This window comes from Hemiscyllium ocellatum, chromosome 48 (assembly GCF_020745735.1).
Source record: "Hemiscyllium ocellatum isolate sHemOce1 chromosome 48, sHemOce1.pat.X.cur, whole genome shotgun sequence".
In the NCBI taxonomy this organism is placed as follows: Eukaryota; Metazoa; Chordata; class Chondrichthyes; order Orectolobiformes; family Hemiscylliidae; genus Hemiscyllium; species Hemiscyllium ocellatum.
Window position 1 is genome coordinate 17351365 of NC_083448.1, and position 144179 is coordinate 17495543.

At 48.1% G+C, this 144179-nt stretch overlaps 1 protein-coding gene across 2 annotated transcripts; it reads left to right on the forward strand.

The window, feature by feature from the left end:
- The first annotated feature begins 30875 nt into the window (after nucleotides 1-30875).
- On the forward strand, nucleotides 30876-82440 carry LOC132836957 (zinc metalloproteinase-disintegrin-like crotastatin). Of its 2 annotated transcripts, XM_060856545.1 has the most exons (24): nucleotides 30876-31072; nucleotides 34687-34778; nucleotides 35259-35335; nucleotides 35519-35597; nucleotides 40488-40564; nucleotides 40763-40946; nucleotides 42445-42507; nucleotides 48476-48544; nucleotides 51787-51956; nucleotides 52707-52788; nucleotides 54380-54510; nucleotides 56081-56258; nucleotides 57013-57102; nucleotides 57593-57788; nucleotides 61491-61593; nucleotides 69424-69574; nucleotides 70923-70994; nucleotides 75720-75795; nucleotides 76677-76782; nucleotides 78159-78252; nucleotides 79001-79072; nucleotides 79146-79181; nucleotides 80072-80137; nucleotides 82055-82440. In XM_060856545.1, exons 1-24 carry the CDS (start codon nucleotides 31012-31014, stop codon nucleotides 82085-82087), a joined length of 2358 nt encoding a protein of 785 aa, XP_060712528.1. In that variant the 5' UTR covers nucleotides 30876-31011; the 3' UTR covers nucleotides 82088-82440. The 2 variants fall into 2 exon arrangements, with proteins under 2 accessions (XP_060712528.1, XP_060712529.1); XM_060856546.1 differs by lacking the exon at nucleotides 79146-79181.
- The last annotated feature ends 61739 nt before the right edge of the window (nucleotides 82441-144179 follow it).

Genomic DNA, 144179 nt, shown 5'->3' on the forward strand with positions numbered 1-144179 from the left:
GTCATTTGAAGAGTCACTGCAGACAAGAAGGGCTGAATGGCCTTCTCTATGTGGTGACACCTCTGTGATCTGATAAATGTGGTGACAGAGTGTTTCTGCCAAATTATTCCAGTTCCGACAGACACCTTCCCAAATTGTGAGGATCCCAGGCAAGAGGGGAGGAACTGGCTGCCTTTCTCTATTTGCCTACCCCCTCCCTCTTTGGTTCATCATAGCAAGATGGGTCATCTTTCTCTTGTGTTTTTAGGCTTTCTCTCTGAAGTTACCCTGACTGTGTACCAGTGTGATACCCTACGGGTCTGTGCAGGCCTCTGCTGGACATTGAGTCAGCTCACATCCGCAGTTACCTTGGAGCTCCTTTCTTGAAAGAAATGCTTGGTCTGTCCATCAATACCTTCGAGCCCAGTTTCACCGTCATGATGACAGAGCCAAGGCTATGCACAACCACAGGCCATCTCCACCAATGACTTCTCTTCCTAACCCCACACTGCTACCATGATGCCACCCATGCTCAGCAATGGTGCTTGGGGTAGGTTGCACCAATTCAGTGTCAGTAAGATAAGACTGCCGTCTGAAACATGATGTTCCTGATTGCGATAACTGTTGCTGACCCTCAGGGTGGTCAACATTATCCCCAAGGTGAGCAGGAGATCCAGGAGGTAGGACTTCGGTCAGACTTCCCTCTTTACTCTCAGATGGCGCAATCATCATCCGCTCTTGGATAAGATACAGCTCCTCAAGCCAAGTGATGAGAGGATTAATGCCACTGTCTTTGCCTCCAGCCACAGGCTGTCTTTTCCACACTTTCACATCATTGTTGGGCTGATGAGTACTTTTATGTGCTGGCTCCCAAAACCTGCACCTGTCTTGGTGACCCAGACTTGTCAATATCTTGATGAGAGGGATATTTCCTCTTCTGGCTCAGACCAAAACCAGGGACGGAGGGGGCATTGTTTGAGAATCCAGGGGCTCCTACCCTTGACAGTGAGTGACAATGAGGAGGATTTCTTTTGGAAATCTGTTTGATTTTGCAACTCCCTGCCTCAAGGCAGTGCCTCAGATTCTTGTTAGGCAAAGGGATCAAAGTGATCAGGACATAGGTGGGGATGTGGGATTCAAAGCACAAACAGATCAGCCATGGTTCAAGGGGCTAGTAAAACATTCACAGCATGACCCCGCAGAGTGGACATTTGGGGTGCCCAATACTTGCTGGGCCAAGTGGTGTGGTTGGGAAGGGTTGTTGGAGGTGTTCAATTTGGACAGCTTTCTCCAAAGATTAAAAAAAAAATCTTTCCAAGAATTTAATTTTAGCAAGAATCTGGCATTGGTTCAATGTTGAAAGACTTGCAAGTGTGGTGGGCACTGCTTCATTGGAGGAATTTCCTCAGCTCAAAACAAAAAAACCCTGCAGATGCTGGACTCCAGAGTAGACAGGCAGGAGGCTGGAAGAACACAGCAAGGCAGGCAGCAGCAGGAGATGGAGAAGTCAACGTTTTGGGTGGAACCCTTCTTCAGGACTGGCTGCAGATCAAAGGAGGGCATCACATGGAGTTCTCCAATTTCAAATTACCTTCCTTCCCATCTCCTGACTCCCTTCCCAACCCCTCCCCCTCCCCCTCCCTTCTATTCCTCTCATCAGCCCTTCCTTCCAGCCACTAACCACATTCATCCCTCCCATCGACCAACCAGGTCATACCTTCTACCTACCCCTGACTTACCATCCCACCCCTCTCCCTACCCACAGCCCTTCCCCATCCCCCCCTTTATCTGCAGCTTCCTCTATACCCACCCCCAGTCCTGAAGAAGGATTACATCCAAAACGTTGACTTCTCCACTTCCAGGTGCTGCCTGGCTTGCTGTGTTCTTCCAGCCTCCTGCTTGTCCTCTTTGGAGGCTTTGGCTGATCCTTTGCAGATGCAGGATTCCAGGAAAAAGACAGGAGTTTGGAACTGAGATGCTCAGTGACATGGTGGGAGAGGCTGAATGGTTTCATTCTGCACCATAACCAGAACATGCCCACCACCAGAGAAAACCACCACAAGCCTGAGAGTGTGGGAGTTCAACCTGAGGTCCATAGCAACCGTCACTACCTCAAACCCACTCGGAATACTGTGGAGAGTTGTGTACACAGCTCAGTCCATCACACAAGCCAACCTTCCATCCATTGGCTCCATCTACACTTCCCGCTGCCACCATCAACAAAGACCCCTCCCACCCCGGGTTATCATCTCTTCCAATCTCTTCCGCCAGGCAGAAGATACAAAAGCTTCAACACACATCCTGACAGGTTCAGGGACAGCTTCTTCCCCGCTGTTATTTCAATTCAGAGCGAATCTCTCCAATTTTAAGTTTAATGTCAATCTCTCTCTTTGTACCTCTTCTCTGCAGTTGGAACATTGTATTTCTCACTCCGTTCAATCACCCTGTGATCTTTGTGTGGTATGATCTGTCTGTACTGCACACAAAACAAAACTTTTCCCTGTACCTCGGTACATGTGACAATAATAAATCAAACCAATGTCTGTGTTAGGAAGGACTGACCCCTTCTCTTGCAAGTAAGGGGTCCCAAGCAGTTAGATATTTTGAACCAGCCTGGACATCTATATTCCAGCACAGTTCTAGAGCAGGTGGGACTTGAACCCAGAGCTTCTAGCCCAAAGGTAAAGACACTACCTCTGCACCAGCAGGGGCGCTCACTATGCCTCCTGTTTCATGTGTTCAGTTTTCCATACAATTATTTTCCCGTGGGACCCGAGCAAAGACCAGTGCCAGTTGCAGCCCATTACAAAGAGGTCTTGATCAATTGTGTCAGTGGACTAAAGAGTGGCAGATTAACTTGTATAAATAAGAGATGTTACATTTTGGAAAAACAAACCAAGGCAAGACTTATACAATTAAAGGTAGGGCCTTGGGCAGCATTGTACAACAAAGAGACATTAGAGTTCAGGGAGATAAGTCTTTGAAGTTTTGATCACGTTTGGATAAGGTGGTTAAGAAAGCATTTAGCATGCTTGCCTTCATTGTTCACGCATGTAGGAATGGGGACGTTGTGTTGAGGGTGTCCAGGATGTTAGTGAGGCCTCCACTGGAGTACTGTCTCCCGGTTCTGGTCTCCCTGTTAGAGCAAGGATATCATTAAAGCTACACAGGGTTCAGGAGAGATTTACCAGGATGTTGCTGGGAATGGAGGGTTTGAGCTATCAGGAGAGGCTGGATAGTCTGGGACCTGTTTCATGGAACGTAGGAGGTTGAGAGGTGATCTTATTGAGATTTATAAAATCATAAGAAGTATAGAGAAGGTGAATGGCAGTTGTCTATTCCCTGGGATAGAGGATTTCAAGACGAAGGGGCATATTTTTAAGTGAGAGGAGAAAGATTTAAGAAAGACATGAGGGGCAATTCTTTTCCACAGAGGGTGGTTTGTGTGTGGAATGAACTTGTAGAGGAAGTGGTAGATGGGGGTACAGTTACAGCATTTAAAACAAATTTGGATAAGGACATGGATAAGAAATATTTGCTGGGATATGAGCCAGGAGCAGGCAGATGGGATTGGTTTAGTTTGGGATTATAGTCAGCACAACTGGTTGGACCGAAGGGTCTGTTTCCGTGCTGTTTGATGCTATGACTCTATGACTTCTGCTCTCAGCCCATACCCTTCAGTTATTCTTCCTTTCAAGTCGTGTTGGGGTCTGACTACAGTGGGGTGGAGTTGGGGGTGTGCAGTAAAGGTGTTTCCACTTTGATGGAGAGCCCCACACGGGTCCATCACTCTGAGATCACCATTGATAAAGGATCACTAATGTTTCAAAGAATTGACACAATATGGACGTCAAGCCCCAGTGGACCTCAGAGGGTGTTGTGGGTAATGTGGACCTGCTGCTGCCTGGGGAGCTGGCCAGCATTTGTGAAACTCCACCATGTGACGTGTCAAGGAATCAGAACGCCGATGGTCCTGTCAGTGGTCCCCTGATGTCGATTTTTGCTGGCTATGAGAGAGACGAGCTTGGGCGAGTTGCACAAGGTTACCACGTTGCAGAGTTGTGACAAGGACTGGACTGCACAGCTTCCTGCTGCATTTCACAGACGGTGCACTCTCCAAACGGACCCTTCCTTTCTCAGTCCCTCACACCCTATACAAATGATATCTTCTGGGGCCATACCTATCCCGTGGAAGTTGCAGATCTCTGTGGCTATGCTGCATGTGTGACTCAGCCCCACATTGTATACGTGTCTATATAGCTGTCCTGAAGATGATTAGGTCTGGGGTGGAACTCTCTCCACTTGAGCATTACGATATTGTGACGCGCATGGCCTTTGTTTCAAGTTTGTTATTTTCCCCCCAAGTGACACATGGTTAAAACCATAAGCCACATTTAATAAGAGGAGCTGCATTCTTCCTGCGAGCTGCCAAACAATAATATTTATACAAGATTTTTGAATCCAGCTCATCTTGCACTTTCCATCTGGATTCCATGCTAATATCTCAGAAAGGTCAACAATATAGGGGCTCATCAGAACTGAAACCAGATGCCTATATATTCCCTCACTGATAAAATACACAGTGGAGAGATAAAATATTTTTATTGCATCAATTTTTATTTTCTTCCAAGCCCAAGCGAACACAATCAGAAAGACGCAGTGAGCAGGACATTACTTGTACGTCATGCTTTGGCCGACCTTAAGCATTTCAAAAGTTGCAGCGTGACTTCCACACAGGAAAGATCCTTCTGTCCAGCACATGTTGCTGAAATGTCCTTGTGTTATTTTGGAGCAGAGCTGTGTGAACTTGTAATCAACTGTAATAAATCTGTCAGAATGTGCTGTCAACCCTTACAAATGGGAGCCTTGCCCTCCTCCAGTTGCTTGCTAAATTCAAAGAGAGAGGGTAATTTATGACCAGTTTAAAGGGTTCCTTGATATTTTATTGACGCTGTTGTTTGGACAGTTTCAGGAGACTTGCTTGATGTTGATATCTGTTTGGCGGCTGGTCGAGGCATTGATTTGATGGCGAATTATTGCAAGATTTAATTATGTTTGCCCAACTGTCTGTCCCCTCACATAATCTGCTCCTGGAACCTCTGGCATTGCAGTTACTGCAGGCTATAGAACAGCACAGCAGGAGACCATTTGGCCCATTGAGTTGGTGTTGCCTTGTTCAAAGAACATTGTAGTGAATCCCACTGCCCTGTTCTTTCCCCATATCCCATCAATTTAACATTGCTGTGTGTCTATTGGATTCTATGTCTAGTGTGTCTATTGAAAGCCAGTCAAACAGAATCTTCCTGCATTTTTAGTGTCAGTTCTAATTTCACAACAAACGTAACATATAATTCCAAGCTAATATCTAGAAACGTGGGTTCAAATCTGACTGTGGCAGTGGGAGCATTTGTGTTTAATAAGCATTAGAATTAAAAGCTAGTCTCATGGTGACTGTGTAACCATTATCCATTATTATTCGGTTCACTCGTGTCTTTTAGGGAAGGAAATCTGCTATCCTTACCTGGTCTGGCCTACATGTGACTTCAGACCCATAGCAATGTAGTTGAGTCTTCATCGCACTCCAGGCAATTAGAGATGGGTAGTAAATGCTGTTCTGGTCAATGACGTCCACAGCCCCTCCAAAAGTAACAGAAATTGTACAAAAAACAGCAAAAGCTTTGTCAAGACGTGGAGAGCAAGTACAAGGTATTTTCTGTGGCCTTTCCCTTCCTGAGTCACAAACATCTGCAGAAATGTGTGAATCCATCTCCCACCATCCAGACTCCTCGCAGGCCCCCCTGCCAAGGCAAAGCAGTCCATCTTGGTTTCTCAGGTTGAGGAACTGATGGCTGTTCCAAGGGCTGATAATGAGTTGTGCTGTGATGTTGGACTGTGTCGTTGGTCACACTGAACCCATTACACCAGCATCAAGAAGTCAAGCAAGCCCAAGACATGCTTCCCTCTCTCCCTTCCTGCTTAACCCCTGTGAAAACCAGAAGTGCAGAGTGGGAAATCAAGTTAGTAGTGGATGGGAAAGCAATGCTCAGCGCCATCATTACAAGGGAGAAACAGCACTGGGCACTAGCTCAGTGGTGGGAATGTTCGAGTTACTGTATTTGCAATCCTTCTCCAACAGAGGGAGACCTTTTGGCAGATTTCGATCTTGTTCAATCCCAGTTTGAAGGAGGTAGACAGATAGATAGATTACCTACAGTGTGGAAACAGGCCCTTTGGCCCAACATGTCCACACCGACCCTCTGAAGTGCAACCCACCCAGACCCATTTCCCTACATTTACCTCTTCACTAACACAATGGGCAATTTAGCATGGCCAATTCACCTGACCTGCACATCTTTGGACTGTGGGAGGAAACCCACGCAGATACAGGGAGAATGTGCAAACTCCACACAGACAGTTGCCAGAGATGGGAAAATTTATTTATCGAGTCATAGAGACATACAGCACTGAAACAGACCCTTCAGTCCTTGCTGCCCAGATATCCCAACCCAATCTATTCTACAAAGTTAGCCCATGGTTGCAGTCAGCTCTGTGCAAGAAGAATTTATTTGTGGATATGTACTTTACATTGACATTCTCTGACGAGCTGAAATGTGACCTGACTCACAGGATACTCCTTGGAAGTGTGGTCAAAGCAGGCATGGAGAGAGGTGAAGCACCATTTTGGCACACAGGAAGTTCCCGAGCAAGTAGATGACAGCCAGTTAGCTGGGAATTCTTCTGTGAATGTGGGAGCTGTGATATCCAAACGGAAAGGCAGGTGAGAATCAGACTGGTACTTGGTGTGGGAACAGTACCTCCAATACTGCAGCACACCCTCAGCCATGTGCTGGTCAGACCCTGCCAAGCAATGCTGTGGGATCAGAGCTAGCCTTACAGACAGGACTGATCCCCATTTTAGCCTCTCCTCTTTCTTTGTTCAGACAAGTCTGATCATCTCTGTACAAAAATGTTGTGCCTGAGGACTTCACAATTGTTTTTCTTCAATGAGCAGGTAAATTGTGCTTTAAGTGGAGTCACTGATGAGGTGGCGGTGCGTGGGGAGTGTAAATGGTTCATAGTGAAGGGATGAAATGACAGAGGAGATCAGTCATGATGTGACATGAGAGAGCCTCCCGAGAGCTGGATCAATAGAAAGTCACATGGTCACTGTGATCTTTAAGAGAAGCATTGGGAAATTTAGAATATCAGAACAGGAGTAGGCCATTCAGCCCTTTGAATGTACCCTTCACAGGGCTCCTGCCTGCTCTGTCATTCAGTATGACCAGGGCAGACCATCCAATTCAGTCCCCCTGTTTCCATTATCTCCCTTTTATCCTTCATCCCAAGGAACGAGATCTAACTGCTTTCAGTGACAGTGAATTCCACAGGCTCCCCACTCTCTGGGTGAAGACATTTCTCCTTATCCCAGTCCTGAATGGCCTACCCTGGGACCTTACAGCATAACCCCTCCCCACCTCCATCAGCACCACCTAGTTGTGGACTCGCTCGTCAATGGGAGCTTTCTTCCTGCCTTTACCCAGTGCATTCCTGCTCAAAGTTGACTGAATTCATTCTTCTCAACTCCAGAGAGCCCAACCCAATCCAGTCTTTCTTCAGGTGTTGCTGCTGCCATCCTCGGAATCAGAGTGGGGAACCTTCACTGTCCTCTCCCACAGCAACACTATCCTTCCTTCAATGAGGCAATGGGAACTACAAACACTGTGTTGTCACATTGCCCTGCACAATGTAGCAACACATCACCGATCCCGTATTCCGACCCTCACATCCCTGATCCCGTATTCCGACCCTCACCTCCCCGCACTCTGACCTTCACATCCCCGATCCGATCCTCACATCCCCGATCCCGTATTCTGACCCACACATCCCCGATCCCCCACTCTGACCCTCACATCCCTGATCCCGTATTCCGACCTTCACATCCCCAATCCGACCCTCACATCCCCGATCCGACCCTCACATCCCCACTGCCATATTCTGACCCTCACATCCCCAATCCCCCACTCTGACCCTCACAACCTCAATCCGACCCTCACATCCCCGATCCCGTATTCCGACCCTCACATCCCAAATCCGACTCTCACATCCCCACTCCCGTATTCCAACCCTCACATCCCTGATCCGATCCTCACATCCCCAATCCCCCACTCTGACCCTCACAACCTCAATCCGACCCTCACATCCCCGATCCCGTATTCCGACCCTCACATCCCAAATCCGACTCTCACATCCCCACTCCCGTATTCCAACCCTCACATCCCTGATCCGATCCTCACATCCCCAATCCCCCACTCTGACCCTCACAACCTCAATCCGATCCTCACATCCCCGATCCCGTATTCCGACCCTCACATCCCAAATCCGACTCTCACATCCCCACTCCCGTATTCTGACCCTCACATCCCCAATCCCCCACTCTGACCCTCACAATCTCAATCCGACCCTCACATTCCCGATCCCGTATTCCGACCCTCACATCCCCGATCCAACTCTCACATCCCACGCCCGTATTCCGACCCTCACATCCCTGATCCTATATTCCGACTGTCACCTCCCGATCCAATCCTCACTTTGCCGATCCTGTACTCTGATCCTCACATCCCCGATGCTCAATCCGACCCTTACATCCCCGAACCGACCCTCACATTCCCGATCCCATATTCTGACCTTCATATCTCCGATCCAATTGTCACATCCCTGATCCCGTATTCCTACCCTCACATCCCTACTCCTGTATTCCAACTGTCACCTTCCCAATCCGCTCCTCACATCCCCACTCCTGTTTTCCGACCGTCACCTCTCAATCCAATTCTCACATCCTCGATCCCATATTCCGACCCTCTCATCCCTGCTCCCATATTCCGAACGTCATATTCCTGATCCAATCCTCACATCCTCACTCCTGTATTCTGAACACCATATCCCGATCTGATTGTCACATCCCCACTCCTGTATTCCAACCCTCACATCCCCGATCCGATGCTTACATCCTCCCTTTCGCATTCCAGCCCTCACATTCCCAATCCCGTACTGCCATCCTCATGATCTGCAGTAGGGTGGTTACTCAATCTTTCAGGTAAAAACAATGGCTGCAGATGCTGGAAACCAGATTCTGGATGAGTGGTGCTGGAAGAGCACAGCAGTTCAGGCAGCATCCAACGAGCAGCAAAATCGCGCTTCAGGGAAAAGCCCTTCATCAGGAATAAGTTTTACCTGCACATCCACTAATTTATTGTATCCGTTGCTCCTGATGCGGTCTCCTCTACATTGGGGAGACTGGACGCCTCCTAGCAGAGCGCTTTAGGGAACATCTCTGGGACACCCGCACCAATCAACCACACCGTCCCGTGGCCCAACATTTCAACTCCCCCCTCCCACTCTGCCGAGGACATGGAGGTCCTGGGTCTCCTTCACCGCCGCTCCCTCACCACCAGATGCCTGGAGGAAGAACGCCTCATCTTCCGCTTCGGAACACTTCAACCCCAGGGCATCAATGTGGACTTCAACAGTTTCCTCATTTCCCCTTCCCCCACCTCACCCTATTTCCAAACTTCCAGCTCAGCACTGTCCCCATGACTTGTCCTACCTGCCTATCTTCCTTTCCACCCTCTCCTCCCTGACCTATCACCTTCATCCCCTCCCCCACTCACCCATTGTACTCTATGATACTTTCTCCCCACCCCCACCCTCCTCTAGCTTATCTCTCCACGCTTCAGGCTCACTGCCTTTATTCCTGATGAAGGGCTTTTGCCCGAAACGTCGATTTCGCTGCACTCAATCTTTCACACAGGGTGGAAATGTCCATGGGTTTAATGTTTGTGAGGAAAAGATTGTAGGATGTCAGTTTGTAACAGAGAGTGTGTTCAGTGCCAGGAACACGCTACCAGATGAGATGTTAGAAGCACAATGTCGAAGAGGCATTTCGGCAGACAGGTGGACAGGGAATAGAGGGATGTGAACCATGTGCACGCAGGTGGCATTAGCTTGGAATAGCATCATGGTCAGCACAGATATGGTGGGCCAAAGGGCCTGTTCCAGCACTATACTGTTCTAGGTTGGAGGAAAATACACAGCTTAATTTACTCTCATTTCTTCCTCTTTCTTAAACTCTGTCTTTTTTTTCCTTTTTTTCTCTCTCTTGCCCTCCCTTTTCTTCTCTCTCTCTCTCTCTCTCTCTCTCTCTCTCTCTCTCTGTTCTCTCTGTGCCTGTCCCTCTGGTGGCTATTTAAAGGTTATTCTGGTTTAGAAATATTTTGACAAGTCTGAAGCATGCTCAGGTGATTCTGACCCAATGACAGTGAAACAGATTGTACCCTAGTCAAATGTGAAAGAAGAGAAAGGTATCAGTTCTTATCAAAGCTGTCTCAGGAAAGCAGGTTCCAATAGCAGGGAGAGCCAGTCCTTTCCCTGGGAAAAGTAAAATGAAACTCTGGTATAGGTTTCAGACACCTCCAAGATTTATACAGGCCATTACAGTTATCTGACTAGGTGTCAGCTATTGTCAGCTGGTTTCCAACTGTTTCGCTGTATTTTAGCCAAGGTGACCTCCATTCAGCTGTTTGTATGCTGCTCGCCTTCACTGAGTGTGTTTCTCATCTCTTACTGACTCCTTGTCTGTCTGTGGTTCCCTCTCGCTGCCAACATGACTGAAACTGAAACTCTTCACAAACTGACCTCTTCAATCTCCTTCACACAATGACTTGTACAGCATCAGCCAGTTCTGTCCTCATCTCTGATTTCGATCTGAAACCCTCTTGTAGAGATTGTTCCTTGCTGCAGGAATCAGCTGGAGGACAACAGTTCAACTCAACTCTTTTGGGAATGTGGTGTCCTGTCTTTGTTTCTCCTGTTTCATTCCCTTTCTCCCAACAGGTTTACATCACCTCGATATGTAAACGAGGTAAGAGAGTGTCCACATATGAACTACACCCTGCCTTCATGTGATGTTGATTCAAACTCCTTCCAATCGATGAAAGTTTCACAGAGGTGCCAAAGGCCAATATTTATTGCACTCAACCAGTCGAAGTGTCCTCACCTGGAGATTGATGTTTGTCTTTGCATTATGTTGAGACAAGGTGGAGACTTCACACCTTGTGTGCTCTGGACGTCATCAATAGGAAACGTCTCAGTGGAACATTGCTATCCAATCACGTGATCTCCACACTAGTGTACACCCACAGCCCCTGTCTCATGAAATGGGAAGAAAGTGTTCTTGGTGAGTTTGAACTGAAGCCCTTTTGCTGTTTTGTAAAAGTGATTGAAAGAGCATCTCAAGTTTAAAACTCACTGAGCTGTGGATGCTGGAAATCAGAAACAAAAACAGAAAAACAGGAAGGTTAACAGACTTCCTTCCACCAATGATGCCAGATCTGCTGAGCTTTTCTTGCAGTTTCTGGGTTTTTTTGTGTTGAAATTGTCGTTCCTGAGCAAGCTGTATCTGCAAAGTTTCAGAGGCAACTGTGCATGATTACTGACTGGGCGAACACACCAGAACATCAAAGAAACAGGCATTGGATAATCCGACACTTTCCTACCTTGCCTTCAAAAATAACCCAGCAGCCAAAGTATTTTTTTACCAGAAAACCAATCTTTACCTCGAAGTCTGTTGTTGTATTTTCTTTTTGTGATGTGAGTGTGTTTTGAAGATGTTTGGAGGGATAAACAAACACTACTGACTGTGTCTGTCAACTGATTATTGCATTTTAATACTTTTGCCCAAAACGTCGATTTCGCTGCTCGTTGGACGCTGCCTGAACTGCTGTGCTCTTCCAGCACCACTGATCCAGAATCTGGTTTCCAGCATCTGCAGTCATTGTTTTTACCTCAATGATTGTGTCAGTCAGGTAACTTGGTCGATAAATCCTATTGTTTAAAGCCTGATCTTGGTAAGATGTTTAATTCAGTAACTTTGAACTATCTATGCTCTCACTTTTGCAGATTAAAACAAAAAGGTAGAGTGGGACAATGAGCCAATGATCAAGAACGGGTGGTCAAAGATTGAAAGTGATTTGCGAAAGTAGCAAATGCGAGGTGAGGAAGCCTTAGTTCCCTCTGCAAGTCATCATGTCTGGGAATACACTGTCTGGCAGTGTGGTGGAGGCAGGTTGAGTTGTAGCATTGGATGGTTATTGGGACAATAATAATGTGGAGGGCGGGGGGGGGGGGAAGCTAGGCATTTGGCATGATGCTTGTTTGAAGAGCCACCACAATCACAATGGGCCAAATAGCCTCCTCCACAACAATAACTCCTCCCTCTGCTCTCCCCTGACTTCCCCCTTGATCCCCTTCACCCTTCCTCTCCTGTTCCTCACCATCCTATTCTTTCCTCTCACTCAGCCTTGTCTTTCTCTCCCTTTCCCTACTTGTCTCTCATTTTCCCTTTGTTTCCACTCCCACCCTGCTTGTGTTTCTTCCTTTCACTCACTCCATCGCTCCTTCGGCTTGTCCGCACCCCTTTCCCTCTATCTCTCTGTGTGCAGACCCTGGGAGAATGGTGGTGCTGTGACCTGGAGTTTACACACTGTATTTCCCCCTTCTATTTGAGTTTGAGCATCGGTGGTTTAACTTCTGAATACAGAGCTTTTGAGACTGCTCACGAGATGGCAGCAAATCCCCACAAACAAAACACTGACAAAACCAGAGAAACTCGGGATTGTTTTTAACACAGGAGTTTAGATTAGAGTGGTGCTGGAAAAGCACAGCAGTTCAGGCAGCATCCAGGGAGCAGGAAAATCGACGTTTCGGGCAAAAGCCCTTCATCAGGAATAAAGGCAGTGAGCCTGAAGGGTGGAGAGATAAGCTAGAGGAGGGTGGGGGTGGGGAGAAAGTAGCATAGAGTACAATGGGTGAGTGGGGGAGGGGAATGAAGGTGATAGGTCAGGGAGGAGGGTGGAGTGGATAGGTGGAAAAGAAGATAGGCAGGTAGGACAAGTCATGGGGACAGTGCTGAGCTGGAAGTTTGGAACTGGGGTGAGGTGGGGGTAGGGGAAATGAGGAAACTGTTGAAGTCCACATTGATGCCCTGGGGTTGAAGTGTTCTGAGGCGGAAGATGAGGCGCTCTTCCTCCAGGCGTCTGGTGGTGAGGGAGCGGCGGTGAAGGAGGCCCAGGACCTCCATGTCCTCGGCAGAGTGGGAGGGGGAGTTGAAATGTAGGATCTTGAAGGAAGTCGAAGCTTCACGTAAAGTGAGACCTAACATGGGTGAAGGAATGAAATCTGTTGTGAAAGAGCTTTCAGACCCTGGGACAACTTTGTAATGATGCCATGCAGTTGCTGCCCACTGGGCTTAAATAGTACTGTATGGGCGGAGCACGTTGGATTAGAAATGGAAAATCAATTGAGTTCTCAAGAATGTAACCGTGAGCTTAGAGCTCTGGGCACCAAATGTTGGGAATATCAAGGAAGAGAGTTTGATGAAAGTCCAAAGCTGAGTGAGGACAATACTTGAGTAAAAAATGAGGTCTGCAGATGCTGGAGATCACAGCTGCAAATGTGTTGCTGGTCAAAGCACAGCAGGCCAGGCAGCATCTCAGGAATAGGGAATTCGACGTTTCGAGCATAAGCCCTTCATCAGGAATAAGATAGAGAGCCAAGCAGGCTAAGATAAAAGGTAGGGAGGAGGGACTAGGGGGAGGGGCGATGGAGGTGGGATAGGTGGAAGGAGGTCAAGGTGAGGGTGATAGGCCGGAGTGGGGTGGGGGCGGAGAGGTCAGGAAGAGGATTGCAGGTTAGGAGGGCGGTGCTGAGTTGAGGGAACCGACTGAGACAAGGTGGGGGGAGGGGAAATGAGGAAACTGGAGAAATCTGAATTCATACCTTGTGGTTGAAGGGTTCCCAGGCGGAAGATGAGGCGCTCCTCCTCCAGCCGTCGTGTTGTTGTGTTCTGCCGGTGGAGGAGTCCAAGGACCTGCATGTCCTCGGTGGAGTGGGAGGGAGAGTTAAAGTGTTGAGCCACGGGGTGATTGGGTTGGTTGGTTCGGGCGGCCCGGAGTTGTTCTCTGAAGCGTTCCGCAAGTAAGCGGCCTGTCTCACCAATATAGAGGAGGCCACATCGGGTGCAGCGGATGCAATAGATGATGTGTGTGGAGGTACAGGTGAACTTGTGGCGGATATGGAAGGATCCCTTGGGGCCTTGGAGGGAAGTGAGTGTGGAGGTGTGGGCGCAAGTTTTACATTTCCTGCGGTTGCAGGGGAAGATGCCGGGGGTGGAGGTTGGGTTGGTGGGGGGTGTGGATCTGACGAGGGAGTCACGAAGGGAGTGGTCCTTGCGGAATGCTGATAGGGGAGGGGAGGGAAATATATCCTTGGTGGTGGGGTCCGTTTGGAGGTGGCGGAAATGGCGGCGGATGATACGTTGTATGCGGAGGTTGGTGGGGTGGTAGGTGAGAACTAGTGGGGTTCTGTCTTGGTGGCGGTTGGAGGAGCGGGGCTCAAGGGCAGAGGAGCGGGAAGTGGAGGAGATGCGGTGGAGGGCATTGTCGATCACGTCTGGGGGGAATCTGCGGTCCTTGAAGAAGGAGGCCATCTGGGCTGTGCGGTGTTGGAATTGGTCCTCCTGGGAGCAGATGCGGCGGAGACGAAGGAATTGGGAATATGGGATGGCGTTTTTACAGGGGGCAGGGTGGGAGGAGGTGTAGGACGAAGGAATTGGGAATATGGGATGGCGTTTTGACGAAGGAATTGGGAATATGGGATGGCGTTTTGACGAAACGTCAAAGGATATGTGGAACAGTCCATCTTCCGCAACTACACTGGCACCACCCCCCACCTTTTCCTCCGCTACATCGATGACTGTATCAGCGCTGCCTCGTGCTCCCACGAGGAGGTTGAACAGTTCATCAACTTTACTAACACCTTCCATCCCGACCTGAAATTCACCTAGACTGTCTCAGACTCCTCCCTCCCCTTCCTAGACCTTTCCATTTCCATCTCGGGCGACCGACTCAACACAGACATCTATTATAAACCGACTGACTCCCACAGCTACCTGGACTACACCTCCTCCCACCCTGCCCCCTGTAAAAACGCCATCCCATATTCCCAATTCCTTCGTCTCCGCCGCATCTGCTCCCAGGAGGACCAATTCCAACATCGCACAGCCCAGATGGCCTCCTTCTTCAAGGCCCGCAGATTCCCCCCAGACGTGATCGACGATGCCCTCCACCGCATTTCCTCCACTTCCCGCTCCTCCGCCCTTGATCCCCGCTCCTCCAACCGCCACCAAGACAGAACCCCACTGGTTCTCACCTACCACCCCACCAACCTCCGCATACAACGTATCATCCGCCGCCATTTCCGCCACCTCCAAACAGACCCCACCACCAAGGATATATTTCCCTCCCCTCCCCTATCAGCGTTCCGCAAGGACCACTCCCTTCGTGACTCCCTCGTCAGATCCACACCCCCCACCAACCCAACCTCCACCCCCGGCACCTTCCCCTGCAACCGCAGGAAATGTAAAACTTGCGCCCACACCTCCACACTCACTTCCCTCCAAGGCCCCAAGGGATCCTTCCATATCCGCCACAAGTTCACCTGTACCTCCACACACATCATCTATTGCATCCGCTGCACCCGATGTGGCCTCCTCTATATTGGTGAGACAGGCCGCTTACTTGCGGAACGCTTCAGAGAACACCTCCGGGCCGCCCGAACCAACCAACCCAATCACCCCGTGGCTCAACACTTTAACTCTCCCTCCCACTCCACCGAGGACATGCAGGTCCTTGGACTCCTCCACCGGCAGAACACAACAACACGACGGCTGGAGGAGGAGCACCTCATCTTCCGCCTGGGAACCCTCCAACCACAAGGTATGAATTCAGATTTCTCCAGTTTCCTCATTTCCCCTCCCCCCACCTTGTCTCAGTCGGTTCCCTCAACTCAGCACCGCCCTCCTAACCTGCAATCCTCTTCCTGACCTCTCCTCCCCCACCCCACTCTGGCCTATCACCCTCACCTTGACCTCCTTCCACCTATCCCACCTCCATCGCCCCTCCCCCTAGTCCCTCCTCCCTACCTTTTATCTTAGCCTGCTTGGCTCTCTCTCTTATTCCTGATGAAGGGCTTATGCTCGAAACGTCGAATTCCCTATTCCTGAGATGCTGCCTGGCCTGCTGTGCTTTGACCAGCAACACATTTGCAGCTGAGGACAATACTTGAACTAGCCTCCTCTGTGATCAGTCCAGTTTGAACCCAAACTCGTGGATGTGTGTTTTTTTAAATTCACCCTTGGGACTTGGATGTTGCTGGCTGGGCCCAGCATTTATTGCCTGTTCCTAGTTGCCCCTGAGAAATTGTCTTCCTTAGCCACTGCAGTCCCTGTGCTGTAGGTAGACCACAATTCCCTGAGGGAGGGAATTCCAGGATTCTGACCCAGTGACAGGGAAGGAACAGCGATATATTTCCAAGTCAGGTTGGTGAGGGACTCAGAGGGGAACTTGCAGGGGGTGGTGTTCCCATGTGGATATGGAGCCAGGCAGCAAGAGAAAATCACAGGTATATGAAGACAACCAAGAGGAGACCTGGGGGTGATGTTTGAGATGAAGAGAGAGGAGTGAGATCCAAGAATCCTCTGGCTGACTGATAAGAACAGGAGGGTCAGCCTTTAAGTGGTAAGCTCACTCCAACTGGGAGTGGAGGGTCAGATCTGCTGTGTGAGTGCCTGAGGAGCCTCGAATTGTTTTGTTCCATTGTTTCCCAGGAGGCTGTGGGGAAGTGGTGGTGGGGGGACCGAGGGTGAGGTAACTCAACAGAGGCTGGTATTCCGTCACCAAGTCACCCTTTATTTACAAGTAGGGAGTCCTAGACACTGATCGAGCTCCCTCAGCTCCCAGAGTGAACAGGATCCCTGACCCTCCTGTTCTTATCAGTCAGCCAGAGATCCCTGATTGAACCAGATTAACAGGCCCTGTCAGGCAACTCCAATTCTAGGAGGCCAACTTGGCTGACCTTGTTCCAATCCCGACAAGGGGTGAGTTTGACACCCTTTGAGTCGAGGGTCTATCTGACTATACCCAGTCCCAGTGACTGTGTGTCCTGGCAAAGAGCATGCAGAAAGATCATGGGGGTTTATGGATGAGGGGGACAAAGATGCAGTCCACAGTGCTGTTTGCGAAAAGGATGGTGCTGTATTCTCCACTGCTTTCAGCATTCTACAGCCCCTGACTCAGCTGTGTCAGATTCTGTCCTTTGCTGTTGTGAACTTGCAAATCTTACACAGTCTGATCCCACAAGCGACACCTCTGACCCCATTTTTTGGAGACTTATTGACTGAGCCTGAGAAATGAGGTGGGGACCCAGACACCAAGCCCAGTGATGCCTCCATCTCCTCTCCTTTTCAGATCAGCATCTCTGACGGTGTAGCACTCCCTCGGTACTGCACTGCAGCAGTCAGCTCAGATTCACTGCTTGGGTCAATGGAGTGGGACTCATGGGTGTGAGAGTGCCACCCAGTGGGCTGTTAGGGGGCTGCGAGATGGACTATTCAAATGGGGGCTTTCTTATTTCTCCTGTTTGCGGCTGTCTGTCTCAGTGATGGGTCAGCAGGGAAAGACTGCACAACTCTGGGCACTGTAAGTAATTTAACACCTGGCCTGCACATCTTTGAACTGTGGGAGAAAACCAGAGCACCCGGGGGAAACCCTCACAGAGTCAGGGAGAATGTGCACGTTTTAAGAAGATTTGGAGCTCAGATTGAGGTTTGGGATGTAGGTTGGCTCACTGAGCTGAAAGGTTCATTTCCAGATGTTTCATTACCCTATTAGGTACCATCTTCAGTGGGCCTCAGGCGATGCAATGCTGAAAATTCCTGCTTTCTATTTATATGTTTGGGTTTCTTTGAGTTGGTAATATGGTGATGTTATTTCCTGTGGTAAAGTCACTCCCTGTTCCTTTTCTCAGAGGGTGATAGATGGGGTCTAACTCAATGTGTTTTTTGATAGAGTTCTGGTTGGAATGCCATGCTTCGAGGAATTCCTGTGCGTGTCTTTGTTTGGCTTGTCCTAGGATGGATGTGTTGTCTCAGTCGAAGTGGTGTCCTTCCTCATCCGTATGTGAGGATACGTGTGAGAGAGGGTCATGTCTTTTTGTGGCGTGTTGGTATTCATGTATCCTGGTGGCTAGTTTTCTGCCTGTTTGTCCAATACAATGTTTGTGACAGTCCTTGCACAGTATTTTGTAAATGACATTAGTTTTGCTCATTGTCTGTATCAGGTCTTTCAAGTTCATTAGCTGCTGTTTTAGTGTGTTGGTGAGTTTTGTGGGCTACCATGATGCCAAGGGGTCTGAGTCGTCTGGCAATAGTAGAATGTGCAAACTCCACACAGACAAGTTTGTGGGGCTACTTGGTGCAACACTCAGTCGAATGCAGCCTTAATGTCAAGGCCGACCACTGTCACCCATCTCTGGAATTCAGCTCTTTGGTCCATGTTTGATCCAATGCCTGGCAGAATCCAGACTGGGTGCCAGTCACTGAGCAGGTTCTTGTTGAGTAGGTGCTGCTTGATCACACTGAGTCTTCCAAGACTCCTCAGCCAGACCTCGTCTACTCCATTCATTACTTCTCTCCTCTTCTCTCTTTTTTTAAATCTCTTTCTTCTTAGTGGCGACCTGAACTGCCAGCCTCAGTATGGACCCAAGGTGGCAGTCTCTCGTCCCAGCATGGTGGTCTCTTGGCTGCCGTGTGTCAGTCTTTCTGTCCAATATGGCCTGGACTGAAGGACGTGCACAGTCGGGAGTCACGATGGGCGCAATGAAGTCCCATACCATGAGGCAAAGTGGATCATGCAAACCAGGATTAACAGATAATTCATATTCTTTTAGCAGTACGCTGCTGGTGGATTATGAACCTGGTGGATACTGACCCTGAGATTGTATCCAACTCACTGAGTCGCTCACTGTTAGTCAGTTGGAAGGCACAACAGCAGCACTGACTTTCAGTCTCTATAGCCCGGTGTTCTTGGTCATGATTTGAGCTTTGGAGCAGCAAGAAAAATATCAAATCTCCTAAATCACACATCAGTCACCCCAAACCAACTTGCCTTTCATTAGCGAAAAATCCTGTTGTACCGACCAATTTCCAGAGTTCTGCGCCCTCTGGACCAGGTACAATAACAGAGAGTTCACAAAGGTGATGGTGTACTGCAGTCCTTGGCGTAACACCATGGCCCCACTGTGAATGGGTCGAAAAATGTAGCCGGGGAATTTATGTCCAAATTTCCCTGCCAATAAAACAGCGATAACAATCATAAAAATAACAATAAAATACAGATTTAAATTAATAGCCAAAGATGAAATGATAATCCTAAATGAACGCCCATGTGAGGACATTCGCAGAGATCATTATCATTCGGGGAACACCAAAGAATATCAGCAGCAAATGGCAAGCTGGGAAATATTCTGTTGGACAAGTGGTTTGATCCTCCAGAGTGTAGCATTGGTTCTATTTAACTCTGTGTGTTGAGAGTGTGGTGCTGGAGAGGCATGGTGAGTCAGGCAGCGTCTGGGGAGGGGGAAGGTTGATGTTTCAGGCACAAGCCCTTCATCCTGATGGGGGGGCTTTTGCTCGGACCATCGATTCTCCTGCTCCTCGGATGCTGCTGGGCCAGTACCACACTCTTGACTCTGATCTCCAGCATCTGCAGTCCTCACTTTCTGCTATTTAATTCCATACTACAGTCCTGTGCATCTTGTTTTTTTAAATAAATAGCACAATTCACACATCTTTTTGACGATCAAATGATTCAACATCATAATTGGAACCCTGTGCTCAAGACCCATCCCAGTGAACACCCCTCACAAATGTCATGACCCCACACACACATTGACTGATGACAACATACAGCATAGTTGGAGCCATCTGTGCTGACCCTCATTGCTGACTCCATAATGACCTACGGAACCCACCCATTGCCCACATTGTATCTGGGCTCCCATTGAAGCAAGCTACGAGATCCACCAACACAATCCCTTTACATCAAGGAATGGGGAACACCAACTGTCACTCAGAGGTGGGTTGTTCCAAAGCCCATCTGACCAATAGCAGGCTTTCAACGACCACAAAGAGAGAGAGAGAGAGAGAGGAGGGTCTTGCTAAACACTTTCTCGACCAGCCAGGGCCAGTGCTCAGCCAAGCTCCATCAATGCAGCCTCAGTGCAGAGAACCACACAATCCTGCATATTACCGAGGAGTGTTCACATTGACAATGCATCAACATTGAGAAAGTGAGGACACTATCATCCGGCCTCACTAAATGGAAAGTCCTACAGTGGAAATAAGTATGATTAAATGCAGAGATAGATATAGCATAAGTTGTTACAAGAATACCAACAATGGCAAAGATGGTCTGGTAGATTTTTTCAATCATTGCCCTTGGAAGATACATTTTGTTGATTGTGAAACAACCTCTCCCTACCTACTGCTGATGATCTGTCTGAATTGGAGAATTCTTTCAGAAATGGAGGAGACACAGACCCAGAGATAATATGTTATACTGTATTCTGTCTCCATTGGGAAAGTATGATTCCAATTTGGTCTGTTTTTAAATCATTTCCAACAAACAGTTGATGACAACAGGTTTGTTTGGATGATGTGATATCAGTGAAATTTATGTCTATAATGAATACCCCAAAGTCTGGATTAACCTGATGTTATTAGGTCTCAAATATGAATTGCAATTTGTCTTGAAACTACAAGATTTGCATTATTTCATACTCCTATCAGTCTTTTCAAGTTCGAAATATCTTTTGATGTTGGTTTCTGTGATGACCTTCAATTTGCTGAGGCTATTCAGTCATTCAGTACCTCGTCTTGCAGAACTCCTTGATTGATGTTTCACTGCTCAATGGTTTACTCTTGCTTTTCTTGTAAATTCAGGCTGACAACACATTTGGGAAATTTTACCTCTGATCGAGCTCTCTAATATAGAACCGGAAGTTAATACTGACCACAGAAACAGCTGGGACTTATGCTTTGTCGTATATTTTGCAAAACAAATACAAAAATAAATAGGAACTATTTTAGAACCTTCACTTCAAAATGATAAAATGACAGAATCACATCAAACACAAGATATCTTTTGCCTCATCCTGTATATAGAGTCATAGAGATGTACAGCATGGAAGCAGACCCTTCGGTCCAACCTGTCCATGCTGACCAGATATCACAATCCAAACTAGTACCACCTGCCAGCACCTGGCCCTTAGCCCTCTGAATCCTTCCTATCACCCTGAACCTATGCCCACGAGAACTGGACTCACCTACACTCGGGAAAAAGACCTTTTCTATTTTCCCTATCCAAGCCCCCCATGATTTTATAAACTTCTATAAGGTCACCTCTCAGCCTCCGACACTCCAGGAAAAACAGCCTCAGCCAGTTCAGCCTCACCCAGCACAGTCTGGAGTCAAGGCCCAGCACGGTCTGGGGTCAAGGCCCAGCACGGTCTGGGGTCAAGGCCCAGCACGGTCTGGAGTCCAGGCCCAGCACGGTCTGGGGTCAAGGCCCAGCACGGTCTGGAGTCAAGGCCCAGCACGGTCTGGGGTCAAGGCCCAGCACGGTCTGGGGTCAAGGCCCAGCACGGTCTGGGGTCAAGGCCCAGCACGGTCTGGAGTCCAGGCCCAGCACGGTCTGGGGTCAAGGCCCAGCACGGTCTGGAGTCAAGGCCCAGCACGGTCTGGGGTCAAGGCCCAGCACGGTCTGGGGTCAAGGCCCAGCACGGTCTGGAGTCCAGGCCCAGCACGGTCTGGGGTCAAGGCCCAGCACGGTCTGGAGTCAAGGCCCAGCACGGTCTGGGGTCAAGGCCCAGCACGGTCTGGGGTCAAGGCCCAGCACGGTCTGGAGTCAAGGCCCAGCACGGTCTGGGGTCAAGGCCCAGCACGGTCTGGAGTCCAGGCCCAGCACGGTCTGGGGTCAAGGCCCAGCACGGTCTGGGGTGAAGGCCCAGCACGGTCTGGAGTCAAGGCCCAGCACGGTCTGGAGTCAAGGCCCAGCACGGTCTGGGGTCAAGGCCCAGCACGGTCTGGAGTCAAGGCCCAGCACGGTCTGGAGTCAAGGCCCAGCACGGTCTGGGGTCAAGGCCCAGCACGGTCTGGGGTCAAGGCCCAGCACGGTCTGGAGTCAAGGCCCAGCACGGTCTGGGGTCAAGGCCCAGCACGGTCTGGGGTCAAGGCCCAGCACGGTCTGGAGTCAAGGCCCAGCACGGTCTGGGGTCAAGGCCCAGCACGGTCTGGGGTCAAGGCCCAGCACGGTCTGGGGTCAAGGCCCAGCACGGTCTGGAGTCAAGGCCCAGCACGGTCTGGGGTCAAGGCCCAGCACGGTCTGGGGTCAAGGCCCAGCACGGTCTGGAGTCCAGACCCAGCACGGTCTGGAGTCAAGGCCCAGCACGGTCTGGGGTCAAGGCCAGCACGGTCTGGAGTCAAGGCCCAGCACGGTCTGGGGTCAAGGCCCAGCACGGTCTGGAGTCCAGGCCCAGCACGGTCTGGGGTCAAGGCCCAGCACGGTCTGGGGTCAAGGCCCAGCACGGTCTGGAGTCAAGGCCCAGCACGGTCTGGAGTCAAGGCCCAGCACGGTCTGGAGTGAAGTCCTAGCATGGTGTGGAGTCAAGGCCCAGCACGGTCTGCAGTCAAGGCCCAGCACGGTCTGGGGTCAAGGCCCAGCACGGTCTGGGGTCAAGGCCCAGCACGGTCTGGAGTCAAGGCCCAGCACGGTCTGGAGTCAAGGCCCAGCACGGTCTGGAGTGAAGTCCTAGCATGGTGTGGAGTCAAGGCCCAGCACGGTCTGCAGTCAAGGCCCAGCACGGTCTGGGGTCAAGGCCCAGCACGGTCTGGGGTCAAGGCCCAGCACGGTCTGGGGTCAAGGCCCAGCATGGAACAGAAACTAGTTGCCACCATGGACTGTGCTGGACAGAGTGTTATTCTGCATTTTTTGCTTCTTTAAATTTTTCTCCTTGTTTGTCCCTTAGAATTTGCAGTTCTGAGTCTGTACCTTCATGGTTGGTGCGAAGATGGCGCTGTAATGCAGTGAATTGGGAACCTTGCACTGGAGTCATGTGAGTACATGTGACAATAAAGCTAATTGTAATTCTGTCAATGCCCCTTTCCATCACTGGTTCTGGCTGTGAGTATCCTAGTGAGATCGGTGGGCATGGGGCATTTATGATGAACACAGGATATGAAAGCAGAAGACCATGCAATCCCTGGAACCTGCTGCACCATTTAATAGTGTTCTGGTCACCCTCAACTCCGCTTTGCTCAACTACCCCAGATCTGGAAGCTATTGTTTTATCTCTCTTTCATTTCCTGCCACTTATTTCCCTTTCTGGGTGATAATTCCTTGAAAGTGGGGTTGCAGGTAGACAGGGTGGCTGAAGAAGCTGTTGTGCACTTGCTTTCATTCGTCACTGCATTGAGTATGGGGGTTGGGAGGTCATGTTGGAACTGTACAGGATATTGGTGAGCCCACTTTGGGAATACTTCATGCAAATCTGATCTTCCAAGAGGAAAGATGTTGTGAAACCTGCAAGGGTTCACAATAGATTTACAAGGATGTTGTCAGGGTTGGAGGATTTGACCTAAAGGGAGAGGCTGAACAGGCTGGGGCTGTTTTCCCTGGAGTGTCGGAGGCTGAGGGGTGACCTTACAGTGGTTTATAAAATCATGAGGGGAATGGATAGGGTAAATAGACAAAGTCTTTTCCCTGGGGTCGGGGAGTCTAGAACTAGAGGGTGAGAGGGGACAGATTTAACAGGGACCGTAGGAGCAACTTTTTCACACAAAGGGTGGTACGTGTATGGAATGAGCTGCCTGAGGAAGTGGTGGAAGCTGATACAATTACAGCATTTAAAAAGCATCTGGATGGGGATATGAATAGGGAGAGTTTAGAGGGATATGGGTTAAGTCTGGTCAGCGTGGATGAGTTGGACCAAATGGTCTATTTTTGTGCTGTACAGTTCTATGACTCTATGACCACTCTGTTGAGCTCCATCTCAGTATGATCTTCAATCTGAAGGTTACTTTCAATTTTCGTCTCTCTTCTAAGAACAAGGTCTCTCGATTTGCCTGCCTCCCCACACACTCTCATTCTGCCTTTGTTCCCTCTTCATTGAGGAGGGATGTAGTTGCATTGCACTCAGTTCAGAAGAGGTTCACCAGATTGATTCCAGAGCTCAGGGGCTTGCCTTATGAAGAGAGATTGTGCACCTTCGGCCTTTACAGGCAGTCCTTGGGCTGTGGACAGGCTCATTCCTGGAGGTGATTGACAAGTTCATTTGTATACTAGTTGGAACACAACGCAGGACAATATCAAGCAGCTGTTGGTAAGCTCAGGAAATGTTCATGTGTCAGCTCTTTAACATGACAACTCTGCATGGGACTGTGCTTGTAAGAATGAACATTCATACGTGTATCAGGGACTCGCTTTGATGGGTTTGGAACAAAGAGAGGCGATCTGACTGAGGTACATAAAATTCTCAAGGTGATTGATCAAGTGGATGTTTCCTCTAGAACGAGAGGTCATCATTTTCGGAGAAGGGGCAGCAGACTTAAAACAGAGATGAGGAGAAATCTCCTTTTTCAATGGACTGTGAATATGTGCAGTGGATGCTAGGACAGTGAATAAATTTAAGGACAAAACAGAGAAAGGTTTGATGATTAACGGCTTGACGGGAGATGGGGAGAGGGTGGGATAGTGGAGCTAGGACTGAGATGAGATCAGCTATGATACGATCAAATGGCAGAGCAGGTTCGATGGACTGAATGGCCTACTGACTGTAGGGTATTTCAGAGGCATCAGTGTTGCTGTTGCTGTTTAAATCAGCATTATCTTTCCTCAGCCCTGTCAGCATCATTGTCCTAATAGGCCTGTCTCCACAGCTCTGTACCCTGCTCTCCTTCATTCAGCATGCCTATTTAGCTGCAGTTCCCTCACACCACCCACCATTCCTATGACCACCCAGTTCTCTTGGACCAGGCAATCCCTGGCCATTTCATTCTCAGTGAGACAATGCCATTCTATGCATTGTAAATCAGTGCTCAAGTAGGAGGGAGAACTGCTGGCTCTTTTTCCCTCTTATAAATAGCTGGGTTGTTTGTTTCTCCCTACGTGACTTGCCAGTCTTAAACACTCCCTCTAAGCTCTAACTTCTTCCTTCCTTACCTAAGAAAGGCACTGTACATGATATGAAGCCCATGATTCATTTCAGATGACAAAGCAGATTGAGAATTGGAATTCTGCAGTCACAGTGTGTCAGAGCAGAAGGAAGCTTTGCTGTGGGTTAACATTTCCTGCTGCTGAGCTGAGCGATATGGCCAGACTATCAGTGATTAAATCATGGAGGACTTTGACTGTCAAACGTCACATTTCAGGCAGTCAGCTGCAGCAAGGTCATCGCATTGCTCTGTGGCTCAGTCCTGTAGGCCTCTCCTCTACATGTACCTGTGGATAGGCACCACAGACAAGGCTGTGCTCACACACGTGCACACACACACGCTCTCTGTCTCTCACACTCACACCTACTTCACGCATTTACTTACATGTCCACTCTGACACAGAGACCTCACAAACCACATACCATCACATGCTTACACACACACACACTCACACACAGACAAATATTCTCACATGCACACAGCATACACACAGACAGACATACACATAATTTCTCTCATCTATCCACATTGCTATACAAAGAAAGACAGGCTCACACATGCCTGTTCTTGCTCTCTGTCTCTCTTTATATCATCTACACACATACATTTCTCCAAACACAGAGAGGCTCACACGTGCATGTTCTCCTCATTTCTCCTGTACCAAGACATCGAGGCTTTTTCATGTAAAACCCTTTCGCCTCTCCATAGACTGTAGCCTTCCATTCTCTGCTTGTTGGTGTTTCTGTAACCATGCCTCTTTAGAGTTACTAGTGTGTCTGCTTCCATCACATCGTCTGGCGACACATTCCACCCTCTGTGTGAAAAACATACCTCTTACATCTCCTTTAAAAACTTATCCCCTTTTTTTACCTTAAAGCTGTCTTCTCCTAATTGACATTTCTACCTGGAAAAAAGACTCTGACTGTCCACGCCACTCATAATTTTTTAAACCTCTTTCAGGATGTCCCTCATCCTTCAATGTCCAATGAAAACAAACCAAGTTTATCTGGACTCACCCACCCCTTTTCCAGCCTCTCTGTCACTCCTGAAGCCACTCTTGTCACTCTCTCAACCAAGTCTCTGTAATAGCTACAACATTGTAGTTATATGTACTAATCCAAGCCCTAAGTTCATCTTTCTTACCTGTTCTAACTCCTCACATTAAAACAAATACAACTCAGACCACCACTCTGACCATGTTCACTAACCTCTTCCTATCTGTTCTTCCTCTCTCAACCTTACTGGCTTTACTGTCTGACTCCTCCTCAGTCAGTTCACTTGCTGGCCTCCTGCTCTGGTTCCTGCACCCTTCCACTCTAGTTTAAACTCTCCTGAGTGGAACTAGCAAACCTCCCTGGCAGGATAGTTTAGGTGCAACCCTTCCTTCTCGTGTAGGACCCTCCTGCTCCCAAAGACATGCCAGTGATCAATGTTCCTGAAACCCTCCCTCCGCTCACAGCTCTTTAGCCACATATTTAACCATACTATCTTCCTATTCCTGGCATCACTGACACATGGCACAGGGAGTAATCCAGAGATTACAAACCGAGAAGCTCTGCTTTTCAACTTGCTGCCTGACTCCCTGAACTCTCTTTGCAGGACTTTGTCTCTCTGATACTACCTGTATCGTTAATACCAATATATACTACAACCTCTGGCTGCTCAGTCTCCGCTTTCAGAATATCCTGTACCTGCTCAGAGACATCCTTGACTCTGACATCGTGGAGGCAACACATATTCTGGAGTTTTGCCCGTGGTCACAGAAACATGCATGTGTGCCCCGTGACTATAGAGTCCTCTATCACTACAGAACATCTACACTTTGATCCTTTGTGCTGTACACTCAGGATGCCACTAATTTGGCTGCTGTTACTGCTTTCCCTTGAGAGACCAGACCCCCAACAGTACCCAAAACAGTTTTTCTGTTTGAGGGGAGAATGGCTGCAGGAGACTTGCACTGCCTTCCCAGACTTAAACATCATTGGAGTGGTCATCCAACTTTTCTGTGTCTGCATAGCTCTGACTGATGGTGTCATCAGCACACTAAATATGTGACAGGCATAGTCAAGCTCACACGTGCATGTTGCATCTCTACCTCTCTGTTTGTTTCTGTACCTCTCTGTCACACACACAAATACACACACAGGCTCATGTGTGCATGTTCCCATGTCTTACCGTAACATACTTTGCCCACGCGACTGACCTTATTGCTGAGCCCCCAACGTTGAACTTGGCACGAGGATTGTGTCATCCAAAAATTGCTGGAGAAACTCAACAGGTCTGGCAGGATCTGCAGAGAGAAAAACAGCATGAACACTTCAAGTCCGGTGACCCTTTGTCTACTTTCTGTCTGTGGATGTTGCCAGGCATGATGAGTTTCTGTGGCAGCCTGTATTTTTGTTTCAGATTTCCAGTGTCTGCAGTGCTTGGTTTTATTTTGTGGTATTGTGGTCAGTGCTTTGTCTTGTACTTTAAGCCATTGCTGCTCCCTGCACGTTGTGAAACAGCAGGTCAGGCAGCATCTGAGGAGCTGGAAAATCGACGTTTTGGATTGAAACCCTTCATCAGGACGTAAGGGCTCGGCCTGAAATGTTGACTTTCCTGCTCCTCGGGTGCAGTCTGACCTGCTGTGCTTTTCCAGCTTCACATCTATTGACTCTGACTTCCAACATCTGCTGTCCTTATTGTCTTTGAGATGCTGGTCTGTGGTATCTCAGGCTGTGAGTACCTGCAGACATCCTGTTTACTTCTGGTCCCACCAGTGGCTATTCTTTCCTGCTGTTCAGCACAGGATGCTGGCTCAGAGCCAGGAAAATCAGCTACATGTGACTGACTGACCTTGCAGCCTCCTGATTCGTTCACTCTTCCTGCACAAGACCAGCTTTTTGCATTTGTGGGCAGTGAGAAGCAAGATAGTGGAAGTTACCCTTTACAGCTCCTCACTCTTCTTGTACAGGACATAGACAGCAGCAGAAGGTTTCTGTCTCAGTGACAAATCATGGCAGTGTATCAGGCCAGGCACTGAAGCAATTTGAGCTCTTGCTTTTGTTGGCTTCTTCTCTTGTCTGACTTTCATGGACTGGCCTGAGCAGCGGATGAGGCCTTAGAAAGCTTAGGAAAGAATATTGGTGCATTGCTGATATGTGTGGGTGATCAACACAAGGGGTCCTGAATATCACTGGAAGAGTTTCAGTGGTATTGTCCTTTAACTATAAACCTGAAGACCCAGCTCATGCTGTGCGGACCTGGTTCAAATCAAATTGTGGTGGAATTTGAACTTGTTAAAAATTGAGTACCCAGGAACCCCAGATCAAATTACGCCATGGAAGATGGTGGAATTTCAATTTAATTAAATAATCTGGAATTAAGAGTCGAATGATGTCTGTGAAACTGTTGTGGATTATCAGGAAAAGCCCAGCTGGTTCACTAAGGTCCTGTAGGGAAGGAAACTGTCATCCTTCACTAGTCTGGCCTCTATGTCACTCCACACCCACAGCAAGGTGGCTGACTTTGAATTACCCTCTGTTCACTTAGGGATGGACAACAAATACTGTCTCGGCAGCAACGCCTTCATCCTGGGAAAGTGTAAACATTTGGGATTTATTGCCATCCAGAGTAAGAGTCCATATTGAGATTTATCAACGAAGCTGTGTGACACACACAGCAGCAGTGGTACCTGCCTTTGACAGCTGAATATTTACAGGGAAAAGGAACTGAGAAAGTTAATGAACCGTGTGGTGTGTTCACACACATCATCATGGTTATAGCCTAGCTTTCAGGGTGCCACAATGGCTTAGTTTTAGTGCTGCTGTGTCACAGCACCACAGACCCAGGTTCTGTGGAGTTTGCACATTCTCCCCGTGTCTGAGTGGGTTTTCTCCGGGTGCTCTGGTTTCCTCCCACAGTCCAAAGATGTGCAGGTCAGGTGGATTGGCTGTGCTAAATTGCCCATAGTGTCCAGGGATATGAAGGTTAGGTGCGTTCGCCATGGGAAATGCAGGGCTACAGGGATAAGGAAGTGGGTCTAGGGGAGATGCTTTTCCAAGTGTCGGTGTGGACCTGATGGGCCGAAGGGTCTGCTTCCACACTTTTGGGATTCGATGATTCCAGTTGTTTATAATGGGACCATTTTTGTTGTATTGTCAAGACAATGATGTTATGGCGTTTTGCTGATTACTCACATTGTGTTGAATTTGCCCATCAATGATCAATGATATTGTGGAAAGTATGAATGATAAACCCCTCAGGCTGTTGAAGAGCAAAATCAAGATCATTAACTGTGGCAGAAAATGTTCCATAAGCTGTTTCTGGTCTATTATGATGTTGCCAGTAAGGTCATTACATGTCTCAGGAATTGGTATATTACTCCCTCCCTATTCAGGTCATTATTAGAAAGCGTGAGTGCATGAGCTGACAGATTGACCTGGGGCCAGGGAGGAGGGCACATTGAGTGTACAGCCATGTTGTAGAGCGGGTTTGTTCCACGGATGAAGCGGATTTATCAGTGTTGTGTGTGTGAGCAATATTTGCTTGAGGCCAGGCCTCACTGAGCACCGGGCCCTCCTGTGTTCCTCCATCTATGTGTTGTTCCTGCACCTCAGGGATTCTGAAAAGTGAGAGCTGTTCAAATGGCACGGTTTCTCTGGGAGAACAAGCTGCCAGAGGAAATGGTGGATGCAGGTGCAGTTACAAATTTTAACAGGCATCTGGGCAGGGACACTTGTAGGAAAGGTTGGGAGGGATATGGGCCCAGCTCAGTTTGGAAAACTGGCTCAGGATGGATGAGTTAGACCAAAAGGTCTGCTTCTGTGCTATATGACTCAACGGCCCATCAACAGTGCCCTGCCTTCTGCTGAGGCAATTGCAGATGATCGGATGACCTCTCAGGGACAGGGTGGTGGTGGTAGAACTGGGTGGGATGCTTTTTGGACAACCAGTGCAGACTTGATGGGCTGAGTGGCCTGTTTCTGCACTGCAAGGATTCTATGATTCTCGTGTTGCCGGGTATGGAAGGTTTGAGTTCTGAAGATAGGCTGGGACCTTTTTCACTGGATTGTAGAAGGTCACTAGGCGAACTAATAGAAAGTTTATAAAATAATGAGGGGTGCAGACTGAGTTAACAGTAGTTGTCTTTTTCCTAAAATGAAGGATTTCAAGACTACAATGCAGTTTTTTAAGGTGAGAGGAGTGTGGTTTTAAAAAGACATGTGGGGATAATTTTGAAACTGTGGATGATTCATGTGTGAACTGAGCTTCCTGAGGAAGTGGTTGATGCAGGTGCATTGTGGGTGTGGGCCTTTGGGGCTGAATGGCCTGTTTCCCTGCTCTGGGGATTCTATGAAATTACAACGTTGAAAAGACTTTTGGATATGTATGTGAATAACACAGGTTTGGAGGGATAGGGGCCAGGAGCAGGCAGGTTGGGCTAGATTAGGTTTGAGATTATGGTTAGCCTGCTCTGGTTAGACTTACTATACTGTTAGACTCTCTGACTCTGTGAGATGGGACCCAGCTGAGGGGGTTGCTGGGATGACTTTGACAGACAAGTTGGAAAGTCACTGTCAAAAATCAGGGCTGAACAGGTTGGATTGTGCCCCCTCCATTGAATTCTGCCTTCTGAATTTCCAGTAAAGTTTATATTTACCAGGGTTAGTAACTTTCATCTCCAGCTCTGTGATTAAACAGAAATTCTCTCCTTGCGCAATGATACTGCTCCTCCTCCTCCTCCTCCTCCTCTTTGGGTTTGCATGTTGAAACAAACAGCCGGTCTGCAGAATGAGGAAACACTGACAGAGAGGGAGTACAGTCCAGCCAAAACAACACAGCAGAGGCAGCAGGACGTACTGTGTGTTGCCTCGGACAGGTGAAGCATGGTTCACCCCAGCTCTTTGGTGCATTTTCTGCTCCTGTGTTCAGTTGCTGCAGAGTTTGGTAAGTCTTTCTTCACCCCTGGCTGAGTGATACTCAGCTGCTCATTTGAAGTGAATTTGCTGAGTACCTTTTAGGGTGAGCGGGCTGAAGCTTGATTGTGGGAAACATGAATCTCCCTCTGGTCCTCTGAGCAAGTAACCACCAGCTGAAGTAGTGAGGAGGAACAGTGGGGCTATTTGGCTGCACCAGCATCACAGCCAAGCACGAACCTGTCTTCCCCACATCTCAGAGTTTGTGAGCGTGGACTCCTGCAGTCTTGCTTGCCACCTGGTTTAGATGACCATAGGACCTGCAGCAGCATTACTGGCTCACTGTCAGCTCTGGGTAAAGCAGTAATTTCCTGTGGTGTTGCAGCTTGACTATGGATCAGTTCAGCTTGTGACTTTGTGGAGACTTGCCAAAGCCCTATCAAATCCAGACCTGTCAACACTGACTGGTGTGCTGCTGAGTTTCTAACCTTGGGTCGTTGTGTACAATACCAACGTAGCCCTGTGTGCCTGAGCAGTACCATCCTGTGTACAGAGCGGGTGCGTAGGAGGTTGGATCAAGGCTTAGCAGCTCGAGATGGATTGGGTTCATGTGGGACCTGTGCTAGATGGGTCGACTCACACAGGGAATGTGAACAGTGATCACCGAATAAACATGGAGCAGAAACACTCCTGCACGGTGAACGTTTAGGATTTCGATTGCAGTGTGACAGAGGGGCAGCAAGTGAGCCAGACTTCGAGCAGGAGAAATCTTTGAAAATGTTGAGGGATGGGAATAGAGAGGGGAGGATTGAGGGGGCTGGGGATAGAGAGTGGGGGAATGAGGGCGATGGGAACAGAAAAGTGTAGATAAACAATACGTGGAGCATCTTGCTCCTTAACAATGCTCCATTTGTGGCACATTCTAGGACGAGAGGATAACAGGAGGAAATATAGGAGATAAATCGATTTAAAAATGTGTGGGCTTGTGGTGCACGTGGATAACACATCTGACTACAGATTGGAAGATTGTAGGCTTGATTCTACCTAGTTTGAGTGAGTTTTGGGGCAGCACGGTGCCTCACAGCACCAGGGACCTGGGTTCAATTCCAGCCTCAGGCAACTGTCTGTGTGGAGTTTATACATTCTCCCCGTGTCTGTGTGGGTTTCCTCTGGGTGCTCCGGTTTCCTCCCACAGTCCAAAGATGTGCAGGTTAGGATGGATTGGCCATGCTAAATTACCCATCATGTTAGGTGTATTAGTCAGAGGGAAATGGGTCTGGGTGGGTTGCGCTTCGGAGGGTCGGTGTGGACTTATTGGGCGGAAGGGCCTGTTTCCACACTGTAGAGAATCTAATCTAATCACAGAGTTGAGGAGAAACGACTTCTCCCAAAGGGTGTGAGTCTGTGAAATTCGCTACGATGAAGTGTGGTGGAAGCTAGGACAATGAGGAAATGTAAGGAGGAGTTAGATAGATTCTTAATGGGTAATGGGTTGAATGCATATGGAGGGCAGGCAGGAAAATGGGGATGAGGAACCTATCAGCCATGACAGAATGGCAGATCAGACTCGATGGGCCAAATGGCCTATTTCTGCTCCAATACCTTATGAACCTAGGAACGTTGGGGAGACAGAGAGAGAGGGAGGGGGGACAGAGAGTGGAGGACTGATCCTTATTAGGTTAATCATCAGCAAACGGGAGACAAAGGCAATCCATATCTCCAGGGTGGACCTTGTGTGCATGGTGTAATGTGACTCCAGACTATGAGAGGTTTGTTCACAAGACAAAGCTTTTCACTGTGTCTTGGAATGTGTGACAATAAATAAATTCAATTCGATTGATGTTTGTAACTGTTCAGATTCTCTGAGGAGTGTATTGGTAAAAATCAGTGATGAATTTGATGAGCCCTTTCCGATATTGTTCATGTGGCCTGGAGCCTGGGAAGGAGGGGGGCTGTTCTCTGATGAAAGGCTGTCCTTTCCCTCAGTTCCCTCTGGAGTTTGGGAGATTGGGAGGGCTGTTGGAGGCTCAGGAGGTGGCATGGTGGGGTAGTCACTGGGACTGGAGAAGGTGGGAGTACCCTCTCACAGCTAGGGCATCCCCCCACCACCACCACATTTGGAACTGCTATGAGGAAAGCAGTCTTCACCCCAGACTTGTGGGCCTTCAGTGCTCTGGAGTCTCCAAACATTGCAGATATTAAAGGCCAGGATGGAGAAATCCTCAGTCTGGGGGGGAATGCATGGTCCCTGGGGACGATGCAGCAAAGTGGAGTTGAAGATTAGCAATGATGGCTATTAAGTGGTGGAGAGCATGCTCAACGGGCCGAATGGACTTCACTCCTTCTATCTCTCCTGTTTGTGAGTCCTTCACTGGTTCAAAGGGACTTGGACACTCACTTTGGGTGAGGGAATGGGGATCAGCTTGGTGACTCATGCCATTATCTTTGATCCCTCTGCTCTGCTGTGCCATGCTGTGGCGGGTTGTGCTGTGCTGTGCTGAGTTCTGCTGTGTTATGCTGGGCCCTGCTGTGTTGTGCCAAGCTGTGCTGGGCTCTGCTATGCTGTGCTATGCTGGTTTCTGCTGTGCTGCGCTGGGCTGTGCTGTGCTGTGCCATGCTGTGCTGCGCTGGGCTGTGCTGTGCCATGCTGTGCTGTGTTGGGTTGGGCTGTGCTGGGCTGCGCTCTGCTGTGCCGTGCCATGCTGTACTGGCTGAGCTTTGCTATGCTGGGCTCTGCTCTGCTGTGCTGCGCTGGGTTCTGCTGTGCTGTACTGTGCCAGGCAGTGCTGTGCTGGGGTCTGCTGTGCTGTGCTGTGCTGTGCCCAGGCTGGACTGTGCTGTGCTGCGCTGTGCTGCACTGGGTTGTGCTGTGCTGTGCAATGCCATACTGTGCTAAGCTAGTCTCTACTATGCTGCGCTGTGCTGAGTTGAACTGTGCTGTGCTGGGTTCTGCTGTGCTGTGCTGTGCCATACTATGCAAAGCTGGACTCTACTGTGCTGTGCTGTGCCAGACTGTACTGTGCTGTGCTGTGCTATGCTGTGCTGGGCTCTGCTGTGATCATTTGGCTGGAGCAACACTCATTCCCTATTCTGCTCTGAAGCTGCACAGACCAAGCTCAAACCTGCTCTTCATTTGACCAAAGTTTCCTTTTAGTAAAAAGTGAGGTCTGCAGATGCTGGAGGTCAGAGCTGAAAATGTGTTGCTGGTTAAAGCGCAGCAGGTCAGGCAGCATCCAAGGAACAGGAGATTCGACGTTTCAGGCTAAAGCCCTTCATCAGGATTTCCCCATTCCTTGGATGCTGCCTGACCTGCTGCGCTTTAACCAGCAGCACATTTTCAGCAAAGTTTCCTTTTACCCATGTGCCACGGGCACATCCTGAAAAGACTCTTCAGAGACAGGTATCCCATCCCCAATCACCTTGTATTTACAAATACACAGCCTTTGACTATAGCACTGCCTCTTCGGGAGTTGGATATTTAGCAGCGCCCAGTGTCACTGACCTTCAACCTTTCCTGTCAGCATGGGCTCCCTGATTAGACCCAATCACTGAAGGCTCAACCTATCCCCACCATCAGCCTGTAACTTCAGTCAGCGTCTTTGGGTCACCCCAGGGTCTGACCAATGTTCGATTGTGTGTTCACAGCAATTTTAGCGGCTTCCAAACTACCTGACGTCCAGAATTACCAAGTGGTGATCCCCAGGAGGCTCCACACAAAGCACAGACGAACAAGTGAGGTACTGTCTGATACCCAGGAACAGCACGTGTCTCACCAACAACACGGGTTATTGTATAAAACTGATTTTAATCAGTACCATCGGAAGGCATGGGATTGCTGGTTCCAAGCAGAACGTCTGAAAGGTGGACGGTCTGAAGGGTTTATCCTTAGACAAGAACGTTAGGAAAAACTGACAGCAGAGTAACAGCGGGGTTTACAATGAGTCAGAAACACAGGGGTACAGTGACAGAGGGGGAATTGCGAGAGCAGACAGGATAGTTCTGGTTATGAGCACTGAGCCAGATGTAATGACAGCGTTGGGACTGGGCTTCTATTACAACACAGGAAGGGGGACTGGAGGCAAGAATGCTCTGTAAGGCGACTGGTCCAGAATTACAAACCATGAGCAGATGAGAGACAAGTTTAAACAAGAGAAGTGACAATAGGCAGGTGGGGAAAGTTGACATGGAGTTGAATTTTGCCATCTCTCCTCTGGCAGGGCCTTCATCCGTCGGTTATTCAGTTTGAGGTTCCGGTGGACGGCAAGGAGCAAGTGGTGCACCTTGAGAAGAATGAGTAAGTGTTCAGTTCATCCGATGGATCGTGAGGTAAAGTCCTCCACCTTGTTGATGTGGATGGTGATAGTCAGTAGTTTTAAACATGTCCGCTAACAAGGACATGCAGGTCATAGCACAGCATTGCTGCATTATTCCAAAGCCATGAAAGGTGTCTACTTTCATCCTTCCTTCCCTTTCACAGGCAGCTCATTGCGAACAACTACTCCGAGACATACTATTTGAAAGATGGGACTGAGGTGACAAGCAATCCCCTCTATCCAGTGAGTATGATGCAGAATCAGAAACTCAGCAGCTCAGGCAGCATCTGTGGCAAACAGGCAGAGTTAACTGTCCAAGCACAGTGACCTCTTCACTCCATTTCTGTGGAGATGGGTCTGTGTGGGATACTGTCTGTGATCGATAGGCACGGTGGGATATGGGTCTGTGTGGGATATGGTCTGTGATCGATAGGCACGGTGGGATATGGGTCTGTGTGGGATACTGTCTGTGATCGATAGGCACGGTGGGATATGGGTCTGTGTGGGATATGGTCTGTGATCGATAGGCACGGTGGGATATGGGTCTGTGTGGGATACTGTCTGTGATCGATAGGCACGGTGGGATATGGGTCTGTGTGGGATATGGTCTGTGATCGATAAGCACTGTGGGATATGGGTCTGTGTGGGATACTGTCTGTGATCGATAGGCACGGTGGGATATGGGTCTGTGTGGGATATGGTCTGTGATTGATAGGCACGGTGGGATATGGGTCTGAGTGGGATACTGTCTGTGATCGATAGGCACGGTGGGATATGGGTCTGAGTGGGATATGGTCTGTGATCGATAGGCACGGTGGGATATGGGTCTGTGTGGGATATGGTCTGTGATTGATAGGCACGGTGGGATATGGGTCTGTGTGGGATATGGTCTGTGATCGATAGGCACGGTGGGATATGGGTCTGTGTGGGATACTGTCTGTGATCGATAGGCATGGTGGGATATGGGTCTGTGTGGGATATGGGCTGTGATCGATAGGCACTGTGGGATATGGGTCTGTGTGGGATATGGTCTGTGATTGATAGGCACGGTGGGATATGGGTCTGAGTGGGATACTGTCTGTGATCGATAGGCACGGTGGGATATGGGTCTGAGTGGGATATGGTCTGTGATTGATAGGCACGGTGGGATATGGGTCTGAGTGGGATACTGTCTGTGATCGATAGGCACGGTGGGATATGGGTCTGAGTGGGATATGGTCTGTGATTGATAGGCACGGTGGGATATGGGTCTGTGTGGGATATGGTCTGTGATCGATAGGCACGGTGGGATATGGGTCTGTGTGGGATATGGTCTGTGATTGATAGGCACGGTGGGATATGGGTCTGAGTGGGATACTGTCTGTGATCGATAGGCACGGTGGGATATGGGTCTGAGTGGGATATGGTCTGTGATCGATAGGCACGGTGGGATATGGGTCTGTGTGGGATATGGTCTGTGATTGATAGGCACGGTGGGATATGGGTCTGTGTGGGATATGGTCTGTGATCGATAGGCACGGTGGGATATGGGTCTGTGTGGGATACTGTCTGTGATCGATAGGCATGGTGGGATATGGGTCTGTGTGGGATATGGGCTGTGATCGATAGGCACTGTGGGATATGGGTCTGTGTGGGATATGGTCTGTGATTGATAGGCACGGTGGGATATGGGTCTGAGTGGGATACTGTCTGTGATCGATAGGCACGGTGGGATATGGGTCTGAGTGGGATATGGTCTGTGATTGATAGGCACGGTGGGATATGGGTCTGAGTGGGATACTGTCTGTGATCGATAGGCACGGTGGGATATGGGTCTGAGTGGGATATGGTCTATGATCGATAGGCACGGTGGGATATGGGTCTGTGTGGGATACTGTCTGTGATCGATAGGCACGGTGGGATATGGGTCTGAGTGGGATATGGTCTGTGATTGATAGGCACGGTGGGATATGGGTCTGTGTGGGATATGGTCTGTGATCGATAGGCACGGTGGGATATGGGTCTGAGTGGGATATGGTCTGTGATTGATAGGAACAGTGGAATTGATCCACACACAGTGAGGTCAAGATGAGACATTCAGTGATTATAGCAAGCTCCTAGCATCCAGCTGTGAGTCTTGCTCCAGACCCAATCCCCACAACTTGCAGAAAGGTCTGTTGCTATATTTACCTTCTGCTTATGATAATGGAGGAGGTATTGGGTTCACTCAAATGGAGCTGGGGGAGTTTCTGCTTGTGGCTGGATGAATACAGCTCCACTCCATGACTTGTTCAAACATGCCAGTAGAACCTATCTGGAATGGGATCATTCAGATGCCAGGAATCTGTACCCCGTGGCAGTCAGCTCACAAGCAGTATGTTCTGTCAGGACTGAGTCATCGAGTCATAGATCTGTACGGCACGCAAACAGACCCTTCAGTCCAACTCCTCCATGCTGACCAGATATCCTCAATTAATCTCATCCCATTGGCCAGCACTTGGCCTATATCTCTCTGAACTCTTCCTATTCATATACCCATCCAGATGCCTTTTAAATATTGTAATTGTACCAGCCTCCATTACTTTCTCTGTTAGCTCATACCACACGCACACCACCCTCTGCGTGAAAAATTGCACCTTTCATCCTTTTTAAATTTTTCCCCTCTCACCCTAAACCTATGCCCTCTAGTCCTGGAATCCCCGACCCCAGGGAAAAGACTTTGTCAGTTTATCCTATCCATGCCCCTCATAATTTTATAAACTTCTATAAGGTCGCCCCTCAGCCTCCAATGCTCCAGGGAAAACAGCCCCAGCCTGTTCAGCCTCTCCCTGTAGCTCAGATCCTTCAACCCTGGCAACATCCTTGTAAATCTTTTCTGAACCCTTTCAAGTTTCACAACATTCTTCAATTAGGAGGGAGACCAGAATTGCACACAATATTCCAACAGTGGCCTAACCAATGTCCTATACAGCCGCAACATGACCTCCCAACTCCTGTACTTAATTGCTCTGACCAATAAAGGAAAGCATACCAAACACCTTCTTCACTATCCTATCTCCCTGTTACTCCACTTTCAAGGAGCTATGAGCATGTGCTCCAAAGTCTCTTTGTTCAGCAACACTCCATAGGACTGAGAGGCCTCCCACACTATCAGGCTCATTCACTGGCTCCCACATAAAAACATGCAGAGATACACAGACACACACACACATAAAATTACACATAGAAAGACAGATCCATATGCATGTATATACAGTCATGCATATATACACAGTCTCACAATGCACAGACACAAACACTCACATATGCACACATCAGTACCCGATATTTACGGTTTCTCTCTCTCTCTCTCTCTCTCTCTCTCTCTCTCTCTCTCTGTCAGGGAAAAATCCATCCACCTCACTAATATCTTTTCGGGAAGGAAACAGTGATCCTTATGTGACAGCAGACCCACAGCAATGTGGCTTATATTTGAATGCCCCCTGGACAGTTCAGGATGGGTAACAGATGCTGGCTGAGCCAGTAATGTCCACATCCCATGAAGGCAGGAAGAGAATTGGGAGAAATGTGTGTCAGATGGGGAAGCTTGTGTTTGTGTAAGGCTTTGGTAATCCCTTGTCAGAATGGATCAGTAAGTGTGATCCCAGATTACATTGAATACAACCCCTCGGTCACCTTTAAATATATTCACCTGCTTCATTCAAGCAAAGGACAAGAAAATAACTTGGTATTCACTTTTTGGAGATAGGCAGGTGTTATAGAATTTGAAATGGTTCAGAAAAGGTTGACAAGGATGTTGCCAGGGTTGGAGGATATGAGCTATAGGGACAGTCTCAATAGGCTGGGGCTGTTTTCCCTGGAGTGTTGGAGGCTGAAGGGTGACCTTATAGAGGTTTATATAATCATGAGGAACAGGGATAGGATAAATCGACAAAATATTTTTCCTGCGGTGGGGGAGTCCAAAACTAGAGGGTATAGGTTTAGGGTGAGAGGGGAAAGATATAAAAGAGACCTACGGGGCAACTTTTTCACACAGAGGGTGGTATGTGTATGGAATGAGCTGCCAGAGGAAGTGGTGGAGGCTGGTAAATCGCAACATTTAAAAGGCATCTGGATGGGTATATGAATAGGAAGGGTTTGGAGGGATATGGGCCGGGTGCTGGCAGGTGGAATTAGGTCAGATGGGGATGTCTGTACGAGTTGAACCAAAGAGTCTGTTTCTGTGGTGTGTGACTCTCTATGACAGAGCAAGACCTCTGTGTATGTGTGGATATTCTCCCTGATCTACCTGTTCTAATAGGTCATTACACCCCTCTGAATAGGGTGGAACTTGGCCTGCTGGGTCAGAGCAAAGGACATTACCACAAGAGTCCACCCGATGTCTGAGTGTGCAGGGATCTTCCTTTACAATGCTGTTTAACAATCTGCTCCCAGACCTTTTGCTTCAGTTCAGTACCTCTTTCCCATTAACCACACTTGGGTTAAACAGATCCCGCAGTGCTTTGTAAATACTCCACAGCCAACTCATTGCACCCTTGAATGTGGCAACTCCTACGTAGTTGTAACCGATTATGGCCCCAGGAAACTTCTGGCATGTCTTACCACTAATAATGCGGAGGAATAGTTGTAGCATTGGGCTTGTACATGAATGAGTTTACAGATGCAAGCTCCCACCAACATCAGCAATATCAATTCAGACAGCCGCTGGACCGGGTGCTGGTTAGGAGATGGATGATCACTGGGATAAAAAAGGCAGAAAGCAGAGTGGACCTGGGTTTCTGGCAGGGGTCGGGGTGGGATAATGGAGACAGTTGAATGTGGGACTCACAGTCCAGCCTTCCTACTCATTCTGGACTGAATGGCTGAGGGCTGGGCTGATTCTGGAACAGTCAGGGGCACTGTGCTGCATCTATGTTCCATGTTCTAATTTTATTCGAATGCATGTAAAACGTGGACAGCCTCTGGCCCACTCTATCCAGAGAACGTTGGGGCTGAGAACGAGAGATTTCTCACAGATAGTGTTGATCTCATGGTTATCCCTGCCTCCCAGTTGCTTGTGCTTTTTAATGTCCTCTATCTGGTTACCAGTTGCAGTTGACACATTTCCTTTTTCTTTGTTTCTCATCCATTCCCCTCCTTCCTGCTAATGGCCAGGATCATTGCTATTACCATGGTTACATCAAGGGAGAAGGAGGATCTTCAGCAAGCTTCAGTACTTGTGAGGGGTTCAGGTAAGATAAGCCTGACATGTGGTCTTCCCAACAACAGCAACCTCACCCCGGTACAGCTCGTGTCTGCTGGGTGGGAGGACTGAGCTCCACAGCCTCACTGACCACTTCTGATTTCTTGCACATTTTCCTGCTGGTGCTTCAGCCTTTTGGATCCAACTGGAGCCATCCTGGTTGACCATGGTCTCTTCTTTTTCCCAGCGGCTACCTCCACACAAATGGCCAAAGGTATGTGCTGGAGCCTCTGAAGGGTTCAGACAAAGATGAGCATGCACTATACCTGTACGAGGAGCTCAGACTCCCCCTCAAAACGTGTGGGGTCGTCAACACTTCAGAGGACAGCTTAGAGCCAAGAGTGGAAGAGACTTTCAACTCCCCTCGTGAGGTACTCACATCAATTTGACTTTTGTCTGTAAATACATAATGTGTGAACACAAAAGGAAAGTAGGGGGAAAAGAATGACTTCCTTTGAATGTTTACCATTGTACGTGACGTGAGTAACTCTGCCTGGACCCAACATTTACTGCCCGTCCCGAGTTCCCCTCATGAGAAGGTGGGGGTGAGCTGCCTTCTTGAACTGCTGCAGCCCATGCCCTGTACGTAGACCCACAATGCCCTGAGGGAGGGAATTCCAGGATTGTGACCCAGTGACACTGAAGGAACGGTGACATATTTCCAAATCAGGATGGAGAGTGGCTGAGAGAGGTACCTGCAGGAGGTGGTATTCCTGGTATCTACTAACCTTCTCCTTCCAGATGGAAGTGATCAGGGGTTTGGAAGCTGCTGCTTGAGGATCCTTCAAGAATGTCTGCGATGCGTTCTATCGATTACACACTTGGCTGCTATACTGAGCATCAGTGGTGGAGGGAGTGGGTATTTGTGGATGTGGTGCCAGTCACGTGGGCTGCTTTGTCCTGAATGGTGCTGTCCACGTCCAGGCAAGTGAGGAGTATTCTATCATGCCCCGACTCGTGCCTTGTAGATGGTGGATAGGCTTTAGGGAGTCAGGAAGTAGGTTACTCTTCACAGACTAACACACCTCCTCTCACCCCAAAACCTATCCACATTGTACCTGCAACATGTTATATCACCCAAGATGGAGCATTGCCAGGAAAGGTCTTTTGAAGTCCAATTATTGTCATCATATCAGATGAGCAATTAAAGAGTTGCAAACTCCCACAAAATCAATGAGATTATAATTAAATGATGGCATTGGTTGAAGGATAAGTATTGGCAATGACACCCTACTGTTCTTCTAAACAGTGCTGGAAGGATATTGTAAACTCTGCTAAAGATGGAGATGAGAACTCGATTTGATGATAGACCTGAAAGCAGACATGACACTGCTGTCTCTGTGCTGTGTTGGAAGCTGAGTTTATATTTGAGTTCCTGCAGTGTAAGAGCTCAGAGTGGGAGATGAATGAATGTTTCATTCAGACAATGACCTGTGTAGGTGGGACAGCTCAATGCCTGACACTGTTTCGCAAGCAGAACTGACCATGCCTTGGTTCAGCAAACTGGAACAATGGGGCAGCTCAATATCAACCGTCCAGTGTTTAAATCAGCCCAAATGCAGCCACTGCTTGTCATTACCCACAACCACAACCGATTACACAACTAGAAAAACCTGTTCATATGATTCCAGTCTGTAACTCCCTCCCTGGCATGTGTTATTTTACATATAAACCATCCCAAACCCCTTGATTAGATTCCAGACTGTCACTGAGTCTCTCATATGCATCATCACACAAGCAATGTTTTGAGTTTGCTTCCTGAACTCTGTCCTTGGTTTATTTGCTTCCAGGTCCAGGTTGTCATGTATTTCCCTGACAGTAGTGAGAGTGGTTTCTGTTGTCTTTCATTCTCTCTGTTTTTCCTTCCAGAGGAACAATTTTCTTCGAGAGAAGAAATATATTGAAATGTACGTGGTGGCAGATAACTCTGAGGTGAGTGCATCCTTCTTTCTCTGCATTAAGGGATGCTGTCGACTGGGTGTCTGCTATCTACTGCTTGTTGTGCTATCTCTGCCTGTCAGTTCCAAGTAGAGCTAGGCAGAGCTGTGTGGGAGTCTTCATACCTATTGTTATTCATCCTGAGGAGAATGGTGACAGCAACCTGATATTGAATGTAGTTCACAGAAATAGACCATTTGACCTGATCAATCAATGCATGTACCAGCCACTTCTGCCCACTGTGTTTCACTTCAGCCTGAGAGTATACCATCCCCTACCTTCCTGCGTTGTATGTTTGTTCAGCTTCCTGTTGGTGGATCCACAGGTCTTGTGGTAATGTCTCAGTGTGGGAGCAAGTTCCATATTCTCACCACTCTCTGGGTAAGTAGTTCTCTTCAGTTCCTCATTGGATTGAGTTGTGGCAGTGACTCCCATGACCCTCTGTCATCAACTCCTTCCAGAATCTAATCTCCCCAACCCTTTTCCAATCTTAGAGGCCAAGAAAACACCAATCTTCACCTTCTCCTTGTCAAGTTTCTTTTATAGACTCGTGGGACTTGAGGGGCAGAGGCAACACCAGCATTTATTGCCCTTGACCTTTGCAGATTTTCTTGGCCAATTCAGAGGGAAGTTAAGAATGAGTCTCATAGAACATAGGACATCGATATTACGCCGCCCTGTCATACTAGTCTGAAGCCCATCCCACCTACACTATTCCATGTAGGTCCATATGCCTGTTCAATGACAACTTAAATGCACTTAAAGTTGGCGAATCTTCTACCGATGCAGGCAATGCATCCCAGACCCTTACTACTCTCTGAGTAAAGAAACTACCTCTGACATCTGTCTTATACCTATCTCCCCTCACTTTAAAGTTGTGTCCCCTCGTGTTTGCCGTTCCCATACCTAAAAAACGGCTCTCCCTGTCCACCCTATCTAACCCTCTGATTATCTTGTACGTCTCTATTAAGTCACCTCTCAACCTTCTTCTCTCTAACAAGAACAGCCTCAAGCCCCTCAGCCTTTCCTCGTAAGACATTCCCTCCATACCAGGCAACATCCTAGTAAATCTCCTCTGCATCCTTTCCAAAGCTCCCACATCCTTCTGATAATGCGGTGACCAGAACTGTACACAGTCTCGAGTCACATTCGGGTAGATGCCCTTCCCTGAAGGACATGTGTGAACCCAATGACCTTGTATAACAGACATGGTTGCTATTAGAGTAGCTATAATTCCAGATTCTTATTGTATTCAAATGTCACCATCTGTCGGGCTGGGATTTGAAGCCTCTGCCTCCCACAGAATAAGACCCTGGGGTTTTGGATTCCTTATCCAGTGACATTACCCCCCCACCACCTCACATCTCTCATGGGATGGCCCACTCTACGTTTACTGTGAGGTTGCTCCATTGGGGATGGCAGCTCCCAGGGAACTGAAAAGGTTTGAGAGACACCCTCTGATGTGCAGAGTGTGAAGAGTTTGGTGAAATGTGTTGGCTGTCACTCACATGCAGGCAGATCCAGATGTCCCAACACTCTCCCACTTTACTCTTTACCCCACCTGCAAAGGGCATCTCCTCTTTCTGGTGTGAATGTAACCTCCTTCAGAGTATTTGATTTGATTTGATTTATTGTTGTCAAAAGTACCTGAGTATTGTGAAAAATGTTGTTTTGAGAGCAGTACAGGCAGATCATAATACACAAGGACATACAAGATCTTCGAGTGTTTTAGACAGAACAAGGCATACTAAGTTATAGCTGCACAGGAGGTGTACAAATACAAGATCAACATTCGATGTCACATTTGACAGGTCCATTCAGCCCTCTAACTTAAACACCAGGGAAGCAGGTGTTCTTCAACCTGTTGGTGTGTGTGTTTAAGCTTTTGTATCTTCTGCCTGATGGAAGGTTTGGAAGAGATTATACCCAGGCTGGGAGGGGACTTTGATGATGTTGGCCGCCTTTCCATGTAGATGGCAGGTTGGCTTTCATGATGGACTCGGCTGTATCCTTTCACAATACAGAGAGTAGAGGTAAGCCCAGTCCTCTGAGTGTGGGGCTCGATGTAATAGTTCACACAGCCTCTGGTCTTCAGTTCTATTCTTTTCAAAGTGTCGGCCGCAGCTCCCTTCCCTAGCTGAACTGGTTCATGGTACAGTTGGTAAATGGGGAACGCTTCTGGACTGCACGGTTTTCCTGTCACTGTGAGTGACTGAGACCACAGTTCAGGAACTTTCTTCAAAGCTTCTTTGTTGAACCCAACAGTATGTACTTCTCAGTCAATATAGCTTTCCCTCTGTCATTCAGACCATTCCATCTTTCTCCTCAGAGATGTTTGTACCAAGATTGAGAGGGGGGCCTAACAAAGGAGTAGAAGATGATGAAGGCCACAGGTGGAATGCATAGCATGGCACTTTTTCTATGAGTAAAAGGGTTATTAACCCAGGGGGCATCGATTGAAGCTAAGAGCTGGAAGGCAAGAAGGAAAACTGAGGAGAAAGCTTTTCACCCGAAGGGTGGTGGGACTCACTGCCTGAAACTGGCTGAGTCAGAACCTCTCGTAACATTTAAGCTGCATTTTGGTATTCACTTCCATTGCCAGAGCCTCCAGGGATATGTGCCAAGAGCTGGAAAATGGGATTAGTGTAGCCAGATCTTCATTGACCAGCACTGTGGGCGGCACGGTGGCACAGTGGTTAGCACTTCTGCCTCACAGCGCCTGAGACCCGGGTTCAATTCCCGACTCAGGCGACTGACTGTGTGGAGTTTGCACGTTCTCCCCGTGTCTGCGTGGGTTTCCTCCGGGTGCTCCGGTTTCCTCCCACAGTCCAAAGATGTGCGGGTCAGGTGAATTGGCCATGCTAAATTGCCCGTAGTGTTAGGTAAGGGGTAAATGTAAGGGTATGGGTGGGTTTCGCTTCGGCGGGTCGGTGTGGACTTGTTGGGCCAAAGGGCCTGTTTCCACACTGTAAGTAATCTAATCTAATCTACAGGCAGTATGGGCCAAATGGCATCCTTCTGTGCTGTAAATGTCAACAAGTTAATGGGTGTACAAGACAGCTGATGCATCAGTGCCAGCACTCACACTCAATGAGATTTCTTGTCCAATAACATGCTCATGCTGCAGATCTGTCAGTGCCTGTCTATGTATTCAATTTCCAATTGTGTTCCAGTTTCCTGGGCACCTTCCATGGTCTCAGGACTTGTCAAGTGCTCAGTGTGTGAATGAAGCTGTCTTGAAGTGTGGTCTCTGTGGTTGACTGGGAAACCCGAGAAGGATAAATTGTAAACTCTGGCCTTCAGAGTGCTCTCCTCATCCCAGGAATGAACAACTCACAAAAAAGTCAGTTTGTTTTTCTGTCGGCAGCAACAGTTTTGTGAGCACACATTGGGGTTTTGTTTGATTTGTTCACGGGAGGTGGGCATTTTGATTGGTCTAGCTTTTGTTGCTCATCCCTCATTGCCCAGCGGGCATTGAAGCACCAATTATTGTACCTTGCTAAGGGTCGAGAGTCACCTAAAAGCCAGACAAGGTAAGGATTGCAGATTTCCCCCCTCCAAAGGGGATTTGTGTACCAGGTGGGGTTTTCCCCACAAGTGACAGTTATCAATAAGTTAGCTTTTAATTCCAGATTTTATTTTTGCAAATTGCACCATGTGCCGTGGTGTGATTTGAACCGATCTGCCCAGAACATTTCATCTGGGTTTCTGGGTTTGAATGCGGTGGGATTTTTCTCTGTCTTCCTGAGAAGGTGGACAGGACCTCAATTTAATCAACAGGATGATGCCTGGTATGGGGGACCTTAGCTCGGAGGAAAGGTTAGTTTTCACTGGAGTGTAAGAGGTTGAGGGGTGACCTGGTCGAAGTTTAAAAGGTTGTGAATGGTATGGATAGAGTGTAATGTATGAGGCTTTTTTCCAGCGTGGAGGGTTCAGTTACTCAAGGATGAGCTGAAAATGTGTTGCTGGTTAAAGCGCAGCAGGTCAGGCAGCATCCAAGGAACAGGAAATTAGACGTTTCGGGCTAAAGCCCTTCATCAGGAATGAGGAAGGGCTTCAGCCCGAAACGTCTAATTTCCTGTTCCTTGGACGCTGCCTGACCTGCTGCGCTTTAACCAGCAACACATTTTCAGCTCTGATCTCCAGCATCTGCAGATCTCACTTTTTACTCAGTTACTCAAGGACACAGGTTCAAGGTGCAGGGGGTGGTGAGGGAGATGTTTAAAAGAGATGTGCTCGGCACATTTTTCACACAAAGGGCGACCAGAGATAGTATATTCCAGTTAAGGTGAAAGGAAAGGCTGGGAGGTGGAGGGAATGTTGGATGACTAGAGAAATTGAGGGTTCAGTTAAGAAAAAGAAGGAAGCATATGTCTGGTATAGACAGGATGGATCAAGTGAATCCTTAGAAGGATATAAAGGAAATAGAGTCATAGAGATGTACAGCATGGAAACAGGCAACCTGTCCATGCCGACCAGATATCCCAACCCAACCTAGTCCCACCTGCCAAATCAGGAGGGCCAAAAGGGGTCATGAGGTAGCTTTGACAAATAGGGTTAAGGAGATTCCAAAGGGATTTTACAAATACATTAAGGACACAAGGGAAACTAGGGAGAGAATAGAACCCCTCAAAGATCAGCAAAGCAGCCTTTATGTGGAGCCGAGGAGATGGGGGAGATGCTCAGACTGGTATGCCACAAGGATCAGTGCTGGGTCACTACTTTTCATCATTTATATAAATGATTTGGATGCGAGCATAAGAGGTGCAGTTAGTAAGTTTGAAGATGACACCAAAATTGGAGGTATAGTGGACAGCGAAGAGGGTTACCTCAGACTACAATAGGATCTGGACCAGATGGGCCAATGGGCTGAGAAGTGGCAGATGGAGTTTAATTCAGATAAATGCAAGGTACTGCATTTTGGGAAAACCAATCTTAGCAGGACTGATACACTTAATGGTAAGGTCCTAGGAAGTGTTGCTGAACACTATAGCTCCTTGTAAGTGGAGTCGCAGGTAGATAGGATAGTGAAGGCGGCATTTGGTATGCTTTCCTTTATTGGTCAGAGTATTGAGTACAGGAGTTGGGAGGTCATGTTGCAGCTGTACAGTTAGGCCACTGTTGGAATATTTCATGCAATTCTGGTCCCCTTCCTATTGGAAAGATGTTGTGAAACTTGAACGGGTTCAGAAAGGATTTATAAGGATGTTGCCAGGGTTGGAGGATCTGAGCTACAGGGAGAGGCTGAACAGGCTGGGGCCGTTTTCACTGGAGTGTCGGAGACTGAGGGGTGATCTTATAGAGGTTTATAAAATTATGTTGGGCATGGATAGGATAAATAAAGTCTTTTCCCAGATGTAGTGTAGTGAGAACTAGAGGGTTTAGGTTTAAGGTGAGAGGGGAAAGGTATAAAAGGGACCTAAGGGGCAACGTTTTCACTCAGAGGATGGAATAAGCTGCCAGAGGAAGTGGTGGAGGCTGGTACAATTGCAACATTTAAAAGGCATCTGGATGGGTAGATGAATAGGAAGGGTTTAGAGGGAGCTAGGCCAAATGCTGACAAATGGGACAACCTTTAGTGAGGATATCTGGTCGGCATGAAGGAGTTGCATCCTGGAATGTGCTGCCAGAGGAAGTGGTGGAAGCAGACACAATAGCAGCATTCAAGAAGTACCTGGACGAATACATGAATAGGAAGGGGATACAGGGATACGGATCCTGTAAGTGAAGGCCGTTCTAGTATGGAAAGGCAAAATGTGTCAACGCGGGCTTGGAGGGTTGAAAGGCCTGTTCCTGTGCTGTATTGTTCTTTGCTGTTCTACCTCTGACAGAGCAGTTCCAGACTGAGGAAGTAATATGGAGCACTCGGTGTTCAGTTTCCTACACTCTGCCCTATCCAGCGATAGGTATGATGCACATGTGTTCTATGTTTAATGGCCATAACTCTCGATTTGTTTTTCAGTACCGACACTTTCGCAGTGTGGAAGCAGTGAGGAGCAGGGTATTTGAGGCAGTCAATCACATTAATCTGGTAAGTCACAGTGAAACAACATGAGACACCACTACTGCTTCCTGACTGATGTGACAGCTCCTGCTCCCCTTCCAATAGATGTTTCACCTTCCTTCATTTTTGCATTGATTTTTCATAGCTTTTCTCCCCTCCTTTCTTCAATTTCTGCTGAAGGATTGAGCTCATCGTTTTTCTCCGAAACGTATGAATACTTTCTATTTGAGCCTTTCCGTCGACTAATCCATCCTCCATTTATTATCAAGCTCTGCTTCACCTTGAAGACTGAGAGCATTCTCCCTGGGAGAAAGCATCAGATATACAGCTATCACTCTGAGACAGTGCTGCTTGAGCAATAAAGTTCATTGTGTCATTTTGTAGAGATTTCTACTGAAAGACTCTCTGCAGAGTGACAAATGATGTTTCAGTGCTGTACCAAATGTTATGGTGCTTTGCATTTCTTTGCAGTTAAGACTGCTTCTTGACCAAAGCAATTGCTTGAAATTTCGTAGCTGACCTTGAGACATATGGGTAGCACTAGTAAGGCACATTGATTACTGTCCCTAGTTGCCCCTTGAGAAGGTGGGGTGAACTGCCTTACGGAACCAATGCAGTCCATTTGGTGTCGGCAAACCCACAGTACCCTGAGGGAGGGAGTTCAAGGATTTTGACCGAGCGACAGTTTGAAGTTTGCATCACAAATCCATAGGGTGGGTAACAAGGTGGAAGTGAAGATGCAGAGGCTGGAGATCAGAGCTTAAAAATGTGTTGCTGGAAAAGTGCAGCAGGTCAGGCAGCATCAAAGGAATAGGAGAATCGACATCGCCCGAAACGTCGAATTCTCTTGCTCCTTTGATGCTGCCTGACCTGCTGCACTTTTCCAGCAAGACATTTTTAAGCTCTGGTTAACAAGGTGTTTAGCATGCTTGCCTTCAATGCACAGACCTTTGATTGCAGGTTGTACAGGAAGTTGGTGAGGCCTCTTCTGCAATACTGTGTCAGCTGTGGTCACCCTGTCACAGGATTCATCATATTAAGCTGGAGAGGGCTCAGGAGAGATTTACCGGGGGGGGTTGCTGGGAATGGAGGGTTTGAGCTGTGAGGAGAGGTTGGAAAGGCTGGGACTTCTTTCACTGTTGTGTCGGAGGTTGAAAGGTGACCTTGTAGAGGTTTTATAAAATCATGACGGGTACAGATAAGGGGAATGACGGTGGGAAATTTCAAGACTAGAAGGCATATTTTTAAGATGAGAGGAGAAAGCTTTTAAAAAGACACAAGGTTGGTGGAGTGGGCACAGTTCTGATGTTTAAAAGGTACGTGACTAGAAAAGGTTTGGGGAGATATGGCCCAAGTGCAGGCAGGTGGGGCGTGGTTAGTTTGGGATTAAGGTTGATGTGGACTGGTTGGATCGAAGTGCCTATTTCTGTACCTTATGACTCAATGACTCAATAGCCTGCAGCACTTGATCATTTCAGTGGTGAAACTGTTGCTTCTTCTTTGTTTTAAATCTGATTGTTTTTTCTTGGCCATTCATGCAAAGCGCAAACATCCAAAATTATCTATTCAAGTTCAACCATTCACCCGATGAAGTTCAGCTCTGCGTATTCAATAAACTGATAGCCATATGTGGAATCCAGCAAGGAATAAAAAGTCAGAGATGAACACTGGTTTTGTTGTAAATTGACAGTTTAGTACATCCAGCAGTTTCTGCCTTCGCCCTGTAGAACCAACCGCCTAGTGTAGGAGAACTCAGCTCTTCAATACACATGCCAGTGAAAAGTGCTCACACTCACGCCTATTCTGGTTAACCCTTAAAGAAGCTGAAAATGTGTTGCTGGAAAAGCGCAGCAAGTCAGGCAGCATCCAAGGAGCAGGAGAATCGATGTTTCGGTCATGCCCGAAACGTCGATTCTCCTGCTCCTTGGATGCTGCCTGACCTGCTGCGCTTTTCCAGCAACACATTTTCAGCTCTGATCTCCAGCATCCGCAGTCCTCACTTTCTCCTAACCCTTAAAGGAGCCCAATTCTCTAATGGTGATAGATGGAGGCATTCCCTCTGCTTTCTTTGATGATTATTGGTACCTTGGGGGAGGGTGCAGTTGTTATCAAAATATTCCCATGAGAAGTTAAATCTTGGCAGGGCCACTGCCTGCTTAATAGTTCAGCAGTGCCACCTCTGACATGTGACCGAGGGGCCATCCTTGGTAGCAAGGAGGACCACCTCCACCACCAGATGGAAGCCCAATATGAAAGTCTTACTGACATTGGGGCTGAAAAGGTGGCACGCTAAATGGGCAGGAAGTCACTGTCACTTGGCGATTTCCTGGAGTCACTGAGAAAGAGGAACAGATTTGCATGTGGAGTGACTTGGACACCTTGGGGACATTTCCCTCACTGGGTGGCCATTTTGAACTGCAGGCATTCCCCTCACGACTTCAGGCAAAGCATGCTGTGGGGCCTTCTTCCATTGTTTAACCCTTTAAGTACCAATGCTCAATATAAAACATGCATTCACTACAACATTCACTTTTAACTTCATCTAACCTTCAAATTTACTCACTTCATTTCACTTCACTTTACCTGACTTTAACTCAATTCACATTTAACCCGAACTCCATCTTTAACTGGAGAAGTTTGGCTGGAAACAAATACTACCCCGAGGGTGTTGGCCAAGATTTGCTCTCGGTGTAGATCTTGCCTCGTGGTTTTGTTGCCCTCTCTGAAACAACTTCGGTGCACGTGCTTCTTAGATGTTGACCTCGATGGGCGCTCCTGCAAAATCCTTTCTTCTGCTATCTAGTATCCCAAAACATGCTCGTCCTTCCAGAACCTTCTCTGGCACTCAGCCAATGAACTGAACGAACCCCTGGTCACAGTGTTTGATCCCAGCCAATGGAGCTCCCAGATGTTTACGCCAAGTCATGAACAGCCACATTGCATGCTCCATATATGGTAATAGCAGTGCCAGTTTATGTTGCAGACCCCGCCCTTATTTGGTCAAGACAGGAAACTGCAGGTCACAGACTTCAGGACAGCTCATGACGTGTCCTGGCTGCAGTTTTAAATGAGGTCAGAGTACAAACCAGCTTGATCAACATTCCCAGCATTCTTGGTTGTAGCTCTTCACCAGTATTGTTACCATTTCTGCTGTTAGCCACACCATTGACTGCCATCTTTCTTGGCCAAAGACACCAATCCCCACTCAAAGTCCCTTTGTCCAATCATCTCTCTCTCTCTCTGTCTCCCCCCCCCTCCCGCCCTGACAGCTTTACCAACCACTGAGGACACACGTAGCCTTGATTGGTTTGGAGATCTGGTCCAGTGGAGATCAGTTCTTTGTTGAAAAAGATGCTGGTCGTACTCTGACGAACATGTTGGAGTGGCGCAGAACCAAGTTGCTGCCAAGAAAGGAACATGACAACATCCAATTTATCACGTAAGTATCGGCGCTGCCTCCAGTTCCTGTTTCATTTTTGTTGTGGCACATGACAACATGATTGTGGAGGGTTAGGTGATAGCATTGCTGTCCAACAAAACAGTCCTGCTCATCCTTTCGTGGTCCGTGCATGCACACAAAGGAAATCATGGCGGACGGCTTTTGATAATGGTCTTCCATTCTATTGTTAAGATCGATGGGTATACACTCTATTTTTCTTTAATCAGGAGGAAGATCAAGGGTTATGGGCAAAAGGCAGGAAAGTGGAGTTGAGGATGATCAGATCAGATCAGCCATGATCTCATTTCATGGTAGTGTAGACTTGATGGGCTGAATGGCCTAAGTCTTCTGTTCTTCGATGTTTACTTAAATACTTGGAGCACTTGTAAGGAGAGACTGCCTGCCTGTCTGCTCTGAATACATCCTTGGTTTTTTAGAGGGAGGGGAACATGATGTCTGTGGGTACATTTGAGGCCAGCTGTGTTAGGGGGCACCACGGACACTGGATTGGACAATACCTACCATCTCCCCACCCCTTCAAACTCACACCAATCAGTAAGTATTGCCTTTGGACATTTGAGTCTGACAAGGGGAACCTCAGCTTGGGGGTTGGGCTGCCAGAGCTGAGATGGCTATGGAGGCCGACAGCTCACCTTAGCCCCCAAACTGTGAGCGATTATTTCTGAGGAGGTCCATTGGTGTTGCAGTGAAGAGAAGACTCAGATTGTCTATTTGTCCTTCCTGTTGTAGGCATGTGGACTTTACTGGAGATACCATCGGCTTGGCCCAAGTGAGTGCCATGTGTACACATGGCTCCGGGGCGATCAACCAGGTAAGGGAGGCATTGGTATTCTAAATAGACTTCCAATCCAGAGATCCCAGGTCCAGGTTCTGTGAAGGGGAGGAGTGGTGGAATTTGAACTCCATAAAAGTTTGGAATTACAAAAGCAATGATGACCATGAAATGATTATCATTTGGGGAAAAACCACCTGCAACACGAAGGTGCTTACAATAAGGATTGGCTTGTATGTGATATGGATAATAAATGCTGGTCAAGGCAGTGAGTCCCACATGCTGTGAATGAAGAATTTAAAAAGAGCCCCATGTTTAACTAAACGTGCTGTATCGCCAGGGCTGAATGGCCCAATGATACTACCACCATCCAAAGTCACTGAGAATACTCGAGGAATTGTTTGACCGGAGGATGTTTGTGTATGGAGTCACCCCGTCCTCGAGACTCCTCCAATGATGCTGATGTTTTGGCTAGACGTGTTAGGTTGGGTTTGCAACTGTTCCCAATATCCTGCCAGTCACCAGCAGCAGCGCTGAATAGTTGCCAAGGCTGAGTGGAAAAGTAATGCCGTGCTTGGAGAACTTTGTAAAATATTTCTGCACAGGGTGAGAGCATTGCTGATTTGAACAGTATTTGCTGTCCATCTCTCGTTGTCCAAAACAGTTAAGTGACAACCACATTGTTGTGTGCAGCAGGCACACAGCTGAAGGTCTGGAGTCACAACTAGGGCCAGACTGGGTAAGGACAGCAGATCTCCTTCCCTGAAGGGGAACCTAGTAGGTTTACAACAGTCATCAGTGGTTACATTACATCGTGTCAACATGTTAGTGATTGACAGCACAGTAAAGGATTTGCCCTGTCAGAGGTATATGCACATCGTATCATATCACAACAGTGCAATGTGAGTGAAATTGGAAACCAGAGCACCTGAGGAATTATTCAGAAAACTGGTCAAAGTGTGATCAGAGAGGTCAGGGACTATTTTGGGAAAGGTTTTAGGCGACAATTCCAGAGGAGAGACTTGCTGAAGAAATGGCTGCCCCTCACGGAGTGACGAGGAAAGTGTGCAAGTTCAGAGTCAGAGGAGTGAGGACCATCTCCAGGGGTAGTCAGGCAGGGGCAGGTTCCTGAGATCAGGCATGGCTGTAAATTGCTTTCAAAGCTGGGGTGAGGATTTTAAAACTGAGCCATTGCTGGACAGGGGCCAATGCAGGCCAGTGAGAATCGGTGCAACCTGACAACTCAATGTCCAGATGATCTGAAGTTGCCCGAAGCTGGAAGGTCAGAGGTCAGCCAAGGGAATGTGGAAGCTATCAGCTCCAGAGACAAATAGAAAGTGGCGCGAGTTGAGAGTGTGTTGCTGGAAAACCACAGCAGGTCAGGTAGCATTCAAGGAGCAGGAAAATTGATGTTTTTGGGCCAGAGCCCTTCATCAGGGGTAAGGGTGAAGCTGGGCAATATTATATGGTATCAAGGGACAGTAGAAGAGGTGAGGGGGCTTACTGATGTCCAGGGGTTTCCTAAGGCCCAGTAGGAGCCAAGGTGAGAAAGTGTGATCTACAGACAGTGACTGACCTGCCTGGGGTGTGTTTGTGATGGGATTGCTGAAGTATGATCCTCCTCCCACAGGATCACACCAACAACGTCCACGGAGTGGCATCGACGATAGCACACGAGATGGGCCACAATCTGGGCATGAACCATGATGATGACAATTGCAACTGTGATTCTAGGTCTTGTATCATGTCTCCAGTTCTGAGGTGAGTCTGATTCACTCCCCTGTGGGGTTGAATATCCATTGAGGATGCAGGCATCTAGCCATTCAAGCCTGCTCTGCTACTCAGTATGACAATGGCGGATCGGCCAACTCCATACCCTGTTCCCATTTCCCCTCCCTATCCTTCAATCCCTTTAGCACTCGGAACTATGTAAGATCCTTCTTGAAAATGTTTTGGTCTCAACCATTTTCTGTGACAGTGAATTCTACACGCTCTGTACTCTCTGGGTGAAGACATTTCTCCTCGTGCCAGTCTGAAATGGTCTACCCCACCTCCTTAGACTGTGACCCTTGGATCTGGACTCCCGCTCATCAAGAACATCCTTCTTGTGTTTATACCAGTCCAGTCCAGTTAGAATTCTGTATGTTTCTGTGAGAATGCCCCTCATCCTTCTTCTCTCCAGTGAAAAAAATCCTGACTGATCTAGTCCACAGATGTGAGTCCTGCCATCGTAGGAATCTGTCTGGGAAATATTATTTGCACTCTCTCCCTCATCAGAATATCATCCTCAGAAAACGAGACCAAAACTGCACCCAGTACTCCAAGGGTGGTCTCACCAAGGCCCTGTACAATGACAGCAAGGCATCACTGCTCCTGTCCTTGGGTCCTCTCACTATGAAGGCTCGCATACACCTGCCGTGCCGCACCGACATGTTTACTTTGGCATTATTACAAAAACAAAACCATGGCAGTGGGGTCATGAAACATTCTGAAGGCTGAGCTAGATTAAGGATTACTGGGGATATGCAGGAATGGAGAGTCAAGGCTTAAATCAGATCAGTTATGACCTTCATTGAATGACAGGGCAGGATCAAAGGGCCGAATGGCCTACTCTCGTTCCTTGTTTGTATTTCTTTGTCACTGAGAAACCCTGTTTGTCAGAAACTGGGAAAGGAAAGCCAAAGAATACAGTGACTGGGTTCAATGGGTGTGAACATTGCCCTTACCAAGAGCTAGTTTGGTGATCTATTGTTCAAACTCCATCACACCCAGACAACTCGGTCTTGTTTCCTTTGCAACACAACCGTCACTTTGTTCGGGGATTCCTCTGTAGAATCTACCAGACTAAAGAGACAATAAAATGCCACTGAGTGTGAGTCTGACTCATCATCCAGTCCATCAGTGGACCCTCCTGCCTTTTGAACTTTACCCATTCTCCTTCCGAAAGTTGCTATCCCCAGATCTTGTCCGGCTTCAAAATCCTGACAATGCAAAATGCCCCCAATTCCTTTGGCCCCGGCCCAGAGTTCTGTCCTGCCTGCAGTTTTCAGAGGAGGTGGAAGGCCATTTGAGACAGGCACAAGTGGTGGGGTCTGGTCAGAGATAGGGGTTAAATGAATGAATCTGTGGGACGGAGGGGTGTGGGGATGTGCAGCGCCCAGTCCACACAGCATTGGTTCCTGGCCAGCCTGCCCACTATTTTCTGAACTCTGTCACAGCAGTGACTCAACGTCCAAGGGACAGTCAGTTGGCAGTAAGGCAATCTTGCAGTCAGGCTGGGAATGCTGGAGGATGCTGCATTAAACCCGAGTCCTTCATTTCCTCCTGACAGCTCGGTTCTGCCGACAGAGTTCAGCAGCTGCAGCCACCAGCACTTCCAGAACTTTGTGCTGACCCGCACAGCATCGTGTCTCCGTGATGTACCCAACCAGGACGAGATCGTGTCGAGGCCGGTCTGCGGGAATCGCTTCCTTGAGAAAGGGGAGGAGTGTGACTGTGGAATTCCGGAGGTAGGCACCGGATTTATCACGCTCAAAGCCTTTCAGTCCTTTGATGAAATCAGGACTGGACACAGTCAGCACAGGAAGGATGTTCGCCATGGCTCGGGAGTTCAGAACCAGGGGGCACAGTCGAAGGATACAGGCTAGGCCGTTTCGGACCCGTCACCCAGACAATGGGGAGCCTGTGGAATTCTCTCCCACGGAAGGTGGCCGAAGCCATAAGGTTGCAGATGGTCAAGAAGGAACATAGGGCTAAAGGGATCAGAGGGTCTGGGGAGAAAACAGGGGATTGAGTTGGATGATCAAGCATGATCAGATTGAAGAGTAGAGCAGGCTCGAAGGGCCTATTCTGCTCCTATTTTCTGGGTTTCTATGTTTCTAAAATGATCTGGGAGATTTTTTTTGGTCTGATGCATTTAATCGCCTGTGAACTCTGTGCGACTGACATCAATGCTCTTGGTTTTTCACTTCCTCTTGGCTCCTCGATCTGCGTTTTCTTTGTTGATCTCCAAGCCATATCCAGTTTGTGAGCAATTGTCTGTGAGATTTGTTAGACTGGCACCAGCTGGTAAAATGGGGCAAGGATTAGGCAGCCAGTGAGGGAGTTGCCCCAATGTACTTGTGAGATGTGTAGATCGTTACGCTGTTGGGGATTGAGAAGGAACTGGAGAATAGATGTTTCTCAGAGTTGGTCTTTCTCCCTGGTCTTGTAGCCAACATGTGGTGATGGTGTTTGACTTACTTGGTGTTTTGCTATCCTCAGGAGTGTCTGAACCCATGCTGTGATGCTGAGACCTGCAGGCTACGAGAGGGAGTGCAGTGTGCTGATGGAACCTGCTGCAAGGACTGTAAGGTACATCCAAAGGATGGCAAACAAATCCCATCCCATCCCATCCCTCTTCCTTTCCTCTCCCTTCCCCCCACCCTGGCTCCCTTTCTCAAACAGAGATTACTAATGCAGAACACAAAGTGTCTGTGGCCATTCTGCCCCCTCCAGCTCTCCTGCCCCATTTGGGCATGTACCTATCTATCCTTTTTGATTTGAATACACTCCTGTCCTTACAGTATCTCTCTTTTTCACTATCCCTCATTCCTGATATAAATCTTCTGTACTATGCAAATGTTCCTCCAACTGTGCTCTCTTTCCTAATCTGTCAGTCTATCTGCACACAATCCCATTCCTACCTTTGTTTGCTGGGTTCTCTATCAGTGTCCGTTTTGCCCTGTTGGCCAGACAGCGATCCACACATTCCGATATCAATTCCCTGCCATAAAGTCACTGTCTCCTCTGAAATGTGGATCACAAAGAGCTGACCAAGTCTCCTTTCCTCCCTGGGTGTTAGTTCATGGCAGCAGGCTTGTTGTGCCGGAGAGCCAAGGATGACTGCGACCTCGAGGAGACCTGTGACGGCAGATCAGGCCAGTGCCCAGAAGATACTTTCCGTCTCAATGGGACTCCCTGTAAGCGAAATACAAGCTTCTGTTACAATGGCAAGTGCCCAACCCATCAGGAGCAATGCGTCTCTTTCTGGGGATCAGGTAGGTTTAAACCTTCAAACCTTCAAAGCGGAAACAGGTTCTTGCACAGGAAGAGGCAATTCTGGCCATCGTCTCCCATTACCCATGACCAGCTCCGTGCTCCATAGCCTTGCTGGGTTCCACTGCCTCAGTGGAGAGTTTCTACCTGGATCAGCAAACTGGACTCCAGAAACCCACCACCGTCTTAGTGAAAATATATTCCCTCATGTCCTCAGAGTGAGGAAAAATAACTTCAGCCAGTGGACAGTGAATGTGTGGAACTCATTGCTGTTGAGGCCAAGTCATGGAGTATCTTTAAGACAGAGACCATCAGGTTCTTGACTCATAAGGGGATGAAGGATGAAAAGGCAGAGTGCTCAGGGAGAGAGCTGAAGAGATAGTGAAGGCATTAGTGGTGATCTTTCAGGAATCTTTCAGAGGACTGGAAAATTGCTAACATGACACCCCTGTTTAAAAAGGGAGTAAGGCAAAATGCTGAGTATTACAGACTGATTCGCCTAAACCCCGTTGTGGGTAAGATCCTGCAATCCCCTGTGAAGGGTGAGATTTCTGAGCACTTGAAAGTGTACAGTAAGATACGGCAAAGGCAGCATGGTTTCATCAAGGGGAGGTCATGCCTGACAAATCTGTTAGAATACTTTGAGGAAGTTAATGAGCAAGTTAGACCAAGGAGAGCCAATGGATGTTGTCTACCTGGACTGCAAGAACACCTTTGACAGGGTGCTGCACTGGAGGCTACTGAGTAAGATAAGGGCCCCTGGTGTCAGAGGCAAGGTGCTAGTGTGGATAGAAGATTGGCTGTCTCTCAGAAAGCAGAGAGTGGGGACACAAGGGTCTTTCTCAGGATAGTGATCAGTGACAAGTGGTGTTCTGCAAGGCTTAGTGTTGGGACCACACCTTTTCACTTTATAAATTAATAATCTAGGTGAAGGAACTGAGGGCAATCTGGCTGCGTTTGCAGATGATACAAAGATAGGTAGAGGGGCAGGTAGAATTGAGGAGGTTGGGAGGCTGCAGAAGGAGTTGTACAGGTTAAGAGAGTGGGCAAAGAACTGGTAGACTGAGTACATCTTGGGAAAGTGCGAGGTCATACACTTTGGTCGGAAGGATAGAGACATGGACTATTTTCTAAATGGGAAGAAAATGCGGAAGTCTGAGGTGCAAAGAGACTTGGGAGTTCCAGCTCAGGATTCTGTCAAGGGAAACTTGCAGGTAGAGTCCGTAGTTAGGAAGGCAAATGTAATGATGGCATTTGTTTTGAGAGGACTTGAATATATAAGAAGGAATGTACTTCTGAGGCTCTATCACGCTCTGGTCAGACCACCATTTGGAGGACTGTGCACAGTTTTAGGCCCCATATCTCAGGAAGGATGGACTGGCCCTGGAGTCTGTTCAGAGGAGCTTCACGAGAATGGTCTCAGGAATGAAAGGCTTAACATATGAGGAATGTTTAAGGACCCTGCGTTTCTACTCAGTGGAGTTTAGAAGGATGAGGTGGGATGTGATGGAAACTTCGAGAATACTGAATGGCCTGGACAGAGTGGATGTTGGGAAGATGCTTCCATTGGTGGGAGAGACTAGGACCTGAGAGTAAATGGAAGACCTTTTAGAGCAGAGATAAGGAGAAACTTCTTCAGCCAGAGAGTGGGGAATCTGTGGAATTCACTGCCACAGAAGGCTGTGAAGGCCAGGTCATTGAGTATATTTAAAACTAGATAGGTAGGTTCTTGAGTATCAAGAGGATCAAAGGTTATGGGGAGAAAGGAGGGGAATGGGGTTGAGAAAATTAACTATAATTGTTTGGTGGACCAGAGTCAATGGGCTGAATGGCCTAATTTCTGCTGCTATTTCTTATGGTTTTTGGGCGAATGGGATCAAGAATCATATCAGCCAAGATAGAATGGTGGAGATGATTCAATGGGCTGAATGGCCTCATTCTGCTCAGCTACCTTATAGTCCCCTCTGTTCCTTTGACCAATTGCTTTCAATCCCTGACCGAGTTGGCTGATAGGTCTTCCCTGTCCAAGTCCCTCATTATTTTATTCACTTCTGTGAAGACTCACCTCAGCCTCATGTGTTGAGAGGTCAACAACAGCAGCCTATCTGATCTTTCCTGGTCACTGCAGTTTTCAATCCATGGAAACATTCTTCTCCATATTCTCCCGATAGCAATGGTGTCCTTCCTGTCATGTGGTGACCAGAACTGTGCTCTGGCTGAACCAGTGTCTTCTATCGTTCCAGCATCCCATCCCTGCTGTGGAACTCAATAGCTAACTCACTAAAGGGTAGCATCCGAAACGTCTCCTTCCTCCTTCTCCACCTGTCCCTGCCACCTTCAGGGGACCTGTGGACAATCCCTCCATGACCTCTGACCCTTGTATCCCAAATGTGTATCTGTTTGAGTGTGGGTTGGTCACAAGGACAATGAGCAGCAGGAAGCCATTTGCCCATCCACCCAGCTCTGCCCAATTGTGGCCTTGGCCCCATTTCTCTGCCTGCTCCCCAAGAACTATGAAGACAATGACTCTGAGCAACCATCTGTCAGGCCTGTCTGTGAGTCCCTTCACAGGAGATGAGTAGGCCTTGAGTTATGCAGCAGTGAGTAAGGCCTTTCTGTCCATCCTGCCTGTGCCAGCACTTTGTGAGATCAAAGCAAATGACGCCCACTTGTTCTCTGCAGCTCTGCAAACATTGCCTTCTGACGGATTTACCCCTTACCCACCTTGCACTTCCCCTTTCGGAGAGCACAATTCCAGGAAACAATTCTCCTACTCATCTCCCCTGGTGACAGCACCACCATGGAAACCAAGTGTTGCAAGAAGGATTCAAGTCATATTCACCAAAAATGGTTACAAAAGAATAATGAGACAATGCTGATTATTTTATAGTTATCATAAATGGGGAAGGAAGTCAATGCTCAACAAGGAAGGAAGTGAAGACTGACAGTAGTTACAGAACGTTTCAGTGATCATTTTGCATAAGTTTTATGGTTATCATGCAATTACAGGAATTTCACAACCCTCAGGTCAGGGTCAGATGGTCCCTGCTTCTTAGAGACTGAAGGATTTCATGACGATGGATTCCCAAAAGGATAAGCAGGAACCTGTGGAACACAGCTAGGACTGAGTGGAGAACCTGCCATCGCAACTGTTCCAACGTTGGTTCATTCAGTGCTGTGTTTCAAGTTAGATTAGATTAGATTAGTTACAGTGAGGAAACAGGCCCTTCGGCCCAACAAGTCCACACCGACCCACCAAAGCGCAACCCACCCAGACCCATTCCCCTACATTAACCCCTTCACCTAACACTACGGGCAATTTAGCATGGCCAATTCACCTAACCTGCACATTTTTGGACTGTGGGAGGAAACCGGAGCACCCGGAGGAAACCCACGCAGACACAGGGAGAATATGCAAACTGTGCTGTGGAAGGTTCCAGAAAGCTCAGGGAATAAAAGAGACTGTGGCCAGGTTGGGTTGAGTTGGGTTCAAACATCAACCATCGCCACGTTGAAGGACAGAACAGGCTTGAAGGGCCAAATGGCCTCCTTCTGCAGGCTCAAATGGCTCCCATCTCTGACTTGCTGCAAGTGATTGAGTCCTGTTATATTTTCTCATCATCGCAGTCACTGAGCATCAAGTTTTCTATTGGCTTTGTTGAGCCACCTCATTCTGATGAACGTCAATGTTTCTGTTTTAATAGGTGCCAAGGCAGCGCCGAGACGTTGCTTTGAAGTCAATAAGCAGGGCGACAAGTTTGGTTACTGTCAGAAGACAGCGTTTGGTTATCAAGGATGTGCTTCTGAGTAAGTAAGCAGAACAAGTGGGCCATACCATTCCCGGCTCAACCTTTTTATGAACCATTTGCATGAGAACTGCTGGCCAGGCCAATGTTTATTGCCCAGAGGCTAACCCTTCCATCATCAGTGGACATGAGTGAACTGGGTGGACTTTTACAGCTATCGATCGTGTTTAATACCAGCTTCTTTTTTGCTGGATTTGACTTTCACTGTCTGCCCAGGGATTCGAACCCATGACTCCCTGTTTTACTCACCAGGTGACATCAGGACCCCTTGTCTGCAGCCCACCTGTGGATGTAAGCTCAGTGCTATCCATGGGCCTCAGTTCCCCTGCCATCAATATCAGCACTCCCACATACCCAGTCACCGCCAGTGCACTCCTGACAACTTCATTCTGTGTTTTCTCTTAGAAATGCTCTTCTGATTTTGCATTTTCTTTTAGAGTCATAGAGCTGTACAGCACAAAAACAGACCCCTCAGTCCGACTTGTCCATTCTAACCAGATATCCTAACCTAACCTACTCCCATTTGCCAGCACTTGGCTCCTATCCCTCTAAAGCCCTTCCTATTCATCTACCCATCCAGATGCCTTTGAAATGTTGTCATTGTACCAGCCTCCACCACTTCCCCTGGCAGCTCATTCCATACCCTTTGCATGAGAAAGGTGCAGCTCAGGTCCCTTTTAAATCTTTCCCCTCTCACCTTACACATTTGCCCTCTAGGTTGGAAATCCCCTGCCCTGGGCAGAAAGATGTTGTCTATTCAACTTATCCTCACTCTTCCTAATTTTATAAACCTCTATAAGGTCACCCCTCAGCCTCCGACGCTCCAGGGAAAACAGCCCCAGCCTGTTCAGCCTCTCCCTATATCGCAAACCCTCCAACCCTGACAACATCCCTGTCAACCTTTCCTGAGCCTTCTCAAGTTTCGCAACATCTTTCCTGTAGCAGGAAGACCAGAATGGCACACAGTATTCCAAAAGTGGTCTAACCAGTGTCCTGTACAGCCACAACATGGCCTCCCAACTCCTGTACTCAATACACTGACCATTAAAGGCAAGTATACCAAACACCTTCTTCACTACCCTGTGTGGCTGCAACTCCACTTTCAAGGAGCTATGAACCTGCACTCCAAGGTCTCTTTGTTCAGCAACACTCCCCAGGACCGTACCATTAAGTGTACAAGTCCTGCACTGATTTGCCTTTCCAAAATGCAGAGCCTCACATTTATCTAAATTAAACTCCATCTGCCACTCCTCAGCCCATCTGATCAAGATCTCATTGTACTCTGAGTTAACCTTCTCTTGCTAACTGTACCTCCTATGTTCACATCCAAATCATTGATATAAATGACAAAAGTCAGTAGACAGAGCACCAATCCTTGTGGCACACCACTGGTCACAGGCCTCCAGTCTGAAAAACAACCTTCTACCACCATTCTCTATCTTCTACCCTCAAGCCAATTCTGTATCCAAATGGCTAGTTCTCTCTGTATTCCACGAGATCTAACCTTGCTAACCAGTCTCCCATAGGGAACCTTGTCGAAGACTTTACTGAAGTCACACTGTCTACCGCTCTGCCTCATCAATCTGTCACTTCTTCAAAAGGGTTGGCATGGACGAGTTGGACCAAAGGGTCTGTTTCCATGCTGTACATCTCTATGGCTCTAAGTTTGTGAGACATGATTTCCCATGCACAAAGCCATGTTGACTATCCCTAATCAGTCCTTGCCTTGCCAAATGCATGTAAATCCTGTCCCTCAGGATTCCCTCCAGCAGCTTGCTCAACACCAGTGTCAAGCTCGCTGGTCTATAGTTCCCTGGCTTTTCCTGACCAATTTTCTTCAATAATGGCAAACACATTAGCCAACCTTCAGTCTTCAGACATCTCACCCATGGCTATCGATGAACCAAATATCTCAGCAAGGGACCCAGCAATCACGTCCCGAGTTTGCCCAAAACGTTCTGGGATACACCTGATCTGACCCTGGGGATCTATCCACTTTGATGCACTTTAAGACGTCCAGCATCTCCTGTTCTGTAATACGGACACTTTTCAAAATTTCAGTTTATTTCTCCAAGTTCTCTAGCTGCCAAAACCTTCTCCACAGTAAATATTGACACTAAAAACTTGTTTAATATCTCATCCATCTCCTGCAGTTCCACACATAGATGGCGTTCTTCTCTCCCTGGTTACCCTTGTGCCCTTCATGTACTTGTCGTGTCCCTTTGGGTTCTCCTTAACCATGTTTGCCAAAGCTATCTCATTTGTCCTTTTTAGCCCTCCTGATTTCCCCTTGAGCAGATTATTACTGACCTTATACCCTTTGAGGGATTCACTCGATCCTGGCTGTCAAAACCTGCCACAAAATCAGAAGTTGCTGGAAAAGCTCAGCAGGTCTGGCAGCATGTGTGAAGAGAAATCAGAGTTAATGTTTCAGGTCTGGTGACCCTTCCTCAGAACTGCTCTCACTTCTGAGGAAGGGTCACCGAACCCAAAATGTTAACTCTGCTTTCTCTCTACAGATGTTGCCAGACCTGCTGAGCTTTTCCAGCAACTTCTGCTTTTGTTTCTGATTTACAGCATCTGAAATTATTTCGGTTTTTATTTTGTCTATACCTGACCTAAGCTTCCTTGTTTTTCTTGACTGGAGCCTCAATTTCTCTCATTATCCAGCACTCCCTACATCTACCAGCCTTACTGTTTCTCTCTAACAGGAACATACTGTCTCTGGACTCTCAGCATCTCATGTTTGAAGGTTTCCCACTTCCCAACCATCCCTTCACCTGCAAATAGCCTCTCTCACTCAACTTTGAAAGATTCTGCCTAATACTGTCAAAATTGGCCTTCCTCCAATTGTGAATGTTAACTTTTAGGTCCTGTCTGTCCTTTTCCATCACTATTTTAAAACAAATAGAATTATGATCACTGGACCCAAAGTGTTCCCCCAGTGACCTGCCTTATTTCCCAAGAGTAAGTCTAGGTTTGTTCCTTCTCTCGTGAGGACATCCACATACTGCAGAAGAAAATGTTCTTGTTCACACTTAACAATTCCTCTCCATCTAAACCCTGAACGCCATAGCAGTCCCAGGCAATATTTGATAAGTTGAAATCCTCTGCCATTGCCACCCTGTTATTTTTACAGATAACTGAGATCTCTTTGCAATTTGCTTCTCAATTTCCCAGACTATTGGGTGGGTCAAGAGTACAATCCCAAAAAGGTGATCATTCCTTTCTTATTTCTCAGTTCCACCCAAATAACTTCCCTGGATGTGTTGCCAGGAATATCATCCCTATATTCAGCTGAAGTGCTATCCCTCACCAAAAATGCCACTCAGCCTGTTTCTTGCCCCCCCACCCCCTTTCTATCCTTCTGATAGCACCTATGCCCTGGAACATTAAGGTACCAGTCCTGCCCATCCCTGAGCCACATTTCTGTAATAGCTATGATATCCCAGTCCCATGTTCCCAAAAATGCCCTGAATTCATTTGCCTTCCCTGTCAGTCCTCTTGCATTGGAATAATTGCAGGTTAATTGATCTGGTTTACCTCTTTCTCTGCCTTGCTGTGGCCTGCCTTTGACTCATCTGCTCCTCTGCTGAACTGTACTCACCTCAGATTTATTTCTTTTCTCACTATCTCTTTGGAGTATAGTTTATCTGCATTGTGCAGCTCAGCAGAAACATTACCCTCATTCCCAGGTTATCCTACACACAACCCCCTGCTCCCAAGTCCAGCCTCAAAGTCCACACCCTCACAGTCAAATCCCTTTGAACCTCAGCCCCTCCTCAACTCTGCCAGCGTTTGTGTCTAGTCCCACAATCCTCCAAGATCACAGCACTCCTACCACTTCAGGCCTTTCAGCCCATCTTTGACTTCCTTTAACCTGACTCAGCAGCCACGCAATCTGTTCCCTTTGCTCATTGCAGCTCCTTAGACTGCACTTTCCAAACCAACAACCACTTCTCCCTCGAAGAGGAGGTGCCAGTGTTGGACTGGGGTGTACAAAGTTAAAAATCACACAACACCAGGTTATGGTCCAACAGGTTTATTTGGAAGCACTAGCTTGTGAGGTGCTGCTTCTGTATCTGGTAGCTAGTGGGGCAGGATGATAGGACACAGTGGCTGTCTACAGATTGTGTTCTTTTTGAACAAAATAGAATGTAGTTGCAAATACAATTCTGCAAATGCAAATTCACCCCGTAGACTTGTTTGTGTGTGTGAGTGTGTGTGTGTGTGCGCGCGTGGCTGTGTGAGTGTGTCTATGTGTGTGTGTGTGTGTGTGTGTATGTGTGTGAGTCTGTGCGTGTGTGTCTGTGTGTGTGTGTCTGTATGTGTGTGTCTGTGCGTGAGTGCGTGTGTGTGTGAGTATGTGTGTGTGTGTGTATATGCGTGTGTGTCTGTATATGTGTGTGTGATTGTGTGTGTGAATGTGCATGCGGTGTGTGTGTGTGTCTGTGCGTGAGTGCATGTGTGTGTGTGCATGTGTGTGTGTGTATGCATCTGTGTGTGAATGTGTGTGTGTGCGTGTGCATGTGTGTGTGTGTATGTGTCTGTGTGTTTGTCTGTGTGTATATGTTCGTGTGTGTGTGTGAGAGTGTTTGTGTCTCTGTGTGTGTATGTGTCTGTGTATGTGTTTGTGTGTATCTGTTTGTGTTTGTGTGTCTGTGTGTGAGAGTGTGTGTGTATGAGTCTATGTGTGTTTTTGTTAGTGTGTGTGTGTATGTGTCTGTGTATGTGTTTGTGTATGTGTCTGTGTGTGTTTGTGTGTGTGCATGGCTGTGTGAGTGTGTCTATGTGTGTGAGTGTGTGTGTATGCGTGTGTGTGTCTGTATGTGTGTGTGTGTCTGTGTATGTTTATGTGTGTGAGTGTGTGTGTATGCGTGTGTGTGTCTGTATGTGTGTGTGTGTCTGTGTATGTTTATGTGTGTGTGTCTGTGTGTTAGTCTGTGTGTGTGTCTGTGTCTGTTTATGTGTGTGTGTGTTAGTGTGTGTGTCCGTGTATGTTTATGTGTGTGTGTCTGTGTGTTAGTCTGTGTGTGTGTCTGTGTATGTTTATGTGTGTGTGTCTGTGTGTGTTAGTGTGTGTGTCTGTGTGTGTGTTAGTGTATGTCTGTGTATGTGTGTGTGTCTGTGTGTGTTAGTGTGTGTGTGTGTGTGTGTGTCTGTGTGTTAGTTTGTGTGTATGTGTTAGTGTGTGTGTGTGTGTGTGTGTGTTAGTGTGTGTGTGTGTTAGTGTGTGTCTGTGTGTATGTGGTGTGTGTCCATAGGGTGAATTTGCATTTGCAACTACATTCTATTTTGTTCTGTAGGCAATCAGTCCATGTGACATTTTATCAATTCCTACTTTGGAATATGAACCAGTCTGACTCAAGATTGGAATACAGACAGAGTCTAACCTCACACCTTGAATGCATTACCTGTGCTGAAACGTCACCGATTTTTACAAAATCTTAAGTTATGTTGTGAATGTGACTTGAAAGAAGTTCTGGGATTTGCATATTAATAAATCAAAACCCTCAACCCATTCTAAAAGATGAAAGACTGAACAGCAATCTCAGTTTGTTCAATACATCGCATCAGTTGTATGACCTCTTAGTATAAATTCTGTGTCCTATGATCCTGCGTGACTAGATACCTGATGAAAGAGCAGCGCTCTGAAAGCTAGTGCTTCTAAATAAACCTGTTGGTCGATAACCTGGTATTGTGTGATTTTCAACTTTGGTTATTGAGAAGGATAAGGGCAGCGGATACATGGGAACACCATCCCCTGCAAATTCGCTCCAAACCACTCACCATCCTGTCTTCACTGTTGCTGGGTCAAAATCCTAGGCTTCCCTCCCCAAAGGAATTATGGTCAACCTACAGCACATGGATTGTGGTGGTTGAAGAAAGCAGCTCACCCCCACCTTCTCAAGGGGCAACTAGGGATGGATAATAAATTTGGGCTTAGCCAGTGAAAATCACTTTCTCAAAAGCAAATGAACTCCTGAGTTCTATCCTGTCCCCTCCCTGAGCCTGGCCTCCACTGTTCCACCTCGTCCTCCAGGAACGTGTTTATAAAACCCCACCGTTTTGATCCCTTGTCTGAGTATGTTCCTGTGCAGTAAATCACAAAATGTTCCTGTTTAGAAGTTGCTGAACAGGTACGCTTGTTGATTGCCTCCAGCTTTGTAAGATGAGATAAACAAATTCCTTGGTGTGTTATTGACAAGAGCTTTGCACTTCTGTTTGGCAGATTGTGATCATATAATCCAGCACTCTGGAATTTCAGTTGACAATCTTCAGTTATTATGCAGGCCCAGGCAAATCCTTCAGAAAACTGTCTTCAGGCCCCGAACACTTGGGGAAAATATACTTCCTGAAAGTTTGAGTACAGAACATATGAAAAGGCAATTGGATAAATGAAATCCCACACTCTAGCTAATACAAAGCCACAAACAGTGGATGTTGGAAATTGGAAGTAAAAGCAGACATTACTGTTTGGCAGCCTCTGTGGAGAGAAAATCAGAGCTAACTTCTGTCAGAAAGAACTTGAAATGTTAACGTTGTTTTCCTCACTCACCCACGACATTGCCAGACCTGTCGAGATTCTACAGCAATTGCTCACTCCCCTGTTAGGCAGTGGGCTGTTTGAAAGTTTAAAAAGTGTCTGACCATTTCTCAGAACCCTGGTCTACAAAGATATCATGCCTCAGCACTAATCCTGAAAGGTAGCCTTGAGAAGGGAATGGGACAAGCAAGGTGATGACAAGTGTGCCCTTCGTCAATGGCAAAAGCACATCTTTGATCAGAGGTTCAGAAGAGGTTTACCAGGAAGTTGCTGGGAATGGAGGGTTTGACAGATAGGGAGAGGCCGGATAAGATGGGATTTTTTCCCCTGGACCATAGGAGGTTGAGGGGTGACCTTACAAAGGTTTATAAAATCATGAAGGGCATGGATAAGGTGAACGAGAAGGCTCTTTTTCCTAGGGTGGGTGGGGTATTTCAATATTAGGGTCAGATATGTTTAAGGTGGGAGGAGAAAGGTTTAAAAAAGTCACGAGGGGCAACTCTTTTACACAGAGAGTCCCCAGTTGCCCCTTGAGAAGGTGGGGGTGAGCTATAGACCACCACAGTCCATGTGCTGTAGGTTGACCATAATTCCTTTGGGGAGGGAATTCCAGGATGGTAACCCAGTGACAGTGAAGGAGCAGTGATATAGTACCACGTCAGGATGGTGAGGGGCATGGAGGGGAGCTTGCAGGGATATTGTACCCTGCATCCTTCAACAAAAGGTTGAATCTTGTGTGCTGGTTGATGTGGAAGTATTGGTGATGACTCACCCTGCCCTTGATGAAATGGTGCCCAAAGAACTGTGTACTTTCTTTGCACCTTCATGCGCTCTCTACTGGGATTTCAAATCAAGGTTCAAGTCGCAAGGGACGCATCTGGTGTTGAAGAGCCCATTGAGTGAGGCAATGATATGTTATCTCATTGACACGACCTTGCCTCCTGTCCCCCTGCATGAGACAACTTCACAAGAGGGAGAGAGGAGGACGCAAAGATCTCAGTCAGCTTCTCAAACTTGTCAGATCAATCAGTTTTCATCCTGTGAGTGTTTCTGCCTCTTGACTTCATATCCCAGCCTTGGAACCATGTCCCTTTATCCCCTCACCCAACAGGAACCTCTCAGTCTGCTCATTTGAACCAACCACAGCCATTTTGTTTGATTTGGGGTGCGGGAGGATGTGTGAGTGGGGAGGGAGAGAGAGAGAGCGGGGTGAAATAGCCGTGTAGAGGGGGTCTGTGGCGTGACTTCCCATCATGTGTACCGTTCTCTCACCTCAATTGATAGGGACATCATGTGTGGACAGCTGAGCTGCACTGGTGGGAACAAGCAGCCACGTTATAGCACTGGCTCAATCAGAATCGGAAGCACGGTTTGCCAAGTGGTACTGGATCCAGTCAGCTTGGTACAAAATGGAACAAAGTGTGGAGATAACAAGGTAATGGGAATGAATGGGCTCATTGACTAAGACAGGGAAAGTCCTTGGAATATGTCAAATCTGTTCTAATTGGTCTACACCTGAACTATTCCTGGTGGGACAGACATTGTGTTTTATTTTTGGCATAACTTTAATTGATTTGTTCAGTCACAGTCTGGAAGCAGGCTGTTCAGTCCATCAAGTTCACACTGACCCTCCGAAGAGCCTCCAACCCAGATCTACCCCCTCTCCATCCCATCCCTGTTACCCTGCATTTTCCATGGCCATTCCACCTAACCTGCACATCTGTGGGAGGAAACCGGAGCACCCGAAGGAAACCCATACAGACATGGGGAGAACATGCAAGCTCCACACAGACAGTCACCCGAAGCTGGAACTGAACCCAGGTCCCTGGCACAGTGAAGCAGCAGTGCTAACCACTGAGCCACTTGCCACCTATTCATGGCATGTTCGCGTCACTGAGTAGGCCAGCAGTTATTGCCCATCCCGAAATGTTGAAGAATCAAACCACATTGTCAGGGGTCTGGAATCACACACAGGCCAGACTGGGTCAGGAGGGCAGATTTCCTTCCCTGAAAGACATTGGTGAACTGGATTGTTTACTCTGACAATTGTCTTCAGCTTCCAGAATCCATGTTCCAGCTTTTTATTGAGGTTGAAAGTCACCACCTGCTGTTGTGGGTTTTGAAGTCCTCTCCTCAGGGCATTCACAAGGGGTTCTGCATAGTTAGTCCAGTGACGTGAACCACAAAGCGACAGCCTCCTCTGGTTGGTTGTTCCACCAACATGTGGTGCTGGTTCTGCCTCGTGTGCGTGGAGCTTTCTGGATCCTCCCAGCAGGCTGTGCCACAATCATTTCTGCCCAGCTTCCCTTCGAAATCTCCCCTCAGTGTCCTGAAACCTCTGAGTGCCAGGGCGATCAGCAACTCTCCATGGAAATCCCCTCTCTTGAAAATCTATCCATGAGGTCACTTCCTCCTCAGCTCCACTGGACTGTGGTAGGCTGCCTGAACGTCTGTGCTATCTATCCATCCTCCCTTGTCCTCTCTCAACAAGACAGGCTATCGGGGTAGGTGTTCCCAATCCAGTTCTATCACTGAGGGACATCAGGTTGGTGGCTGTTCACAGATAAACCTCAAAGCAAATCAGTGATTGCTTTTTCCACTTTGAGATTTGAGCTTTGCAAATGGGACTTGCCGGTCTGAATGAGGTTTGTTTTTTTCTCTCTCTTTCCCTCTCCTTCTCTGACCTGCTTGACATCCAGAAATCTATCTCCACGAGATGAGTTCCTCTGACCATGTGAACTTCAGTAATGAATATATCCTCAATCTTTCTGCCCTCTCTACAGATGTGTGTCAACTCCAGGTGTACCAAGGTGCCACTTGTCGATGAGTGTTCCCGGAAGTGCCCAACAGAGTCGGTAAGGCAACTGGCTCACTTGTGCCTGTTTGCTTCGATGTTCTGCCAATCCCAAGGCTGATCTGTGGTGAAACGGAAGCTGTCCCCAACCCCCATGCCACCAACACACCCGAAACCCTCCCCGAGTCTCGCATTGACTGTGCCACCACTCCCTGTTCAGGGACGAGATACTCTGCCTCCAGCCGCCTGCTGTCTGGGTTTGGCTTGACCAGTCCTTGAGAAGAATAGAATGAAGAATGTGACAGTCAGAGAGTGCAGACATTGAGTCGTAGAGTCTTCCGGCATGGAAATTGACCCTTGGATGCAACTCCTCCATGCCAACCAGATATCCTCACATAATCTCGTCCCATTTGCCAGCATTTGGCCCACATCCCTCTAAACCCTTCCTATTCATATGCCCATCCAGATGTCTTTTAAATGTTGGAATTGAACCAGCCTCCACCACTTCCTCTGGCAGCTCATTCCATACACACACCAACCCCTGCGTGAAAAATTGCCCCTTCAATCCCTTTTAAATCTTTCCTCTCTCACACTAAACCTATGTCCTCCAGTTCTGGACTCCCCTAGCCTGGGAAAAGACCTTGTTTATTTACCCTATCCATGCCCCGCATGACTTTATAAACATCTATAAGGTCACCCGTCAGTCTTCAAAGCTCCAGGGAAAACAGCCTCAGAATATTCAGGCAGATTAGGACAGGACTAACACATTTAATGTTAAAAAATGTGATGCTAGAAAAACACAGCAGGCCAGGCAGCATCTGAGGAGCAGGAGAATCAAAGTTTCGGGCATAAGTCCTTCTTCAGGAATGAGGCTGATATACCAAGCGGGCTGAGATAAAGGGGAAGGGGAAGGGAATTTGGGGGAGGGGCACTGGGAATACGACAGATGAAAGGAGGTGAAAGTGAGGGTGATAGGCCGGAGAGGTCGGGAAGAAGATTGCAGGTCAAGAGGGCGGTGCTGAATCCGGGGGTTGGGACTGAGATAAGGTGGGGGGGAGGGGAATTGAGGAAGCTGGAGAAATCTACATTCATCTGTGTGGTTGGAAGGTTCCTAGGCGGAAGATGAGGCGCACTTCCTCCAAGCGTCGTTCAGCCACAGGACGGTTGGGTTGGTTGGTGCGGGTGTCCCAGAGGTGTTCCCTGAAACGTTCCGCAAGTAGGCGGCCTGCCTCCCCAGTGTAGAGGAGACCACGTCGGGTGCAATGGATATAGTAAATGATGTGTGTGGAGGTGCAGGTGAATTTGTGACAGATATGGAAGGATCCCTTGGGGGCCTTGGAGGGAAGTGAGGGGGGTGGGGGGGTGGGCGCAAGTTTTGCATTTCCTGCGGTTGCAGGGGAAGGTGCCGGGAGTGGAGGTTGGGTTGGTGGGAGGTGTGGACCTGACGAGGGAGTCACGAAGGGAGTGGTCTTTGCGGAACGCTGATAGGGGAGGGGAGGGAAATATATCTCTGGTGGTGGGGTCCGTTTGGAAGTGGCGAAAATGACGGAGGATGATACGATGTATCTGGAGGTTAATGGGGTGGTAGGTGAGGATCAGTGGGGTTCTGTCCTGGTGGCGGTTGGAGGGTCGGGGTTCAAGGGTGGAGGAGCGGGAAGTGGAGGAGATGCGGTGGAGGGCATCGTCGATCACGTCGGAGGGGAAATTGCGGTCTTTGAAGAAGGAGGCCATCTGGGTTGTTTGGTATTGGAATTGGTCCTCCTGGGAGCAGATGCGGCAGAGGCGAAGGAATTGGGAATATGGGATGGCATTTTTACAGGGGGCAGGGTGGGAGGAGGTGTAATCTAGGTAGCTGTGGGAGCCGGTCAGTTTGTAGTAAATGTCTGTGTTGAGTCGGTTGTCCGAGATGGAAATGAAGAGGTCTAGGAAGGGGAGGGAGGAGTCTGAGACAGTCCAGGTAAATTTGAGGTCGGGGTGGAAGGTGTTGGTAAAGTGGATGAACTGTTCAACCTCCTCGTGGGAGCACGAGGCAGCGCCGATACAGTCATCGATGTAGCAAAGAAAAAGATGGGGGGTGGTGCCAGTGTAGCTGTGGAAGATGGACTGTTCCACATATCCGACAAAGAGGCAGGCATAGCTGGGGCCCATGCAGGTGCCCATGGCTACTCCCTTGGTTTGGAGGAAGTGGGAGGATTGGAAGGAGACTTTGTTCAGTGTGAGGACCAGTTCAGTCAGTCGAAGGAGAGTGTCAGTGGAAGGGTACTGGTTGGGTCTGTGGGAGAGGAGGAAGCATGGGCTTGGAGGCCTTTGTAATGGTAGATGGAAGTGTACAGGGACTGGATGTCCATGGTGAAGATAAGGCATTGGGGACTGGGGAAGCAAAAACCATGGAGGAGGTGGAGGGTGTGGGTGGTGTCCCGAACGTAGGTGGGGAGTTCTTGGACTAAGGGGGACAGGACCGTGTCGAGGTATGCAGAGATGAGTTGGGTGGTGCAGGAGCAGGCTGAGACAATGGGTTGGCCGGGGCTGTCAGGTTCGTGGATTTTGGGCAGGAGGTAGGAACGGGCGGTGCGGGGTTGTGGGACTATGAGGTTGGAGGCGGAGATCCCCTGAGGTGATGAGGTTATGGATGGTCTGGGAGATGATGGTTTAGTGGTGGGAGGTGGGGTCATGGTCAAGGGGGCAGTAAGAAGAGGTGTCCACATGTTGGCATCTAGCTTCAACGGTGTAAAGATCAGTGCGCCAAACTATCACTGCGCCTCCCTTGTCTGCTGATTTGATGGTGAGGTTGGGGTTGGAGCGGAGGGAGTGGAGGGCTGAGCGTTGTGAGGGTGAGAGGTTGGAGTGGGTGAGGGGGTGGATAGGTTGAGGCGGTCAATGTCACGGCGGCAGTTGGCTATGAAGAGATCGAGGGCGGGTAAGAGGCCAGCACGGGGTGTGCAGGTGGATGGGGTGTGTTGGAGGCGGGAGAAGGGGTCGTCAGAGGGTGGGCGAGAATCCTAGTTGAAGAAGTAGGTGTGGAGGTGAAGGCAGCAGAAGAAATGCTCGATACTCATTGATCCGTGAGCTTAGGGGGATGAAGGTGATAATCGTTCATCCTCAGAGAGGGGGAGGTCTGGAGGGATGGTGAAAATACAACAGGGCTGGGAGCTAGGACCTGGTGTGGGGCTGGAGCTGGGAGTGGGGTCAGAGTTGGTCGTGGGGGTGGAGATTAATGTAAGGTCCTAGGGACTGTTGCTGAACAAAGAGACCTTGGAGTGCAGGTTCATAGCTCCTGACAGTGGAGTCACAGGTAGGTAGGATAGTGAAGATGGTGTTTGGTATACTATCCTCTTTTGGTCAGAGGATTGAGTACAGGAGTTGGGAGGTCATGTTGAGGATGAGCAGGACATTGATTAGGTCATTTTTAGAATATTGTGTGCAATTCTGGTTTCCCTCCTATTGGAAAGATGTTGTGAAACCTGAAAGGGTTCAGAAAAGATTTACAAGGATGTTGCCAGGGTTGGAGGATTTGAGCAAAATGGAGAGGCTGAACAGGCTGGGGCTGTTTTCCCTGGAGCGTCGGAGACTGAGGGGTGACCTTATAGAGGTTTATAAAATCATGAGGGGCATGGATAGGGTAAACAGACAAAATCTATTCCCTGAGATGGGGGAGTCCAGAACTAGAGGGCATAGGTTTAAGGTGAGAGGGGAAAGATATAAAAGAGACCTAAGGGGCAACTTTTTCACACAGAGGGTGGTACGTGTATGGAATGAGCTGCCAGAGGAAGTGGTGGAGGTTGGTACAATTCCAGCATTTAAAAGGCTTCCGGATGGCTATATGAATAGGAAGGGTTTGGAGGGATATGGGCCAAGTGCTGGCAAATGGGAATAGATTAGTTTAGGATTTCTGTTGGCCTGGATGAGTTGGACCGAAGAGTCTGTTTCCGTGCTGTATATCTCTGTGACTCCCTACAGCTCAAACCCTCCAACCCTGGCAACATCCTTGTCAATCTTTTCTGAACCCTTTCAAGTTTCACAACATCTTTCCTGTAGCAGGGGGACCAGAATTGCACACAATATTCCAACAGTGGCCTAACAATGTTCTGTACAGCCACAACATGGCCTCCCAACTCCTGTACTCAATACTCTGACCATTAAAGGCAAGTATACCAAACACCTTCTTCACCACCCTGTCTGGCTGCAACTCTCCTTTCAAGGAGCTATGAACCTGCACTCCAAGGTCTCATTGTTCAGCAACACTCCCCAGGACCTTACCATTAAGTGTATAAGTCCTGCTAAGATTTGCATTCCCAAAATGCAGCACCTCGCATTTATCTAAATTAAACTCCAACTGCTACTCCTTAGCCCATTGGCCCATCTGGTCAAGGTCCCATTGTAATCTGAGGTCATCTTCGCTGCCCACGACAACTCCAATTTTGATGTCATCTGTAAACTTACTAACAATACCAGGTCAGGCAGCAAGTCTCGTGAGTGCTGCAGGTCAGAGTGGAATCTGCTGGACTCGTGTTCCTGCATCTGAGATGTGAAGGTGCTGTCAGGAATGCCTTTTGGAGAGGTCAATGAATCTGCACTCGGTTCCATCTTGGACAAAGAAACAAGTTCAACTGCACTTTGTCATGGTGCAACAGTTGGGCTGCAAGGGTTAATGCTGCATGCTCAGTGGTGCTCTGGGTGCTGGTGTGTGTGTGTGAGATAAGTCTCTGTCGCGCAGACAAACAGGCCTCCCCTGCCTCCCAGATGTTCCAGCCCGACCTCTGACCCTATCTTTGTCTCCACTCTGCAGGTGTGTAACCATTTACTGCAGTGTCAGCTGAAACAAGGCTCCTCTTCATCACCCGACAGTGGTCTTCCTACATATGGTAAGACCTTGGCTTTGGCATCTTACCCTGTGTAGCAGCCAGCAACCAGGCAACAACTCTGCATCATGTTGGATTTGTGAGGCACGCTCCTTCCCCAACTCTGGTGGTTTCTCTCCCTGCTGTGGGTTGGGGGGTGGTGGAGTGTGACAGTGGTTATGTGGGACCTCCTGAGGCACCTAATGCTGGACACTGAGCTGAGAGGGTGGGGGGGGGATCTGTCTGTTCTTCCTCTGAGCTTCAGAGGAAACTGCCGTTGTGTGTCATTGCTGCCTTCGGGAGCCAGCTGGCTCTCAGACATGGTATTCTGTGCTCAGGTGAGACAAGTAGTTTCCTTTAGCCTTTCACTTTGAGCCTGCAGCATTGGCAGCTGGAGATACCAAGGGAACACACAATGCAGACTTAAATCTTGTCTGGAAAATCTGCAAGTTTTTGATTTGGCGAATTCTCACAGTTTTAGGTGAAGATTTCAATACAGGAGGCATTACGTCCTTCAAATATGTGGTTGTGAATGTGTGGAATTCACTTGCCCTGGCGTATGCCTTGGACTCTGGGACACAGAACAAATTTCAGGAGGAGACAGACAGATTTTTAATTTGTTGAAAGGTTGAAGGGGTGTGGAGATCAGGCAGGTATTGAATGGTGGAACAGGCTGGAGGGGCTGAATGGCCTCCTCGTTCTGTTCTGTCTGAGTTTGCTTCAGTGCTATTGACATTGCTTCCCAGTCTGCCTGAGTAATTGGTTTAGGAATGTGGAACACCGATAGGGCTGTGACCTCCCACTCACCCTGACAGGATCAGAGAAAATAAACAATGAGCAATGATGATTAACCTCTCCCCGGTATATCTCATCAGAGTAATCGTTTCTCATCTTACACCTTGCAGCCATCATTATTATCGTGCTGGCTATCACCTTACTGATCACCATTGCTTTCGGAGCGGCTGCGTTTGCATACAGGAAACATACAAGGAAACCCACGGTCACTGCAAGGTAAATGAGGTTCAGCTAATCTGCACAGCTACACCTTCAGAGGTCTGTGTATCTTGGCTATCCTTTCAACACGGCAAGCTGCAGAGCTCACTCTGGCCTGACACAGTGTGTGGGACTCTCTCCATTATCCCTGCTGCATTCCCAACAGTGCTGGTTTCTCCAATGAGATGTGGAAACCAAAGATGACCCTGCTCTAACCTCTCTGATAGACAGGAACATGCCCCACTCTCAGATCGGGAAAGGTAAGTTAGTGGTGTCCTGTCCAGTATTGGAGGGGAGGGGGGCTTCGGGAATCTGGTTTTGTGCAAGTTGCCTGCTGTGCTCCACAATGTAAGAAAATGACCCTTCAGAGAGGCTCCCATTGCCCTAGATGCTTACCCCCAAGACCGTACAGAGCTTGTTTAGCATATCCTTGGATTTACTCTGCGCTGGGAGGTGTCAAACGGTATAGGGTGACATTAGTTCCCAGGAAGCTTCACTCAATTGGTTTCACCCCCAATCGGGCTGGACTGGCACCTGGATCACAGAACATGCGCCAACTCAGAACCTGCAGTGCCCCCCAAACACAGTCCAAAACTATCGTCCAAAACCTGAGTATAACCCTGGACAAACAGGGCACCAGCAAGCTTCCCATGGTACTTGGTGCTGAGAGTGCGAGGAAGGGAGGGATGCCATTTACTTGATGGTTCCATTATGTGGTGTGCATGTACCTCCCAGAGAAGTGTAGCTTCACACAAGGAGACTTGTGAACCACCTGAGCACAGGGCCAGAGGTTTGAAGTGTGCCTGGTCCAGCAGCAATATGAGAAGGATATGGAGACTCACATTGCCATTCCCCAGGCCTGGTGTGTGATTGGCACACTGCCCTGTGCATGACTGTACCAGATACAGGTGCCACTCTATCACCTTGTGACTCTTCCTCATTGGTTGAGAGAGCCTCACTGGTTCTTTTCCCTGAACATGGATTTGTTTTCTGATTTTTATACACACACACACAGATACACACACATACAGATACTCGCATACATACATACACATAGACACACACACAGTCACATCATTACATACACACAGACACATACAGAGGCACAGTCACACAGATAGACATACTGTCTCTTCCCTGGACAGGGAAAATTCTCTGCTTGTTTCTCTGGGACACCCGTGTGATTTTATTCATGGATGGTGTTTCTGGTCACTTTATTCTGATGAGTGTTGTGTTTCGGTGTCAATGAGTGCTAGGTTCCCTCTGTCTTGGTTGCTTCCTTTTGGGGACATTTTTTGACCTTGTGAGGCTGGCAGGTGTGTCTGCTGGTGACATCTCTCTGAGCTGTGAACTGTTGTTGCTTCCCACTTGTAACCTCTGGATTCTGTCTCCAGGACACCACACACGCAAACGTCAGGACTCTCGAACCCAGCCTTTACTGACAGTGCCCCGGTCACACCGCGTGTGATGAGACCTCAGATGCCAAAGGCAAGTCATTTTGCTCACGGTGTTTTGCTGCCTGGCTGTGCTTATCCTCATAGAGAAAATGGGTTCAAATCCCCATCATTCAGGGCATTCTGAGATCCTTACTTGTCAAAGCAAGAAAAAAGTTAGCGGGACTAGACCCGATCAGGAGCTGACAAGCAACTGCAAAGTTGCTGAGCGATGGTCAAAAAAAATCAACGTATGTCCTCAAGTGCCATCTGCACTCACTCTTATAGAGAAGGAGGCCATTTGTCCCATTAGCTCCATACTAGCTCAATCTGATTCACATGTTTCCAGTCACAAAGCAATTGGCCTTTTGTTGACTTCCAGATGGTATGAGCCAGTCAAGTGGGAATGGTCTGTCCAGTGGGATGGGGAAAGTTTTTGTTCATTCATTCACGGGATGACGGTGTCACTCAGACCAAATGCATAAGAGTCAACCATCTGAGTCACATGTGAGCCAGACATCTAAAAAACATTAATACACCAGATGGGTTTTCCAGCAATCAATCACCAATCGATGGTCACCATTAAACTCTTAATTCCAGATTTTATTTTTATTGAATTCAAATTCCATCCTCAGCCATGGAGGGATTTGAACCTAACATTACCTGCATCACTGGATGAACAATCGCGTGATAATACCACCAGAACATTGCCTCCCCCATATTTGATGGGGAGTTGGGCCTTGCACACCTGTTTCTGACTCCTTGCTCATTCTTGTGTTGTGTTCTGTTGTGTTGTGTTTCAGGGCCCAGCAATGGTCACTGTACCCCCTCCAGCATACAACACAGTCCTGTCTGCACCATTTCCCCCTCGACAGGTAAGTCCTCCGTTAGCACAGTTCTGTCCTCACATCGAGCAGACACCCAACCCACTGGTCTTTATTCTTGTAGGCACCACCTCCTCGTCCACTTGGATCGTCAGACAAGGTATGTTCCCTGTGGCCTTGACTTGCACTCAGCGAGTGGTAAGATTTGGAGAGACTGGAGCTGGCCTGCTTGGACAGGAGATAGTCCTGAGGAGATTCAACCAAGGTGTTCAAAATCTGCACAGAGCAGATGGTGAATGTGGGGAGGGGGAGGCAAAACTGTTCCCATCGGGTGTAAGGTGGGGGAGAGGCAGAGCTGCAGTCATTGGCAAACAAAGAGATGGAGAGAAAGACAGGGTGCTTCCTTACATCGGGACTGGCGAGGGATTATAAGGCATTGGAGCAGAATCTTGCTTGGCCATGTGTGGCTGGTGATGGAGGGGAGAGGTCAAACCTCAGCTCTAAATGACTGCTTGGATGTCCAGTGGAGGGAAAGGATCTGAACGAACAGCGAGAATTCGGTTCAAGCAGGGGGGAGCCATTTCCAATCACTGGTTCCCAAGTGTCTGAGAGAGCGCACACAAACGGAAATAAAAGGTTGGGCTAGATTCCAGACGAGGTAAAAACAATGACTGCAGATGCTGGAATCCAGATTCTGGATCCGTGGTGCTGGAAAAGCACAGCAGGTCAGGCAGCATTCCTGATGAAGGGCTTTTGCCTGAAATGTCGATTTTCCTGCTCCTCGGATGCTGCCTGACCTGCTGTGCTTTTCCAGCACCACGAATCCAGAATCTGGATTCCAGACTGCTGATCCCAGCCTGTCATTTGGTAAATGGCGATTTATAAAGTAGGAAAGATTCCTCCATCTAATCCATCCCCACACAAGCTGTAGTTTATTAGATTTGCATTCACGAGGGAATGAAGGGACTTGAGTCTGTGCATTTTCCCTCTGACCCCAATCATCCCACACTAACACTTGTGGTTTTTGATTTATTTGTTTTGTCTTTGCAGCCCCATGTTCCAAGAGCACCCCCAAAGCCACCAGGAATGAAACCTCCGCAGCCCCCCAGCTCCAAGGTCAGGGCGCACTGTCGTGGTCATGTGTAACATTCTTGTTTTAGGGGGCTTGGGCATTGCCTGCAACACCAGCATTTGATGAACCACCTTTCTGAAACCAAACTGGTCTGTGTGTGCTGTCTACACATCATGTCTCCTTGTTTTGGTCTGCTTACCTGAGGGAGGATGTTCTGGTGATGTCAGGACTGCAGTGAAGGTTTCCCAGATTGAGTCCTGGGATGGCAGGACTCACATATGAAGGGAGACTGGATCAGTTAGGACCATACTCACTGGTGTTGAGAAGAATGGAGGTGGGGGGTGGGAATCTCATACAAAACAACCGATCAAATACTAATGTCTTGTAACAAGGTAAACATGGGATGGATGTTCCTGCTGAGCAGGGGGTCCAGACCCAGCACTCACAGTCTGAGGATACAGGGGAGGACTGAGCTGTGGAGAAATGCCTTCACCCAGAGAGTGGGGAGCCTGTGGGATTCACTGTCACTGAAAGAGTTTGAGGCTGAAACAGTGAATGTTATCAAGAAGGAGTTAGACCAAGTTCTTGGAGCTAAAGGGTTTGAAGGGTATGGGATTGAGAGTGAGTTGAGATTGAGGATCAGCCATGATCACATTGAACAGCACAGCAGGCTTGAATGGCCAAATGGCCTCTTCCAGCTGCTGCAGTCTGTGTTTGGATCATTTCTGTAAGAGTTTGGATCAGCTGATTAACTTGCTGGTCCATGTCAGGCCATGGTTTCCAGGGTACCTCTCCATCACAGGGGCCTGGGAAGAAGCTTGCAGCAAAGGGCTAGCAGACTCACTGCCTGCCTGGCTCAATCCTTACTCTACCTCAGTGCTGGCTGCTCCCCAGGAAGTTGTGGGTTCAAGTGCAGCTCCAGAAACCTGAGGTCAGGAGAGTCATTGCAAGTCTTCATCTTCAGTTCATTGGTCTTTCCCAGGCCATGGTGAAGATTGGTGTTTGTAATCCAGCAATGAGTATATGTCAATCCCCACCAAGCTGGGCTGGACCATTGCTCCTGTCCCTGTAAACAGAAGGAAATTGTCACACAATCCCCAATCCACCCCTCACTGCAGGAATCCCCCTTCTCTCTCAGGGGAAAAGCCATCATCTTTCGCTGCATGAGTGAAGGAGAGTGACTGATGGGAATGAAGCCTCTAACGTGAGGATAAAGAGACCATACTGACGATCAGCCCCAATTCATTGCTGGATTTTCGGACTTTGTGCAATGAAGAATGATTTTAGAATGTGCACAAAGTTGATTTTTTTTTATTCATTCATGGGATGAGGGCCAACATTTATTGCCCATCCCTAACTGCCCAGAGAACAGTTAAAAGTCAGCCATATTTCTGTGGGTCACGTGTAGGCCAGACCCAGGTAAGGATGGCAGATTCCTTCCCTAAAGGACATTAGTGAACCAGATGGGGATTTTCCCAACAGTTGACAATGGATTCACAGTCATCATTAGACTCTCAATTTGAGATTTGCATTCCCCCACCTGCCACAACAGGATTTGAACCCACATCCCCAGTACGTGACCAGGGTGTCTGAGTCACAGTCTGCTGAACTGCCACTAGACCGTCACCTCCCCCTCAGACATCAATCTCAAACCGAAATTGGTGATCAAGGGATTGAAAGCAGTTTTGAAAATGTTTCTCCTTGGTCCAAATATTGCACATCCCAATGTGGTTTGCAAAAATGAGCCACTTGTTCAAACTCAGGCTGTTGGGCCTTTAGGTTGAGAGGGTCATTGGAACATTCCATAAAGCCCTATCGCAATGAGACCCAGGGTGAACAGAACTAAACTCTGACTGGTAAGAAGGGGAGAATAAGGCAGAGAGCGACACTGAAGGGATAAAAGACAGCAGGATCAATGTAGGTAAGAGTGCATTGACCATTCTTGTTATCTGGGTATTTAGGTGCTGATGCCTCCAACCACACCAAGGAACTGAGTGATACCGGGGAGGAAGGTGAGCAACACGAAGCCCTCAGGGATTATCCTGTATCTCCTGCCCCTTGGACAGACAGGAAGGCACTACAACATATCAAAGCTAAGTGGAAGGCAGACTATCTGTGTTCACTCCATGGAGCTCTCATTAAAGAGAGAGCTAAAGTGGCAGGAATGATCAGCCTGCCTGTTCAGGAGGGAAGGTGGCAGAGGATTGGGGGAGCATTGTTGCTGTGAATCATTGGAACTATCCACAGGATTCTCTGCTGCTTCTTTGGTCTTGGGAATATTTGTATTTAAAGGTACCTGTCAAAAGTCCACTTGTTCCTGAATAAAAATAAGAAACTCTGTCTTACAGTTTCCTGTATGTTTGTGTATTTTTGTAACAATAAACTGGAGGGAGGAACAGGAGAGTGCCAGCCATCTCTGTGCTGTCCTCACCCCCAGGCATTCATTCCCAGTTCACCAGAAAAAAAGAGTATTTCTTTATTTAAGTTGTAATAAAACTCCCTAGAAAGCCGTGGGGAAGTTGTTGCTCAGGGAAGAGAAAGGTGAAGTGCTTTGTCCACTTCCACATTCTGTGAGATGGTTAGCAGTGTAGTGTAACCATGCCAATGAGTGAGTCACTGAGGCTGGTGCAGTGACTTCCCTGACTGTGCCATGCATTGATTGTGCATTCCTATCCCTGAGAGGGTCTGAGTGAACGACACAGCTGCCATCTCTTTGGCCCATGTGCTGGCACCAATACTGTCCACAAGCCCTCTCAGCTAGCCAGCACATCCCTCACTTTCACCATAACCACTTTCTCATTGCTTACAGATTCTACACACACTCTAGCTGAAGAGGTTTCTCCCGAATTCCTGTTCAGGAATTATTCATCATGAATTGGAATTGTTTGGTCCTCATTTCCGGATTTTCTGGATTCCAGCACATTGAGAACCAGCAGGATGTAGCATTAAGCAGCGGGAGCTTTCTGGTAGAGGTGTTCACTGTGCAAGCAGCATGGTTAGAGAAAGTGGCACTGTCATTATGTGACCATACAGAGACAGAAGCAAAACATCACACACGTGGACACGTCTGCTCCACATCAAAGTGTTTGGGAATTTTCCCGATCTCCAACAAGCAGCCCTTAATCTCAGCGCTGGAGCCCAACTCTTGGTGGTTCTGAGTGCTTCATTGCCTGCCCTCACTCACCTTTGACCAGGAAACTGAAAACAAGTCGAAGTGGTGTTGAAAGTAGACAGTGGCTGCAGCTCAGGAGAAATGTAGAGACAGGCAAGGATAATGATCACACCAATGACACTTCCGTTCCCAACACTGGGAATTCCTCCGGGAATAACAAGACACAATGGTTACTTTGTTTCTTATTTCTGTTGGGCCTGGCTGCTGAAGGTCATGCAGGTTCGGAGCAGTAGGCTATTCCGCCCCTCATGCCTGCTCCACCATTCAACATGATTGTGACTGTGTCCCTCCCCGCCTCCACCAAACCTCATTCACCTTAAAATACTTGTTCATCAAAGGTCTGGCTGGCTCAGCCTTGAATATCTTCAATAGCCAACTTCTAGGGTAGAGAATCTGGTAGACCAGTGACCCTATGGGAGACGGAATTACTCCTCATTTCTCTCTTCAATGGGCAGTCTGTTACCTTTGAACCATGATCCCAGCTCCAGATTCCCTCCCAAAGGTCAAGTGTCTCTCAGCGTCTACCCTGCCAAGCCCCACCTTTGAATCTGACATCATTTCAATAAGGTCGCCTTGCATCTTCTCAACCCCAGGGAGTGTGAACCCAGGCTGCTCAACATTTCCTCACAAGTCAAATCCCTCCAACCCAGGGACCAGTTGGGAGAGTCTTCCCTGAAAGGCTCCCACTGCAAATCCATCCATCCTTCAGAAAGGAGGTCAAAAGATGACTTTATCAAATCCATACAGTCTCACCAATGGCTCAAACAGTTGTTGGAAGCCTTCATTGCATTCACAACCTTTTGTCTTAACAATGTTGTGTTTCGATCCTAATCTCTCCTTAACCCTGCAGACTGACCTTTTTGTGGTTCATGCACAAGGATTTTCAAATTCTTCTGTCGCCTCATTCACTTTCATTCCTATTCTGCTTTTCTGTTCCTCATATCAACTTAGACACCCTCACATTTTTCCCATGTTATGGCCCATGCCACATTCTCACCCACTCCCTTCCATTCACAGACTCTTTGTGACTGCCTCACAATTAGCTTTGCCATCTAGTGTTGGAGCATGAATGAAACAGCCAAGACTCCTGGCTTTCCCCCCATCCATACCCCTCGTACACATTGTCTGAGCACTGATCCCTGTGAAACTCTGCTGTTTACAGTCTCCCAACCTGAAAATGACCCTTTGGCTCTGACTCTCCCTTTCCTGTTCACTGGCCAACAGTTCAAATGTGTCTCTCTCAATGCTCAGAGTTCTGGAGTTGGGCAGTAATCTTGTATATGGTACATGATCCTTCAGAAGTCACAATGCACCACATCCAGAAATTCCTCTTTATCCACCCTCCTGATAGTATGTTCAAAAAACCCCAAAGATCTCTAAAGTGTTCTGAGGAAGGGTCACTGGACCCGAAAAGTTAACTCTGCTTTCTCTGTACAGAATGCTGACAGACCTGCTGAATTTTCCCAGCAATTTCTTCTTGCCTTTGTTCTTGACTCTAAACATCTTGTCAGGCACAAGTTCCCTTTCTTAAAAAGGTCTGCCTGATGGTATGGTGATTTCTGAGATGTTGCTGGGACTAATTCTTGAATTATGGATTCACGCTTTTCCTGAGCGATAGATCATTTCAGTGGCTTGAGAAAGCTTTTGGTGTCAGAGGGTAGACAAGGGAATGGATGCTTTTGTGGTGGGGAGCTGAATCTGTGCTTACCCATGTCACTGTATAAACCAGAGTCTCTTCACCATTAACCAGTGCTGCTGCTTTCATCTGCCTGTGTCCTCTTCTACGCCACTTCTCTTTCTAAATGTGACAATCTCTGTCTCATTGGAAACACAGACAAAATTCAGGCCATCAACTGCCTCTGAGTGGAAGTTCCCCTTGTGTTTTCAAAATACTGTAAGATCCAGAGCAGGAGGAAACCATTCATTCCCTTGAACCTGTCCGCCATTCAACACCATCATGGCAGATCTCATCTCGGCTTCAACCCCACTTTCCTGCCTATGTTGTGGTTGATAGCACCTTTGAGGGATGACCAGGAGACGCAGAGAATTCCTCAAAATCATAAGTCTTTCTTTGCAAACCAAAGCTGTGGCCAACAGAGCAGTCAACCCTGAAAAGCCCATTAACAGTGAGAAGACTCTCATGTTCTACTACAGGAAAGATACAGAGGCTTTGGAGAGGGTGCAGAGAAGGTTTACCAGGATGCTGCCTGGACTGGAGGGCTTGTCTTATGAAGAAAGGTTGAATAAGCTCAGACTTTTCTCTCTGGGGAGAAGGAGGAAGAGAGGAGACCTGATCGAGGTGTACAAAGTAATGAGTCAATAGCCAGAAACTTTTCCCCAGGGCAGGATTGACTGGTACAAGGAGTCATAGTTTGAAGATATTAGGAGGAAGGTATAAAGGAGACGTCAGAGGTAGGTTCTTTACACAGAGAGTTGTGAATGTATGGAATGCGTTGCCAGCTGTGGTGGTGGAAGCAGAGTCACTGGGGACATTTAAGTGACTGCTGGACATGCACATGGATAGCAGTGAGTTGAGGGGTGCGTAGGTGAAGTTCCTATATTTTACATTAGGATTAATCCTCAGCACAAAGGGCCTGTTGTGTGCTGTGCTTTTCTATGTTCTATGTTTATATTGTTCTAACAGTCACGCCCTCCCCCTGTTACATTAGCATAACCATTAGCATAACTAAGCCTGCATTATATCCTCTTAACCAATCAGACTCTGCCACAGTTATCTTCTGGATCGGTGCAGACCCTGACATTGTGCCATGGTCATCTTTCCTCACCTTTTTGTCACTTGACAGGCTGTAGTCACACAAGGCTGACTCGAGCACGCAACCCAGACCTTACACTGACACATCATGGATTATGTTGTAGTTATATATTCAAATTTCCCATACCCGCTCCCCAGAACCCTTCAACCTATTATTAATTAGAAATCTCCTCCTTAAACGTAGTCAATGACCCGGCATCCATCACACTTTGATGTGGTGAACTGCACCAAATCGTGATCCATTGTGAGAAGTAATTTAGCCTCATCTCTGTTCAAAATCTGCTCCCCACTTATCCTAAAACTATCTCCTCTCAATCTCGATCACCCACATCCTCTCCATGTCTGCCTTGTTAGTCTCCTGGAAGGGCAATTTCCTGGTGCTAGCCCTCATCAAGCATTCCCCCATTTGGGTACTCTCTCCAACACTCCCTCATTATTCTGAAGCTGTCAACCAGACTTGTGATTAAATTAATTCACAAAATGATGTTTGTCCTTTTCTGGTTCTCTCCATAAGTGTGACTCTGCTCCTGAAGTCCTCGTGTGGATTTTCTCTTGCTCTCTCTCTTTCCCTCTCTCTCTCACTCTCTCTCTCTCTCACTCTCCCCTCCCCTGCACCCCCCCCCAGGTTTCTGTCCCTCTGAGCTGGTTGGGTGCTGACTGGAATTGGTCCTTACTCCAGGTTACCACCTCAGCCATGTCTTGACACTGACAGCCAAGGCCCAGGAGAAGAGCTGACTTCAGAGTCCAAGAGCAGGCAGAAGGAAGGACAGTGCCTGTTGAGGAGCTTGCTGTTTGGGGCTGATGAGGGAGGAAGAAACCCGAGGCCATAAGCACCTGGTGGTTTGCTGTTTGATGGTTGAACATGCTGGCATTTGACATTTGGCATTCCTTCTCCCAATGAGTGCAAAACTTCAGCTGCATTGCCTGCCTTTCCAGAGGGATCACAATCCCATTTATCTTATTAATTTCTCAGCCCTCCCTCTCAACTTTTCACCATTGAGTCTTCATTCTCTTGATCACCAATGCTTTCTGAGTATGTTCATGTCATGGAGCCATAGAATCCGACAGCACGGAGATAGGCCCTTTGACCCAAACTGGTCCATGCCAACCGAAATGTCCATCCACACCAACCCCATTTCCCTGCACGTGGCCCATACCCTTCTAATCCATTCCTATCCCTGTATTTATCCAAATGCCTTTTAAATGTTGTTACTGTCCGCAGTGTTTTTTTTTCCCCCAGGTGTATCTCTCTCTCACTCTCTCCATTAAACTGTGTCAGTCCGTTGTTTGCCATTCTTTGATCACGCACCACCACACCCTTGAGATTCAAGGATGTGAGAAAGATTGTCTGTCTGCATTCACTCTTGGAATGTGAGGCTGTGTGAGAAGGAGACAGGAGAGTGAGAAGGTGATGTGGAACATGGTGTAGCAGTGATGTCTGCATTCGCAGTGACTGTGAATCATCTGTCTGAGAGAGAGAGAGAGAAATGTACTCGTCGAGAACATGATTATGGAACAGGATTGTCAACTCCGTGAAAGACTCTCTTTGGTCTGCCCAAGATTTGTTGGTCTTCCAGAGGCAGGAGATGACCCTGACTATTTCAGACTGAAACATCCCAAGGTCCAGGGCTACATGCTGAGGAATGCACTAAAGCTCAGGGCAGCTAAGTGCAGTGGGGGAAGACCACTGTCTGAGGTCTTTCTGCTGAAATTAAATAGGGGTCTGTTCAGTGATTGTGCCCTCCTACTTTCTCCAATGTGTGTAAATATGGTCTTGTACAAGTAAGAAATGCCTTTGGTTTGTTTGCTTGACGTGTATGAAGACTGCGTGCACAATTGAACTGATCTCCTGATATGAATGAAGTGTATTTTTTTAAATTGAATGGGTTTGCAGTGAGCTGTCAGAGGAAGACAGCAGTCACTATGCAGAAGGATGGTCAGTCTCGCCCATAAAGTACCAGCAGAGACAGGAGCTCAGTGCACTTCCTGCAATGTGCAGAACTCACCCCCAGATCACAATCACCACCCCCACCCCCCTCCAACACCAAACAGTGACACAACCCAAGGGCCATCGAATCCTCCTGTCCCTCGAGGGTGATGCAACTTGTAGGCTTGGTTAGGGAGTGACCTGGAGCTGCCTCTGACACAGGGTGCGCAGATGGTGCAAGAACTGGATGGGGAGGTGGGGGAAGCATTCACCAATTCACCAAAGCACCAAGATGCCCATTGCTTATTGGAGGTCAGGTCAAAGGAAACAGCCAAGCAGCCATGACTGTGCAGATCAGAATCACAGCCTGAGAGATGACCCAATGACCTGCTTTGTGGAAGGGGGGACGGATGGGTCAACATGATGATGATGTGGTGCAGTTAACCCCTTAGAATTCTCCATGGTCCATCGAGGTCCCTCTGAAACCACACAGCTGGCCTGGAGTCACTCAGTGCACCGAGGTGATCCTCCCTCTGACAAAGGGTCAGACCAGACTGGAAATGTTAACCTGGTTTCCCTCACCACACAAGTTGTTGACTTTCTCTCTGCAGTGCTCTGTGTTTTTACAGTGATTGGGAGGCTTCCCATTCAGCCCCAGAGCAGACAGTATGCATGTTAAACAGAAATCTCTGTATGAGTAGGAGAGTAGCACTCTGTCCATCCCCTGATAACAGGAGCAGTGACAGGGATCAGAGTTTCCAACATTTCCCCCAGGTGTTGGACAGGCCTGAAGCTGGCTGTAGTTGCTCCCATTTTCTGACACTTCCTTGTTTTAAATTGCTACTTGTTTGACCCTTCTTTTCAAACGTGACAATTCGCAGCTTGAGGAAGTGTTATGATACAGGGTAAACGTGTTAATTTAAATCAGACCCACAGAGAAACTCACCTCACATCATAATCTGTAAAAGCATGAGTTACAAGGAACTACCAAATCCCACTATTGAAAAAAACCAACATTTTATTCATTAAATCCAAAGGGCATCATGGTGGCACAGTGGTTAGCACTGCTGCCTCACAGCGCCAGAGACCCGGGTTCAATTCCCAACTCAGGCGACTGACTGTGTGGAGTTTGTACACTCTCCCCGTGTCTGTGTGGGTTTCCTCCGGGTGCTCTGGTTTCCTCCCACAGTCCAAAGATGTGCAGCTCAGGTGAATTGGCCATGCTAAATTGCCCGTAGTGTTAGGTGAGGGGTACGGGTGGGTCGGTGAGGACTTGTTGGGTCGAAGGGCCTGTTTCCACATTGTAAGTAATCTAAACAATAACTTTCAGCACTGTGATCCTCCTTTGATCAATTTATCGACCTCCCACTCACTCGACAACAATACACTGATCTGATAGAACTTTCCAATTAAAATTTACAAAAAATTCGAAATTCCAAACCATTCAGTTGTGTTGATTCTCCTCTGTATCTTCCTGTCTCCTCTTTGTATTTTCCTCTGTCGGTTTTTCTGGGTTGTCTTTTCTTTACAGACTTCATATGAAAAGGTATCTTTCAGAGAGGGTCTCTGTGAGCAGTCTGTTGGTTGGTACTCTTAATGCTCTGGCCAACTGTTCAGAATGCCCGATGTTTACACCCAAAAACATTGGATTGTCTCATTGATTTGATGTCGTCAAAACAGTAAAATTCGTATTTGATTGGATTTTGGTATCTTGGGACATAATGTAAACGGATTGACCAAATTCGAATTTGTTGTGCGATATAGCATCTCAGTTTTAGCTATTTGTTTCGCAGCCAAATGTTACATTTTTAAATTGTTCAGCACACTCTGTGCTTTCCTAGGTCTGTGCCAGGTTTCACTCTCTCTTCAAAGTACAGTACTCACCTACACTTTCACAACAGAAGTAATTTCTCAAGGGGTTTGATGCTACACTGAGAGACAGACTGGTCAAAGAGATGGCAAAGTAACTGCCAAAGAAGACAGACTGGTCTTCAGACTTCAAACTGTCATGGTTTATTCTACATAAATACTGAATACATATAACTTGACATGGTCATCATCGATGGACAAGACTTGGTTACACATTACACGAGGTAAAAACTAATTTCTTCTTCATGAAATGTTAGGCATGTGACTTTGATATAATAATATCCTTCATGTTTGAGTTGGGTTTTGAATAAGTGGTATGTGTGTTTTGCTCCATGTTTATGAAGGTGTCCAACGATTAACTTGTCAGTATTTCTGCAGCCGTGATATTTTTTTCATCACCATGAGGGCAAGAGTGTGCGGAGTGATAATTGGAATTTGTTTGTAATTGGGAATTTTAGTTTGCAGGGATTGTAAACGTTTGAGAGAAACAGGTCATTGGAACCAATATGATAGAGAAAGGAGCTTTCTTTGTGTTTGAGAATTTGGAATGTGATGGAGTTAGGAAGAGAAAGGATTGTATTGCACCACATGTTTCCAAATCTCTCAAATGGTGTAAGATGTGATGACTTTAGTTTATCCTGTTTGCTGTCTTGGTCTTTTGCATAATTAACTTCTGCTTTGTTGTTGAAAGCAATGCAAGCCTGAATTTGCGTCAGCCAAAATCACATGATCTTTCAAGCCAGATTTCCATCTGGGATCAGAACTTCTTGACAGTCTCAGATTCCAGTGTGTCCTCTGGTCTGATTCTTCCAGACCATTCAAACTCCATCCAGTCTGTGGTATTTACACCCCAGTGTGTGATTCTTGGGACGTTGTTACCACAGTAACTCAGATGGAGACACTTGATCATTTGTGAGGAATTTTCACATTGATGGTGAAGTTTACTGAGAGATAGCAGTTCCTTTCTGAGGCAATGCTGTCTTTAATGAACGCAGACAGGAAACGTGCAACTTGTGAGAGCTGAGGATGTGTTGCTGATCCTGAGACTGTGCTGAAGGAAGGAGTGGAGCCCCGAACACTGAGGAGTGATGGTCTACTTAACCATGGGAACAGACACTGTTTCCTGCTCAGGCTGATGGAGAGGAACTCCTGATCTTCTTTGAGAAAGACAGAGGCACGTACCCCGGATCCTCTTCAGCTCAGTCCCATTATTAAATCTCACTCTTGGATTTGCCAATCCCTGGTGTGCCAATCTCTTGCCTGAGTCCTTTCTGCCAATGAGCAGAGACAGAACAACCCCAGGCAAATTGGAAAGGTCTTTGTCCCCTTTCCCCAGCCTCATCCTGGACAATTGTCCTTCCTTGTAAAAACACACCTTCCCATCTTCCCCAGTGGTGCATCAGAAAGAGGCAATGCTAATTGTTTGATGCCTACTCCATGAAGCAGTGATCCTTGTATCCTTTCTTCCACCAGCAATTTCTCCCAACGGTCCTGATGACAGATGTAGGGACAGCGCTCTGAAAGCGAGTGCTTCCTACCAGTATATTGTCCTACCTGTTGGTCCACCCCAGCCTAACACCGGCTGATCCAAACCATCCCTATGTCCTGCTGTGGGATATAGATAAATTAATGTTACTTCTGCAACCATAATTGCTTATGCAAGGTAAATGAACTCACACCAATGCATAATTGTTTCAGCCAGGAGCTGAGTCAACAAGAATGGGAACTATGCGGAGGAAATGCATAATTGTTTTTTTTGTATTAGCTAAAAATGTATGCAAGAAATAAACGGGACTGCAAAACAATGGTAAAAAAAATACAGGCACTAGATAAGATGCTGTGAAGACAGGCCTGCATAAACAGTAGGTATAAACATCTGTTTCCCACTTTTACAGAAACACAGGAACAAGCCCCAATTAAAAGTCTTAATGATAAGATGCTGTGAGGGGGCAGCACAGATGGAGGGAGTAGATAATGGTAAGCAAACGATGGGATGAGGTCAAACGGCCTTGTGAGGCCAGGAATAAGCATTTTGTCACAGACAAGGCTGGATAAGACAAGAGATAAACAGGAGTAATGGGTCCCGGTCTTAGGGAAGTGGAGGATGTAAACAGTGGGGGAGCAATGAAATTTAAAAAAAATGTAGGAAGCAAATTATATAAATATCGAGTATTTGTTGAATTCAGTGTGTTTTGTCCCTGCCTTGTGGACATCACACCCACTTGCAAGTGTGAAATAAAGGGCATTACTGATTCAGATCTTGTCTCGGACTGAAATTATTGCAGTGAGTGAGCTTTGTGTCTCACACCCCACAGCCCAGGGCTGCAGTAACAGACATGATTACCAGGTCCTGTACTAGATCAGAAACACTCAAAATAAAACTCCCTTCTTGAGGCACCCCATTTTCAAACACCAGCCATGTGCAACTCCAGAATATTGTCATCAGGCCGCTCCAGGGTCTCAATGCCCTGACACAGCAGATGGCACCCCATCTATCTCTCCGCCCCACCCTGAGGCTCCCAGCTTCATTCCTGATGAAGGGCTTTCTCCCAGAACGTCGATTTTCCAGCTCCCTGCTGCCTGACCGGCTGTACTAATCCGGACCAGAGAACCACATCCCCTCCCTCAGCTCAGCTCACCTGGCTGGGTGGCTGCTTTGCAACTCAGCGTTATGCCAACAGTGGGGGTTCAATTCCTGCCCAGGCTGAGATTCCCATCGAAGGACTCACCTTCTCAGCCTCTCCCCTCACCTGGTGACCCTCAGGTGAAACCACCTCCCCACCCCCGCCACCTCCCAGTTGTCTGTCTCTCTTTGTCTCTGTAATGGGAGAGCAGCCCAGTGTTCCAGCTGGAGTTCAGTGACTTGACCCTTACCCACCTTTGTTTGGACAAATGTGGAAAGTGGGAGTTGATTTACAACATGAGAACATAAGAACTAGGAGCAGGAGTAGGCCATCCAGCCCCTTGAGCCTAATCCACCACTCAATAAGATCATAACTGGTCTTTTTGTAAATTCAGCTCCTTTGACCCGCCCATTCACCAGAACCCTTAATTCCTTTACTCTTCAATCATCTATTTTTACTTGAAAAACATTCATTGAGGCAACCTCAACCGCTTCACTGGGTAGGGGATTCCATAGATTTGCAACATAATAAATTCCGATTTTGGAAATAGAAACAGTCTGACCTGAGGTTGGGAGACAGACAGACTCTCACCTCACACCTTTAACACATTGTCTGAGCTGAAATGTCTCCTTTTTTTCATACTGATAAAACCTTAAGTTATCTCGAGAATGTGACTTGACAGAAGTTCTGGGATTTACATCCTGATCAATGGAAACCCGCATACCCATTCCAAATGATTAAAGACTTCCCAGCAATCTAGATTTGTTTAATCTATCACATCAGTTGTATCATACTCTGATCTTTTACTCCAAATTCTATGTCCTATAATCCCATCCCACGAGCTACCTGACAAAGGAGAAGCACTCCGAAAGCCAAAGTTCTGAATAAATCTGCTGTGCTTTTCCCTCACGCTTTTTGACTATAACCTGTTATTGTGTGATTTTTAAACACAATAGGAGGTGATCCATAACTTTAAATACCTGTCAGCAAAGACTGCACACACCTGGGGCTTTCCTCTCTATCTCTCTGTCTCTCACACACACACACACACACTATCAATCTCCACCTTTCCCTCTCCCTTTTTCTCTCCATCTCTCACATTCTTCCTCTCTCTCTCTCAGTATCTCCCTTCACCTTTCTCTCTCTTTTTCTCTCCCTCTCTCACACACACTCTTTCTCTCTATCTGTCTCCATCTCTGTCTCTCTGAAGAGCTGAATGGTGAACCAGATGGGGGTATTGAAGATGAGGGGAGAGTTTGGTCAGAGACACAGGGAGACGATGGTCACCAATCAGGATTAAGGCCAGAATGAAGAATCTGTCAGTCGTCAGTATCACAAAGAAATGCAGCAGAGGAACCTCCTATCCCCACAGAGCGAGGGGGATGTGGAGCTCGTTTCACAGGGAGTGGGTTATCTGCAGGAGCAGATCAAATACCTTCAGCAGTTTTAGTCTAACAACCTGTGGATTTCTCCCTCAACTGAATGGAATTCCATTGCAGTGACAAAAGGAGTGTTTACAAAGCGGCCATGATTTTGAAATCGCTAATTACATGGGCAGACACCAAGGCACAGTGAGATGGGTACAGGCACACAGTGGAAAGCAGGAACAGTTGGAGAGATTGAGGAGAGGGGAGGGAAGAGATCGGTTTGTTGGGAATGTGATGGAATTAAACTTCATTGCTGAATTGGCTGACCACGAGTGAAATTGGTTCCTGAAAAGGCGTTGCAGTGTGCAGTCGTTATCTTTATCAGTGCCATGAAAGAGAGAGAGGAGCAGGAGGAGGGTAAAGCTGCAGAGGGAGTGTCTGTACTTTCCTTTCCCAGTCCCAGTGTGCTGTCTCACACTGTGCCCCCACCCCCAATCCTTTAGTTTCATTACAAATGGAGCTTCTGTCTTCTTTACCCCACTGTCCTGCTCCCCTCATCCTGTGACCAGCCTCTGGCTGACAAGGATATTCAGGAAACAGTCTCAGGCCTGTCAGTGCTCACCAGGAGAGAAGGAAGCACTCTGAATCAGCTTGAGACAATCACATCTGCTGACAGCTGCCCACCCACCACACACACACCAAAGCACATCACCCACCAACCAGGATGTTCAAGCTCAAAGCCCATCAAATGGCAGTAAATCTGAGCTCCATTGGAAATTTCTATCCAATAAGCTGATACCAATGACACAGAGTTTCAGCAGCTACTCACGCAGGTAAACAACAATTTCAGCAGAACATTGTGATCATGTGGTATGACTCATGGTGAGTGACTCAATGCCATCCCATCAACTGAAAACCTCACGTTGTAACTACTGTCACCCTGTAACTTACAGCGTCTGACTGGAACTAATCACTCGTTTCCGGTAACCAACTTTGCTATTGTTCAGCCAATTCAGCAGAAATTTTTTTGACATGTTCCACGTGCTATTTGATCCTTCCTGTAGAAGAAGTATTAGCAGTGAATTTTAAAAATAGAGTTGCATTCACATAGCACCTCTAACATCAGAGAGTCATTTCAGCAGAACGTAAGCAAACTGAGATTTGACTGTGACTTAGTCAGGGCTGGGCTGAAGGAATGGGTTATAAAGAGCACCTTCCAGGGGCAAAGTGCATAGTCGTGGGGTGGGGAGGTTGAGGAGGGATTTCCATTGCAACAGTGCCCTGGTGGATAAAGGCACCTGTACTGATACTGAAGTAATTAGACGCAGGGATAAGCAGAGAGCAGATATATCAGAGGATCATATGGTCCAAGCAGATTGACAGAGGTCCAGGAAATCAGGCCAGGGATGAAAGGGATGTGAGGAGCTGAAAACCAAGATCTCATCAACCTGGGAGACTGAGAGCTCCTGTCCAGTTGAGTAACATTGAAACTGTAGTGAAACAGCAAAGAGATGGGGCAAATTAATTGTTAAAGTGGGAGAGCATTAGAAGGGAATTATTCTCGAGTTACAGTGACATCTACTTAATTGGAAGCAACCCTGTTTTCCCTGGAGTGTGTGAGGCTGAGGGGTGACCTTATAGAAGTTTACAAAGCCATGGGGGGCTTGGATAAGGTAAATGGACAAGGTCTTTTCCCAGTGTAGAGGAGTCCAGAACTAGAGGGCATAGGTTTAGGGTGAGAGGGGAAAGATTTAAAAGGGACCTAAGGGGCAATTTTTTCACTCAGAGGGTGGTACGTGTATGGAATGAGCTGCCAGAGGAAGTGGTGGAGGCTGGTACAATTGCAACATTGAAAAGACATCTGGATGGGTATATGAATAGCAAGGGTTTACAGGGATATGGGCCAAGTGTTGGCAGGTGGGACTACATTAATGTAGGATATCTGGTCAGCATGGATGGGTTGGACTGAAGGGTCTGTTTCCATGCTGTATAGCTCTGTGACTATCAACGATGCAGCTCCCTGAGAGCCAATCAGATGGCTGTTGGTAGGCGGGAGGCAGCGATAACTGTAACCATTTCACAGACCAATCAGCCACTTGCCGCTGGACATAACTAGACATCCCACCAACTGATAGGGGCGGCACAACAGCTCAGTGGTTAGCACTGCTGCCTCACAGCGCCAGGGACTTGCGTCAGGGGGTGGTCTGTGTGAGTTTCCTCCCTCAGTCCAAAGATGTGCAGGTCAGGTGAATTGGCCATGCTAAATTGCCCATAGTGTTAGGTGTATTAATCAGAGGAAGATGGGTCTGGGTTGGTTACTGTTCAGAGGGTCGGTATGGACTTGTTGGGCCAAAGGGCCTGTTTCCACACTGTAGGAAATCTAATCTAATAAACAGCTGTGAAAGCAAACCTTACAAAGAACATCAAGTAAGTTGGTCTCAAACAAATGTCTCTTCTCATTTCAGTCCACAATCCAAAATACAGAAAGATACGGTCTTTCCATCAGTGACTCTTCCTTTGTGTCTTGCTCTGGAGATGTTTTCTGAAGTCTCCAGTTATATTTTACACATGTTCAATTTCTCTTCAGTTTCTTCGGCGGCTCAGACATGTGTATTTTTTTAATTGAGAATGTCCTTTATCAGTCACATTGTGGTTCCAGCTGACACCTGGTGGACATAATATGAACTGCATACCAACACTCACTTCATTCCAATATCACATTGCATTGCATGAACACTGTAATAAGATAGAGGAGGAGAATTAGGCATTAGGAATTCTGCCATTGAGTCTGCTCCACCATTCAATCATTAATGATTTGGAGGAAGGTGTAGGTTGCCTCATCAGCAAGCTTGCAGATGACACTAAGATTGGTGGAGTAGCAGATAGTGCAGGGGACTGTCAGAGAATATAGCAGAATATGGATAGATTGGAGAGTTGGGCAGAGAAATGGCAGATGCAGTTCAATGCGGACAAAAGTGAGGTGATGCATTTTGGAAGATGCAATTCCAAACCAAACTATACAGAAAATGTACAGATGTAGAGAGAGATCTGGGTTTTCAGGTCCACTGTTCCATGAAGGTGGCAACTCAGGTTAGCATAGTGATCCAGAAAGTATACGGCATTCTTTCCTTCATTGGACGGGGTACTGAGTACAAGATTTGGTAGGTCAAGTTACAGCTGTATAAGACTTTGGTTCGGCCACATTTGGAGTACTGCGTAGAGTTCTGGTCGCTACATTACCAAAAGAGGGTGCAGAAGAGGTTCACCAGGATGTTGACTGGTACGGAGGGTGCCAGCTATGAGGAGAGGTTAAGTAGATTAGGATTATATTCATTGGAAAGAAGGAGGTTGAGGGGGGACCTGATTGAGGCCTACAAAATCATGAGGGGGAAGACAGGGTGGATAGCAAGAAACATTTTCCCAAAGTGGAGGACTCGTTTACTCGGGGTCATGAGTTCAAAGTGATAGAGGAAAAGTTTCAGGGAGATACAAGTTCTTCATGCAGAGGGTGGTAGGTGCCTGGAATGTGCTACCAGCAGAAGTGGTAGGAGCAGGAACAATAACATCATTTAAGATGTATTTAGACAGATACATCAATGGGCAGGGAGCAAATGGATACAGATCCTTAGAAAATAGCAGACTTAGCTCGAGAATATGGATCGGTACAGGTTTGTAGGGCTGAAGGGCCTGTTCCTCTGCTGTAATTTTCTTTGTTGTTTTGTTCTCCCATATGTTTCTGAACCCCATTCTCCTGTCTCCTCCCCATAACCCTTGACACCCTGACTCATCAGGAACCTATCTACCTCTGTCTTAAATACACTCAGTGACTTGGCCTCCAGAGTTTCACAGATCCCCCACCCTCTGGCTGAAGAAATTCCCCCTTGTCTCAGTTCTCGAGGGTGGTCCCTTCACTCTGAGGCTGTGCCATTGGGTCCCAGTCTCTCCTACTGGTGAAAACATCTTCTCCATGTCCACGCTATCCAGACCTCTTAGTATCCTGTCAGTTTCCATCACATTCCCCCTCATCTGTCTAAACTCCATCGATCACCCTCTCCTCACATGACACACCCTTTATCCTGGGGATTATTCTTGTGACCCTCCTCTGGATCCCCTCCAATGCCAACACACCCTTCAATTTAGGACCCAAAACTGTTCACAATATTCCAAATGTGGTCTGCCCAGAGCCTTATACAGTAAATCCCTGCTCTTGTATTCCAGCCCAGTTGAAACGAATGCTAACATTGCATTTATTTCCCAACTGCCCACTGACCCTGTAAGTTAACGTTAAGGCAATCCTCAATCCCTTTGTGTTTCAGATTTACGAAGCCTTTCCCCAGTTTGAAAAGAGTCTATGCCTCTATCCTTCCAACCAAACTGAATAACCTCACACTTTCCCACATTATATTCCATCTGACACATCTTTGTGCACTCTCTGAGCCTGTCCAAATCCTTCCACAGCCTCCCTGTTTCCCTAACAGTACCCCTGTCCCTCTACCTGTCTTTGTGTCATCTGCAAACTCAGTATCAATGCTCTCAGCTCCTTTGTCCCGATCGTTGATGTATAACGTGAATAGCTGTGGTCCCAACACTGACCCCCTGTGGAACTCCACTAGTCACCGGCTGCCATTCCTGAGAAAGACCCCTTTCTCCCCACTCTCTGCCTTCTGCCAGTCAGCCAAGCCTCTATCCACGCCAGTACCTTGTCCCTAACACCGTGGACTCTGATCTTGTTCAGCACCTTGTCCAAGGCCTTCTGGAAATCCAAGTCGATCACACCCACTGGCTCTCCTTTGTCTAACGTGCTCCTGACCTCCTCAAAGAATTCAAACAGATCTGTTCGCCATGACCTCCTCGTGCTATTTCTTTGGAAGTCCTCACCACATCCCTAGGTACGCAATTCATCAGGAGTCTGGTCCCAATGTGACTCAGGTGGAGTCTGTCCCATTGGCACCAATACAAGGGAAGGAGAGAGGTCATGCTGAGGTCCCATGAATTCAAAGCCGTGTCTCTCACGTTGACCTCTTGAATCTTGGTGACCCACTCATCTCCCTGTGCTGATTCGACATAAATAAGGAAACATCAGGGACAAACCTTGGGTTAAAATAGTCAGGGTGACGGCACAGCTGGAAGAAATGGGCGGTGGGATGTGCAGAGACTGAGGCGGGACATCTTCCAGCACAGATGGCACTGGTCTGAGGAGTGAAATTATTAACACTCAGAGCCATCAAGAGGGGCAGGATTCAAGGGTCCGATTGTAAAGCGAGAGAGAGCTGAGAGCGGTCCGATGGAAGCATTGGGAGCCAGGGCCGATCGGTGAAGAAACAGAGCAATGGTGAACCTTCATGGGGACAGGCAGCACAGCAGAGCATTGCTCAGGGTGCAAGCTTAAGAGCCAACCAGTGCAGCACTCCTCATGTGATTCCGATCACAGTCGACCAGCCCTGGGTGTCACTGGCCTTGTGAGTGTTTGTGGTGTGGGTAACCCTCTTTCAGCTGAGCTCTCCAAGATCTGGTGGTCCCGCTGTGTGGGTCAGGCCTCCCGTCATATCCTATCTGCACAGCGCCAGTCAGAAATGGTGGTTCCCTTCACCCCCTCCTGCCAAGTGCCCGCGCATTCTCCTCAACTCAGTCCCCCCTGTCACCTGACAAACACTGGGACAACACTTGGCCTTGGGGTGCTGAGGTGGAGGACCAGGGTGTGCACAGGCGGCTTGATGCATGGAGCTGCTCCATATGATTCGGAAGGTCTCCCCCCACCTCTTCCCCTGGGCAAGGGGCAACAGGCAGGGGATGGGCCTTCAGCTGGGTTCACCTCAGAGTCGGGGAAAGGGCCTTTCCATTGGTCTTCAACTGGCCACTTCCCAGGGGCAGTGTGGGAAGATTCTCCCATCAGCTCTGACATTCAGGGGGACGCCCAGGAAGCGACTAGGGTTTGAGTTGGACGTTACCATCAACCCCCCCACTTCCTGCCTCCAACCCCTCCCCCACCAATGAAAGCAGAAGACCCCACCCTCCAAGAGCACTGCTCAATGGTTTGATTGCCCTGTGTTTGATTGTGAGAGTCTGGTGACTGATCTATGCTGGCTGTGCTTGACTGCTCCAGCCTGGATGATACAGGAAGCACAGAGAGCTCTGGAAGAGACTGAGCTGTCAAAGCAGCTGCTTCCTGTTTGCAGGGACAGTTTAAAACTTTGGAAAAGTTGCACCTTAGTGATGTGTCTTATCTCTGCTTCTCTCTGACACACAGGGGATACACACAGGACACTGGTGGGAGCCAGTCCCTGCAATGGGATAGATGCACAATACTGCCAAGGTCAACCCAGAGTTCAAACTGAAAGTGGTTCTGTGTGTGAAACATTGATGGTGAGTGTAGCCACTGCTGTACCAGGGGGTTAATACTGGAGACTGAGCAGGTCAGTGAGGATTGACTGGGATCAGGATTTGGCAGAGTGAAGGACCCCAGTGATTTATTTTCCCTATTATTCACTCAGGGGACGTGTGGGTCACTGGCATTTATAATCTGTCCCTCACTGCCCCTTGAAAAGGTAACGGTAGGCTGTCTTCTAGAACCATCTCAGTCCCTGTGGGGTGATGGCACCCATAATTAGGGAGGGAATACCAGGATCCTGACCCAGTGACAATGAAGAAACAGTGCTATATTTCCAAGTCAGGATAGTGAGTGACTCAGAGGGGAACTTGAAGGGGGTGGTGTTCCTGTGTATCTGCTGCCCTTGTCCTCGATGGAAGAAGTCATGAAAGATGACATCAGAAACAAGGTTTATCTTACAAATGTAACCCGTTCCATACCCGTTACAACGAGGCACACTGCATTGAAGGCAAATGCGAATTCTCATTACGACTCATTTGGATCTGGCTGCATTCACACGCTCCCTGACATGACGAGGGGCTGTGTGAATGGGACACAGTATACATCATCAGCTTTGACAAAGGGTCAGTTAGACTCGAAACGTCAGCTCTTTTCTCTCCATACAGATGCTGCCAGACCTGTTGAGATTTTCCAGCATTTTCTCTTTTGGTAATGTTTCCCCTTCCCAGGCCAAGCTCTGTTAACAGCTGGACTGAAAGTGATTGAGAAAGGAGGGTCATTGATATGGGCCTGTGGCTATGCCATTCTGGCGTGATGCTGTATCTCCCAGCCTGAGGCAAGTCTGCCACAGGAGAACTACAGAAGGAGGCCATTCAGCCCCTACCCCTAGACTGTTCCACCATCTCGTCAGACCATGCTCTACTCAGCTCTGCCTCATCACCTCTTGGTAACCACTCCCTTTCAAAATCAGATCAGTCCCAATCCCAAACATCCCCCAAGTGGAATCAAAGCTCTGGTCGCCTTGTCCTGTTCTGGGTTCCTCTGCCTTGGAGATTTCACGTTCTCAATTTGTTTTAATCTCAAACAGCTAGAGTAAGCCACTCCTCCAACGCTGATGCTGACCAAAGAACAGCCCTCCAAGCCTGAGCTGATCCAAATCCACTGTCTAAACCTGTCATCTGTGTCCCTTTGCTCCCACTTACTCATGCATCTGTCCAGACGCATCTTAAATGAGTCTACCATGCCTGCCTCTACCACCTCTGTTGGCAATGTGTTCCAAGCACCATCACTCAGTGTCAGTGTATCCTGGACTAACAATCTCAGTCTCAGCAGCAAACTACCACTATCCTGTGGTTCATGGGGGTGACTGCAACAGGCGCTCTCTCTCTCTCTCTCCAGCTCACTCCCTCTTGAACCAGCAGCAACCCCTTCAATCACAGGTTTCACGCTGTGATGGATGGCACATGCCATCTTTCTCTGGATGGGGGGAGGTGTAGGATTTTTGTCTGTGTCTCATTGTGTGTGAGTCTCTTCTGTATGATGCTGGGTGTGTGTATGAGTTTGCGTGTGTGTCTCTCTCTCTCTCTGTGAATCTCAGTGTGTGTGGGTGTCAGCATGTTTGCATATTGGTACCTCCCCTTCGGTGAATCTTTTGGGGTTTTTTACCCCCCAGGCTGTTTTGGGAGGGTTTGGATCAGGAAGGATTTGAAGACTGAGTGTGTTGATCAATAACATGAGGATGTCATTAGCAGCTCATCTGGCCACAGATGCTCCTGAGAATGCTCCTAATGTTGAAGGGAGACCAGCAACAACTGTTATTGGAAACATGTCAATCGATTATTAACCCTCATTTCCTCCCTGTCGCAGATAGCTTTACAGAACAGTTCAAACCAGCTACTGGTCCCTGAGCTGGGGAGCTCGGTTTGTTCACTGTATCATCCTGAGGGCAGTGGGTAACGCTGAGGTGGAATTTTTGGGATCAGTGCGGAAAGCTGTTTTTCCGCTATAGTCCAGTCCATTCTATAGGCATCGCTGGCTGGGTTAGTATTTATTATCCTGTCCCTAGTTACCCCTTGAGAAGGTGGGGGTGAGCTGCCTTCTAGAACCACTGCAGTCCATGTGCTGTGGGGAGACCCACAATGCCCTGACGGAGGGAATTCCATGATTCTAACCCAGTGACAGTGAAGGAACGGCGATATATTCCCAAGTCAGGATGGTGAGACGCTCAGAGGGGATCTTGCAGGGGGTGGTGTTCCCATGTATCTGCTGCCCCTTGTCCTTCTAGATGGAAATGGCTGTGGGTTTGGAAAGCGGTCCATCAAGTTCCAAATTCACGGCAACCAAACATCTCCACCTGCAGCTCCTGGACAAGTCACTGAGGACAGAGCTTACATTTTTGTAGCTCCAGTCACATCCTCAGGACAATCCATGGGTGTTTTGCAGCCAATGTGATGTTGTAGGAAGGGTAGAAACAGTGCACAGTAAAATCCCACAACTAACCATTGAGAATGACCAGTGTGTCTGTTTTCAGATTAGATTACTTACAGTGTGGAAACAGGCCCTTCGGCCCAACAAGTCCACACCGACCCGCCGAAGCGCAACCCACCCATACCCCTTACCTAACACTACGGGCAATTTAGCATGGCCAATTCACCTGACCCGCACATCTTTGGACTGTGGGAGGAAACCGGAGCACCCGGAGGAAACCCACGCAGACACGGGGAGAACGTGCAAACTCCACACAGTCAGTCGCCTGAGGCGGGAATTGAACCCGGGTCTCGGGCGCTGTGAGGCAGCAGTGCGAACTGCTGTGTCACCGTGCCGCCCAGAATTTTAGTGAATTTAATTGAGGAATAAGTCAACAGCCCAAACATGGAAACAGAATCCTGCAAAAATGAACTCCTCAATTGTCAATCCATTTTACTGAACAGCCAGAATTGTGCAGGAGGGGACTCGCTCACTGAGGCAACACCACCCTCTTGTGGACACAAATTGTCGGTGCAACCTTGCACCCTTCTCTTTGCCCAGTTCCTGATGAAGGGGCAGCGCTCTGAAAGCTTGTGATTTCAAATCAACCTGTTGCACTATAACCTGGTGTCGCGTGACTTCTGACCCGATGAGATGGCGACAGCGATCTCTCTCTGCAGGAGGCTTCACTCTGGGAAGGCAGATGTGGGTCTCACTGTCCCCTCGTCTGTCCTGACTCAATGCCGAGCTCTCTGACCCCCTGTCTCCGAAGGTCACGGCTTCAGGTCCCTCTCCTGCCCCTGGGTTTGGGGCTGAGAAATGGAGGGCAGGGCTCAGGGAGTGCTGCACTGTCGGTGGGGCCGGGTGCCGGCTTTCAGAGGAGATGCAGCAATTTGTGCCCCTGCCCTATCAGGTCAATGTACAAGGTTCTACAGTCATCAGTGGACCGACAGCAGGGCAGTGCTGCCCTGTGGCAGGAGCTCAGCGGCTTGGGTAGCCAGTGTGGGAGTCAGAGAGGTCCAGAGCACTGGTCAAAACCATCCATGTTACCGTTCCAATTTCATTTCCCAACAGTCTTTGCCTTGCAAGGACACAGCTTCTCCATCTCGACCAACCTCTGTGCTGTGAGTCTTTCAGCCTGTGACTGACTGAATGGGATATGGACATCACAGTAATGCAAGGCTGTCCCTGGGGCTGGCTGCTATTGTGGAGGAAGGTACAGCCCACTAGATTCAGAAAAGGAGGGAAGGGTCTACGGTCTTTGCAAAGTAACTGTTTGCTCACATCCTAATCACGGTTAACCCTCTACCGGCTCCCCCCCACCTTCACAGTCAGCCACATTTGGTGTGGGTATGGAGTCACATGTAGGCCAGACCAGGTGAGGATGGCAGATTTCCTTCCCCTAAGGACGTTGGTGAACCCGTGGGCTGGTATTTACAACAATCAATCAGTGACCAGGGGCTAGGGTTCTGACACCAACAGCTCACAGAACGGAAACACCAACTGACTCTGGTCTGCACAGATGATACCTCACTCAACCTTGTGGCCTTGCCCAGTTGTCTCACTCATTCACATTTCCACATGGGGCTGGCTGCATCTCCTCTGAAAGCCGGCACCCGGCCCCACCGACAGTGCAGCACTCCCTGAGCCCTGCCCTCCATTTCTCAGCCCCAAACCCAGGGGCAGGAGAGGGACCTGAAGCCGTGACCTTCGGAGACAGGGGGTCAGAGAGCTCGGCATTGAGTCAGGACAGACGAGGGGACAGTGAGACCCACATCTGCCTTCCCAGAGTGAAGCCTCCTGCAGAGAGAGATCGCTGTCGCCATCTCATCGGGTCAGAAGTCACGCGACACCAGGTTATAGTGCAACAGGTTGATTTGAAATCACAAGCTTTCAGAGCGCTGCCCCTTCATCAGGAACTGGGCAAAGAGAAGGGTGCAAGGTTGCACCGACAATTTGTGTCCACAAGAGGGTGGTGTTGCCTCAGTGAGCGAGTCCCCTCCTGCACAATTCTGGCTGTTCAGTAAAATTCAATGTAATTTCTTTTAAAAAAAAGAAACTGTCTACTAATTGCAAGAGCAGAGGACCCCTGCAAATTCATGCCTGTCCCAAAGTTTCTGCAGGATCACTGCCAAACTGAAGTCCTTTTCTGGGAAGCGAGTGCACAGCAATATCTACAGACACAAAGTGGATAAGATTAATGACTGATGCAGATGAGAATTCTTGAAAGGTGATTAATGGAGTTGCTAAGGTCGATACAAAGAGACAGTTTCCTCTGGTGTGAGAGAATAGAGGATGAGGGCGATGCTGAAAAACACTTCTTCACTTCAGCTCTGGTGTGATTGTATAAACCTGCCCCCACCTCACCGTGTCTGGGCTGGGGAGTGGTGGGCAATAGAAACACTGACAAGGTAAGATCAGAGTTTGTCTGGATCCAGGCTGAGGTCAACTGGGCTCAGGTCACAGCAGTGTCGAGCTTGGAACAGATTGGACGGGCTGAATGGCCTTCTGTGGTCTCTAATGGAGAAAGGCTGCAAGAATTGGTGTGGACCTTCCAACCCCTGGCCACATGGAGACATAGTGATGTACAGCACAGAAACAGGGCCTTCGTTCATCTGGTCCATACCAACCAGATATCCTGACCTAATCTACTCCCATTTGCCAGCACTTGGCCTATATCCCTCTAAACCCTTCCTATTCATCTACCCATCTGGATGCCTTTTTAAATGTTGTAATTGTACCAGCCTCCACCACTTCCTCTGGCAGCTCATTCCATACACATACCACCCTCTGCATGAATAAGTTGTCCCTTAGGTCCCTTTTAAATCTTTCCTCTCTCACCCTAAACCTATGCCCTCTAGTTCTGGATTCCCCCACCCCAGGGAAAAGATTTTGTCTGTTTACCCTATCCATGTCCCTCATGATTTTATAAACCTCTATTAGGTCACCCCTCAGCCTCCGACGCTCCAGGGAAAACAGCCCCAGCCTGTTCAGCCTTACCGCATCGCTCAAACCCTCCAACCCTGGCAATGTCCTTGTAAATCTTTTACGAACCCGCTCAAATTTCACAGCATCTTTCCTCCAGCAGAGAGATCAGACTTCCATGTTGGAGGACAAGGGCAGCAGATACATGGGCACACCACCCCCCTGCAAGTTCCCCTCTGAGTCACTCACCATCCTGACTTGGAAATATATCGGTGTTCCTTCACTGTCCCTGGGTCAGAATTCTGGAATTCCCTCCCTCAGGACATTGTGGGTCTACCCACAGTGGACTGCAGCAGTTCTAGAAGGCAGCTGCTCCCCCTCCCCCTCCCACTCCCGACCTTCTGAAGGGGGCAGCTAGGGAGATTTCCCTCGCTGAGGGACATTAGTGAACCAGATGGGGGGTTTCACAACAGTGGACAGTGGTTTCATAGTTATCATTGGAAACTGAGTTCCAGACTTTTCTTGAAGGATTTGCACCTAGTTCCCCAGAACATTATCTGAGTCTCTGGATCAATCGCCTCACAATGCTCTCATGTTGTCGTTGCCTCCCTGTGCACAGGATCAGTCTGCTTTTTTTAAGGAGGGGTGTTAATGTCTTGAAATAAGTTCAGAGAAGGATATTATTTAAGCTGGAAAGGGTTCTGAAGGGTTTGACCAGGATATTGTCAGGACTGAAGGGTCTGAGTTCCAGGGAGAGGCTGGATAGGGTGGGATTTTTTTTCACTGGAACGTAGGAGGTTGAGGGGTGACCTGATGGAAGTTGATGAAACAGTGAGGGGTACAGATAGAGTTAAGGTCAGGTGTCTTTTCCCTCGGATGGGGGATTTCAAGACTGGGGGCATATTTTTAAAATGAGAGGTGAGAGATTTAAAAAAGGCATAACGGGCAAATGTTTTGCACAGTCTGGAATGAACTGCCAAAGGAAGTGGTGGATGTGGGTACAGTTACAACATTTAAAAGACATTTGTGTAGATACATGAATAGGAAAGGTTTGGAAGGATATGGGTCGGGAGCAGGCAGGTGGGACTAGTTTAGTTTGAGATTATGTTCAGCACGGACCTGTTGGACAGGAAGGGTCTGTTTCTGTGCTGTGTGGCTCTTTGACAATACGTTTTAGGGGACCAGGAGTTGGAATGAGAGGTTTTCCTGATGAGCAAATGGTGGGACAGACCGGGCTGGTATCCTCTGGAGTTTTGAAGAGCCAAAAGGCAACTTGATTAAGATCCTGAGGAGAGTTCACAGCCAGATGTGAAAAGCATCTGTCTTCTTGTCGGAGAATCCAGAACGAGGGGTCATTGTCCTCATTGTAAACCGTGAGGGGATCATTACTCACTCACAGCAAAGGGGGACCCTTTGGAAGGATCTTCCTGAAAAGTTTTTAAGTTGGAGGGAGATAAATTATCGACAGGGTAAACCAAGGGGGAAGCAGGAATCAGAGGGGCAGAGTGGCCTCTTCTGCTCCAAGCTCTCAGGTTCACATTGAAAAATAGCAAAACTCCCCCCCCCCCCCACTCAGGTATCTCATGCAGTATCACAGCAGAAGTGATGAGACGGCCATTCCCAACACCATCGGGATGGGATCTTGCTGTGCTGTCTTTGAGACTGTTTCCTCAGCCTGGGAGCATGTTGGGATGTTTACTGCGTTCAGGGATGGGGGGGTGGTATTATGGAGGGCAGCCCAGATTCCCCTTTCTCTGAGGGTGGGAGGTCAGGACTGGGCTTCAACCAATGCCCCCTCTGACCCTCATTCACTCCAGACACATCCATCCACTCTCCATCACTTCCTGGGCACGGTTAATACTGACCCTGGGCATGGTTAATACTGACCCTGAGTTTGGTTAATACTGACCCTGAGTCTGGTTAATACTAATCCTGGGCATGGTTAATACTGACCCTGAGTTTGGTTAATACTGACCCTGGGCACAGTTAATACTAACCCTGAGTCTGGTTAATACTGACCCTGAGTCTGGTTAATACTAATCCTGGGCATGGTTAATACTGACCCTGAGTTTGGTTAATACTGACCCTGGGCACAGTTAATACTGACCCTGAGTCTGGTTAATACTGACCCTGAGTCTGGTTAATACTGATCCTGGGCACAGTTAATACTGACCCTGAGTCTGGTTAATACTGACCCTGAGTCTGGTTAATACTGATCCTGGGCACGGTTAATACTGACCTTGGGCACTGAGTAATGCTGACCCTGGACCTGGTTAATACTCTCCTGAATCTGGTTAATACTGACCTTTGTACTGGTAAATACTAACCCTGGACCTGGTTAATCCTGACCCTGGGGTCTAGTTAATTCCGATCCCGCTGACTGGTTTACACTACCCTAGTATCTGGTTAACTCTGACGGTAGGGCATGGTTAATACTGACCCAGCTGTCCAGTTCATTCACATTCTGATGTCTGGTTAAGATTGAGTGTGTTCCTTTCCCCAGCGTTGAGCTGCCTAATGGTGTGTGCTTGTGTCTGTGCAGAGCTGGGAGACACTGACACAGAGACACTGGCTGTGTCTGGTTCTCTGAGCTGCGTGCTTTCCCTGTTGTATGCAGTAGCAGAGAGCTGAGCTGTGTCTCTGGAGATGGAACTGTCCTTGTCTTCCCCTTCACTGCAGCTATTGTCCGCAGTGCAGCAGTCTGAATGAGGCAGTGCCTCCTTATTCACACACCAACCCTCAGCATGTCTGCTCTGGTCTCTGTCAGTCTGTGGACAGACAGGAACACTGAGAACTCTGTACCTTCTCCGTTCACACCCAAAAATAGTGCAGCAGCCAACAACAACAGCTTGGCCTAGCCTCAGAACCTTCTCACCTTCACTGCCTGTCCCTAGTTGCCCCTTGAAAAGGTGGGGGTAAGCTGCCTTCTAGAATTGCTGCACTCCATGGGCTATATGCCCCTAGGGAGGGGAATTCCAGGATTCTGACCCAGTGACAGTGAAGGAACGGCGATATATTTCCAAGTCAGGATGGTGAGGGGCTCAGAGGGGAGCTTGCAGGGGGTGGTGTTCCCATGTGTCTGCTGCCCCTTGTCCTTCTAGGTGGAAGTGGTCATGGATTTGGAAGGTGTTGTCTGAGGATCTTTGGTGAATTGCTGCAGTGTGTCTTGTAGAAAGTACACACTGCTGCTACTGAGGGTCTCTCCCTCCTCAACAAGCCCTCCCTCAGTCCCCAGGCTCCCTCACAGCCTCTCCACCAGAGCTGTAGCCCAAGAAAGGGGAGAATGTCATTGCTGCACCTTGGTTTGGAGGTGGACTCAAACAGAGTTGGCCAGGCTGTGTCCCACAAGGTATCCCCGGAGAACCTGACTCCAGTGCTCAGTACCGGTGTGACTCCCCACTCTGCTCCTCAGTGTCCTGTCCTCTTGAGGAACAGACTTGAGGGGGGGATAAGAGGAGAGAGCTGGACTGGGATGAGTGGAAGAGGGAGTGAATAGCTTTGCTGGAGTTTTGAGGAACAGCTGGAGGTTTAATTGAGGTCAGTAAGACGCTGAAGGGGAGTGGATGTTCCCTCATCTGGGGAGGTCCTGGTCCCAGCATGAGGGGGAGCAGATTTCAAACAGAAAGATCTCTGGCAAACACTCGTGGATCTGTGGGATTAACTCCCCCCCAAAGTGTGGTTAATACCGGGGCAGTGAGGAAGATTAAAGATGAAACAGACAGACTCAAGTCCTGAGGGAAAGTCACTGCTCCCGGAGCATTAACTGCTTTCTTTCCACAGATCTTGCCAGGCCTACTGAGCTTTTCCAGCCGTTCCTGTTTTGTTCCTGATGTCCAGCGTCTGCAGTTCTTTTCGGTTTTGTGTTGAGGTTTTTTTAATGAGTCACGAGGTTGGAAACGTTCTGGAGAACAGGCAGGGAAGTGGCTGTGAGGCCGAGATGCCATCGTGTTGAACGGCACAGCAGGCTCAAGGGGCTGAATGGCCTCTTGCTGCTCCTAGCTGTTATTTCCCCCACAGGGGCTCTCTGTGAGTTTGGTTCAGTCACAAATACTGTCAGGCTCTGACTGGAGCAGACTGGTGGTGCTGATGCCAGGTCCCGAGCACAGTCTCTGTGACACGATTCCTTTCCTCATTTCCCCCTCCTCCACCCTGGGAGCTGGCTGGGAATTCTGCTCCCTGTCGAATCATTCCATTAAAGTTAATGACCAATTGATGCTGAAAGCGTCAATCAACATTGTCCAGCAGTTTCAAACAAAATAATTGTCTTCCCAGCTCCTCGAGCTGAATGGACACAGGCTCTCAGGTCTTTGTAACACATACATGCCTGTGGAAGAGGAATTCTCGCTCACCTCTTCCTTCACACAGATCCAAAAGCCTCCCCACTAGGAGCACCTCACCCACAGCTCAATGTCTGCATCACACAAACCACCCTCTCAACTCACCACATCTTCGCCCCCCCCACCCCACACCATGTCCCATTCCCATGTCACCCCCAGCACCTCCTACCTCTGTAACCCCCTCCAGTCCCACCACCTCCCAGATCTCCCTGTTCCCCTGATTTCCTTGCTGGTTTCCACACTGCCCCATTGGTGGCTGAGCCCTCACCAGCTTGTATCCCAAGCTCTGCTCCTCCAACCGCCCTGCTGTCTGGCTGATGTTTGGGGAAGGAATGTTTATCTGCTCTACACTGGGCCTGTCTTGGTAGCAGTACCTGGTGTGGTGTGAACTGCCTGGCCCAGGGAACACGCACCCTCCCTCAGGACTGTGCTAGGAAGCTAACTCATGGAGCTTTTCAATTACCTGTCCTCCAAAGCCTGCAATATAATCTTGTACAAGTTAAACACTTTGGTCTCTTTATTAGATACAGTCAAACACCAATGTTTGTTTGTTCTCTTACACTACTGTACAGAACTGAAGTGCACTGTTGTGCACTCTGTACATCTATAAAGACACTTGTATGAATAAAATATGTGTTTTTAAAAGATATTTTAAAAACCGTCCTCGATCGTCAACCCTTTCCCTGGCTCAGAGTCAGATTGTTCACCGGAAATTCCCAGTGACGGCTGCTGCATTCTGGCGAGGGCGCTATATCAATGCAGGTGATTGTTGTGCGCCTGTCTGAAATGTGGGGGGCTGTCCTCAGGTCAGGCTAGGGACAATGCAAAGGGTTGAGCACCCCAGTCCCGGAGACAGCGCGCTCCTGTTTCCAGGCTGCAAGGGACAGTGAGTCCCCCAGCACTCTCTCATCCCTGAGGCAATTAGCATTTCTGTACGTCCCACCAGACATGAGCAGACTGGGGGTGACTGGACAAACTGGACGGATGGGTAAAAACAATGACTGCAGATGCTGGAAACCAGATTCTGGATGAGTGGTGCTGGAAGAGCACAGCAGTTCAGGCAGCATCCAACGAGCAGCAAAATCGACGTTTCGGGCAAAAGCCCTTCATCAGGAATAAAGGCAGTGAGCCTGAAGCGTGGAGAGATAAGCTAGAGGGGGGTGGGGGTGGGGAGAAAGTAGCATAGAGTACAATGGGTGAGTGGGGGAGGGGAATGAAGGTGATATGTCAGGGAGGAGGGTGGAGTGGATAGGTGGAAAAGAAGATAGGCAGGTCGGACATGTCCGGACAAGTCATGGGGACAGTGCTGAGCTGGAAGTTTGGAACTAGGGTGAGGTGGGGGAAGGGGAAATGAGGAAGCTGTTGAAGTCCACATTGATGCCCTGGGGTTGAAGTGTTCTGAGGCGGAAGATGAGGCGCTCTTCCTCCAGGCATCTGGTGGTGAGGGAGCAGCGGTGAAGGAGGCCCAGGACCTCCATGTCCTCGGCAGAGTGGGAGGGGGGAGTTGGAATGTTGGGCCACGGGGCAGTGTGGTTGATTGGTGCGGGTGTCCCGGAGATGTTCCCTAAAGCACTCTGCTGGGAGGCGCCCAGTCTCCCCAATGTAGAGGAGACCGCATCGGGAGCAACGGATACAATAAATGATATTAGTGGATGTGCAGGTAAAACTTTGATGGATGTGGAAGGCTCCTTTAGGGCCTTGGATGGAGGTGAGGGAGGAGGTGTGGGTGCAGGTTTTACAGTTCCTGCGGTGGCAGGGGAAGGTGCCAGGATGGGAGGGTGGGTTGTTGGGGGGGCGTGGACCTGACCAGGTAGTCACAGAGGGAACCGTCTTTGCGGAAGGCGGAAAGGGGTGGGGAGGGAAATATATCCCTAGTGGTGGGGTCTTTTTGGAGGTGGCGGAAATGTCAGCGGATGATTCGGGAGAGGAAGAAATAGAAGGCCTGGTCATGGCGGATGGAGGTGTAGAGGGATTGGATATCCATGGTGAAGATGAGGCGTTGGGGGCTGGGGAAACGGAAGTCTTGGAGGAGGTGGAGGACGTGGGTGGTGTCTCGAACGTATGTGGGGCGTTCCTGGAATATGACAGTGTCGAGGTCGGTAGAGATGAGTTCAGTGGGGCAGGAGCATGCTGAGACAATGGGTCGGCCAGGGTGGTCAGGCTTGTGGATCTTGGGAAGGAGGTAGAACCGGGCAGTGCGGGGTTCCTGGACTATGAGGTTGGAAGCTGTGGGTGGGAAATCTCCTGAGGTGATGGGGTTCTGTATGCTCTGGGTGATGATGGTTTGGTGATGGGGTTGGGGTCATGGTCGAGGGGGCAGTAGGAAGAGATGTCCTTGAGTTGGCGTTTGACTTCAGCGGTGTAGAGGTCAGTGCGCCAGACTACCACTGCACCCCCTTTATCTGCTGGCTTGATGGTGAGGTTGGGATTGGAGCAGAGGGATTGGAGGGCTGCGCGTTGTGAGGGTGAGAGGTTGGAGTGTGGGAGGGGGGTAGACAGTTTGAGGTGGTTAATGTCCCGGCGGCAGTGGGAAATGAAGAGGTCGAGGATGGGTAATAGGCCAGTGTGGGGTGTCCAGGTGGATGCAGTGTGTTGGAGGTGGGCGAAAGGGTCCTCAGAAGGTGGGCGGGGATCCTGATTGTGAAAGTAAGCTCGGAGGTGGAGGTGACGGAAGAATTGTTTGACGTCACGGCGTGTATTAAATTCATTGATGCGTGGGCGGAGGGGGATGAAGGTGAGTCCTTTGCTGAGGACTGATCGTTCGTCCTCAGTGAGGGGGAGGTCTGGAGGGATGGTGAAAACTCGGCAGGGCTGGGAGCTGGGATCTGGTGTGGAGCGGGGAGTGGGGGGCGGAGCATGTAACTGGTGTGGGTGTGATGGTGGGGGGAATGGGGGTGGAGTCATGAGTAGGGGTGGTGTTCCCCTCAGGGTCCTGGGGGGGTGGGGATAGTGACAGTGGGGAGTGTGTGTCAGCAGAATGCAGGTGAGTGGCGCTGGTGGGGGCAGAAGTCACTGAGCGTGTGGCATCAGCGATGATGTGAGGGGCAATCTTCCCATTCAAACACCCTTTTCCCATTTCGATGCTGAGAGAACACCTCTTCGTGTTGCAGTCTTTTCCCCCATTCGCTCTTTGCTTCTTCCTATTTGCTTTCTCACCCCACATCCCACTGAACCCTCAGCATTCCCATTAGTTCAGTTCTATGTTTTTAACCCAGCGCTTGGCATCAGTTCACCTTGACGTCTTTATCTTCATCTGTCTGGGTGGCTGGATGATCTGAAATGAGCAGCAAGTATCTTTTTCTGAGGCACTACAGCCGGGAACTCCCTTTTCTGAGGGCATTGTCAGCACTGACGGGTCTGCAGAGTCTTTGAGCTAAAAGGGGGGGAGGGGGCGCGGGGGGAAGTAAAATCCCATTTTCCGGAAAACCACCCACATCCCACCTGCTCATTGGAGAGTTAATGGTTAACGGGGGAACAGAGCCAGAGTACGGTCTACCAATTATTTTGGTTTGGCCCAATATTGATAGAGAGAGGAAAACAAAAGGGGCTTACACCTTGGTGTTTAGCTCAAGTGGATGTGGCTTGACTGATGCATTAAAGGATTGTTTTCGACAGTGCTCACATTTCTAATCACAACTCTTTCGCAGAACAGTCCACCCTGTGTAGACAATCAGAGGCTGCAAAATGAGGTGGTTCCTCCACTCTGGTGTGCAGAGGTTAACTCCTCCTCCCCCTGTCCCTGGTGGATTGAGATTGCAGACAGGCAGTATCATCACTGACTTATTGATCTGAAGGAAGGTCAGTCAGTCTGCTGCAGTAAACTACCGAAGCTCGTAAACTTACATATTAGCTGCTGAGTCTTAAAATAACAGCAATCAATTTGCAACACATCTCCCTCATTAATTCACCCTGACAAGCAGTCTCTCCATGACCCACCCCTCCCTTATCCCTGTACCCCACTCCAGCTCTGCAACCCTCCAAGATCTCTCTATTTCTGACCCCTTGACATTTGAGCCTTGCAGACCCTTGCCCTGACAGAGCCTGGGGTGTGGGCTTGGGGAAAGGCCATGGAATGAAGTCACTCAACTGAGCGTTGACTCCCAGAGACTGCTGGGTCCCCAAATGGAAAATGAGGTGCTGTTTTTCCAACTTGCACTAATAGTTCTCTTCACTGTTTAGTCTTGCCAGCTGTGCAACAGCCAGAGCGAGAGAATCCCTCTGACAGCCACATAAATACATCATGAGAAGCAAATTACAGCTCTCTGAGTGAAACTGTAAGTGAAAATGCACACTCCCACTTTTCATTGGAATGTTCAAGTGACAGATCACATTTGTAGGGTCTCTGAAAGTAAGAATTGCAGGGAAACATCTCACAGTAAAAAGGAAGGTTTTGCAAATTCCCTCCAGGAACCCGGCTGCCTGTTTATTTTTTGATGTTGTTCAGTCATTTCCCATCACTGTCAGTTGAATGGGCTGCACTGATACAAGAATCTCAGGGAGGCCCTTCCCCACTGCAATGGTTTCCTGCACTGATATTAATGTTGAGTATTTCTGCTCAGTGAGTGGGTGAGTCATCATTGTCTGCCAGCAACGAGACTCAAGCATGCAATTTGCCCGAGCCTCACTTGACAGGTATTGCAGGAAGAGTGGAATGCTTTGAGTTATATTTAGAAGCCATCTCATAATTGTCAGCCATTTTTGAAAGCAGCAGCCTTTCTTCCATTCACAGCTCCCCCCACACCAGACAGAAATAGATGTGTTTGAGATTTATGATGGAATACTCCCCACTTGCCCAGGATGGCGGCAGCTCCAACAACTCCCAAGAAACTCAATACCATCCTGGGCAGTGCAGCCCCTGCCTGACTGGCACACATCCACAAATATCCACTCCCTCCCCCACCGACACTCAGTAGCAGCAGTGTGTACCATCAACAAGATGCAACTGCAGTCATTCACCAAAAACCCTCAGACAGCACCTTGCAAACACCGGGTCATGCTTGCAGCTGCTGTACCTGGTGGTAATTCCTGACTGTCCACAGCTACGCTTGTGCCCATCTCAACATCCCTGAAGAAGAAGCATGTGTTGTCCAATATTTCAGAGAGAGGTGGGCACTGCAGGATCTGAGTGCATTACACTGCAGCTCCATTACTCTTTCAACTTCGTTCCTCTCTTATTTCCTCCACTGTTTGGTTTTGTTATTGTTGGGGTCAGTCAGTGTCACTGGATAATTGGATGTCTTGTCCATTTGGTGGTGGGTCCATTAAAAAAAAAGGAGGGTTGGTTTTTTTCAACTTGGGGCAGTTTTCCACGACCTGATTGTGGTGCTGGAAAAGCACAGCAGGTCAGGCAGTACCTGAGGACCAGGAGATCAGCCCTTCATTGGGGATGATGAAGGATTCCTAGTGAAGGCCTTCTGCCTGAAACGTTGACTCTCCTGCTCCTCGAACGCTGCCTGACCTGCTGTGCTTTCCCAGCACCACACATTCCAGTATGATCTCCAGCATCTGCAATCCTCACTTTCTCCACTCCCTGACTGTTCATTTAAAAAAGTCCCGTTGATGACCTCTCGGCCGCAGTTCAGCCCCATGCTCCTGATCTTTGTCCAGCCAGCATGGGAAGAGGTAGGCAGCTTGGAGGATGTCGTTGTTGACCTGTCCAAGGTAACCATCAACAAGTCCGGTCTGTGGGCCCTGGTGGGTGACAATTTCTGATTAGCTGCCTCCCTTCTGCGGTTACTCCCACATCCTTGGAAAGGGAACATGCAATGGTCACTGGATACCTTGCTGCCTTTAGAGACATGTGGGTACCATAGGAGCTGGGGGGGACATTATCTGCTGTGTGATCATCATTTTGATTTTGTCTTCCACCACATTTCCTCCTGTGTACTTGGTTTTATTGTTGTTGTGACACTGCCTGGGGCAGGAGTGGGGAATGACAGTGTAGCAAGGCATGTTAACTACGTGTTCTGTTAATTTGGTGGTGACTCTATTTGAACAACAAAAGAGAGTTGGCTTCTTCTGTGGAAGGGGGAGCAGAGCAAGTTCACGAGATTGATTCCGGCGTTGAGATGGTTGGCTAATGAGGACAGACTGAGTAGACTGGGACAATACTCTTCGGAATTTTGAGGAATGAGGGGGGATCTTGGAGAAACCTATCAAAATAATAAAGGGAATAGAGTAGATAGAAGGAGGGAGGTTGTTTCCAGGTGGGGGGTGGTGGGGGGGGGGTGTAACTAGAATGAGGGCAGAGTCTCAAACGAAGGGGGAGCAGATTTAGGAGGAACTTCTTCATCCAAAGGGTTGTGAATCTGTGGAATTCCCTGCCCAGAGGAGCAGCTGAGGCTGCCCCGTTGAATGTTTTTAAGGTAAAGATAGATTTTTGAACAGTAATGGAATTGAGGTTCATGGTGAGTAAGCAGGCAAGTGGAGCCCTGTCCATGAAAAGGCCAGCCATGATCTTATTGAATGGTGGAGCAGTCTCAAGGGGCCAGATGGCCTCCTCCCGCTCCTCGTTCTTATGTCCTGAATATTCCCAACTAGGCTGTTGGTTTCTGGATGTAGAAAGGGTCCAGAAAAGGAAGGTGATGTTTGTGCTAAGTTGTGGATTTGCAGCAAACGCCTTGGAATTCTCCAAAAGTCTTTTGCTGTGAAATTTGTCATTGGTATATTGATGTATAAATTAACTTTTGCCATTTAAATGGTCAGGGCCTGAGATCCACCACCCCCTGAAAGTTCCGCTCTGAGTCAATCACCATCCTGACTTGGAAATACACCGCCATTCCTTCACTGTTGCTGGGTCCCTCCTTAAGGACATTGTGGGTGTAGATAGATCACAGGAACTGCAACGCTTTGAGAAAGCAATTCACCATCACCTTCTCAAGGGCAATCTGACTCAGATGCTAAAGACTAGTGACAATTTTATCCTGAGGATAAAGTACAGGACTGGGATAAAATCTTCAAACACACATTGGGACTTATAAATCAACTGTTTCCCTTTCTGATCAGAATGTGCCAGATGGTGGTAAGCTCTCTCTACACTCTCGGTCTGTTTCAGCACACTGTCTGTCTGGGAAAACAACCTGAGGGTTGAAATGCCCTTATTTGGCCTGTCTACTCTATAGTGTTGCAGTAGGCCACCACCCTCCTCTCTTCATTGATAGACATGGGAAGTCATTCCCAATGTAACTCCACAAAGGAAGACCATCACTGTATTACTGACCTGTTGCTGTTTTGTAGTCTGGAGAGAAACCAGTGTGTGGCAATCTCTCTCACTTCCTCATGTCCATCATCCAGACTTACCCCTGTCTATGACTCTGTCTCTCTTCCAAACCATTTCTTACACCTTTTCTGAATGGCCTTTCCCGTACACCAACATGTATTTGTCCTTCTCTCTTTATCCCTCTCAGTGTTGGATAGCAGAGACGATGGCGATAGGGTTTCATGGCTAGCTGACTAGTCCAGAGACCCACGTCATGTCCTGGGGACCTGGCTTCTCAACCTTCCTGGTCGATAGTGGAATCTGAATTTGATGTTTGAAAAATAAAACCCAAGGAATTGAGGATCATGAAATCATTTTCTGGATTAGTGGTGCTGGAAAAGCACAGCAGTTCAGGCAGCAGCTCCGTGGCGTTTTTCCAGCACCACTAATCCAGAATCTGGTCTCCAGCATCTGCAGTCATTGTTTCGACCAATCATGAAATCATTGTCGATTGTCGAGGGTCACTCATGTCCCTCAGGGAAGGAAATCTGCCACGCTTACCCAGTCTGGCCTACATGGGACTCCAGACCCACAGCTGGGCTAGCCAGAGAACACCCACACCTCCGCAATGAAATCTTGTAAAAACAATTCCATCTGACTTTGGTGCCTTTTCCTGTCCAGCCGGTTCAAGCTGGAGAGAGCTTGTGGGCTGGGAGAGTCGAAGAGGTTGACTGGATGAAAGGCAAACACTGCGAATGCTGGGGATCTGAACTAAGAACAGAAAGTGCCGGAGAAACTTAGCAGCTCTGGTGGTCTCTGTTACAGAGAGAGAGAGAGAGAAAGACAAAGGGAGACCAATCCTTTTACTGAGTTCAACACAGCACTCAACACCCCCACCAACTCTGCCAACAGCACAAGACACAGTTAGCAACATCTTTCAGTGCTAAACCCCAGGACTCAGATTTCTGCTTCTCTCTCTCTAACAGACGCTACCACTTTCTGTCTCTTCTCTCTCCTCTCTCTCCTCTCTCTGTCTTGTCTCTGCAACCCTGCCTCTGCTGGAGGCTTCCTCCTGTCAATCAGCTAGACACTTTTGGGAAAGATCTGATTTTTATTGAAGCAAGGAGTGCAGGCACTGGGGAGTAAGGGGCAGCGGGTCGACAGATTTCCCGATAGTCACAGGAGCTGTCTTTCCCGAGGTAAGGAAGATATTGCAGTGCTTCACGCCACCAGGGCTGGCTGTTGATGGATGAGCCTGTGTTCCAGCAAGAACAAATCAATTTAACCACCACTCAGATGAACTGGAAATCAAAGCAGGGGGGGCTCCTTCTGCACCCAGGCTCAAATTGCAAAGTCAAATTGAACCACACCAGGATCTGCTGGTGGCACGGTGGCACAGTGGTTAGCACTGCTGCCTCACGGCGCCAGAGACCCAGGTTCAATTCCCGCTTCAGGCGACTGGCTGTGTGGAGTTTGCACATTCTCCCGGTGTCTGCGTGGGTTTCCTCCCACAGTCCAAAGATTGACAGGTTAGTGCGAATTGGCCATGCTAAATTGCCCATAGTGTTAGGTGAAGGGGTAAATGTAGGGGAATGGGTCTGGGTGGATTGGTCTTCAGCAGGTCGGTGTGGACTTGTTGGGCCGAAGGGCCTGTTTCCACACTGTAAGTAATCTAATCTAATCTATAGAGGGAGAGCCATTGAACAGCTGCAGCACCGAAATAGGCCATTCAGCCCCTCACATCAATACCAGTCCCCTGCAAGGGAAACCGACTCAGAGCCACATCTCCCCCTCGCCCTGCTAATGGTTTCCCCTCCAGGATTTGAAAGCCCCACGCTGCGCTTTTAACATTTCTCCCCCCGCATCCAGCTCTTGTCAAAGCACTTGCAGTGTGGCCTGAGCCATCTGAAGACTTGTCACCACCCCTTGAGCTCTCACACATCTCTGAGCCCAGCCACAGAGCCAGGACTGTACCCATCCCGTGACCCTGAGTCCCCAGCCACAGCCCTTCCCAAAGTTGCAGCTCCAAATTCAAAGGAGACCTCACCCCTAACAACCTCCACCTCCAGCCACAGGCTGGCCTAGATTGTTGTAGGCTTCAGGAAGGGTAGTTGGCCGAAAGTTTGGTTTGGGGGAAGAGTCCAGGGACAGATATCACACTGGCTATGGTCAATCTCAAAGCTGACCAACTGCATTCTGATCTCAAAGTCTCCAACTGTTCCCTACACCATAAGGCTGGGTTTTTGTTTGTTTTGATCTGCCATTTAAAGTGAGGGCTGATGAAGAGGTTACTCCGGGATTACTCCAGGATTCCCCTGCAGCTCATCTTCATCAGGAATGGAAGATTAATATTTGAGATGCATTCTATTTGCTGGGAATGGCTGTGTCTTCCATCGCGAGCAGCAGGTGTTAGGGGCTAGCATGGGACTAGATGGGCTGAAGTTCGCAAGTTTGGCAGTCCCCAACCCAATGCCAGCAGAGATGGTGACCCTTTTCTGAATGTGCCAAAGCTGATGTTGGGAGACGTGGTGAGGGACACAACTCAAATCACCCAGATGACTTATTCCCACCAGGGGAGACAGGCCGCCTACTTGCGGAACGTTTCAGAGAACACCTCTGGGACACCCTCACCAACCAACCCAACCACCCCGTGGCTCAACACTTCAACTCCCCCTCCCTCTCCGCTCAGGACATGCAGGTCCTTGGCCACCTCTATCGCCAGACCATGGCAACACGACGTCTGGAGGAAGAGCGACTCATCTTCCACCTAGAAACCCTCCAATCACAAGGGATGAATGCAGACTTCTCCAGCTTCCTCATTTCCCCTCCCCCCACCTTATCTCAGTCCCAACCCTCGGACTCAGCACCACCTTCTTGACCTGCAATCTTCTTCCCGACCTCTCCGCCCCCACCCCACTCCAGCCTATCACCCTCACCTTAACCTCCTTCCACCTATCTCATTCCCAACTCCCCTCCCCCAAGTCCCTCCTCCCTACCTTTTATCTTAGCCTGCTTGGCACACCTTTCTCATTCCTGAAGAAGGGCTTATGCCCGAAACGTCGATTTTCCTGTTCCTTGGATGCTGCCTGAGCTGCTGTGCTCTTCCAGCACCACTCATCCAAAATGAAAGATTTTATTGATTGTATTTCCTGCTGGACATGGGAGAAATGGGAACGTGGTCTTGCTGCTGATTGGTCCAGGGTTTCAGATGGTCCCATAGTTTAATGGAATCAACGGCCACTCCCCAGATTGCATCACTTGCGTTATTCATTGTCCAAACTGGATTTATGTGTGAGTGCAGTTGAGTTTCTGATCAATGGTAACCCCACTTGGTTGACACTGCTTCCACAGATATCTACTCCCTTTACTATTGATGTTGAGTAGCAGCGATGTGTCCTACCTACAAGAAGAACTACTGAAACCCATCAACGATCCTCAGACAGCACCTTCCAAACCCATGACCACTTCCAAACAGAAAGACAAGGGGCAGCAGATACATGGGAACACCACCCCCTGCAAGTTCCCCTCTGAACCCCTCACCGCTCTGACTGAGGAATATATCGCCGTTTCTTTAGTGTCACTGGGTGAAATTCCTGGAATTCCCTCCCTAATGGCGATGTGGATGTGTCTACACCACACAACTACAGCGGTTCAAGAAGGCAGCTCACCAAGGGACACATTGGAATGGGTAATAAATGCTGAGTCTAGCCAGCAATGCCCATGTCCCCTGAGTGAATCAAACCCAAGACCATTACAAGGCGAGGGGCAAATGGAAACAATGTTCCTGGGTCCCAACAGTTGGAAGGAATTGGGAGACACGGTCAGGGTAACCTTTTTGTCAATGAGTGCTACCCTTTTGACCTGTCATTTGGTTTGCAGTTTTAATGAGGCAGAACGGTAGGGGAGAGTGGGTCAAATGTTCAGAGTTAACCTGACAGGGAGAGCTGCTGGGTCTCCACACCCCTCCCGACCAGCACACAACTCCACTCTCTCTCATTGTCAGCCACAACCAGCCATATCACTGGAGTCTGGACATGGGCGGTGATTGGTCAACTCACCTCTGTGTGTACCCACAGCTGGATGGCAAGGGGGGGGGGGGGGGTGACTCCTGTCTGGGTTCTAGATCAGTGTGGTGCTGGAAAAACACAGCAGTTCAGGCAAAAGCCCTTCATCAGGACTCCTGTCTGGGAATGAGAAGCAGGCTTTGAGATTTGCAGGTCGGCAAGTGAAACAGGGTCCAGTGCTTGTGGTGTTGCAGTCGCTCTGTTTAAAAGTAACTACTCCCCTTCAAATTAAACACCTTTAATTTCTTCTCTCTTCCATGTTTGATCGCACTCAGCGGAGTTTGGTCAGCAGTTAAGATTAATTTCTCTCAATCGAACCTGGTTCATTAAAAGCTTGTCTCGTACATCAGTGTGTCTTTCTGAAGTGTATTCTCAGCAAACAGGCTGAGGGGTGACCTTAGAGGTTGATAAAATCAGGATGGGCATGGATAGGGTAAATAGACAAAGTCTTTTCCCTGGGGTGGGGGAAGTCCAGAACTAGAGGGCAGAGGTTTAGGGTGAAAGGGGAAAGATATAAAAGAGATCTAAGGGGCAACTTTTTCACACAGAGGGTGGTACGTGTATGGAATGAGCTGCCAGAGGATGTGGTGGAGGCTGGTACAATTACAGCATTTAAGAGGCATCTGGATGGGTATGTGAATAGGAAGGGTTTGGAGGGATATGGGCCGGGTGCTGGCAGGTGGGACTAGATTGGGTTGGGATATCTGGGTCGGCATGGAGAGGTTGGACGTAACGGTCTGTTTCCATGATGTACTCTCTCTAACTCTATGACTATAACTCTATGACCCTCCTGTTTAGGATGAGATCACTGTTGCCAGTCTCTTCTGTTTGTGATCCCTGTGTATGGTGGGAAAATGGGTACTGAGACTCAATTCAGCCACTGATTGAATTGAATTGGATGGGAGAGTCCTGACAGACAGTCCTGTACCTGGTGCAGTGGAAGTGCAGCACAACCCTCAATGCAGAAAAGATCCCATTCGGCCCCTTTACTGTGACCTGATTGTAGTCTATGACTCTGTCATCCCAATGAGACAGTCATCCCCTGGTGTGGGACAGTTCACCGTAAAATGCCCAGTGTGGGATCTTACAGGATGTGCCTGCATCTCCACATTTCATCGGCAGTTCTCCCATCTCAGACACCCAAGCCAGCGCCCTGCCTCCCCAGCTGAGGTGATCTGTACCTTACTTCTCAACATGTCCAGCTCTCTTCAACAGTCACGCTTCCAGTCCCAGCTATATCTGAGTGAGTGTGTGTGTGTGTGTGTGTGTGTGAGAGAGAGAATGAGAGAATTTGGTCTTGTTGAAGTGCTCCCTTTCCAACAGCCATACTGTATTGAATGGACCAAGATTGGTTGCAGATGCAGGGAGAGTTGAACCTGACTAATAAATGGGTTTGTGCATGTGACTCATCCTGGGTACATGTCTATATCTGTAGATGAGATTGTGTATTTATCTGGATCTGTAGAGTCATAGAGATGTACAGCACAGAAACAGACCCTTCGGTCCAACCCGTCCATGCCGACCAGATATCCCAACACAATCTAGTCCCATTTGCCAGCACTTGGCCCATATCCCTCCAAACCCTTCCCATTCATATACCCATCCAGATGCCTTTTAAATGTTGCAATTGTACCAGCCTCCACCACATCCTCTGACAGCTCATTCCACACATGTACCACCCTCTGTGTGAAAAAGTTGCCCCTTAGGTCTCTTCAGATGGGTCTGTGTATACATCTGTATCTGTAGATGTCTTTGTGTATATGGTTAATTTTTATATGACTGTGTGAATCTGTCGATACATCTGCGTACATTAGTAAACGATTGAAGGCTCTGTACCTCTCGGTTCTGCCCTGAAACTCATGAGCTTCTCTGAAATGCTCTGAATGTTGTCCACAGCATGAACCACCAGCTTCTCATGCACAACCCTGTCAGGCCTCCCAGTGTTCTACAATCACCTCCGTTCTCCAGGCTATGTCCATCTCCCTGCCTCGGTGTCAATCGATCAGGGTAGGTTACTGAGGGGGCTGTTTGTGTTTGCAGTAACAGCAGCCTGACTGATTTGCTCCCCTCCCCCCAGCACAATGTGATCAATAAGCCAGCTCCCATTAACAGCAGAGCATGTATTCATCTGTATCTCAGATGCATCATTCCAGCAAGAAACGTGATCTGCATTTCCCTGTCCAGTTAATTCCCCGGTCTGTTCTCATCTAAATTCCCTGACAACACACACAAAAGAGAAACACAGAGTGTTGAAATGTTTGTTTGCCATCAGCGTTTTGAGCTCACCGCCTGGAGGGTGCACAGGGATTTCCATCAGGATCGAACCCTCCTGACTGCCCTCTCTGTCCGGGGGCACAGTCTCACCAATAGCTCAGCTTAGTCCATATTGTGACTGCTAAAGGGGCTTGTTTTGTTTCCTGAGGAGCCACCACACGTCCAGGATGCCACTTTGCAACCGAGTTGAGGAGTCCCTGGAAACTAGGAGCAGCACGAGGCCATTCTGCCCTACGAGCCTGCTCCATCATTCGCCAAGTTCCAATCTGATCATCCAACCCAATGCTCCATTTCCTCTGTCTCCCTCAGCACCCCTGGATGCCTTCAAAGCCAGTACAGTATCTCTCCTTTCTCGAGTCTGAGAATGGGAGCGGGCCATCAGCCCGTCGAGTCTGCTCCTATTCCTCGGTCAATTTGATCATCCTCAACTCTACTCCCCAAAACCATGCGTATTGACTTGACTTCCACAGCTTTGATGTGCTGGAGAATTTCACAAGCTCACTGCCTTTTGTGTGAAGAAATGATTTGTTTATTTGTTTTGCTCAGTTGGCTGGACAGCTGGCCCTGCAATGGAGGGTGATGCCAACAGCGTGGGTTCAGTTCCCGCACCAGCTGAGGTGTCCTGACTTCTCAGCCTCTCTCTCCTCACTTTGAGGCATCCTGACCCCCAGCAACATCTCATCGCCAGCCACACCTACACAATCCAGGCCAGCTCCTCCATCTCACAAGACAAAGCACACACACTGAGACCCAACAGTCATCTGGAGGTCACATCCCACAGCCTGGGGAGGGGGGTCCTGAAGCCTGACCCCCATCATGGTGTCATGTAGGAGGGGACCTCTCAGCTGTGCCGACCCCACCCATCCCTGAGCCAGGACTGTCCAGTGTCCACTCTCTGGGCCTGCCTCAGGAACTCCTGTGTTCAAATCCCACCCTCCGCTGAGCATTACAATCCTCGGAGACACTGCAAGGCAGGGCTGAGGGAGTGCTGCACTGCCTGAGGTCTCATCTTTCATAGGCGATCTCCATCTGCCTCTTGGGTGGCCATTACAGAAACATCTCAGTGTATTCAACAGGGAGGAATTTCTCTCTGCTTGCCCAGAAACTGTTTAACCTTCAGCCACCACGGCTAAAACTGAGATCTGCTTCTGATTCCCTGGCTGTCTGTGGGAGGTTGCTGTGCTCAGATTGAGTGCTCCATTTCCAACATGACAACAGTGAGAAGGCTTCAGCAAGTGCAGGCATGGAAGGTGTGGTATGAAGTCCTTTCCTGAAGACCACAGCTATTCTGTGTCAACCTATTGACCCCATTCCCTAAATTAAAGAGGATACCAATGGTTAAGGACCAGGCCAGACCCCCTCTAAACATTTCAAGAAAGTAGCCCAGACCCTAACTTTGCTGGTTGTTTTAAGTAGGTGTACAGTGGATATTCCAGAAGCGATGCAGCTGGTCAAACCACTTAGTTTTAAACAAAACAGAATTTATTTACAAATTATGAAATGAAACACAAATAAAAGAGAACAGAATACAGAAAACCCAACAGATTATCCCAACTTAATGATGCTGTTCCAAATTCCTGCAACAATCTCCATAGTCATTCCCTTATGAAAAAAAGGAAAAATCTGACCCAGGGTCTAACAAGAGGAATGTCAGAGAGAGGGAGGGGCAGGATGTACCTGCTTCTTTGAGTCCAACAGCATCACAACTGACCAGCTGTCCTGAACGGCCAGACGGCTAAAACTCAAACCAAACCAGAGAGAAGCTGAGCTGAGAGAACTGGCCACTCCCCTTTCATTGTACAAGGGGTTTTTTTAAACTTAAAAGCTTCTTCAAGTAGATAAACCCAGACATCTCGGAACCTGTGTCTTCATGACCCCTCTGAAAAAGACAAGGAGAACCTAACTTTGTTGAAGGTGCAGCATCATCACAGCAATTAAAAGAGGATCTTGTGTACGGTTGCAAGAAGGTGCCCAATTTTGAAGTACTGACATTCAACAGTTGGGAAGATATTGAAGAAGATGCAGATGGATTGATTGGGATAAAGTTGCTGGGATGAGGGGTCACTGTGCTGGGGAGGGGTCTCTGGTCTTCCACAGACAAGATGGAAGAGGTAATGTGATCAAGGCTTTCAAAACTGCGAAAGCTGGAGACTGAGACACGGTCAAGGGCAATGAGTTCCAACACCTGAAGGGTTTATTTCGAGTGGACATGGTTTGAAGGTGATTGATTGGCAAAGCAACCAGAGGTGACTTGAAAGAAGGGTCCAGGTACATAATTAGAGTCATAGAGTCTTAGGGAGATACAGCACGGAAACAGACCCTTCAGTCCCATTTGCCAGCACTTGGCCCATACCCCTCCAAACCCTTCCCATTCACGTACCCACCCAGATGGCTTTTTAATGTTGCAATCATACTGGCCTCGACCACATCCTCTGGCAGCTCATTCCAGACACGCACCACCCTCTGCATGAAAAAGTTACCTCTTAGGTCCCTTTTAAATCTTTCCCATCTCACCTCAAACCTATGGCCTCGAGTTCTGGACTCACTCAACTGAGAGAAAGTAACTTATCTAAAGTCTGGTTGAAGATTTGTAGCTCGGGTATCCGTTGTTGTGGTTCTGTTCGCCGAGCTGGAAGTTTTTGCTGCAAACATTTCGTTCCCTGGCTAGGGAACATCATCAGTGCTATTGGAGCCTCCTGTGAAGCGCTGCTTTGATGTTTCTTCCGGTATTTATAGTGGTTTGTTCTTGCCGCTTATCCCTTTACCCTATCCATACCCCTCTTGAATTCTTTGAAGTTTGCATCACACAGAGACAGCATGGTTAAGGTGGTGTTTAGCACATCTGCCCTCATTGCTCAGACCTTTGAGTACAGGAGTTGGGACGTCATGTTGAGGTTGTACAGGACATTGGTGAGGCCCCTTCTGGAATACTGTGTCCAGTTGTGATATCCTGGTAAGAGGAAGGATATCACTAAGCTGGAGAGAGTTCTGAAGAGATTTCCTAGGATGTTGCTGGGAATGGAAGGTTTGAGTTATAATGAAGCTGGATAGCCTGGGACTTTTTTACTCTGGAGCACAGAAGGTTGAGGGGTGACCTTATAGAGGTTTATAAAATCATGAGGGGGGTGCAGATTGGGTGAACAGCTAAGGTCTTTTCCCAAGATGGGAGAGTTCAAAACAAGGGATATATATTTAAGGTGAATGGAGGAAGATTTAAAAAGGACATAATTGTCAATTTTTTTACACAGAGAATGGTTGGTGCGTAGAATGAACTTCCAGAGATAATGAGGGCTATGGGTACAGTTATAACAGTTAACAGACGTTCAGATAAATACATGAATAAAATACTGTTTGGGGGGATATCAGCCAAGTGGGACAAGTTGAGTTTGGGATTACGATCAGCATGTTCTGGTTGGACCAAAGGGTCTCTTTCCCTGGGCTATGAGATGACAACTCTCTGACACATGATAGCTCCCTTCCTGACTCCCCAAAGCCTGCCAGGATACCGGGATACCGGGATACTCCCTCTTGCTTGGGTGGTGCAACCCCAACAACTCTGAAAAAGCTCGACACCATCCAAGACAAAGCAACCATCCCTTGAGCAACACACCAACCACCTAACCACCTCCGTCTACCACTGAGGCCCAGTTACAATGGTGTCTACCATGTATAAGATGCATTGTAGCAACCCCCTTCCAAATCTGTGATCTCTACCACTGAGAAGGGAAAGGGCAGCAGGTACATGAGAAGACCATGACCTGTGAAATGTTGCAAGTATCCCCTTTAACATGGTCTCTGTGCAGCCAAGCCCCCCCCCCCCCCCACCTCCCAGGCATGAAACCTGACAGCCTGCAGCACTGACAGGCAATTTACATTTGATTGGATTCAGAAGGCTTTTATTGACAGGTCAGCCATAAAATGGATTGAAATGGTGGTTCCTGTTGGGAGTTATTGATCGCAGTGCGCAGCGTTGATTTATAGGTGTACAATTGCTGAGTTGCAAGAATAAAGCACACGAGGGACGACAGTGAACTGTAGGAAGGCCAGCAATGTTTGGAGATGAGGTGATTGTGCCTTGTGTTCGGCTGGAGCAGTAAAGCCAGGCAGAGGAGGGGAGAGAGTCACAGGTGGCGAAACCCATCTCACCCAAACACCTGGTGGGGGCAATGACAACAAAACCCCAACCATTGCAATGTAGGGGTTAGCCGTTAGATAGGAAAGTGTAGCACCATCATCTTCCATACGTTTGCCCCCTGCAGTGTTGGCAATTAGTTCAGAGGCAATATCGAATAAAACTAAGGAGGATTGGCTGAAACTATCCAGACACTGGTCAGACCCCAGCTGGGATCCTCTGAAAGGTTTCGGGCCCTTCATTGAAGCAAAGATAGACTGGCCATTGGACGCAGTTCAAAAGGCTGATCCCAGGGATGGAGGGGCTGTGTTATGAGGACATGCTGAGTAGGGTGGGCTTGTACTGATTGCAGTTCAGAGGAATGAGAGAGTCCTCATTGAAATGGGCAAGATCCTTACGGTGACAGGGTAGATGCAGGGAGAATATTTCCCCTTGTGGGAGAATCTGTGCTCAGAGGGTGTAATCTAAAAGTAAAGGGTCACCCAATGAAGCCAGAGATGAGGAGAAATCTCTTCTGTCAGAGGGGAGTGAATCTGCCGGGACTCTTCAATGCAGAGGGCTGTGGGTCATTCAGTCTATTCAAGGCTGAGATAGAATCAGTGTTGGAAGCAAAGGGTTATGGGGGAAAGGCAGGCAAGTGGAGTTAAGGATGATCAGACCAGGCTCTATCTCATTCAATGGTAGAGCAAACACAATGTCCCTGTGTTTCCTGGTGATTCGTGTCAAAAAGGTCCCTCAAAGCAACTCGTCTTTACTCACAGCAGAAGGTGACTGTCAACCGGGTGCTAACGTTGACTGAGTACTGAGCGGGGAGCGTCTGTCTCGAAGGGGAGAGCAAGCAGACACAGAAGTGAACAGATAACTGGCTGCTGCCTCATTTCCAGGAGGGGATTGATTGGCGACATCCATCTGTGAGTTTATCTATGTTGGCCTTACAATATTGTGATGTGCTGCTTATGTCAAAGCCATCACTCTCAGATGGGAGGGGATGGCTTTCATCTCAAACTGTCCGATGTTTTTATCACCACATTAATTTTGGGGATGGGGGAGGGTGGGCTGAAAGGGGCAGTGACGTGCTCTGTTTACCCTGTGTTCCCTGCACAGCTCCAAAGACACACTTCACTCCGAGGGGTCAGAATGTGCTTGTGTAGTGACCTGCTCTGTCTTTAAACCTGACCTTTCAGCTCATTTACACAATAAAGGCACCGCGGATGATGAGTGCTCCTTGGCCTGAGTGAGCAGACGGTCGCTACCACCTCCCTTGTTCGGGGCACGGCGACCATTCTCAGGGACAGTCTCCGACTTGCACAGTGAAACTAAGCGAAAGTTCCCAATAATGCCCATCAGCTTTTGAATACCAGCCCCTGATCTTCGGCCCTCACCATCCTCCTACACATTCTCTCCTTTAGCCATCAACCTCACCTTGTCCTCTACATCCCCACCCCTGCTCTGCCCCTTACCCCTACCCTTGTCACCACTTTCTCCCTGCCTCAATCCCCACACTCTACCCATGACCCTGTCCTTCTCCCACATGCCCATACGCTCTCCCTATCTCCTTGCCCTTCAGCTCTCCCCTGACCACACCCTGCTCTTTGCCCCCTGTCTAACTGCCCAGTCTGACCCAGTGTAGTAAGCCATGGAGTGAGCTGAATGCTCTGACCCACCCATTAGTGTTAAGTGTCCCCAGGAGAGAGAGCCCTACTTGGGGTCCCAGGCTTGTTCGTATCTCTATGAGGGGAGCTCTCAGCTGGAGATCAGAAATGGGTTCAAGCACCCTGCCCACTCCCAAGTCTTGGCACACCAACACTGCTGCCTGAGACTCGCGGTGCTGTGCTGCAGGGTATGCTGCACTCTCAGGGGCACTGTCCATGCGATGACAGCCTGAGCATCTCTCCAGGTGGACATAGCTGAGTCCCAGGACACTAGGGAACTGAGGGTGACAGCAGAGTCACCTCAGCCAGCCAGGAGGACAGCTGTTTGAGCCAGTAAAGTGGACTGTGGAAGCATCACAACCTTGCAGCGTGGAACTGGGAGAGGGGTGATGAACAACGCCACTGTAGTCAGGTTCTCACTTCTAATTATAGGTGGGCCTTCAAGATCCCTGCTATAGCTGTAAACATCAGCAATTCCTCTGTCCCAGCCACAGCCATCTTGTGGCATGACTCCCACACTCAGCCGTGAAGGGCACACCAGTGCAGGGCTGAAATGTCCACTTGCTGGGAGAATTGAACAAACCAGCTCAAGTAAGAGGGACTGTGTGGCACTCACTCCTCCCAGGGTGTGAACTGAACGGGTTTTAATCCCCTAGTAAAAAGTGAGGTCTGCAGATGCTGGAGATCAGAGCTGAAAATGTGTTGCTGGTTAAAGCACAGCAGGTCAGGCAGCATCCAAGGAACAGGAAATTCGACATTTCAGGCCAGAGCCCTTCATCAGGAAGCCCTTCCTGATGAAGGGCTCTGGCCCGAAACGTCGAATTTCCTGTTCCTTGGATGCTGCCTGACCTGCTGTGCTTTAACCAGGGTTTTAAACCCCTGCCAACCTAATTCCTAATTCCTTGTCTTCCTTATTTGGTCAGCACCCGTTCCTCGGCAAAACAATAAAGAGGCTGCAAAAAACCGTCTGCATTTCTCTCCATCTTGTTCAATTGCCAGGAGATGTTTAGCTGTGAACGTACCTTAGTGATTGAGCATGTTGGACAGGAATGAAAACAGTTTGTGCACCACCCTGAGGTTGCCGGTTCAAGCCACTGGACCTACCCAGGGCACGTGGGGGATGAAGGGAAGAGACAGGTGTTACTGGGCAAAAGAATCTCAGCATTTATTTAAAATACAGAAGGGTAGGTACAATACAAGACTGCAGTTTAAAAGAGCAGTGAAATTAATACTATCAATTATGCAAGGGGATATTAGTTAAATGTACTATTAAATTTAAAGCTAGTGTTTCCAAATAAGCCTGTTGGACTATAACCTGGTGTTGTGTGATTTTTAACTTTGTCCACCCCAGTCGAATACCAGAACCTCCACGTCATGGTAAATTTAACACAGATTAAACACGATTAGAATCTAAACAGCAGTTTTCAATGATAGAATCCCTACAGTGTGGAAACAGGCCATTTGGCCCAACAAGTCCACACCAACCCTCCCAAAGAGTAACCCACGCAGCCCCATTCCCTTATTTTCTATCCCCCTGACGAATGCACTTAACCTACACATCTCTGAACACTGTGGGCAATTTAACATGGACAATTCACCGTAACCTGCACATCGTTGTATTTAATCACAGAAGCTTTAATCAGGCTTTCTAACTTTCGGGTCCCATACATAGTCACCACCCGCTTTCCTCTCCCTGCTCGCTAGGTCAGAAGTTTGAGGTCTTGGGAGTTTCACTCATCACTGAGGAGACCACAGTTGTTTTTGGTTACTGAAGCCCTTGCTGTCAGTTCTCTTGGCTTGGAACAGACCCGTGTCTGGAAGCTCTTGTTCAGATCGTGCTTGGTTGGCTTCCCCCCTCTCGGATATCCTTTGCTGCGATGATGCTCTTGATTTGTCTTCCTGATGCAGCCTCTCTGTTTGGCCTCTGTGGTTCTTCGCTTTGAAGCTGCTCGTTGGAGCTGGAACCTGTGGGGAAGTTGCTTCTGCAGAAGCTTGATGTTCAAAAGGCTTCTCTCTCTCTCCTGGTGAGATCAGGCCCAGCTCCACTGTCTCCTCTCAGACCTGTGTTGTCCATTGCGTTTCTGGTGTTTCCCTCTGAAGTCAACTGGTTTCCCCGATAGCTGAGACATGGGTGCATGGATTTTGAATGAACTGGAATGTCCAGTACTTGTACAAGCCCCACACTGTCTGTGGTGGGTAGCCTGAGGTGTAGAAGTTAGTTTCAGTCTGGAGTGTTCAGTCTGGTTGGCTGTTGTTCTAGCGTGGAGGTGTATGTTGGAATCCCAGGCTGAACAATAGTCCCAGACAGAAATCATTGTGGCTATTTCTGGCAGCCTGAACTCAGGCTTTTGTCCCGTATTTTAGATACTGGAAAGGTCCAGGATCTTGTTCAGTATTTTGGATGATGGGGATTTTGACCAATCCTCCATTTGGGAGGTTTTATTGTGTTCCTGCCTTGTGTTTCCAATACTTTTCAGCAAACTCAATTGTCATTGATGTGAAAGCAGCATCAATACGATACCATTGTAAGGAAGTCCAACACTCACCCCGGCTACAAATTCCAATCCCTTTCCCACTGAAAGAGATACTCCATCTTATTCACATCCTTAATGTACCATCTCACTGTCAAGTCACCCAGATTTGGACAGTCTTTCGTTAATTGATAACAGACTGCAAGGAGTGATCTGTTTTTATTTCCATGTCAGTGTGTGCTTGTGCAGATGCTGCAGTTTATTGAGATTTTTGCTGACTTTGCAAGAGAGGCTATTGTCCAGGTGGGTATGTTATGACATGGGGTAAACTCTCCTGCTTAATTTCAACCAGCAACACAGAAAAGCTTTCATCTGTGAAAATCCAAGAGGCCAAGAACTAGTTCAAGTAAAAATTAACAGTTTATTTCTTAAAGTAGAGTAGAGAATGATTAACTAATAACTATTTACAACTCCTTCATCCAAGCTACCCTTTACTTTCCCTTTGATAATACGAGTCCGATGAAACCCCTGATTACTGAAAAATTCAAATTTCAAATCCAGCCATGGTCAAATCTTCTTTTTATATTTTCCTCTGTCGAGTTGCTCTCCTGGTCTGTGTTGATATTGCTCTCTGTGCAAACTCCTTCCCTCGACAGGTACCTCTCAGATAGTTCTGACTAGCAGCCTTCACCTGTTGGTCTTTTGGCAGTTCTCCTCCCAAGTGTTCACTTTTTCCCGGTCTTATATCTCCAAAGCATTGGAATGTGTCATTGGCTTTTAATATTGTCAATATATCAATTCAAACTTGATTGGAGTTTGGGTTTTTTTTTTGGCGGGTGGGGGGGTATAATTTAAACTGATTGGCCTAATTCAAATTTGTTTTTGTCTCCAGACAACCAGCTACCCTGGCTGCTGGACCAATTGTGACATTGTTATCTTATTCAGAACACTTGGTGCTGTCAGGCAGTTCTGCTAGCCTTTAACTCTCTGAAAGGTACAGTATAGCCACATCTTCACAACAGGCGTAATTCTGAATGAACAAAGTCAAAGGTACTGTTTCTTGGAAAGGGGAAGAGAGAGATTCTCTGAGATTATTTAGTTGTGGCAAAGTGAGAACTTAGTTGTAATATCCTTAATTATATAAGTGACAGTATATTCTGTATGGAACTGAAACAAGAAACACAGTGGATGAGCTGAGTTGAATATTAGCTGAAATTCCACATTAGCCATGGCATGTTGACAACTAATGAAAAGAACGAATCCAGTTCCTGTGAAGATATTTTGTTTAAAGTCCTTGGATTGTGGAGACTTTTTATCAGCAAAGGCTGGTTCTGTTAAGGAACAGTGAAATAGGTTCAGTGCAAGTCAGTCACTTGAAGGGGATCTCTGTTAATGTACACAAACTAGGAGGTATGAACCTGGTAATGATCCTTCTCCGGCCTGCCTCTGATGAACAATGACAAGGATTCAGGCCAGACTCTGGGTACCATCATGGAAGGCCAACTGGGTCAGTCCTGACTGACCTGAGGATCAGCTGATCATGTACAGAGCCAAGATGGGGACCAGACTGGACCTTCCTTTGAAGACTCAAAAGGTGAAGGGCTGCAGTTAGCTGGAGGGTGAAGATTAGTAATCATTGGGATGGCTATCATGATTCTTTACTGGCTGTGAAAATGTCAGTGAGGATTGTGAAACCCTCCTAGCCATGTGGTTTTATCATGAGCCTGAGCCTTTTTAGCTCCTGATGCACTTAGTCTGTGACTGCAATTGACCCAGATCCTGCAATGAAATGAGCAGCTAACCCTGGCTCTTTCCAGGCAGAAAGGTAGAGGGGTTTGTTTTGGGAAATCCCAGGGCTCTATGCCCACAGTGTTCAGTGTGGGAATGAGACAAACACAGAGATCTCAGAGGGGTTGAGGTTAGGGTTAGGGTGAGAGTTTGGATTAAACTAAGAGTTAGAGTTAGGGTTAGGATTGGAGTTAGGGTTAAAGTAAGGGTGAGAATTAGGGTTCAGGTTGGAGTTGCAATTAGAGGAAGGGTTAGATGTCGGGTTCACATTAGGGTTAGAGTTGGGGTTAGCATGAGAGTTAGGATTGAAATAAAGGTTAGAATTAGGTTTGGGGCTAGAGTTGGGGTTTAAGTAGGGGTCAGAGTTAGGGTTAGGTTTAAAGTTCAGATTACAGTTTGGGTAAGAGTTACAGTGCAGTGCGGAAACAGGCCCTTCGGCCCAACAAGTCCACACTGACTCTCTGGAGAGTAACCACCTAGACCCATTCCCCTACTCCCTACTCCCTACTAATGCACCTATCATTCTGGGCAATTTAGCATGGCCAATTCACCCAAACCTGCACAGCTTTGGACTGTGGGAGGAAACCAGCACACCCGGAGGAAAGCCACGCAGACGCGGGGAGAATGTGCAAACTCCATACAGACAGTCACCCGATGCTGGAATTGAAGCCGGGTCCCTGGCACCGTGCCACCGCCTGAAAGATAATGCAACATTTTCACAAGGCAGGTCAGGTTAGAGTTAGGGTTAGGGTTGGAGTTGGGATTAGAGTACAGGTTAGAGTTAGGGGTCATGTCAGGGTTAGAGTTAGGGTTAAAGGTTAGAGTTAGGGTCAGGTTTTAAATTCAGGTTAGAATTGGGGTTCATGTTAGGGTTAGAGTTAGGATTAGGATTAAAGTTTGGGTTCGTGTCAGGATTAGGGTTAGGTTTACGGGTGTGGATGGGGAGGCCTGAGATCAGAGACCGATTTGAAAGCAAAGATGAGAGCTCCCCTGCAAGTCATGTCCTCTTCCAATTGAGTCTATACCATAGTTCAGTCATGATGGAAACAGAATCTGGCCTCATCAGAATGGTCCTAGGGGATGGGTGTGGTCACCCTCACTAGAGCAGTTAGGAATCAGGTACAAACACTGGCCTTCCTTTGAATGGTCATTGAAGACAGTTAATCTCTTCTGGATTAAAAAATGGAAGTGCAAATTGAGAGACACCAGGAAGAAGGAATGTACTGAGAGAACCATTAAACAGAAAGCCTCGGATTAATAAAGCGATAGTCACCAAATCATTAATTTCTATTGATCGGTGACAAACTCACAAGGGGTGTTTCAGGATTGGATTGGATTTTGGAGGCAGGCAGTTTGTCACACACCCTGAGAGCATTTTCTGGAGTGAATCCAGTGAAATGAAATGAAAGATAAATGGCTGAGACTGAGCTGCAATAAACTGCTCCAGCACACTGTTTATGACTTCATAACCAGGAGGGTGCAATGGTCCACACTGCAGTTTCTTTCACAGCCTGTAACAAGCAATGCTTTCTGTCTCTGGTGAGATCGTTTTTATTGCTGCTGTGGATTCACTTTTTATATCTTCTCTTCAGAACTGCTTCCAGCATTCTAACCTGTCTTCAGCATTGAGTTATCGCTCTCTCTCTCTCACTCTCTCTCTCTCTGTCTCCTTCCTCCTGCTCCTCTTGTTCTTTCAAGAGATGTGGGCCAGCATTTAATGTCCATTCCCAAGAGTCCTTCAGTAAACATTCTGATATTGCCTTGCACTGCAGAGCTTGGTTTTGGTGCAGGCCGATATAAGGGTGCACTCACACAGAAGGCAGTTAGCTCTGTGTGAGTGATGCAGTGTGGGTTCAATTCCTGCGCTGGCTGTGGTTTACTCTGAAGGATGCTTGGGGTGAATAGCTGAGGTCTTTTCCCCAGGGTCGATGGAGTCCATAACTAGAGGGCATTAAGGTGACGGGGGGGAAATATTTAAAAGGGACCTGAGGGGAAACATGCACAATATTCTGGGCAAGCCGGTGGGGAGTTCAGAAATGGCACAAGGCTGGAACTGATTCCTTTTGTTTGCAGAGAGAGGGTCCCTGCTTGTGATGGATGTTACTTCTGGCAACCATCGATGAACAAAGTTGGCTCTTGGTCTGTGTCGTTCAATTTTACAACATGACCACAATGGAAAGGAGGGGGGAGGAGTTATGACACTTCCACACCACCCCCCACCCGCTGTCCTAATCCTCTTCCTTCTGACTGAAGCCCACCCTGTTCAATCAGATCAGTTAAACACATTGCATTTCACTGACTGAAGCCCCTCTGCTACTGGTAACTTGGGAAAGGTTGCAGCCTCATCGAATACTCTGCAAAACCTGCACAACAAGGCAGATTTCTCCTTGCACTATTGATGTCTGTTGTAAAATAGATCGGCTGCAGAGGTTTTTTTTTGGTCGGCTTCAAATCAGCCTCTCATTGATTTCATGTAATGTGCAGGCTTGAATTATGAATGAGGCTCCTGAGCTTTCAAATTGCAGAGAATTTGAGCAGCCCCATTTTGCAGTTTCTTTTGCAGGGGTTGTATATTACCAGAATGGAATGGTTTTACAATTCATCTGCATCCACAGCACTGCTAAATCACACCGAGCTTGTAAAAACCCAGACAAGTTGCCCCTGAGGAAGTGTGGTCCTCGCACCTTTAGGGATATTAACCTATAAATTAGACAGCAAGCAGACTTCGATTCTTTTCCCAACAGTAAAACTGCAATGAGACAGTGTGCTATTTTAGTCTAATTTTTACACAGACCTAAAAATGAGGTGATGAGGTTACTAAACAGGATTATTCATATGATTAGGCCACTGCTGGAATATTGCGTGCAAGTCTGGTCTCCTTCCTATCGGAAAGATGTTGTGAAACTTGAAAGGGTTCAGAAAAGATTTACAAAGATGTTGCTAGGGTTAGAGGATTTGAACTACGGGGAGAGGCTGAACAGGCTGGGGCTGTTTTCCCTGGAGCGTCGGAGGCTGAGGGGTGATCTTATAGAGGTTGACAAAATTATGAGGAGCATGGATAGGATAAATAGAGGAGGTCTTTTCCCTGGGGTGGGGGAGTCCAGAACTAGAGGGCATAGGTTTAGGGTGAGAGGGGAAAGATATAAAAGAGACATAAGGGGTAACTTTTTCATATAGAGGGTGGTGCACGTATAGAATGAGCTGCCAGAGGAAGTGGTGGAGGCTGGTACAATTGCAACATTTAAGAGGCATTTGGATGGGTATATGAATAGGAAGGGTTTGGAGGGATATGGGCCGGGTGCTGACAGGTGGTTGGCATGGATGGGTTGGACTGAAGGGTCTGTTTCCATACTCTACATCTCTATGACTCTATGACGAGATGCAGCAAGTGATAGGCAGAGATAAGCAATCCTACATTTCGCAGATCAGATCAGTCCTGCCACATCCACTCATGAATTGGTGGTGGACAATTAAACAACTCACTGGAGAAGCTGACTTCACAAAAATCCCCATCCTCAACAATGGAATAGCCCAGCACAGAGGTGCACATGTTAGGGCTGAATCATTCACAGGAATCTTCAGCCAGAAGTGCTGAGTGGATGATCCATCTCCGCCTCCTCCAGTGGTCCCCAGTATCACAGATACCAGCCTCTAGCCAATTTGCTTCACACCTTGTAACATCAAGAAGTGGTTGGAGGCATTGGGTACTGCAAAGGCTATGGGCCCTGCCAACATTCGAGCAATAGTACTGAAGACCTGTGCTCCAGAACTTGCCACTCCTCCTGGTCCAGTACAGTTCAACAATGGCTGATACCTGACAAGGTGGAAAATTGTCCAGGTATGTCCTTAACAATAAAAACAAAGGACAAATCCAACTTGGCCAATGACTGCTCCATCAGTCTACACTTGATCATCAGAAATGTAATGAAAGGTTCATCAACAGTGCTCAGTGATGCCCAGTTTGGATTCCACCAAGGCCACTCCATTCCTAACCTCATTACAACCTTGGTTCAAATACGAATGACCTTCCCTCGATCAGAAGGTCAGAAGTGGGGATTTTTGCCAGTGATTGCATGATGTTCAGCACCATTTTGGCTCCTCAAATACTGAACCAGGCCATGTTCAAATGTAACAAGATCCAGGCCTGGGCTGACAACATTCGCATCACGCAATGCCAAGCAATGACAATGTCCAGTACGGGACAATCTAATCGCCGCCCCTTGGCATTGACTGGTGTTACCATCACTGAATCCCCCACAATCAACATTGTGGGGTTTACAATTGACCAGACATTCAACAGGACTCACCACATAAACACAGTGACCACAAGAGCAGATCAGAGATGTGGAATACTGCAGCAAGTAACTCCCCTCCTGACTCCTTAGTGCCTGTCCACCATCCACAAGGCAAAAGTCAGGAGTGGGATGGAATACTCCCCACTTGCCTGGATGGGGGCAGCTCCAACAACACTCAAGAAGCTCAACATCATCCAGGACAATGCAGCCCGCACTTGACTGGCAACACATCCACAAACATCCACTCCATCCACCACTGATGCTCAGTAGCAGCAGTGTGTACTATCTACTAGATGTACTGCAGAAACTCACCAAAGATCATCCAACATCACTTTCCAAACCCACAATCACTTCCATCTAGAAAGACAAGGGCAGGAGGTACATGGTAACATCACCCCCTGTATGGTCTGCTCCAAGCCACTCACCATCCTGACTTGCAAATACATCGCCATTCCTTCAGTGTCACTGTATCGAAATCCTGGAAATCCCTCCCTAAGGGCATTGTGGGTCACCCACAACACATGGATTGCAGTGGTTCTGGAAGGCATTGTGGGTCACCCCCACCTTCTCAAGGGGCAACTAGGGATGGCCAATGAATTCTGGGCCCAGCCAGTGGCACCCACATCCTGTGATGGAATGTTCAAAGCACAGTGACTTGGTATGAACTCTTGCTGAATATGTGATACTCTTGGCTCTAAGTCTGGGGTTTGCATGGTTCAATTCCGACTGAGAGCTCTTGAGGCATACAAATCACTGCAGACCTGGGGCACTTTCAGACATTCTGTGCCTTTGGCATGAGAGGCACCATCTGGTTGTTGAATATCCAATGACTCCAATTTGACAGGGAGCAGGGAGATCTTCCTTGCATCTTGGACAATGTCGAGAGCACCGAACGTGATTGCAAGTCAACAGGACGGTATGATTGCTGTCACTTGGCTTGATGTGGGACTTGCTCTGCACCCATCACTTCTGATATTGCAGCAGCGACCCCCCCTTCATAACTGATTCATTGACAGTAAAGCAGTTTGGAACACCTTGTGAAAAGGCGCTATGTAAATGCGCAGTTTCCTTTCTTGTGAAACAGGCAAATGTGAAGCTTTCCCTGTCTGCCTGAGTGGTGTGGTTAGCAGAAAGGGAGGTGCAAAGGACAGGGTCCAATAGATTATGGTCACTGGTGTGCAATGGTGGGATCCATAGATATGCCTACCTCATTGCCTGTCTAAGACACAGGAACAGGAAGAGGCCATTCAGCCCTCTTGAACATATTCAATGTTTTAATGAAACCATGCAAAATCTGCAAGTCAACTCCAGCACCTGACAAAATGTTCAGTCATGATTTTAGCACCAGGTTCCTCCTCTCGGGTCTGAGAGGTGCTTCAGTCCTGACCGGAAGAAACTCAGAGCTGGGAAAAGGGAATTAACTGGTTGTGGCCTGACAGAGGGCTAATGATTCTGGCAGAGTACAAGCCCATTTCGAATGCTCACATATTGCAAAATGGTTCTGCCTGAACTGCAGAAAACCTTTGTTCTTTCAGAGCCTGCTGCCTAATGTGTCCTTGAGTGATTATCGGATTTCATCAGGGGCTGGAAGAGGCTGACTCAGCAATTTTGCTGGTCCCAGGGCATCTATATTTTATGCTGCACGTCAGTCTCAGTGTGAATAAGATGCTTCTGCCTTCTCCACCCCATCTCTTTGTATTCAGTTCAGCGTGAAGACAGGGTGATATCTGGGGAGGGAGGGGAGGGACAATGGAAAGGCCACCATGAATTGATAGAGAGCATGAACAAAGGGAGTGAATTCCTCAGATTCACAATCTGATTAAGAACTGGCGCCCTGATCAGAAATCTGCAATAATACACCGACATCACCCCCTTCAGCCCACACATCAGGACAGACCTCGGCAAATTCGGGAGACTTTAGTGTGAATTTTATGGTTTGCCTTTTGTCTCTCAAAGCCAAGCCAATGGTTTGGTGGGGCTTTGAACAGCTCCCAGCTCTTTACAGAGGTTCGATCGCTGCACCTGCAAAGGGTTTGAACCAATGTTTCTTCTGAAACTTCTCACCACATTGTCCACCTTCGCAACTCCCTCTGTCAGGAAGCATAGCTGGACAGGAGGGTCATGGAAAATATTTTGAAGGTGAGGCAGAGAGAGTCTTGTCAGGCAGGGAAGTGAAAGGGGCTTTGGACAGCAGATGGGAATATGGATATCAACGCACAAGCGCAGCAGACAGAACCTACTAAACAGCAGTGCAGGGTAAAGGGTCAAATGACTAGCTCCTGTTCCAATGGTTTAACCCACAGCCCTTCCCAATCTCACCTCTGTCAGCCAGCATCTAACCTTTGACCCTGCATGACGTGATCCTGCTGACCTGTGACCCAGCACAATATAAATGCTCTGTGACCCATGACCTGGAGGAGTTAGGGCTGATGCATTTTATTGGGCAGCATGTCACAGTCTACTGGCCTGGGACTGAGTTCACTCACCCTAACTGTGGCTTCAGTTTCACAATGAAAAACTCCAGGTACAATAACTGCTCCTGGAAGGAGTTGAATGTGTGAGGAACTCGCCCAGCCGCTGGTGATGCTGCTGTTGGAAAAACAGGTTGGAATCTCAGCCGCACTCCCTCAGGAATCCACTTCAGAGCTGAGTTGACCATGAGACATTACATGCTCACCAACTAGTGGCTAGTTACTCTCCATGTGAAAGATTCGACCATTCAGTCAAATGTCTTCAACAACTTTTAATTCGCAGAATTGGCCAGGTTGGATTTGTCCTTGCTTCATGGACAGGACGTACCTGGCCAATTTACCACCTTGTCAGGTAGACGCCAGTGTTGTAACTGTACGGGAACAGCTTGGCTAGGGGAGTGGCAGGTTCTGGAGCACAAATCTTCAGAACTATTGCCGGAGTGTTGACTGGGCCCAGAGTCTGTGCTGAGATGGATCATCCAATTGGTACTTCCAGTTGAACGTCTGGTTCCCCTATTACTGAAAGTGCGGTACATTTATGGAGTCCGCTGAGGCCTGAGAAAGTCCTGTGACTGATATTTAAAATCTGTCTCATCAATAAGGAAGACCAAAATAGAATTCCATCAATATGTTTATTGTTTGACACGTTATTTCTGCATTAAAATTGATTCGCAGTCACTGGAGTTGAGTCTTCTCACATGCCAGTTCTCCAACGTCAGGTATGTCCGTCTCTGAAAGGCTGTTGAGAAAGCAGCTTCCTTGCCTGTCAGTCAGAAAATGGGAAAGGAAGATCATCATTTCATCAGAGCAAAAATTAAATGAAGAATATTGAGTGAGTTAATCTTCTTATAGCAGTTCCATTACAAAGCAGCTGATCATTTCACTGAATACAAATGATAGCTTGCAGGGTATGTATATTTCCAAGTTGTTTCCCTCACTGGGATAAATGAGGATTTTCTTTCTGATAATGACATACCTGAAAAGTGTCAGTAATGCGACATTAAAATCAAACAACCTTGCCCTATTCCTGAATGATTTCCAGGAATGAATCAATAACATTACTGTGGAGTCTGAGTTTAACCCAAACCTTACATTCCGTTACCACTCCTGAGAGGAACGAGAATGAGTGGGCCTGGATTTAAGGTGATCTGCAAAGTGAGGTAAAACTGGTACAGTTCAGGTCTGGAATGCACTGCCTGGATTCGAGTGGAGGAAGGTACAATTGGGGCATTAAAAAGGGGCAATGGGTGGTAATCTTGAATAGAGATGATGAGCAAGGCTATGGGCAGTAAAGCAGGATTTGATGCGAGGTTGCAGTGCTCATTAATGAGCTAGTGCAGGCATGATGGGCCGAATGGCCTCCCTCTGTGCCCTGACACGTCTGTGAGTCTGTGATGGTCCGTCTGCTTCTGTCAGATAATTTATCACTGTCCCATAACCAGGAGCAGTGCCACAGGAGGTTGTGGTGTTTGTAACCAGGTCAGCCAGGTGGACCTGAGAGAATCTGACTGGGGCTGTTGACCAGGTCCAATCAGGGAGCCCTGGCTGACAGATAGAAACAGGAGTGTCTGAGGTTCTGTTCGCTATGAGAGCTGCCTCTGAGGGAGCTGGGTCAGTGTCAAGGACTCTCCACATGTGAATAAAAGGTGACTTAGTAAAGGGATACCAGCCTCTGTGGAGTTACTTCAGGTGAAGTCTTAAAAAAACCTCATGATGGTTGGATCATTCATCCCTTTTATTTATATCCTATTGATGTTTATGGTGGATCGATATCGTATTGGCTGTGTTGAGTGTTGCTCTGCATCCTTTCGTGATAGTTAGCATGAAGCCGTGTGTACCAGACCTCTTTCAGTTTGATCCTTATCTACTTGTCCTCCTCTGACTGAATGTTCATTTCTGATATTTCCTTCCACCCCATCATGTTCTACACTGTGTGCGCTCTCCATCCAAGTCGGTATGCCCCAGGATGGTAGGCAGCTCTTTAAAGTACATTATTTTGGAAATGGTCACGTGAGAGGGGGATGTGGTCAATAAAAAAAAAGAGAAAAAACAAAAAAGTCAAAAAGAAAAAAAAAGAAACAGGAGTGTCTGAGGTTCTGTTCACTATGGGAGCTGGGTCAGTATCGAGGATTGTCCACGTGTAAATAAAAGGGACTGGTGAGAGGATACTAGCCTCTGTGTAGTTATTTCAGGGGTTCCTGTTATTAGTTATGCAGCCATTCCAATTGTCTTTTTGCCTTCTGACATGTCCTCCCATGGTCTGGGTTCTGGTCAAGTGTCTGATTTTATTAAATGTTTCCCCCGACATTACTCTGGGATCCTGGTAGGTAATACAGTGCTCATTAGGGTCTAATGATAGCAGGCTGACTGGGATCTGGGTTGGATCTAGAGTCAAATGAAATGATAGCAGAGTCAAGCTACTGGGGGTTAAAAAAAGACCACATTGTGAGGACAAGTTGTGCAGAGTGGAACCTCTTTTCTCTTAAGAGTGGATTACCTACAGTGTGGAAACAGGCCCTTCAGCCCAACAAGTCCACACCGACCCTCTGAAGAGTAACCCACCCAGACCCATTCCCCTCTGACTCATGCACCTAACACTATGGGCAATTTAGGCTGGTCAATCCACCGAACCTGCACATCCTTGAACTATGGGAGGAAACCGGAGCACCCGGAGGAAACTCCACACAGACAGTCACCCGAGACTGGAATACGAACCTGGGTCCCTGGCACTGTGAGGCTGCGGTTCTAACCACTGAGCCGCTCTAAAGTGTGAAAAATTAAAGGGGCATCGAATTGAGTTGTTCAAGATGATTTAAAGATTTGATGAGAGAGATAGAGAGAAGCAACATCCTCTGATGCAGAAGTCCAGTACAAAGGTGTGTCACCTTCAGATTCAGGCTCAGGCATTCAAGGGTGATCTGAGAAAGGGGCTGTTCATGCAAGGGGTGAACAGAGTTGGAAATGGTCCCAATAAAATGGGCTGCTTTATCTTGGATGGTGTCAAGCTGTTACCTCACACAGATCTTGGTCTCAATGTGTTGCCAGCGGACCTTCATCGAGTGTGTTGGGGTCAGCTGAAAAATAGTTCAGAACGTAACTAACAGGAACAACATTGGAAAGGGGTTTTCTGTTGCCACCAAGATATCAGAGGATAAAGGGATAATCATGTCTCGTGTCACTCCATCACTTCCAGTGGGATGTATGTTGTCTTAAGAAAGCCCAGTGTCTAAGCTACCACTGATTGAGTTGGGGGTGGGAGGATGGTGGAGGGAGGGTTTGGATTGGAGGCTGGGTGGGGGAGAGCTCCACTGAACGAGTTTACCCATCCCATCCCGCACACAGCTTCGATCAGACTGCTACTTTCTCAGGTACCTTTGTAGCGTTCATGGGAATGTGCATAGTTTCCTTTCATGATTAGAAAATATTTTTTCATTATTGTAACTGGATTGAAGCTCTAATGAGTACTTTCAAAATTCTGCAAAGTCTGTTCTGAGCTATTTTGTACTTGTTGTGTTTACTTATGGATAATTCATGAATAAAGTGTATCTATGAAATGAAAATTTCCATACAATCGGTTCTGCAATAACATGCAACCATGTGTTTTCAGAAAATCACAGAATAGCAGCACTGTTTAAATCAATGGAGTAGGAATTGTGTTAGAACCAATACAAGCTTTACAAGTTCCTGCGATAGAAAGTGTCCCCCCCCCCCACCCAGTTCATCAATCATGTTATCGTGAATTCCATGAATGAAACACACATTGTTGCAGAAGGACCTGTATTTGCATGTCACACTGAAATCCCTTATACAACAAGAGATGACTCAAGAGTGTGAGGGAATACTCCGCACTTGCCAAGATGGGGGCAGCTCCAACACCATCCAGGGACAATCCCCACTTGATGGGCACCACATCCACAAGCATCCCCTCCCTCCACCACCGACGCTCAGGAGCA

What these genes read in the sequence shown, in the direction of transcription:
- LOC132836957 (XM_060856545.1), top strand. Translation starts at nt 31,012, where the DNA reads ATGGTTCACCCCAGCTCTTTGGTGCATTTTCTGCTCCTGTGTTCAGTT. An exon ending in CCTGCTGCAAGGACTGTAAG is followed by an intron (nt 57,103 to 57,592) that starts GTACATCCAAAG and finishes CCTGGGTGTTAG; the next exon opens with TTCATGGCAGCAGGCTTGTT. An exon ending in CACCATTTCCCCCTCGACAG is followed by an intron (nt 79,073 to 79,145) that starts GTAAGTCCTCCG and finishes TTATTCTTGTAG; the next exon opens with GCACCACCTCCTCGTCCACT.